Raw genomic sequence first — 144,179 nt, 5'->3', positions numbered from 1 at the left:
TCTGCTACCTGTAGATGTGACTCTATTTAGAAATAGGGGTCTTTGTAGATGTGTTCAAGTTATAATGAAGTCATACTGAATTAGTGCTGGCTCTAATCCAATGTGACTGGTATTCTTATAAGAGGAGAAGATACACAGAAAAGAAAGTCAACTGAAGACTGAGGCAGTGGTTGGAGTGATGCATCTATATGTTAAGGAATGCCAAGGATTGCTGGGAAACATCAGAAGCAAGAAGAGGCAAGGAAGCATTCTCCCTTGCAGGTTTCAGAGGAAAATGGCCCTGCCAATACCTTGATATCAGACTTTCAGATTCTAGAACTGAGTCAATAAATTGCAATTATTTCCGCCACCTCGTTTGTGGAACTTTGTTATAACAACCCTAGGAAGCTAAACATCATCTACCTGGTTTTAAAATCTTAACTGAGCAGACATTGTGTCAAACTTTTCTTACCTCATTTCCACTCCTCCTCTCCTTCCTCAGTACTCTGTGGAGGGTTTATCTTTCTTTGTAATCCTGCTTTTGTTACTAGCAGGTAAATTCCTTTCAAGTGTTTTGGGGGAGAGTTAGGTACAAAACAAATAAAATCTTCATAATGACCATTGTCTTTTAATTGTGCAAGCCTCCCAGTTGGGCTGGACACTGCTTAGTCATTCATTAAGGGATTATAATTTTTGTACTAGTCATATACTATTTCAACATGTTTAAGGAGCCAACCAACCAGTCTTCCAGGATCTCTCTTCTCATCTCTGAAATACTTCCATCACTCGTGATTAGCTAATGCATGTTTACAGTCTGCCCACTATGTTCTCATAAATAAGTGGCATTATTTCTCACCTTTTGCTTTGCAAACAAAGTGAGATAATGAGGAGTAAAGTTACTATTCCCAGGGGAGGAGGGAACCAATAAAAAAAACTATGTAAAGAGGGAAAGAGAGAAACGAAATCAGAGGACTTCAACTTTAGAAGGACCTTTAAAGATCATCTAATTCAAGACTAGTCCAAACTCCTACTTGAGGCAGGAAATTCCTCTGCAACATATCTGCCAGGTTTGTTCCACTTTTTCTTGATTATCTCTAGTGGTGGGAAAGCAACCTATTTCATTGCACTGATGCTCTAGTAGTTGACGCTGCTATTTTCCTTCTATTTCATCTCCTTCCCCAAATGGTCCTTTCTCATACTGAGCTGAAACCTCCATCTTTGAAGAGTTCCACACACCATGGAATTTGGTCTTTGTTCTTTCCCTCTGGTACTCTATAGCACAGGTTATTTCCTCTCTTAAGTGATGTCATTATAGATCCTTGAGGAGAGTTCTTATGCATTTCACTGCCTCTCTGGTAACATATGGGTTTCTCCTCAGGTAAACATCCCAGTGCAATCCATCATTTCTCACAGAACTTGAGTTCCACCTTCCCCACCATCATCCTAATGTCTGCATTTGAAGTTCCTCTAGTTTGTCAATTTTCTGTTTAAAATATGTCTTCTATAGTAGTAAAAAGTAAATGAAAATGAGATACCACTTTAAACTATCAAAACTGCAAATATTTTAAAAATTAATTCTTACATCTTATGAGGATAAGATGTGTAATTGTAAGTACAAATTTGTTCAAACTCTCTGGAAAGTAATTTGTGTCTCAAGAACATTAAGCATGTTATTATTACTTGACCCAGTAAATTTCCTTATAGGAATCTATCCTTAAGAAGTAATAATTGTGGAATCAAAGATTCTTGTGTACTGCTATTCTTCATAGCATTTTAAAATAAAAAAATTTAAAAAGTGTTATTGAAGCATAATTGGCAAACAATAAACTGCACATATTTAAACTGTACAATATGATAAATTTTGACGTATGTCCACTTTGTAAGCCCTTACCCTTTGTTCTTCCCCATAACCCTCCCACCCTAACCACTGATCTAATCTTCTTAACTATAGATCAGTTTGCATTTTCTAGACATTTATATAAAGAGAATCATACAGAATGTATTCTTTTCTTTAAACCCAACTTCTTTCCCAATATTTTGAGATTCATTCATGTTGACCATTGATTGCCAAGTAGTATATCATTATATGGACATATCACAGTCTGTTTATCCACTCACTTATTGATGGAAATTTGGGTTGTTTTCAGTTTTGGGTTATTATAAATAAGGAACTATAAACATCTTTGTACCAGTCTTTATGTGGACATGAGCTTCCATATGTTTTTTTAGGAATGGAAGGGCTGGGTCCTAGGATAGTTATTTGCTTAACTTTTTAAGTAACTGTCAAACTGTCTTCCAAACTATTTGAACTATTTTTTGTTCCCACTAACAGTGTATGAGAGTTCTAGTTGCTCCACGTCTTCACCAACACTTGATGTGACCAGTCTTTTAAATTTTAGTCATTCTAATAGATGTGTAATGCTATCTTATTGTAGTTATAATTTTTTTCAAATGATTAATAATGTTGACCATCTTTTTACATGCTTATTTGCTATCTGTTTATCTTTTTTGGTGAATTGCTAATGGAATATTTTACCCTTTTTAAAAAGCTGGATTGTTTGTTTTCTTATTATTGATTTTTAAAAAAGATTTATTTATTTATTTCTCTCCCCTCCATCCCCTCCCGCCCCCAGTTGTCAGCTCTCTGTGTCCATTTGCTGTGTGTTCTTCTGTGCCCCTTCTATCCATATCAGAGGCACCGGGAATCTGTGTTTCTTTTTGTTGCGTCATCTTGTTCTGTCAGCTCTCTATGCGTTCAGTGCCATTCCTGGGCAGGCTGCACTTTCTTTCGCGCTGGGCGGCTCTCGTTACGGGGCGCACCCCTTGTGCGTAGGGCTCCCCTACGCAGAGGGCAACCCTGCGTGGCAGGGCACTCCTTGTGCGCATCAGCACTGTGCATGGGCCAGCTCCACACGGGTAAAGGAGGCCCGGGTTTTGAAACCCGGACCTCCCATGTGTTAGGCGGCGCCCTATCTATTGGGCCAAGTCTGCTTCCCTCTTAATATTGACTTTTGAGAGCTATTTGTGTGTTCTAGATACAAGTCCTTATCAGATATGTGATTTGAAATATATGGCTTATCTTTTCATTCTTTTGTTTTTTGAAGTTCAACCTATCAATGTATTATTTTATGGATTGTGCTTTTGGTATAACTAAGAAATCTTTACCTATCCAAAGGTCACAAAGATTTTCTTGTATGTATTTCAGAAGTTTTATAGTTTTAGGTTTAACATTTAGATCTATGTTCAATTTTGAGTTAATTTTTGGGTATGAATTGTGATTTTTAAAATTATTTCTTTTTTTTATATGGATACCCAATTGTTCCAACACCATTTGTTGAAAAGATTTTCTTCTTTTAATTTTCTTTGTACCTTTTTTTGCAAATCAATTAATCGTATACTTGTGAAACTATTTCTGGACTCTCTTCTGTGTCATTGATCTGTTCCATTATTTTAAAACCTCATTATTTTTTAAAAGATATAATATAGTACTCATTGATTATTGAAAAATTTGGGAAAACATACATGCAACAGGCAAAAATAACTCAAAACCCAACAATCTACACACAATATTATTATTTTGATAACTTTTTCCTAGTCTTTCTTTACTAGGCACTATTTTTCTCAGACTTATTTTTGGAAGTGGCCTTAAATCATCTAAGCATTGTATAACTTATCATTTTCCTTTCCTTCTTCCTCTCTCCCTCCATCCCTTCTTTCCTTCCTTCCTTCCATATGGGTAAATAATTAAGTTAAAAAAAAGTCATTAGATAGCCTTTCTTGCTCATTCCCTCTCCTTCTTTCTTTTCTTTCCTCCTTCTCCCTTCCCCTTCTTCTTCCCTTTCTTACGGCTAAGTGGTAGAATGATTGTGGCAGGTCTGTGTACCTGGCTTCTCAATGTAAAAGAAATGTGTTCAAATTTATGGAAAGTGGCAGTGGGCAAGGAGCTAGAATAAATTCAGTAAGGTTGGCTTGACACTGGAAGTTGCATATATGTAAATTTGTATGCATAAATTTCTCACACACTCTCTCTACAATTTACATACTGCTATTTTTTTCTGAACCATTTGAGAGTAAGTTGCAGACATGATGCCCTATTGCTTTTTGATACTACAGTATGTATTTCTCAAAAATTATGATGCTCTCCATATAATCATAGTGCAACAATCAAGATCAGGTAATTAACATTAATTAAATATTGCCAACTAATCTACTATATATATATATATACACAAACACATGTTCTTTGTCCACTGAGAGGGCCTAGATGCAATAACATCTAAAAAGCAGTGAGTACACTTAGCTCCCAGATTTCTAAATACCATTTTCCACTAAAAGGAACTGGAGATGCTTACAGAAATGACTGACTCCAGGAATAGGGCAGGGAAAGATACTAATTAAATCTGGAACATCTTCTACCAGAAAGTAAGGTAATGTACAAAGAAAGGTGGGTACATGTCAAAAGAACAGATGAGACAAGGGGCTTCCATTTACCAAGTCTGGACAATCTGAAACTCAAAATAAATAACTTTTCAGTGTTATAAAATAAGAATCCATGAATCCATACAAATAAAATATAATAAATAAGCAAATGAATGGGTGAGGAGGAAAAACTTTATTTTATAATAGAATGCCAACTATTAAATGAAGACATAATTTCAAGGTATTTCCCCACAAACTACTTATTAATTAAGTAAGAAGCACAAAATATGTATATTTAACTTTACAGTGGGGAACCTGGTAAACATCAAATGACAAAATTTAACAGCACCAATGAGACAAATCAACATCGTGTGCCTCCTGATGTAATATATACAACTTTTATTCAGGTAACACATGCAACTTAAAATTCCTCCTTGAATGGGGATCTGTGGATTAAATAGTAATATTGTATTTGGGTTGATTTTCCTGATTTTGATGTTTCTACTGAGATTATGCTGGAGAGTGTATTTAATTTTAGGAAATACACATCGAAATATCAACAGATAAGGAATGTCACATCAGCAACTTACTCTCAAATGGTTCAGGAAAAACCTGCATATAATATATATAAATGTTATGGATATAAGAATATATATGCATATATGTATATATATAATATACGTGTGTGTGTATAGAGAGAGCACCAGCAAGCACAAATGTGGTAGTAAAATACGAACAATTAAGGAATCTGTTTAAAGGGGGTATGGGAATTCTTTGTACTGATCTTGCAACCTTTCTTTAAGTTTGAAGTTATTTATAATTCAAAGTTCAATATTTTGTATTGACTATACATTCATAATGAAAATAAACAGTTGTTTTCATTTGCTAAGCTGCCAGAATGCAATATACGAGAAATGTGTTGCCTTTTACAGTGTGGATTTATTAATTTATAAGCTTACAGTTCTGAGTCTGTGAAAATGTCCAAACCAAGGCTTCATCAGGTGATGCTTTCTCTCTGAAGACTGGTTGCTGGTGATCTTGGACTCCTCTCCCATATGGCAAGGCCCATGGTGGTGTCTGCTGGGGCTCTCACTCCTCCTCTGGACTTCCTTGCCTTCAGCTTCCTGCTTTCTCTCTGCTTCTTTTTTCATTGATTTCAGCTTCTGGCATTCAAGGATTTCTCTCTCAGCTTCTGGAGTTTCTCTCTTTGTCTCTCTCCATATTCATTCCATTTTTAAAAGACTCCAGTAAGAGGATTAAGACCCACCCTCGGTCTAAGGATATGATTTTTCTGGGGTCCACAAAAGCCTGAAACTACTACAACAGTATTCTGATATATGTAATAAAGAGTAAAAGTTTCCCCAAAAGTTCCTGGGGCCCAAAGGGCCTGCTCTGCCTGTGGGCAAGTGCAGTCTGGAAGAAGAGAGGACAACTCTCAACCAATGGTGGCATGACCTGGTGAACAATGGAGATTTCAGCCTCCTATCCTTTAGGAGGATAATTATGGAGAGTATTCCATGATTCTCAGGTGCTACTTGTGCATGCTAATCTCTATTACTTACAATGTTGAACTTGGAAACATGCATCTTTATTGGCTTCTCCTTCTTCCCTGTCCTTTTCTCCTGCTCCCTCATTTGCAAGGATCACCTTCCAAGTAAATTGCTTGCACCCAAGTTCTTATCCAGGTTCTGCTTTGGGGGGACCTCATACTAAGACCTATTACTGGAAATAGTACTAGAAAATGGATAGTAAAGATAAACCTCTAGAATTGGATCATTTACCAGGCAGATGATAATAAGGATCACAGTGATCTGGAAAAGGGGGTAGAGATAATCTGGCTTGCTCTACCATCACAGTTACTGAGATGCTCTCTTCCTATGGATTGGGATTAGGTGCAAGTGGAAGAGGAAGCACTGGATTATGCAATAGGGTGAGCACTTGAATAGTATTAGGACAATAGATTATACAAATTATAGAGTTGATTGGCTTTTTAAAAACAAATTAATTTTACTTATACATATTAATAAAGCATAAATCCATGCAATGTGTACAATTGGGTATAATCACATAGTTGCATATTCATCACTTTATTTTTTGAGTATTTTCATTATTCCATAATAATAATAATAATAAACAAAAACCAAATAAACAAAATTCATGACTTCTCAATATCTCTGCCTCTCCTGCCATACATAGCTGCTATTCAGTTGCCTTCTCTCTAGTGTATTTGTATTTATATTTTGTAAAAATAGTATTATATAGGCAGTATCACCCATATTCATATTTTACGTGAGGTTTCACTGTATTATACAGTTCCATGTTACTTTTAAAAAAACAATTTATTGAAGTATATCACTCATACATAAAATTACACAAACAATAAATGTATAGTAGTAGTTGTAAACTAAAAAAAACCATATATAATATCATACAGGACTCTCATATCTCACCCTACCACAATACTGTGCATTGTTTTTTTTGTTTTGTTTCTTTAAAGATTTATTTATTTATTTCTCTTCCCTTCTCTCCCCCCGACCCCAGTTGTCTGTTCTCTGTCTATTTGCTGTGTCTTCTTTGTCTGCTCCTGTTGTTGTCAGCGGCATGGGAATCTGTGTTTCTTTTTGTTGCGTCATCTTGTTGTGTCAGTTCTCTGTGTGTGCGGTACCATTCCTGGGCAGGCTGCACTATCTTTCGTGCTGGGTGGCTCTCCTTATGGGGTGCACTCCTTGTGCGTGGGGTTCCCCTACGCGGGGACACCCCTGCGTGGCAGGGCACTCCTTGCGCGCATCAGCACTGCGCATGGGCCAGCTCCACATGGGTCAAGGAGGCCCAGGGTTTGAACCGCAGACCTCCCATGTGGTAGATGGATGCCCTAATCCCTGGGCTAAGTCTGCTGCCTGCATTGTTGTTAAACCTTTTAACTAATGATTAAAAACCATTGTCAAAATATTACTACTAACCAAAGTATTTTTACCCCAACCCACCCTATTATTATCTTTATATGATTTATACGTGAACATACATAAACAAGTGTATAGTAAAAGTTGTGAACTTACAAAGCAAGCATGCATAAATCATACAGGGGTCCCATACATCAACCCTCCACCAACACCTTATAATGTCGTGAGACATTTGTTACAAATTATGAAAGAATATTGCCAAAATCTTGCTATTAATTATAGCCCTTATCTTACATTTGGTGTGTTTTTCCCCCAATCCATCCTTTTATTATTTTTAAAGTATATTTTTTTATGACAGAAGTTGTAAACTTATAAAACAATCATACACATGTGCAGAATTCCCAAACAAAACCCCTCTATCAACAAACCACATTGTGGTGGAACATTTGTTACAGATAAGGTAATATTATCTGATTGTACTATGTCCATTGTGTTCATTTGGCTCATATTTTCCATCTGGCCTCATTATCAAGACAGTACATCTTTGGCATAGATGCAAGAATTTAGATTACTTTTGCTAACTACAGTCCATTGGTCACTCCAGTTATATTTTTCCCATGCTTCTCCACATTCCCAATACCCTTCAGTAGTGATGTGAGTTTACTGTGCTGTTCAGTTCTTAGATTATTATCCGGCATTCTGTCAATTGGTATTTACATCCCTAGAGACTACCTTTTTCAGTCACATTCCCATTTATAAACTAGCTGTTGTTCACTACATGTTACCATCCACTCTATACATTTCCACACTTTTACAGTAAAGCTAAATAAAACTTCTACATGCATTAAACATCAGTAGTTCATCTTTTTTTTTTAAATTGTTTTTTTTTTTGTGATTTAACATTTTTATTTTATTTATTTATTTATTTTTTTAAAGATTTATTTATTTTATTTCATTCTCCCCCTCCCCCGGTTGTCTGTTCTCTGTGTCTGTCTGCTGTGTCTTGTTTCTTTGTCTGCTTCTGTTGTTGTCAGCGGCACGGGAAGTGTGGGTGGCGCCATTCCTGGGCAGGCTGCACTTTCTTTTGCGCTGGGCGGCTCTCCTTACGGGTGCACTCCTTGCACGTGGGGCTCCCCTATGCGGGGGACACCCCTGCGTGGCGCAGCACTCCTTGCGTGGCGCGGTACTCCTTGCGCGCATCAGCACTGTGCATGGGCCAGCTCCACACGGGTCAAGGAGGCCCGGGGTTTGAACCACGGACCGCCCATGTGGTAGATGGACGCCCTAACTACTGGGCCAAGTTCGTTTCCCAGTAGTTCATCTTAGTCCTCTTATCTCCTTTAAGAATCCACCACCTACCACCAGGTCTTGAAGGTATTCTCCTAAAATTATTGCAAGTCTTATGGTTCTTGCTTGTATTTTTAGGTTTTTGATCCATTTTGAGTTAATTTTTGGATAAGGTGTGAGATAGGGGTACTCTTTCCTTTTTCAGCTATGGATATCCAGTTCTTTGAGCACCATTTGTTGAATGGATTGCTCTGCCCAGCTGTGTGAATTTGACAGGTTAGTAAAAAATCACATGACCATACACGTGAGGGTCTGTTTCTGAACCATAAATTTGGTTCCATTGGTCTATGTGTCTGTCTTTATGCCAGTACCGTGCTGTTTTTACCACTATAGCTAGATAATATGATTTAAAATCTGTGGATGAGGGTTTACTTTTCCTTTTTATGATGTTTCTGGCTATCCAAGACCATTTACTCTTCCAAATAAATTTGATAAGTGTGTTTTCAATTTTTAAAAAATGTGCTGATGGAATTTTTATCAGGATTGCATTAAATCTGTATATCAGTTTGAGTAGAATTGACATCTTAATGATATTTAGTCTTCCAATCTATGAGCTCTTCCAGTTATTTAGGCCTTTTTTTTTTTAACATTGAATTGTAGTTTCTGAATAGAAGTCTTTACATCATTGGTTAAGTTTATTCCTGACTATTTGAGTTTTATCTGTCATATTTCATTTTCACCACTCTTTTGACCATTTAATTACTTTTATTGATATAATCTTCATTTCTAGACTCTCCTCCAGGTCCCTCTCTCCTGTCTTTTCTTTTCAGGCTCTCTAGCAAACCCTTTAGTATTTCCTGAAAATCTGGTCTCTTGCTTAGAATTTCTTTCAGTTTCTGTTTATCTGTGAATATTTAATCTCCGCCTCATTTGTGAAATGCAGTTTTGCTGGATATAAGATTCTTGGCTGGAAGTTTTTTCTCTTGTAGTGTCTTAAATATATCAGACCAGTTTTTTCTTGCCTCCCTGGTTTCTGGTGAGAAATCAGCACTTAATCTTATTGGATACCCTTATATGTTATGCATTGCTTATCTCTTGCTGTTCTCAGAATTCTCTCTTGTCTTTGGTGTTTGACATTCTGATGAGTATGGTCTCGGAGTTGGTCTATTTGGATTTTTTTGGATGGGAGTACATTGTGCTTCTTGGACATGGATATCTATGTCCTTCAATAGGGTTGGGAAATTGTCTACCATTATGTCTTCAGATATTCCTTCTGCCCCTTTCCCTTTCTCGTCTCCTTCTGGGACACCCATGACATAGATGTTTGCACGCCTTTTGCTGTCATTTAGTTCCCTGAGGCCTTGTTCATTCTTTTCCATTCCTTTCTTCATCTGTTCTTTTGTATATTAACTTTCAGAGGCCATTTCTTGAAGCTCACCAGTCCTTTCTTCTGCCTCCTCAAATCTGCTATTGTATGATTCCAATGTTTTTAAAATTTCATTTGTTGCACCTTTCATTCCCATAAGATCTGCTATTTTATATGCATGCTTTCAAATTCTTCTTTGTGCTCATCCAGTGTCTTCTTATTATCCTTAATCTTTTCAGCCATCTCATTGAATTTATTAAGGAGATTTGTTTGAACATCTGTGATTAGTTGTCTCAACTCTTTTATGTTACTTGGAGGCTTATCTTGTTCCTTTAACTGGGTCATAGCTTCCTGTTTCTTGGTGTGGGTTGTAATTTTTTGTTGTTGTCTTGGCATCTGGCTTACTGGAGTATTTATTCTTGGTGCAGTTTTTCTCTTTGGTTTAGGGCTTCCTACACTTTTTCCCTTGCTGGTTGTGCAGTAGGAGCCAAGGATGTAGTTGATGTTATAAGCTGTGGAGGCTCTAGCTGCCCTCATTGCCCCAGGGACCGACAAAGGTCCTCTCAACTTTCTCCTTTGCCAAGGGTAGAGACAGAGTCACATCTGTGTGGAATAATCCAAGTTGAGCAGCCCTAAACTGTAGTTGCCCAGAGAGACTGATGAAGCTTCACACCTCTTTCTCCCCTGCCTGGTTTGGGAATGGAGCCTCAGGTATGGGCAGCAATCTATGCAGTGTGGGTCCAAGATGACCCTAGTTGCCTTGGTAGACTTCTGATTATTTAGTCTGTGTCAGACAAAGGTACCTGCAGTTACCTGGGTAGGTTGGTGAAGGGCCTGCCAGACTCTTTCTGGCCTAAGGCAGGTCTGAAGCCTAGTCTAGGGCTGCAGGCCAATCTGGGTGAAAGAAACTGGTTCCTACTGTCACTATGATTTTTGGTCAGCCCAGCTTCCCTTCATGCTGTGGGCAGGGTCAAAATGGTGGCCTCCAGCCTCCTTCTGACTTGGACAGATTCGCCCCAGCTGTTCCTAGGGTTATACCTTAGTAAACCAAGTCTACTAATCAGTAGCCAAAATTGGTAGCCAACCATCTCCTCCTCCCTTGTTTTTGGGAAATGGAGCTTCCAATTCCAGCCACAAAACAGCTCCTGGGGTGGCTCATGCTTTCAGAGTAGGATAATCACTGGCCTCCATGGCTTGGCCAGTAATTTCCTGGAGAGGCTGGGACAGGTCTCCCCAGCTTCCTCCTTGCTGGAGGTGGGGCTGGGGCCTAGGCTAGAGTTGAAATCTGATGTGGATGGAAGGAAGTCGGTCCCCACCAGCACTATGATTTTCAGTCTGCCCCCTTCCCCTTGTTCCAGGAGTGGAGTTAAGATGGCAGCTACTGCCCTCTTGGATAGGCTGAAACTTTAGCTGTTCTTATGATTATACTTTAGCCCACTGAATTTATTCATCAGTAGCTGAAGTGAGTGCCCAACTGTCTCTTCCTCTGCGATTTTTGGAAAGTGAAGCTTTAAATTCCAGCCACAGAACAGCTCCTGAGGCAGCTCATGCCTCTAGTGGAGGATGGGCACTGGCCTCTGTGGCATGGAACACTCTACTTATGAATCTTCTCTGCAGATGAGCAGTCTCCTCTTCCCATTCCTTCAAGTATGTTGCAGGATTTTCTTCTGGTCTCTTGAAGCCCCCAAACAGGTGCCTCAGCTAGCTCCAGATAGCTCTGGGCATATACTAACTGCCCTGTAGTGGGAGCTGACTCTAGGAGCTCCTTACTCCACTGCCATCTTGCTGGTTTTTAGCTTTCCTTCTAGTAATATACATGACCTTAGACTATCCCTTTCAATCACTGCATATCCATACAATAACTGCTAGTTACAAACACTATGATGTGCTTTAACCATTTCTATTCAGTTGCAAAGATTTTCAAATACCCCCCCCCCTTTCTTTTTTACCAATTCTGCACAGATTAACCCTCAGCTTTCCACTCTCTACCTCATTCTATTTTCTGGTGACCTATATTCTAATTATTAACTCCATGAGTTTACATAATATATTTAGTTCATAATAGCACAATCACACAATATTTGTCTTATGTTTTCTGACTTGCCTCACTCAACATAATGTCCCAGGTTGTCATATACTTCACAACTTAATTTCTTCTCACCACTGCATAACATTCATCATGTATATACATCACAATTTGTTTATTCATTCATCAGTTGATGGACACCTGGGTTGTTTCTGAGTTGATTGACTTTTGTTACCTGCATTGGAAGCTCCAAGAAGAGAACAATAGGCTCAATTCAGCCAAGTCTCAGCTCCGCTCAAGCTTTGAAAGTCAGGAGTCCTCAAAAGCAGTATTTAAAGAGATCCTCATCTCTTGTAGGGGTCAGGCAGAAATGCCAAAAATCAAGCCCAGGGTTTAATTGAGAACAGAGCAGAGCTGCAAAAAAGACTGAATGAATAGTCTCAATGGGTCTCAAGTCAGAGCCCTGACCAAGAAGTGTTACTCTCAGACTTGGGATGGGGATATCTCGATAGATATGTCAGAGCATCTTGAACTCCCAGATTTCCCTAAACCCTTGAGATTGGCAGTAGAACCTGCCTCTCCTTTGAGAGGAGAGTAGTCTCACTTTGCTTGGTAATCATGAATGAGTACTGAGATAGCTATTTCATGGGACAATGTTTGTCCTTCTCAAAGTTTACCCCTGCTGTACATCCTTTTAGATTGATAGCCTAAATGGAGAAATACAGTTCCTTCTCCAAGATGAGATACTTTGCTCACAAAAAGAATTACAAGACATAGCAAATATGAACTAGCAGGAACCAGAACATATGTGAACATTGTAGTACACACTGTGAATTATAAGACCAGATAAGTAAGACTTTATTGATATGGGAGCATTCTCCTAAACTTCAGAAATTACTGACCTTGCAAGGACACTTGGAGTCTGTCCTAATAAACTGTTAGAGTGGCTCTTTGACGCTTGGGCATGATAATGACTTACATTCAAAGAGGTGGAAATTCCAGAACTGTGTTGGCAGAGTATTGAGGGAGGGAATAGAGAGTTCAGTAAAGTGGGAATGTTTGAATGGATTTATATTAGACCAGATAACTCATTTCCTGATCATGTTCGCAGGATGTTCCAGAATGCCCTAGTAAGGGGTGTGCACTTGGTGTCTTTGAGAAGTGGTGGCCATCTGCTGTAGGCCAGGATTGATGGTAAAAGATACTGTCTTGGTGTTGGGCTCCCTAAAAAGAAGACAGGATTTCAGATTAAGAAAGCATGTGTGGGGGGACTTAACCTCCTAAGCAAGGTGAACTTTATTACTGTAATGGGCTACAAACTCAGAGTTGGCTTGACTCTGGCAGGGATCTATGGTGATGGGTAATAGAACATTGTACTCTGGTGAAAAAAATTGTGAAGACTGTGAGACTTTATATTACATGCAGGCTAGCAAGTTAATTTACCACAGTGCCATGTATGATGCAGACTCCTAGGTCAGTGACAAAGGATAATCACATTAATAGCAGCAGTCAGAATATCAGCATTCACACCAGTTCCCTGAATCCCAGATGCCACATGTGATGGCTGCACACGTAGTGGATTCTTTTTTTTTTTTTACTTATAGTTTTTTTTTTAATCATAAAATGTTACACAGTATATTTGGTTCACAGCAATGCAACCATACAGTACTTGTCTTTTTGTGTCTGGCTTTACAAATGCATTCTTTTTTTTTTCCATAGTGGATTCTTGAGTTTAGAAAACCCCAATATTTTACAATGGGTTTCAAGTAAACCTCTCCAACATTTGCCTTAAATGAAGATATTATCTTTATTATCATACAAAAATGTCCTCCAAAAAAAAAAAAAAGAAATAAAAATGCCCTCTACTCTGGAGGAAACATTATCTCTATCTTCCAAGGATGTTTACTGTACAAAATTCTTGAAAAGTGGCTTTTCGGCAAGATGGTGGCTGCGTGAGCTTGCCTGGTAGTGTCTCTGCAGGGGGCGGCTGGGCAGCGTTGAAGGCTCTTTGAGACCGCGCTGTTTCGGGGATTTTTGCTGGTTGGAAGGTGTCTGGACGTCAATTCGGTGGGAAGTACACAATACGTGCTACAGGGAACACCTCACATTTGCTGGGTTTTCCCATCCTCCACTGCCTCATTTCTGTGTGAACTGATTTAGGCTACCTACACTATCCCTCTTCCCCTGCATCTTGATAACCACTATCATCTACTGTCTCTCCTATATTCCACCCCCCACCTCCCATTCTTTGATCCACAAAGTGTCTAACTCTTAATTTCTAATACCTTTGTTCTGTTTTCTGTCTGTTATCCACTCTTGAAACTATTACCTTTCTTTTCTTTTTCCTTCTCTAATGAAAACAAACTCTTGAAACTATTACCTTTCTTTTCTTTTTCCTTCTCTAGTTCATACCATATTCTGCCTATATTCAGTCATCTACTTCATAAAAGATACTCTACCTACAGCTATAACTCTATACAATCTACATGAATCTAACCTCCATCCTCCCAGATCTCATATTCTTGCTTTGTTAACATACATTACCAATACCACTTTACACTTTACCCTTGCTGACACAATTGCCTTTTCCCAACACTAATACTTTCTTCTAAAGTGAACTTAACCAACAACAAGTAACTTGAGTAAGAAGAAAAAAGTGACAAAGAGAAGATATAACACCTATGCAAAAATAACAACTAATTAACCTCCAAAAGCAGACAAAGAAGCTAAGGAACTGATTAAATTCGTCAAAATAAAGAGATGACCAGAAAGCAACAAAAATCTACAAACCAAACCAATAATCAGGAAAACATGACTGAATCCAATCAACAAACCAATAAGCACGAAGGGGAGCAAAACTTGGCACAAGCAATGAAAGAACTCAGAACATTTATCACCGACAAATTTGATGCAGTAATGAAAGAGGTTAACAACATGAAGACATCACTTGGAGGGGAAATTGCAGACATACGCAAAAACATAACAGATATGATGGGAATGAACACCACAGTTCAAGAAATCAAAAATACACTTGCAGCAAATATCAGCAGACTAGAAGAGACAGAGCAGAGAATTAGTGATGTGGAAGACAGTACCTCAGAAATCAAACAGATAGTAGAAGGGGTCAATAAGAAGATAGAAAAAATCCAATTAGGATTTAGGGACCTGAATGACAATGCAAAACGCTCAAACATACGTATTATAGGCATTCCAGAAGGTGAAGAGAAGGGAAAGGGGTCAGAAGGAGTGTTGCAGGAAATAATGGCTGAAAACTTCCCAAATCTACTGAAAGAGACAGATGTACATATCCAAGAAGCACAGCGCACTCCACAAGTCATAAACCCCAACAGGCCCACCACAAGACATATACTTATCAAATTATCCAAGGCTCAAGACAAAGAGAAAATCCTAAAAGCAGCAAGAGAAAAGAAAACCATCACATACAAGGGAAGCTCAATTAGATTAAGTGCTGATTTCTCTTCTGAAACCATGGAGGCAAGAAGACAGTGGTATGATATAGTTGAGGTACTAAAGGAAAAAAACTTCCAACCAAGAATACTCTATCCAGCTAAACTAACATTCAAACATGATGGAGAGTTCAAAATATTCACAGACAAACAGAAACTGAAAGAGTATACCAACAAGAAACCTCCCCTTCAAGAAATTCTAAAGGGAGTTCTGCAGGAAGAAAGGAAAAAACAGGAAAGGCAAAGTTGGAGGAGAGTATAAGACCAACAACAACAACAAAAAAGACCAAAAAAATATACAAACAAAATATGACAAACACAAATCCAATCAAAATATGGCTAACACAAATAATTCCTTGATAGTAATAACACTGAATGTCAATGGATTAAACTCACCTATCAAAAGATTCAGACTGGGACATTGGATAAGGAAATATAACCCATCCATATGCTGTCTACAAGAGACAAATCTTAGACCCAGAGACGCATGGAGATTGAAAGTGAATGGCTGGAAAACAATCATACAAGCTAACAATAACCAAAAAAAGGCAGGAGTAGCTATATTAATATCAGACAAAATAGACTTTAAATGTGAAACAATTGTGAGAGACAAAGAAGGATACTACATTTTAGTGAAAGGGAAAATCTGTCAAGAAGATCGAACAATCATAAATATCTATGCCCCTAACAAGGGTGCCTCTAAATACGTCAGGCAAACGCTGGAAAAACTAAGTGAAAGAATAGATACATCTACAATTATAGTGGGGGATTTTAATACACCACTATCAACTCTGGACAGAACATCTCAAAAGAGAATCACCAAAGAAACAAAACATCTGAATAGTATATTAGAGGAGCTCGATCTAATAGACATATATAGATCGCTACACCCAAACACAGCAGGATATACATTTTTCTCAAGCGCACATGGATCATTCTCCAAGATAGATCATATGCTAGGCCACAAAAAAAGGCTGAACGAATTCAGAAAGATTGAAATCATACAAAACATTATCTCTGACCACAGTGGAGTCAAGCTGGAGATTTGCAAGGGACAGAAGCCCAGACTTCACACCACGATTTGGAAATTAAACAGCACACTCTTAGAAAAACAGTGGGTCAAAGAGGAAATCTCAAAAGAAATCAATGACTACCTTGAAACAAATGATAATGATAACACAACATACCAAAATTTATGGGATGCAGCAAAAGCAGTACTGAGAGGGAAGTTTATAGCCATAAATTCATATATCAAAAAAGAAGAAAGAGCAAAAATCGAAGAACTAACTGCACATTTGAAGGAATTAGAAAAACAACAACAAAGTAACCCAACAGGAAGAAGAAGGAAGGAAATAACAAAGATAAGAGCAGAACTAAATGAAATAGAAAATAAGAAAGCACTTGAACAGATAAACAAGACCAAGAGCTGGTTTTTTGAGAAGATTAACAAAATTGACAAACCTTTAGCAACACTAACAAAGAAAAAAAGAGAGAAGATGCAAATACACAAAATAAGAAATGAGAAAGGCGATATCACCACTGACCCAACAGAAATAAAGACTATCATAAGAGGATATTTTGAAAAACTATATTCCAACAAAAATGACAATCTAGAGGAAATGGACAAATTCCTAGAAACACATAAGCAGCCCATATTGACGGAAGAAGAAATTGATGATCTTAACATACCAATCACAAGCAGAGAGATAGAATCAGTTATCAAAAATCTCCCAACTAAGAAGAGCCCAGGGCCAGATGGCTTCACAGGTGAATTCTACAAAACATTCCGGAAAGAACTGACACCAATCCTGCTGAAACTATTCCAAAACATCGAAATGGAAAGAACATTACCCAACTCCTTCTATGATGCCAACATTACCCTAGTACCAAAGCCAAACAAAGACATCACAAGAAAGGAAAATTACAGACCAATTTCTCTGATGAACCTAGACGCAAAAATACTTAACAAAATACTTGCTAATCGTATTCAACAATACATTAAACGTAGTATACACCATGACCAAGTGGGATTCATCCCAGGTATGCAAGGATGGTTCAACATAAGAAAATCAATCAACGTAATACACCATATAAACAGATTGAAGGAAAAAAATCACATGATTATATCTATTGATGCAGAAAAAGCATTTGACAAAATACAGCACCCTTTCTTGATAAAAACACTCCAAAAGATTGGAATACAAGGGAATTTTTTGAACATGTTAAAGAGTATATATGAAAAACCTAAAGCCAATATTGTTTACAATGGAGAAATCCTAGACTCCTTTCCTCTAAACTCAGGAACAAGACAAGGATGCCCACTGTCTCCGCTCCTATTTAACATTGTCTTAGAAGTACTTGCACGAGCACTGAGGCAAGAACCAGAAATAAAAGGCATTCAAATTGGAAAGGAAGAAGTCAAAATTTCATTATTTGCAGATGACATGATCCTATACATAGAAAACCCTGAGAGATCTACAACGAAGATTCTAGAACACATAAATGAGTTTAGTAAAGTCGCAGGTTATAAGATCAATGCGCAAAAATCAGTAGCATTTCTGTACACCAATAATGAGCAAGATCAGGAGGAAATCAAGAAACAAATACCATTCACAATAGTAAATAAAAAAATCAAATACTTAGGAATAAATTTAACTAAAGAGGTAAAGAACTTATACAACGAGAATTATACAAGATTGTTCAAGGAAATCAAAGAAGACCTAAATAAATGGAAGACTATTCCTTGTTCATGGATAGGAAGACTGAACATTATTAAGATGTCTATCCTACCAAAATTGATCTACACATTCAATGCAATCCCAATAAAAATCAACGCAGCCTTCTTTAAGGAACTAGAAAAACTAACTATGAAATTTATTTGGAAAGGAAAGAGACCCCGAATAGCCAAAGACATACTGAAAAAGAAAAACGAAATTGGAGGAATCACACTACCTGACTTCAAAACATACTATAAAGCTACGGTGGTGAAAACAGCATGGTATTGGCATAAGGAAAGACACATAGACCAATGGAATCGAATTGAAAGCTCTGATATAGAACCTCACATATATAGCCACATAATATTTGATAAAGCCACCAAACCCTCTCAATTGGGAGACAGTGGCCTATTCAACAAATGGTGTCTGGAGAACTGGATAGCCATATGTAGAAAAATGAAAGAGGATTACCATCTCACACCTTATACAAAGATCAACTCAAGATGGATCAAAGACCTAAATATAAGAGCCAAGACCATAAAAACCTTAGAAAGCAGTGTAGGGAAACATCTACAGGACCTTGTAATAGGAAATGGATTTATGAATATCTCACCAAAAGCACAAGCAGCAAAAGAACTAATAGATAAATGGGACTTCCTCAAAATTAAAGCCTTCTGCACCTCAAAGGAGTTTGTCAAGAAAGTAAAAAGGGAGCCCACACAGTGGGAGAAAATATTTGGCAATCATATATCTGATAAGAAACTTATAACTTGCATATATAAAGAACTCCTATATCTTGAAAATAAAAAGATAAACAACCCATTTAAAAAATGGGAAAAAGACTTAAACAGACACTTCTCCGAAGAAGAAATACAAATGGCAAGAAAGCACATGAAAAAATGTTCCAAATCTCTAGCTATCAGGGAAATGCAAATCAAAACTACAATGAGATACCATCTTACACCCATAAGATTGGCAGCTATGAAAAAAACAGAAGAATACAAGTGCTGGAGAGGATGTGAAGGAAGGGGAACACTCATCCACTGCTGGTGGGAATGCAGAAGGATCCAACCATTCTGGAGGACAGTATGGCGGTTTCTCAAAAAACTAGCCATAGATTTACCATATGACCCAGCAATACCACTGCTGGGTATATACCCAGCAGAACTGAAAACAAGGACACAAACCGATATATGTACACCAATGTTCATAGCAGCATTGTTCACTATTGCCAAAAGTTGGAATCAACCCAAATGCCCATCAACAGATGAGTGGATCAATAAAATGTGGTATATACACACAATGGAATACTACTCGGCTGTAAGAACAAACACACTACAAACACATGTGATAACATGGATGAATCTTGAGAACCTTATGTTGAGTGAAGCAACCCAGACATTGAAGGACAAATACTACATGACCTCAATGATATGAAATAAACAAGCTGCCCTAGATAGCAAGAGACTGAATGATAGGCTTACAGGAAATCGGAGGGTGGAGGAAGGATATGAGCCGATGTCTGCAGGGATGGAACTTAAGATGAGATGGTGGTAAGTATGAACACAAAGAAGAGATAAAATGGGGGCAAGGGGTTGCCTTTGGTTGGGGCTTTACGGGTTTGAGGGTGGCTGGGGAGGGACGGTTGGGTAATGTTGCCCAAAAGTGGGGGGAGGGAGGGGTAGCATACGAACACAGGAGAGGGTTAGGAGGTGGTGGAGAGTAAAATGCCGAGAAAATAATATCAAAATATAATAAAGAGGGTTACCTGTTTAGAATGCTCGGAGGGGAGGGTCTGATGCAGGACGGGCTCCTGGGGAATGTCTAAATGCTCATTCTGCCAGAGTGGGTGACACCATGGAGTAGAATCCCAAGTAGTGAGAGTGGGGGTGGACCCACATCCTGGGGAGGACTAATGCCACCAAATAGAGGGAACTCTATCCCTCGAGAGAAAGGGTGGCTCCCAGGGCATTGGGGCAGATGAGCAAGTTAGGCCCTAAACACTATTCCATCTATCTCTGGAAGTGGCTCCTCAGGAAACAGAGGTTGACTGTCACTGTGGGCACCAAGGTGGAAGGGAAAATGGACGTTAAATGTGTGGAACCAAAGTAAATGGGGGGCAAGGGAGGAGTTTCTTGAGAGTACACAAGGATGGATATAAAACATGTAATATTACACCATAACATATAGGAGACGACAGACTGATAATGTAAACCATAATGTAAAACATAGGAGAACTAAAAATGTAAAGAACTGTGTATCCTAAAGTATGCACCATAATGTAAGCACAGATATTACCATGTTAGAAAGCTAATATCTCAGACTGTGTACATCACCTTAAGTAAATATGATGTGAATAGGGTGTAAGAGTATCGCTGTGGAAGGAAAAAGGTGTTGTGGTGGATGTATGGGAGTGCTGTATATTATATATATGCATTGCTGTGGTCTAGGACTCCTACGAAGAAACGCTGAATAATTGGGGGGGGGGGGGGGGAAAGGATAGGATGTGGAATTTTTTCAAGTCAACATTCTTTATCTAAGTTCTTTATCTAACTTTATCCAAGTTCTTTATCTATCCTTTAAACCCATCGCTATATGCCATTCCCTAGTAAGGGACCATGACATTATATTGGGCTTCAAATTTCGGGGAGTTCTGGATCACAGAGTGTTTCAACAATGGCAATGGAGGGATACTGGTATGGGATACCAATGACAGGTGATATATGGCTGACAGGGAGCTGTACAGAACATATGTCCAGGGTGCATGGTAATGATTGGATATACTCATAGTGGCAACAATTAAAAACCCAGCAGGGGGGGTACTGAGTTCCTGGCCAGTGGTGCTCTGTCGTGGTCCCTAGGGGAGCAGCGATAGTCTCCCAGGTACAGCGGCGGGGACCGGGAGGGAGTGAGGGTTCAACAGTGAGCCCCTGATGCTAATGACTATGCTTGTGAGCTGATAAACCTAAAATAAGAACAAGGCCTAGAGCAACATTGTGCCTGGGAATTTCCTCCTGTCAGCCTTCATGTTACTCAAATGTGGCCAGGCTCGAAGCCAAACTCAGCATGTAAATGCAATGCCTTCCCTCCAGCGTGGGACATGACACCCGGGGATGAGCCTCCCTGGCAACGAGGGACCACTATCAAATACCAACTGATGATGCAACTGGAAAAGGACCTTATATGGAAGGTTCAATGTGGATCAGCAGAATATCCATGTCTACATAAAACAACATGACTTTAAAATGCTGTTTGACCTAAAGTAAGGGGGAAATGGAAAGGAGAAATGAGTTTATATGGCTACGAGTTTCTAAAAAAGAGTCTGGAGGCTGGCAGAAGGATTGCCCTCATGCACAACTGAGCAGAGTCAGAGAGACAGATAAAGCAGATACAACCCCCAGATATTGGTTCCTTTGAAGGCTAAAGAGACCCATGAGAGTTATGGTCATGGCCGATGGGGTTAACTACCAGGGCAGATGGCCCCTCTTTGGAAATGATGTTTATGTGTGATGAATCTGGACTCAGATGGGATCTCCCTTCATAAGACTTTCATGCTAATGTGCTGGAGGTGCAGTTAATGTTGGGGTTTAAGATATATTTAGGGGATTTGAATCTCTGGACTGACAATGTGATAGCCAGGTCCTGAGCCTCAACAGACTCCAGCACCTACAATCTGATTTATTGGACTTACCACACTCAGCTAAGATGGAGTTGAAGAAGGACAATCACCACACCATGGAGCCTAGAGTGATTACAACTGAAAATGGGAGGATGGCAGCCAGCATCCATGTTGAATCTGAACCTCCTCTTGACATAGAGGTGCAATGGACACAACCAATCCAATGTCCACATAGAAGAGGTGGCATTGGATTGGGAAAAGTGGACATGGTGGACGATGGGTATGGGGAAGGGCAGGAAGAGATGAGAGGTGGGGGCGTATTTGGGACGTGGAGCTGCCCTGGATGGCGCCTCGGGGGTAATCACCGGACATCGTGGATCCTCACAGGGCCCACTGGATGGAATGGAGGAGAGTATGGGCCATGATGTGGACCATTGTATATGAGGTGCAGAGGTGCCCAAAGATGTACTTACCAAATCCAATGGATGTGTCATGATGATGGGAACGAGTGTTGTTGGGGGGGGAGAGGAGGGGTGGGGGGGTGGGGTTGAATGGGACCTCACATATATATTTTTAATGTAATATTATTACAAAGTCAATAAAAAAAAATTCTTGAAAAGTTAATCTGGAAAAAAAAGTTGTTAGTGCCTCTGCTTATAAAACATGCAGAAACTGGAGGGAACCATTGAAGATTACCTCCTCAAAATGTCTACACTGGTTTCGATACCATCCTCACTTCTGTTAAGTTTTCTCATGAATATGTCACACAATCAACCACTCTAATTAATCTGACTAGTAGGGGCTGGGACTGAATCCATTTAATTTGTGGCATTCAGCATTTAATTTAGGCTACTATCAGCAGGAATTTAAGCAGTAGGATGAGGCTAATGCAACACTGACCCCATTGTCCATGTGCCAGCTGGACCCTCAGCCTCAGCAGAGTTGCAGAACCTATTCTGGTTCATTGGACTTACCCAGATCAGCTAACAGGGAGGTGAGGATGGTAAACCACCACACCAAGGAAACAAGAGAATCTATAATTGCAAGCAGGAGAATTCCATGCATCAGCCATGTGGGATCTAAGCCACCTCTCGATTTAGAGGTGGAGTGGATATCACCATCCCAGGGTCCTCAGGATGGAGGAATAAAATATGGACTAGAATGGACTTACTGGTGTTCTACTATAGAAGTATTGTGACTCTAGCAATGGAAGAACTGTATCATTGATGTGGAGACAGCAGCCACGGGAGTTGCTGAGGGCAGGGAGAGGGAAGAAGAGGTGTGATATGGGGGCACTTTCAGGACTTGGAGTTGCCCTGAATTATGTTGCAGGGACAGATGCAGGACATTACATCCTGCCATAACCCACTGAATGGACTGGGAGAGAGTGTAAACTACAATGTAAACTATAATCCATTCTGTGTAGCAGTGTTCCAAAATGTATTCATCAAATGCAATGAATGTGCCACACTGATGAAAGAGGTTGTTGATATGGGAAGAGTAGGGGGGTGGGGAGTGGGGGTTTATGTAACATTTTGTGTGATCTATGTATCTTTAAAAAAAGATTAAAACAAAACAAACAAAAACATCAACCTCAGCCATGTCCCCCCGGACCTTGGACAAATCCCATACATCATTAGAATCCACCTTAGAAAAGCCAGGAGACTTTCTCCTTAAATCTCTGTGTTGACTTTTCCACTTCACCCAAGGCATTAATATGGATACAACAGGATACATTAGTGACTGAATAGAAATTGTACCACCATATATAAAATTATGTAGAAGGTACTGCATTGGTCAATACGGGGAAATTCTAGAGGAATTCTGTCATCAGTAACAACCCTCCCTTTTGAGTTGAGGCTGACCTGAATGTATTCCAGAACCAAGGTGGTAGTGCCATTAATCACATCAGCTAAAGTAAGGGATACGTTTTGTACCATCTTTTAAAATTGGTTGACTACCATTGTGTGGAAAACTGCCTGCAGAATGTGCATAAGTAATGTCATTTATCTCTTTGGGATGCTTTTCCCAAATATATAAGGGTAGTTTTGTTTTTTTTCCTGAGAGATCTCTTCAGTTGTCTGAGAGTTATATGATCTGCTGGTGATTTATTTAAATACTTGTAGGTTTCTTATAACCACTCCTAATATGTAAATCACTATAATTTTGCGAGGGAGGCAAATTAATACCTGACTTCCACTCAAGAAGAACAGTCATGAGGATGACCAACAGAAGAGTTGCATAAAATTGTTGGGGCCCCTCAGGAAAACCTACATAAATGGGGAGGAGGGATACAGTGCCTTCAAATGACTTCTTGTCTGGATGGTAAGCCTTAGAGTTGCTGATTAAATTAGAATAATTGGGGCTATATAATTTTGGAGAGACTGCCTGAGAGTAGTCAGTCCAACCTGTCCTGTTGGGCTATGCCACAGGTCAAAGGCATTTTCTCCCCAAGAAATGACTGAGAATGGGTGTGAAGACACATTAAGAGGTGTTGACAGGGGTTTTGCGTGGGTGTTACGGGAGCTGGCACCACCATTTGGTATTTCCATTAGATTTCTTAGTAAGGTTAAGGGGAATAATTATCCAATTGTGGTTAGAACCATCTACTAGGGGGTGAAAGACCCAACAGTCAGTTAAATTTAAAGTTTAGGAGAGCTGCACTGAAGCATGTTCCTTAGGAAGGAAGGCTTCAGGAGTGGTTCTGAAAGACAAAGAATCATTAATGTCCCTCCTTCCCCATATCTCCCAGGTTCTAAGGTGTTCCCTCCTTAGGTGGCAGGTTTGTCATGCTGCCTTAAGCTCCACAAGATCAGTTTGCTCATTCCAGTAGCTTGTAACCTCACCATTTTCCCAATCATCCCTTATTCATATCCAGACCTTTCATTCAGAACGGTCAGGTGCAATAGGGATGAGGGCAATTTTAAAAACTTACAGACAACTATTATGTCCCACACTTTGGCCCATGTGGGCTACTGCAGGAGCACTGGGTGAGCAGTGTACTCAACCAAGTATTCATTACCTTTATGATCTAGGACCATGTCAGTCCAATAAGAGAATGCAGGTGGCTGAGTCAGAATTAAATTAGGATCCTTGGGCCCTATTTTGGCCAGGCTATGACCTGGAAGGCATACTGGCCCAACTGGTCCAGTGTGACTATCAAGGCAAAGAATTAAACATCATGCACAAAAAGGGTCAGGGCAGAGTCCTGAATTTTCAAAATAGTTCTGCATAACCCTCCACCCCTTTCACCAAGTTCGTTACCCAGGAAGTGACTTGGAGGTCCTTTTTTGGAGACAGCTGCATTCAGTGATCTGCCTGCTTTACTAACTTGTGTGGACCAGGAGGAGGTGAGGGAGATAAGATCCAGAAATCTTTTTTTAAAATAAAACTTTTTAATTTCACATAAGTGGATTCACATGCATTTGTAAGAAATAATATGCAAAGAGCCTACATATCCTTTACCCAATTTCTCCCAATGGTAACATCTTGGAAAACTATAGTAGATTATCCCACAAAGATATTGACACTGACGTCAAGGTATAGAATATTTCAATACCACAAGAATTCCTCATGTTGAACTTTAAGTCACACTTATTTCCCTCCCACCTCTACTGCCCCCTTAACTTCTGGCAACCACTAATCTGCTCTCCAGTTCTATAATTTTGTCATCTCAAGAATGTTATATAAATGGAATCATAGAGTATGGAAAGCTTCTAGTCCTCCATATTAAGTATAAAGCAAGCTGTAGGCTTTTTGTAGGTGCCTTTTTAAAAAAAATCAAATTGAGGAAGTTCCACTCTTTCTATTTGAGAGTTTTTATAGTGTTGAGTTTTGTCAAATGATTGTTCTGCATCAATTGATATGATCATGTAATTTTTCTTTAGGTTGTTAATATCATGGTGCACTAGTCAGCCAGTAGGGGTGCTGGTACAAAGTACCAGAACTCTGTTGGCTTTTATAAAGAGCATTTATTTGGGGTAGATGTTTACAGTCACAAGTTCCTAAATAAAGGGTTCAAATCAAAGTTTCTTCCTCAGCAAAGTCTCTTGCCAGGTTTTGGAGCAAGATGGTTGGCGACATCTGAGAGGGTTTAGCCTTCCTCTTTTCTCTTAAGGCTCAGTGGTCCCAGCTCCTTTCAATCTCAGTTGTAGGCTGGAGGGCTCATTTCTTTCAGGGCTTAGCTGCTCTTGTGTCTTCACAAGGTCAGTTATAAACTATCAGGTGAATGGCTCATCTCTCTTACCAGGGCCACAGGATCATTTTCTGTGTCTATGGAGCCCCCTTCCTCTGTGTATCTTCCCGTGTATCTGCTTTTGTGTCTTCTTGAATGAGTATCCATTTATATAGCCCACCAAGGGGGTGGGGACTCAACCCTGCATGCCCTAATGATGTGATCGAATCAAAGCCCTAAACTTGGTTTAATCAAGTAAATGTGAAGTCTTTGAATTTAAATCAAAGGGTATTGTGCCTGGAGGAACAGACCAGATACAAACATAATCAGTGTCTCTTTTTGGAATTCATAAATAATACCAAAGTGCCACACATGGATTACATTGACTGATTTTTGAATGCTGAACAAGTCTTGTACCTGTGGAATAAACCACACTTGCTCATGCTGTATAATTCTTTTCATATATTGCTGAATTCCATTTGCTAATATTTTATTAAGGACTTTTATGTCTGTATTCATGAGGGATATTAGTTTGTAGTTTTCTTTTCTGTAATGTTCTTGTATGGTGTTGTTACTGGGGTAATACTGCCTTCATAAAATGAATGGGCAAGTATTCCCTCTTCTATTTTTTGAAAGAGGTTGTGTAAAATTGGTGTTCATTCTTTTTTACACATTTGGTGGAATTCTCTGGTGATACCATCTGGACGTGGAGATTTCTTTTTGGGGAGTATTTAAATTATAAATTCAATTTCCATTAACAGCTATAGTGTTATTCAAATGATCTATTTCGTATTTTATGAATTGTGGTAATTTGTGTATTTCAAGGAATTGGTCCATTCTATCTAAGTCAAATTTATGTGTATAGAGTTCTATGTAGTGTTCTTTCATTTTCCTTTTGATGCCTGCATGTTCTGTCTTAATTCCAATTTTGGTAATTTGTGTCTTCTTTTTTTCTTTATCAGTTTTGCTAGAGGTTTGTTAATTATATTGATCTTGTCAAAGAACCAACTCATTGTTTCATTAATTTCTTTTATCATTCTTCTGTTTTCAATTTCATTAATGACTGCTCTTATTTTTATTGTTTTCTTTCTTCTGCTTGCTTTAGGTTTATTTTTCTATTCTTTTTCTAGGTTTTTGAGGTGAGAGCATAGATTATTGATTTGAGACTTTTTCTTCTTTTCAAATATATGCATTTAGTACTATAAATTTCTTTCTCAGCACTGCCATAGCTGTGCCCCACAAGTTTTTTTATTTTTTATTTCTTTTCCACAAATTTTGATAAGTTTTATTTTCATTTTCATTTTGTTCAATGAATTTTTAAATTTTCCTTCATATTTCCTCTTTGACTCATGAATATTTAGATTCCATTGTGGTTGGAATCACACTCTGCATGATTTTAATTCTTTTAAATTGGTGTGATTTGTTTTATGGTTCAGTATATAGTCTATCTTGGTATATGTTCGTGGGAATTTGAAAAGAATATGTAATATGATTAATATAGCCACTCCTTCTTTCTTTTAATTAATGTTTGCATGATAAATCTTTGTCTCTTTATTTTGCCCATATTGTTATATTTGAAGTGAGTTTCTTATAGCCAGCACATAGTTGGATCAAGTTTTTAAATTAACTCTGCCAATATCTGTCTTTTAATTGATATATTCAGACCATTTACCTTTCATGTAATTATTGGTATTTTATAATTAAGGTCTGTCATTTTATTATTTTTTTCTATTTATATTTGTTTTTTAATTTGTTTTCTTTTTCCTGTCTTCTTGGTGGTTACATAAACATTTTTTAGAATTCCATTTCATTTAATTATAGTATTTTTTGGAGTGTATGCCTTTTATAGCTCTTTTAGTGATTACTGTAGGTATTATACTGTATATACATAACTTATCACAGTCTCCTGGTGTTGTCATTTTACCAGTTTGAATGAAGTGTAAAAACACTTTCTGTTTACATTTAGTTACCCTCCCCATTTATAATATGGTTGTCTAACATATTTCCTCTACATTCATTATAATCACTTCAGACAGTGTTATAATTTTTACTTCCACCATTTAGGAAGCTGAAGAAGAGAAGGAAAGCTTATTGTATTTACCTATATTTTTATTGACTATGTTCTTTCTTCTTTCCTAATGATCCAAGTTTCCTTGTTTTATCATTTCTTTTCTTTTTGGTGAAAAACTTGTCATTCTTTTAGAATAGGTCTGCTGATAAGAAATTATCTTAGTTTTCCTTCACCTGACAATGTCTTGATTTCCTCTTTATTCCTGAAGGATATTTTTGCTGGATATAGGGTTTTGAGTTAACAGTTACTTTTTTTCAGCACTTGAAAAATGTACCAATTCTTTCTGGCCTCCAGGGTTTCTGACGAAAAATTTGCTGTCATTCAACTTGTTTTATCCTACAGATAAAGTATCATATCTTTCTTGCTTTTTTCGAGGTTTATTCTCTGTCCTTAGTTTTCAGAAGTTTATCTAGTGTGGATTTCTTTCAGTTTATCCTATTTGGTGTTCACCAACCTTCCTGAAGTTGAAGGATTATGTCCTTTGCCAAATTTGGGAAGTTTCCAGTCATTATTTCTTCAAGTAATTTTCAGTCCCACCCTTTTTCTCTTCTCTTTCTAGGTCTCTCTTTTTTTTTTTTTAAAAAGATTTATTTATTTATTTATTTATCTCCCCTTCCCCCTGCCCCCCCCCCCCCGGTTGTCTGTTCTCTGTGTCTATTTGCTGTGTCTTCTTCTTTGTCCACTTCTGTTGTTGTCAGCGGGACGGGAATCTGTGTTTATTTTTTTGCTGCGTCATCTTGTTGTGTCAGCTCTCCGTGTGGGCAGTGCCATTCTTAGGCAGGCTGCACTTTCTTTCGCGCTGGGTGGCTCTCCTTATGGGGCGCACTCCTCGCGCGTAGGGCTCCCCTACGCAGGGGACACCCCTGTGTGGCACGGCACTCCTTGCGCGCATCAGCACTGTGCATGGGCCAGCTCCACACAGGTCAAGGAGGCCCGGGGTTTGAAAAGCGGGCCTCCCATGTGGTAGACGGACACTGGGCCAAGTGTACTTCCCTCTAGGTTTCTGAAGACAAGATTGTTAGATCTTTTATTATACTTCCACATGTCACTGAAGCTTTGTTCATTTTCTTTTCAATCTATTTTCTTTCAACTCTTCTATTGTTTAATTTTTCAGTTCACAGAATCTTTCCTCTTTCCCCTCCATTCTGCAGTCAAGTTCACCCATTTATTTCAGTTTTTTATTTTTCAGTTCTAAAATTTCCATTTGGTTCACATATATATATATATATATATATATATATATATATTCTTTTCTGAGACTTCTAGTTTTTATTTGTTTCAAGTATGTACATTCCTTCTCCCTGAAGCATTTTTATGATGGCTGGTTTAATATTTTTCAGATATGCCTAAAATCACTGTCATCTTGCTGTTGGCATTTGTCCTGCTTTGAATCCTTTGGGAATCCCAGAAAATTATGTTCTTATGCAAATTCATTCTCATGCCTGTAGATCTATTGTATGTGGTGGGACTTTTTGGTTAAGATCCAGTTAAGGGAACTTTTGATTAGATCTTGCTTGATTATATCACTTTAAGGACTTTGATTGGATCATGTCAGTAAGGATTGACCCAGGTTGGGTCTTGGCCATCTTGGAGTTTTTTATAAGTAGAGTACTGAAAGCAGAAATACATAGAGAAAGACAGCTGCCATTTTACTGTACCATGTGAAAGAGGACTCCAGGATTGTGTATAGCTACAGAAACACAGAGAAACCTCAAGAAGCTGAGACAGAGATTGGAGGCTGGAATCACAGAGCAGCTCAAAGCTGAAGACATGAAGTCCAGGGGAGACAGGAGAGATGAACCATTGTGCCTGATCACCCATGGCTGAGCTCCGGGAGAAAGTTAACCTGGAAGAGAAAGCAGACACCAGCAGACCTGCCATTTTGCCTTGCCACATAGTAGAAGTCCAGGATCTGCCAGCAGCCAGCCTTGGTGAGAAAGCAACTCCAGTGATGCCTTGATTTGGATATTTTCACAGCCTCAGAACTGTAAGCTTTTACTCTAATAAATTCCTATTATAATGCCACCCCATTTCTGGTATTTTTGCAATGACAGCCTTTAGCAAACTAAAACAGTATCTATTGATTGTTGTTTTCATTCAGTTCAATATCTTCCTGGTTCCTGGTATGACAAGTGATTTTGAATGGAAACCTGGACTTTCTGGTTATTAAATTGTGAGACTCTGAATGTTAGCTCACTTAAGCCTTCTGTTTTAGCTGGCTTTTTTTTTTTTTTTTTTTTTTTGACACTGCTCTGGCAAGGGAAAAGGGGGCATCATCTTGTTGCTGTCAGGTATGAAGAGAAGTCCAGATTTCCATCAAGTGCTTCAGTAACACCTGATTGGGGGCTCCTTATCACTGCGGGGGAGAGGTGGGAGTCCAGCTGCTGCTAGCCTTCCACTAATACCTCCCTGGTTGAGAGGGATGAGAGTGCTTCATACTGCTCCCACATGGTCTCCATTTAAACTGCAGGTAGTGTGGGGTGGGACATGTTATCCTGTGGCAAGGATGAAAGTTGGGGCTCCTTATGAGGCTTTCTCTGACACCATTTGGCTGGAGAAGAGTTTTTACTTTCTATAAGTTTCTTTTGTCTTGCAAGCTGCCCCTTTCCTAGTCCTTTGACTAGAGAGAGCAGATGTTTGTTAGAGATAAAAAAATTTTTTTTGGTCTGTACCTGCTGGCATTCTGGGTTGCTTTCTGCTCCAAATTTGGGGTAATGTGGCAAAAAGAAAACTCAGGAAACTCACCATTGTTTCTTTTCTTGGTACTAAGATCCCTAGCCAGTCTGCCTTTCTCTTTCCACTTTACAGTCTTCTTGTTTGTTTCTCTATATAGTCAAGGGGTTTTAGTTGTACTTAGCAAGAGAAATAGTGAAAACTATGTCCACTCCATCTTTCTGGGAGCAAAAGTTCCCCAGAAATCCTTTGACGTAAATTCTTGAAGAGGCTCTTCTAATGGTCACTATTTCAATGAGATCATGCTCTGTCAACACCACAAATCACAATTGGGGTGCAAATTGATTTGCAGACCTCTTTTCATTTAGCCATCTCCTCCCCTCTTCCTCCACCCCAAACTAATCAATCAACCAGTCAATATTCCCACCATTTCCTGAGGATTGAAGCATAGTTTGGTACCATCCTGTCTCATTTCTCACAGAACAAAGCATTTCTCATTTTCCTACTACCACCACCACCCAACAAAAATTCAAACCAATCCACAGAAACGACCGCATTTCTGGTTAATAAGGATTTCAACGACAGTTTCGTTAAGATTTTTACCCCAAACAAAAGTGTACTGGCCCCAAGGAGTAGACTCTTGACCCTAATTATTCACTCCCTGGAGAAAGTGGGGAGAGAATCCCCGAGGAATGGACCTTTGGAGCGTGGACAGCCTGCATCAACTGTCCTTCCATTCGGAAACGTGGGAGCTTAAGCGAGTGCCAGTCGCACCTTAATTTCATCCCAAGAACGGAGTGAAATCATCCTGTTTAAATAAATCAGTCTACCTGCCTAAAAGGATAGACAAAACGGAGGTGAGTCCTGGGTGTCTAGCGACGCCCGTCCTCCCCCTTCGGCGCGCGGCGCCTCCCGGCCCGGGCACGGGCGAGTGCCACATCAGCTCCCGCTGCACTTCCAGGTTCCAGCCGGGATGCCGAGAGCAGGCCCGGCGGACGCGGGCGGGCTACGACCCGCTGGAGTGGCGGGCCGGCCGGCCAATCGGCGGCGAAAGGGGAGTTACGACAACCAATGAGCGAGGGCTTCTGCCAGCAGCTGCTGCTGAGGTTCGCGTCCAGAGGAAGGACCAAATGAGGCACATCTGGACAGCTGCGCTGAGAAGCTGGGAGGCTCCTTCGTGGGTGCGACGTCAGCCGGGCACGTCCCCCACGTACTCTCCGTCTAGTCACTTACTTGTTCATTTTTCCAAAGAAGTAACCAGGGACCCAAGCGTAAAACTTTTTTTTCTTCCTAAGGCAAAATGGGGCCAGATCCTATTCAACACACAGATTAATTTTCATGGGGTTTTGGGATCAAAGGAACAGAAACAGCAACAACAAAGGCCCAGTCGCTCTCTGATTTAAAACTGGCAGACTGGGAAAATTAAACTGTTGAATAAACAGATCGAGTTGGGTAAGTTTTGGATACGTGCTGGATATCTTATTTCTCCCGTTGTGATTTCTGTTCTAATTTCAGTCCTGCTTCTTTCTGTTGTTCTCACTCACCCTTCTCTTGAACAAGGGGAGAAAAATATTTCTTTCTGCCACTAATCGCACAGACCCTCCTCTTTCTTCTCTTCTGCTTTGCTAACATATATTTTATTTTCGAATCATCTGCATATTATGTTTGAATTTCCTTGGAACAGAAATTTGACGGGTATCCTGTTTGTTGCAAGCCTTTCCTAACTCAACTGTGGAATCTACTGATAAATTAATTTTCTCACTTTTCTCTCTTTGAGAACAAAGTATACATTTGTAAAGTCAGTATCTGTATCCATCTATGATCCCCTGATTGTTTTTGCGGAGGATTGAGAAAATTATCTGGTTTATTTGGAATTGACAAAACTTTAGCTTCTGTTAATTGAATAGTTAATAAATTATTAAAACCCTGAATTACATAGATAATTGCTGGATTTTCCACATAAACTTAAATGCTGTTTTAATCCAAATATATGTCTTACCTATATTCTCCTATCTATACTGGGAGGTCCAAATTTCTTTAAGATTGTTAAAAAATGTATTAAGCATGTGACAGATCACTTTGTGCACCAAATAATCTTATAATTGTATACTAGCCCAGGATCTATCAAAATATTTTTTAAAAGATATTTGTTGTGTTTGCAGATTGTTTCTGGTATGTATTTCAGGATTTAGAAATGGAAATGATTGAAAATATTTGAGCTAGATGAACTGTCTGAGGCCCCTACCTTTCAAAACATCTATAAATTCCTCTGTTTTGGGTTTGAGACCTCTGTCATGTGTTATTTACTGTCATGGGAGGTCTGACTGGAACTGATCTTTAATTTGTGGCTTATAATGTAGTAGATGGGAACTTGGTGCCATAATTGTATTGTGCAGAGTGTGTTTTGATTCAGAAAGGCAATGTACAGAGTAGGACCACGAGCTGAAGTGGTTTTCAGGGATGCAGGCTTAGAAGGAATAGAGTTGCAGAGAAGCAATATGAAGAACTGGGCTGCCTCAATCAATTCACAGCCCCACTGTGTGAACTGGGGCAATTTACTCAGCTCATCTGTGCCTTAGTTTCCTCCTCCGTAATGTGGAGATATTAATAGTACCTACTGCATGGAGTTGTCTAGCACTTAGAATACATTCTGGCACATAGTAATTCTTTGCTATTGTACTCACTTCTTCTTGCCCTCCTCCCCTGCTTCTCCTGGTACACATCTCTTTCTCCAGTCATCATTCTAATTTCTGCCACAGCAGCTGAGTGCCCACTACTTGTTAGCCAGGTACTGGGTGAGAGTCTTGAGATGGGAGTGAGGTCGAATTTATTAAGTATTTTAGAAGGTCCTAGAAGGTTCTGGAGTACAGGGGATAGAGAGAGGCCATCTTATTATAGGATTGTTTCATTGGGAGAGCTGGCATTTCTGGGAAAGGATTTTGCCCAGTAATTTTGCTTGGAGTAAAGGGGTGATAGGGCAGCAGGCACTCTAGAAGGAAGGGACAGCATGGGAAAGGCACTGAGGCTGGAAAGTGGGCATTAGATTAGTAATGCAGGATAATCTGTGGGAAGTTAGTGCCAGGAAAAGTTGAAAAGGTGGGAGAGGACAGAATGGAGACACCTGAAAGAGAAGGAGTGGGTTGAGAGGTAGATTGGTGGGGAATAGAGAGTTGAACTGGTGGCAGCTGTTAATTTGTGGAGGTGTTTTTGGAACAATCCATCTTTGGGATCCAGTCTCCACCCCTTACCCAGAATACCTTCCCCATCTGCTTCACTGCCTCTGTCATTTCCCTTTCAGGGCCTGTCAGCTGGGTGGGCAGCACTGGGCAGTGAGTCTGGGCCCACTTTTTGCACTCATTCTATAAAGGCTGTCTTGGGAAGCTCTGCTTAAGTGGTTTGGCATCCTGGGCCATTACGCAGAACTCTTTTTGGAAACAGGCTATCCCCTAAAGTCTTTGATATGGGTGTGTTTGTTGCACACATACCCAAACACATGCACACACCCAAACAGTGTGTGCAAAGTAGCTCTTTTTCACCCTGCTGATAGAATCATCTATTCACACAGTAATGCTTGTAACTTTATAATACACAGCTATTGAAGTGGATAAGAACTGTAATATGCACCTAAACAACCCATCAGTTTGGAGAGCTCTTGCTTTCTCTTCCTTGAGGACATTGTGCTATGACAAAGTCAACCCAGGTTCTGGCCCTCAGTGTTGCTGCTGACCACCTATGTGACCTCAGGCAAGACATTGAGCCATTACAGCCGTCTGAGCCATCATCTGTAAAATGATCTCTCAGGCCTCTTTCATTCTCCCTTGATCCTGAAACAGTCTGTTGCTCTCAAATGGCTATTACTTAAAACTTTTCTGACTAACCTTTTCTGACCTCTTAATACATTGTTCTGAGTGTTTTTTTATGGGTCTTAGCTCTTTTATTCATCACAGTAACCATGTGAGGATTGATACTGATTAGTATCTTGTTTTTATAGTTGAAGAAATCAAGGCACAGGCAAGTTAAGAAACTTGCCCTAGGTCACACTGAACACATGGCGAATGCAGATCCAGGCAGTCTACCTCCAGTGCCCAAGCCTTGCCCACTGAGCACACTGCCTTTGGGGTGATGCTACTAGGACTGCTCTTGTTTGTAGTGATAGTGAGCAAGAAGTCCATGGAAGGTTAAGCATGAGGATGGACACGTTTGGGGGAAATGAGTTAGCAATTTTGCCTGGAGGGGACAGAATGTCAAAATGAAGTCTTGTCTATGCCCTGTGCTCCATACAAAGACAGGAGACACTTTTCTCATTTATTAGCTAGATCTCACTGCAGGCCAACACTCTGTCTTTTCATCTTGCTTGACCAAAGCCCACCATAGTACCACTTATAGTAGGCACATAATAATTGTCAACGAATGATTGTACCCTTTGGAAAAGAAAGTTGTAACCATAGTATTTTTGTTTAAAAAAAAGTACATTTTATTTCTATTTCTTGGGCATCCTGGTTTCTCATCTTATTTCTGGAGATGCTATGGTTTTGGGACAAGAACTCCTAACGGCGAAGGTCTATGTAGGGCTATTTTCAGTGTCCACTTATTAATAGCACCCAATCTAGATTTGACTTCTTCTTGGAAATTCTTTAAAGTTTTAATGTATTTAATCAACTTTAAAACATTTAAAAACTATTTTAATTTACTCTTTATTCTATCATCTTAATGTAGCCACTCTTTTCAGCATAGTACATGGGCTTTGAGTTGACTCGAAGGTTTGCATCTTAGAACTACTTCTCTTTTCATTTTTTTTTTTTAATTTTTAATTTTCTGTTTTAAATTTAGAACTACCTTTTGTTATCATGAATTTGAGCAAGTCATTTTCTCTTGGAGGCTTTATTATCTGTAAAATGGGGTACATTAGGCATTAAATGAGAAAGTCCATGTAAAGCATTTAGCATGGTGTCTGGCTCATAATGAAGTCTATACATGTGTAGCAGTTTGGCATTGTTTATGAATTCTAAAAATAGATATTGGATTATGTTTGAAAACTGGTCTGTTTAACTTTTACTTGATTAACTTATGATTAGTGCTTTGATTGGGCCACATTGGTATGGTTTTGAGTCTCCACCCCTTGGTGGGTGGGGACTCATAGTAAAAGACATGGCAAAGGACAGCGTTCAGAGTTTTGGCTGGAGCCGGGGAAGTGAACGCACAGATGAGCATAGTAGCTGAAATTTGAGCCCCGGAGAGAGAGAAGTAACTGGTCCTCTGATAGTCTACAGCTGACCTTGTGGAGAGAAGCAAGTTTGAGCCCAGAGAAAATTAAGTCCCAGGAGAGAGACAAAGCCTAGAGAGCCTGATGGTCTACAGTGGATATTGGAAGAAGCTGGAATCATGGAGCCTTAAGAGGAAGAGGAAGGCTGAATGTCAGCAGCCATCTTGTTCCAATACGTAACAGCAGACTTTGGTGAGGGAAGTAAGTTCTGCTTTATAGCCTGGTAACTCTAAGCTTCCACCCCAAATAAATGCCCTTTATAAAAGCCAACAGAATTCTGGTATTTTGCGTCAGCACCCCTTGGCTGGCTAATACAACATGCAAGCAGTTCATTTTTATCAACCATCATAATATTCATCTCTATTCAGATATCATTAGCATATATGTAGCCACAGTATAAAAAACATTCATTTAGTCTTGACTTATTTTTCTAATTATGTATAAAGTGCTGATTTTTCCCCATAGAATTACTCAAAATTTCTATTCTTTGTATTGCTTGGTGTTTCCAAGAAAGAAAGGTTATTCTTGTGATGAAAGGGCATTATTTACTGATAGTTACTCCCACTCCCCTTTCTTTTTGCTTTTAGAGTTAGAAAAGGAATATATGTATATTGAAAAAATAGAAATGTAATTATATAGAGTAAAAAGTAATTGTTTTCTCATTGTAGGCCTGCTCTCTTTCCATTCCACAACTCTCCTTAAAGGTAATCTTTTTTGATAGTTTGCTTTATATTCTTCTAGACTTTTTCTAAGAGTCTACTAACAGGATATATCTAAACATAATTTTAAAGTATAAATGGAACCATGTTATATACATCATTCTGCCTTTGCATATTTGCTCGAGAATGTATAATATACTCATCTCCACCTGTCAATTGAGACATAGAGATCTTCCTGAACACATTTTGTCATGAAGGACAGAGAATTGAGCTCAAATGGAGAGTGTTCTTTTTCTATAGGAGTTCAAGTTATTGAAAGTAACTGTGGTGATGGGCTAGACTTGTCAAACAAGGCTTGTTTGCACTGTTCCCCTGTTTCCAGTCTCCTTTGACTTTCAGAGCTCTTGCCAAGGACCTCAGACACTCAGCTGCCTCTGGGAATCTTTGGAAGACAAAGAGTTCTTATACTCTTCCCACCTACCACCACTACTTTCTAGCCTGCGCACCTCTCATGCCATGACTTTCTTGAAATAGAAGAATGCTTCCTTTTTTTCTTGCTATCTTGAGCATAAGTTTCTATCCTGTGTGGCTTAGTTTTTTTCTCCCTGGTAAGAAATGACCAGCAAGAGCCAGGTGACACTTTCTGTGAAAAAGGAAGTGATAATGCTTCAGTACCTCTCTCCATGGTGCCTGGAATTCTGCAGGTTTTAAAAAAATATATACCTTACATTATTAAATTCCCTTTGGAGATGAGGAAATTGATTTTTAGCCAGGTATATTCGTTAGCCAAAGGGGTGCTGATGCAAAATAGCAGAAATTGGTTGGTTTTTACAAAGGGTATTTACTTGGGGTAGGAGCTTACAAATACCAGGCTATAAAGCCTAAGTTACTTCCGTCACCAAAGTCTATTTTCACATGTTGGAGCAAGATGGCTGCCAACATCTATGAGGGTTCAGGCTTCCTGGCTTTTTTGGGCTCAACTCCTCTGTTTTTCCACAAGTTTAGCAGTCGGCTAGGAGGCTCTCCAGGCTTTGCCTCTCTCCACAGGGCCAGCTGTAGACTATCAGGTGAACGGCTCTGTCTCTCTCCCTAGGGCTCCAGCTTTAGACTTCACCATCAAACTCCAACAAAAGCCCTCAACTTTGTCCTTTGCCATGCCCCAAAGACATGGTCCAATCAAAGCCCTAATCATAACTTAATCATGCCCAGGTACAGACCAGATTATAAACATAATCCAGTATCTATTTTTGGAATTCATAACTATGTCATACTGCTACACCAGGTAATGTGATATGCCCAAGGAAATTGATGTTTGGAGAGGTAAATTGTATTACCTGTCTAGTAAATGAAGGATATGAAAATTTCTCTAATTTTAATGCTACTTTCATTAAATACCACTGCTGCATCCAAAAGACAACACACTGCCCTTAACAATGCCACAGGCTAGTACTGTGGTACTTAACCAAGGCTGTGCAGCTGAATCATCTGTGGAGCTAAAATATACTGGCCCTTGTCTTGTCCCTGGAGATTTTCTTTCAAAGGTTGTGGAATGAGGCTAGGAAGCTCTGAAAAGCTCCCCAGTGATTTGATGCTTGGCCCAGGCTGGGAACCACCAGGGTAGTGGGAGGAATTCCCTAGCCAAAGGTCATGGGCCTTACAGGTAGGCTGGTGCCCTTCATTCCAAACTCTCAGAACTAGCCCAACCAGTCACACTTGGTCATAATTAAAAACAAATAAATCAGATAGGAACCCTTTGTTCTTGGGGATGCTTTTTCATCTTGTGACCCACTTCTTTAAACTGAAAGGCAGACTCTTTCTCAACAGTGTAAAGCTCCCATTAGCTTCACTTAGAGCCAAAGTTTCCTTAGTGCTGTGGTTATTTCTTTCTCACTGTAAGTATTTAGGAGGTGTGTTACTCAGCCAAAGGGGTGCTGATGCAAAATACCAGAAATTGGTTGGTTTTTATAAAGGGTATTTATTTGGGGTAGCAGCTTACAGATACAGGCCATAAAGCTTAAGTTACTTCCCTCACCAAAGTCTATTTTCATGTGTTGGAGCAAGATGGTTGCTGATGCTTGTGAGGGTTCAGGCTTCCTGGGTTCCTCTCTTCCCAGGGCTTGCTTCTCTTTCCTCTGTGTGCTTACTTTCTGGGGCTCCAGCTTAAGGCTTCAGCATCAAACACCAACCTCAAAACTCCTACAGCAAGACCCCTCAGCTCTGTCCTTTACCATGCCTTTTATCTGCAAGTCCCCACGCACCATGGGGCAGGGAGTCAACGCCCTACTGAAACAAGAGGTTTACTTGATTAAGTAATCAAGTGAACCTCTGAATCCAATATAATCTCATATGCCCAGAGGAAAAGACCAGTTTACAAACAATCCAATATTTCTTTTTAGAATTCATCAATAATATGAAACTGAGGAGGCACCTGAATTTCCTCCTAAAGATATGAAGGTACAGTTAGTCCATTTTCTGACTTGAGTCAACAAATAGAGTACCCAAATAGACCCAGTTCTAATTGCATAGAGACTGTGCCTATCTCTGGCCCAGAGTCTACCAAGGATAACATTTTCAGTAAAAAATAATGTATTTAGTTTGTCTTAAATTTAATAGAAGAAGAAATCAAAGTATAAGTTGATTCTGAACTTCAGATAAATATTGTTTTAAAACAAGGTATGTTAGTTCCTAGAAGATTCCCTTAAACAATAGATCAAAATATAAAAATATTGGGTTTATTAACTATTCTCATAAAATTCAAAAGACATCTCTCATATGCAAATAACTATTTTTAGATGACTTCTCCCATACTTTAAGCAAAAAACAGCAACAGTATGAATTTCACCTTGATTTGTCTAGGTATGGGTTCTTTAAAAACAAAACAAAACAAAACATGTATCTATAGACGTTGTTTTCTCTTGATGTGTCCTTTCTATCTGAATTCCCAAGGCTTTCTTCAGTTCATAGAGTTTGTCTTGTATTATTTGTTTCTTCCTCACCTTCTCCCTGCAAATCAGACATGATTATTTAACTAATGAATATTGAAAACTGTTAAAGAAAGATAGGGAAAGCCAAAACAGGGAAATATAGGGTGGAAAAAAGCACTTTTTAGGATACTTTTGGAGCTCCTGTATATTGTACTAAATAATAAAAATTTAATAATATTGGAAATGTTACTGAGGAAGATAAAAATCACGGAGAATGCTCTCACCACAGTCATGTCATAGCTGAACCCTGAGGATAAAGGCCAGATGATGAAGGGGATTAAAAAAAAAGGGGAGGGGGGAAGCGGATTTAGCTCAGTGAATAGAGTGTCCACCTACCACATGGGAGGTCCAGGGTTCAAACCCAGGGCCTCCTGACCCGTGTGATGAGCTGACCCATGCGCAGTGCTGATGTGTGCAAGGAGTGCTGTGCCATGCAGGGGTGTCCCCTGCGTGGGGGAGCCCCACGTGCAAGGAGTGCACCCCATAAGGAGAGCTGCCCAGTGTGAAAAAAGTGCAACCCACCCAGGAGTGGCGCTGCACACATGGAGAGCTGACGAAGCAAGATGATGCAACAAAATGAAACACAGATTCCAGGTGCCACTGACAAAAATCTAAGTGGACACAGAAGAACACACAGTGAATGGACACAGAGAACAGACAACTTGGGTGGGTGGGGGCGGGGGGGGGGAGAAATAAGTAAAAAATAAATCTTTTTTTTAAAAAAGCTTGAATTGAGAAAGAATGAGAGAATTGTGGTCCAAGAGTCCTTGTAAGCATCTTACCTTTAAGGAGAGCACATCCACAGTTTCTCTGCCACTGGTGTCCCTTTTCTACCTTACCCTGGCCTCTGTTTGGGTGAACCCTGACCACGAGGACTGACTGTGAAAGAGCAGGGTGATCTAGTTTTCTTCTTACTGCTTCTGTGACTTCTTGGACAAGTGGTTTCCACTTCTTGGACAGGGGAGCAGATGGGTAAGTCAACACATTATACTGCTGGGACAAGTTACTGGGGTAAGATACTAAGTCTCATTTTTGTTATTATAAAGTTGGGTCTATCCCCACTTCTAAGTCTTACTGTAGTAAAATTAACTATGTTATTTGTATGTTGGGGCTTTGTGAACTATAACTTACTTCACTAAGTTTAGGGATTGTGTAACCACGATCATTCTATCAAGCTCATTCTTTAAAGAAAGATGCTTGGGCACTAATGGCTAAGTGAGTGACTGCATATTGGGTGCCAGACTCTTTTCAGGGTTCCTCTCATTTTATCCTTCCAGACACCTTACAGTGGAGATGCTTTTGTAATTTGCATTTTACAAATGAGGTAACTGAGACCCACTAAGTTTAAGTAATGCATCCAAGGATATACAGTGGTAGAATCAGGATTTAAGCACAATGTCTGAACTCTTAGTTTTTATGCCTTACGTGATATGATCCTCAGGCTTGTTAAATCCAAGGCCTGTTAAATACTTGGGACTAGTCTAAGTTAGAAGAGGCAGAGGTATTTCTGCATGAGCCAGATCTTGGTCCTGACTTTCCAGATTCTCTCTTTTTTCCTGCAATTATAAAATATTTTATTTTGTTTTGTTTGTATTATGAAGTATAAAAGAGTTACAAAAACATATAGAAATGTACCAAATAGTATGTCAGCAAATATTTTTTTATTAGAGAAGCTGTGAATTTACAAAATAATCATGCATAAAATGCAAGATTCTCATACATCACCCCACCACCAACACCTTGCATTGATGTGGAACATTTGTTACTATTCATGATAGCACTTTAAAAAAATAATGTTCTGCTTTTTTTTAACAGTGTTTATCTTTTTTACTATTGATGAAAGATTATTAAAATAGTTCTATCATCCGTTATTTACATTAGTTATATTATTTCCATATACCATCCCATTATTACCACCTTGTATTAGTACCATATATTAAGTCATGAAAGAACATTCTTGTATGTGTACATTTTTTTTAGGAGCTACTGGGGAGTGAACCCAGGACCTTGTACAATAGAAAGTAGGTGCTCAAGCACTTGAGTTACTTCTGCTCCCTTATACTTGTACTATTAACTATAGTCAGTTGTCTATAGTAGGGTTCACTGTGTTTACAGTCCTATGTTTTATCTACTTTTAATTCTAGTAATAAAAATTAAACCTAAAAAAAGCATCCTAAAGTTTCCTCTTTTAATTACATTCACCTATACAGTTTAGTATTGATGATTACACTCACCATAAAGTACTACCATCATCACTATCCACTTCCAAACCTTTATCATCAGACTAAATAGAAAATCTGTACAAGTTAAGCGTCAACTCCCCATTCTCTAACCCCACTTTATCTCCTGGTAACTTACATTCTAGATTCTAATCTATGAATTTGCTTATTAAAATTAGTTCATAACAGTGAAATCATACAATATTTGTCCTTTTGTGTCAGGCTTATTTCACTCAACATAATATCCTCAAGGGTTATCTATGTTGTTATATGTATCGGGACTTCCTTCTTACAGCTGAGTAACAGTCCATCGCACATATATGCCACATATTGTTTATGCATTCATTGGTTGATGGAAACTTGGGTTACTTCCATCTTTTCATCTTTGGCAATTGTGAATAATGCTACTATGAACAGTGGAGTGTAAATATCTGTTTGATTCCCTGCTTTCAGTTCTAGGTATATACCTTGTAACAGGATTGCCAGATCGTATGGTATTCTGTACTGAACCTTCTGAGGAATTGCTGAACTGTCTTCCACAGTAGCTGTACCATTTTACATTCCCACCATCAATGAATTAGTGTCCCTATTTCTCCACAACTCTCCAACACTTGTACTTTTCTGTTTTTTTAATTGCAGCTGTTCTAATTGATATGAAATGATATCTCATTGTGGTTTCTATTTGCATTTCCCTAATAGCTAGTGATGTTGAGCATCTTTTCATGTGCTTTATAGTGTTTCTATTTCCTTTTGGAGAAATGACTTGTCAAGTCTTTTGCCTATTTTAAAATTGAGTTGCCTTTTTTTTTTTTTTTAAGGTACTGGTGTTTGGGGATTGAACCCAGGCCCTTTTATGTAGGAAGCTGATGCTTAACCACTGAGCCACATTAGCTTCCCTGAGTTGTTTTTTTTTTTTTTTGTCTGTTTTGCTTGTTGTTTTTGTTTTTGTTTTCCAAGAGGTACCAGGAACTGAACCCAGGCACTGAACTGCTTGAGCCACATCTGTTCCTGTTTGTCTTTCTATTGTTGAGTTGTAGGATTTTTTATTTATTTTGGATATTAAGGCCTTATTGGATATAGGGTTTCCAAATATTTTCTCCCATTTATTAGGTTGTCTTTTCACTTTCTTGACAAAGTCCTTTGATGCACAAAAGTTTTTTAATTTTGAGGAGGTCCCATTTATCTATTTTTTTCTTTCAATCCTTGTGTTTTGGGTGTAAGAAACCATTGCCTACCACAAGATCTGGAAGATCCTTCCCTGTATTTTCTTCCAGAAGTTTTATAGTACTGGGTCCTATATTTAGGTCTTGGATCCATTTTTAGTTGCTTTTTGTATATGTATATGGTGTGAGGTAAGGGTTCTCTTTCATTCTTTTGTTTATGGATATCTAGTTTTCCCAGCACCATTTGAAGAGAATATTCTTTCCTAGTTGAGTTGACTTGGCAGCTGACAAAATTAATTAAACCATAGATGTGAGGGTCTACTTCTGAACTCTCAAATTTATTCTGTTGGTCAGTATAACTATCCTTATGCCAGTACCACACTTTTTTGACTATCATAGCTTTGTAATATGACTTAATGTCAGGAAGTGTGAGTCTTCCAACTTCCTTCTTCTTTTTCAAGATGTTTTTGGCTGTTTGGTCTCCCTTACCGTTCTGTATAAATTTTATAACTGGCTTTTCCATTTCTGCAAAGTAGGCATTTGGAATTTTGATTTCAATTGTATTGAATCTGTAAATCAATTTGAGTAGAATTAACATCTTAACAATACTTAGTCTTCCAGTCCATGAACCTGGAATATCCTTCCATTTATTTAGGTCTTCTTTTCTTTCTTTTAGCAATGTTTTGTAGTTTTTTTGTGTACAAGTCCTTTACATGCTTAGTTAAATTTATTCCTAGATATTTGATTCTTTTAGTTGCTATTATAACTGGAATTTTTTCTTGATTTCCTCCTCAGATTGCACATTACTAGTGTGTAGAGAAACTACTGATTTTTGCATGTTGATCTTGTATCCTGCCATATTGCTGAACTTGTTTATTAGCTCTAGTAGCTTTGTTGCAGATTTTTTTGGACTTTCCATATATGTAGGATCATGTCATCTACCTATTATGAACATTTTATTTCTTCCTTTCCAGTTTGGATGCTTTTTTATTTCTTTTTCTTGCCTAATTGCTATGGCTAAAACTTCTAGTACAGTGTTGAGTAAGAGTGGTAACAGTGAGCATCCTTGTCTTATTCTAGATGTTAGGCATAAAGCTTTCAGTCTTTCACCATTGAATATGATACTAACTGTGGTTTTTAAAAAAATAATATGCCATTTATCATGTTGAGGATGTTTCTTTCTATTCCTATTTTTTGCAATATTTTTTAATCAAGAAAGAGTGCTGGATTTTGTTAAATGCCTTTTCTTGGTCAATTGAGATGACCATGTGGTTCTTCCTCTTCATTTTGTTAATGTGGTATATTACATTAATTTACTTTCTTATGTTGAACCACCCTTACTGTTTTAGTCTGCTAGGCTGTTGAGAGCAATACACCAGATATAGGTTGGCATTTACAATGGGGATTTATTGCTCACAGGCTCACATTTCGAAGGCCACAAGAATGTCCAGATCAAGACCTCATCAGAATGATACCTTTTTCTTGAAGACTGGCTGCCAGTGATCCTAGACTCCTTGTCACATGGCAAGGCACATGGTGGCATCTGCTGGTCTCTCCCTTCTCCTCCAGGTTTCATTGCTTTCAGATTGTTCTGTGGATTTTTCTCCATCTCTCTCTGTATTTATCCACTTAGAAGGGACTCCAGTAAGAGGAATTAGACCCACCATGGGCCATGTCTTAACTGAAGTAACCTAATCAAAAGACCCAACCAACAGGGGAGCATGTATCTCAGGGGTTGAGTGCCTGCTTTGCATGTCTGAAGTCCCAGGTTCAATCTCCAATACCTCCTAAAAAAATTCCCACCTAAAGTAAGTCCACACAGGAATGGATTAACTCTAAGAACATACTTTTCTGGGGTCCATACACCTCAAACCATCAAATTTTCATACCTCAGATAAAACCCATTTGATCATGGTGTATAATTCTGTTAATATTCTGTTGGATTTGATTTGCAAGTATTTTGCTGAAGATTTTTGCATCTATTTTCATAAAAGAAATTGGTTTATAATTTTCTTTTTTTGTAATATCTTTATCTAGCTTTGGTATCAGTGTGATGCTGGCCTTATAGAATGAGTTAAGGAGTGTTCCCTCCTCTTCAATTTTTTCAAAGAGTTTGAGCACGATTGGTATTGTTTCTTCTTGGAATGTTTGGTAGAATTCACCTGTGAGCCCATCTTGTCCTGGGCTTTTCTTTCTTGGGAGGTTTTTGATGACCAATTCAATCTTTTTCTTGTAATTGGTCTGCTGAGATCTTCAATATCTTCTACAGTCAGTGTAGGTTGTTAGTTTGTTTCTAGGAATTTGTCCATTTCATCTAAGTTCTCTAATTTGTTAGTATAAAGTTGTTCATAGTATCCTTTCATAATTCTTTTTATGTAAGATCAATAGTAATGTCCCCCTGTCATTTCACATTCCATTAATTTGCAACTTCTCTCTTTTTTTCTTAGTCAATCTAGCTAAGGGTTTGTCAATTTTATTGATCTTGTCAAAGAGCCATCTTTTGTTTTTTTTAATTTTTTCTTCTCAAATTCATATATTTCTGCCTTAATCTTTGCTATTTCTTTCCTTCTGCTTTCTTTGGGATTAGTTCATTATTCTTTTTCATGTTTCTCCATGTGTACAGTTAGCTCTTTAATTTCAGCACTTTCTTCTTTTTTAATGCAAACATTTAGGGCTATAATTTTTCCTCTCAGCACTGCCTTTACTGCATGCCATAAGATTTGCTATGTTTTGTTCTCATTTTTTGTTCTTTCTGAGATATTTATTATTTCTCTTATAATTTCTTCTTTGACCCACTGATCGTTGGAGTATTTAACTTTCCAGAAAAAATGTTTTGTATAATTTCAATCTTTTCCAAATTTATCGAGACTTGCATTATGCCCCAATATGTTGTCTACCCTGGAGAATGATCCATGCACACTTGAGAGGAATGTATATCCTGCTATTCTAGGAGTGCAATGTTCTGACTTTTAGGTCTAGTTCAGTTAAGTCTAGTTCAGTTATCATGTTATTCAAGTTCTCTTTTTCCTTACTGATCATCTGTCTCAATGTCCTGTCTCTTGATGACAGTGGTGTGTTGAAGTCTCTACCTATTACTGTAGATATGTCTATTTCTCCCTTCAGTTTTGCCAGTTATAACTTCATACATTTTGGGACACCAAGGTTAGGTGCATATATATTTATGATCATTATTTTTTCTTGGTGAATTATCTTTTTATTAATACATTGTATCCTTCTTTGTCTCATATAACAGTTTTGCATTTAAAGTCTATTTTGTCTTGGGTATAGCTACCCCAAATCATTTTTGGTTATTGTTTGCATGAAATGTCTTTCTACTACCTTTCACTTTCAACCTATTTGTATCTCTGGGTACCAGGTGAATATTTTCTAAACAGCATATGGTTGGATCCTAGTTTTTTTAAAATCCATTCTGACAATCTCTGTCTTTTGATTGGGAAGTTTATTCCATTAACATTGAATGTAGGAAGTGGACTTGGCCCAGTGGATAGGGCGTCTGTCTACCACATGGGAGGTCCACGGTTCAAACCCCGGGCCTCCTTGACCCGTGTGGAGCTGGCCCACGCACAGTGCTGATGTGCGCAAGGAGTGTCGTGCCATGCAGGGGTACCCTCTGCATAGGGGAGCCCCACGTGCAAGGAGTGCACCCCATAAGGAGAGCTGTCCAGTGCAAAAGAAAGTGCAGCCTACCCAGGAATGGTGCTGCGCACACAGAGAGCTGACGCAGCAAGATGATGCAACAACAACAAGAGAAACACAGATTCCCCTGCCCCTGACAACAACAGAGGCAGACAAAAAGAATAATACACAGCAAATGGGCACAGAGAACAGACAACTGGGGCGGGATGGGAAACAAATAAAATAAATCTTTAAAAAAAACCAAAACATTGAATGTTATTACTCTAAAAGCTGTACTTATTTCAGTCATTTTATCCTTTGGTATTTACATGTCACACCTTTTTTTTGTGTATCTCTTTTTCACCCTTTTAATTACCCTTATTGATAATCTTTAGTTCTTCACTCTACCCCAAGCTACTCTCTCTTATCATTTCCTTTCAGCCTGCACAACTCCCTTTAGAATTTTTTGTAGGGCAGGTTGCTTATTAATGAACTCAGTTTCTGTTTATCTGTGAATATTTTAAATTCTTCCTAATTTTTGAAGGACAGTTTTGCCAGAGAAAGAATTTTTGGCTGGCAGTTTTTCTCTCTCAATTACTTATATATATCATACCACTGCCTTCTTGCCTCCATGGTTTTTGATGAGAAATTGGCACTTAGTTTTAGTACCAGAAATCAGTTGGTTTTTATAAAGGGTATTTCTTTGGCGTGGACGCTTATAGTTATAAGGCTATATGTATAAGTTACTTCCCTCATCAAATTCTGTTGCCACATGTTGGGGTAAGATGGCTGCCAACATCTGCAAAGTTTCAGGGTTCCTCTTCCTCTTGAGCTCCATGGTCCCAGCTTCTTCCAATATCAGCTATAGGCTGGGATAAGTCTTGTCTCTCTCCCAGGGCTCGTTCCTCATTCCTCTCTGGGCTCAGCTGCTCTGATCTCTCCATAAGGCAAAGGGCTCATCCTCTTTCTGGAGCCTCTGCCATGTCTAATGGAACCTTCTCTCTTTCTTCACATATCTGCTTCTCTCTGTATCTACTTCCTGGGGCTCCAGAATTAAAACTCTAAGCAATTCATCTGCCATGTCATTTTTCTGTGAGTCCCTGCCCAACAAGGGGGTGGGGACTTAACATCCTACTGACATGACCCAATCAAAGCCTTAATAATTGTTATTATTATTTATTTTTTCTCTATTATCCCCTTTTGCCCCAGATGGTTCACTCTACTATCTGCTCATTGTTTGTTAATAATTAATTAATTTCAAGTAAAGAGTGAAACCTCTGAAGCCAATACAATCTAATGTACCCAGAGGAATAGGCCAATTTACAAACATAATCCAATATCTACTTTTGGCATTCATATATAATATTAAACTGCTCTATCTTGTATGTGATGAATTGCTTTTCTTTTGCTGCTTTCAGAATTCTATCTTTGTCTTTGGCATTTTACATTCTGATTAGTATATGTCTTAGATCAGGTCTATTAGTATGTATTCTGTTTGGAGTATGTTTTGCTTCTTGGACATGTATATTCATGCCTTTCATAAGAGTTGAGAAGTTTCCATAACTGCTAACTATAGGCAAAAATTCACATTAAAAAAACTCCCTAGGTTTCTATTTAGAGTGCAATAAGCAATATGATTCCAGAAGTTAAAAATTATTTCACAACCCAAGGTTTCAGCTTGGCAAACAGCCTGGTTTTAAAAACTGGTTAATTACTCCTAAAATGTAAGCCATCCCAGCATCCTCAGGATTGGGGAATGAACAATGGACTAGAATAGACTCACAGTTATTCTATTACATACTTATTGTTATTCTAGCAATGGAAGAACTTTTATCATTGATGTAGAGGCAGTGGCCACCAGAATTTCTAAGGGGAGGGAGAGAGAAAAACGGTTGTAATATGAGGGCATTTTCAGGACATTGGAATTGTCTTGAATGATGTTGCAATGGTGGATACAGACCATTATATACTTTGTCATAAGTTACAAAATTGTGCAAGACAGAGTATAAACTATAATGTAAACTCTATTCCACAGTTAGTGGCAAGCTCCAATGTGTGTTCATCAACTGTAGCAAATGTAGCACACTAATGAAGGATGTTGTTAATATGGAAAAGTGTGGGAGGGGTAGGGAATGGGACATATGGGAATCCCCTATATTTTTTTATGTAACACTTATGTAATCTAAAGTATTTTTTAAAGAAAATTTAAAAAAGTATTAAAAAAAAACAAAAACGGATTCATTACTCTTAAAATGTGAGCCCTTGGGATAGCTCAAATGGTTGAGTGACTGCTTCCCATGTATGAAGTTCCAGGTTCAATCACCAGTACCTCCTAAAAACAAAACAAACAAGCAAATAAAAAACCAACTTTCTTTGAGGAACAGATGTAGCTCAGTGGTTGAGTGCCTGCTTCGCATGTATGAGGTCCTGAGCTCATTTCCTGGCACATCCTAAAAAAAACAAGTAAGCCCTTAAAAATGTGCCTGTGAATATGGATATATATTTTCAAGGAATCAGATAATCTTAGAAGCAGCCTTAGTGTTTTGTCTGAATCTGTCTTGAAGTGACTATGTTATTGTCTTCATGGAAGGGATTAGCCAGCTCTTTGTTTATCATGTGATCTTATGTCAGACTTGCTAACCTAAGGCTAAAAAAGATACCAATAATATGTGAACACCAAGGAGAGAAGGAGAAGCCAAGGGTTTTCCTGGCAGTTAGTAGCTAACATTCATGGGAAACTTAGAAAATGACACAATGGCAGGCTTTCTTTTTTTCTTTCTATGTTGGTTCTAGAGGAGGAGGACATCCCTGCTCCTGAAATTTCCTTATAACCTAGACAAGTTCATGGAAGTCTTGATCTACATTCATCTGAATATTTGCAGAGGTCTCCATGTATATTACTTTAAGTTGCCCTGCTAACTGCTGTCCTTCCTCCAGTGTTACCTGTTTTTGATGATCTAGATGTGCTTAATTACCAAGTAAAATCATTGGAAATTCATCATGGTCCTTTACCGTGAGAATCTGTCTTTTAAACTTCTGAATTTCTTCAAAACTGCCTCAATCCGTGACTGAAAAGACCAACAGGAAACCCTTGCCAGTTCTCATGTGCTGGTCTGTAATATCTCTGAACTCTTCTTGACCTGCTGTACAAAGATAGTTGCGTTGCTAACTATCACACACCCGTTTGTATAGGAAACCTCAATGGTTGGATCGTAATTTGCTACAAAATAGAGTGAACTGCATTATGAGTATCAACTTGCCTCCACCTCTCCCACCAAGCACTCTCCTGGTTTGAATCTTTTGTGAACCCCAGAGAATTCTGTTCCTGAAGAGAATCCATTCCTGTGCTTGTAATCCTATTGTATGTGGTGGGACATTTTGGTTAGATTCAATTAAGGAACAGCTTGATTATATTACTTTCAATTAGATTGCTTTAGTTAAGGGACTTTGTTTAGAATGTGAGACTCTTTAATTGGATTGAATTCAATTGGGGATATTTTATTGGATTACTTCAGTGAAGCATGACCTAGGATGGTCTTGGCCCTCTTGCTGGAATGTTATATACATGGAGGAGACACACAGAAAAAAGACAGTCACCATTTTACTTTGTCGTATTAGCGAGGACTCCAGGACCACCTAGAGCAGCAGAAAAATAAGAGAAACTCTAAGAGATTAAGAAAGAGGCCAAAAGCTGGAATCAGTGGAACACCCTGGATCTGAAGTAACAAGGCCCCCAAGAGGCTAGGTCCACAGAACAGCTCAAAGCTTAAAGAGATAGGCTTGGAGGAGAGGATAGAGGTTAGTGGGCTGCCATTATGTCCTGCCATGTGCTTGATCACCCACAACTGAACTCTAGAGAAAGCCCCTTTAGATGATGCTGCCATGTGCCTGATCACCCTCAGCTGCAGTTAGGTAAGACAGCATCTCTGATGTTGTCTTGATTTGGACATTTTTACAGCCTCGGAACTGTAAGCTTTTATCCTAATAAATCCCTGTTATAAAATCCAACTGATTTCTGATATTTTTTCATTTTCAGACTTTAGCCAACTAAAGCAACCACCATGAGCCTGAGCTGGTATTTCCTGGCCAGAGCCATCCCATCAGTTGGTTGTGGCCATAGGAATGCAGTAGAGCCCAGCCCAGCCATGTTGAGTCATTGCTGCCCACCCTAGGCCCAGCTCCAGCAATGTGTGTGTTTGACAGTCTGTGGATGTGCAGCCAGGCAGGAGTCCTGCTGGGAGGGAAGGTCTACATGTAAGTGCACCACCTGGGGCTGGCTGGTCCTGCTCAAGGTGTGGAGAAGTGGAGTATCTGCCAGGGCCAAGGGTGGCAGAAGTTGGGGGTGTGCTCCTCTACTAATCTCCTCAAATTCTCCTTTATGCTCACATAGTGTCTTCTTAATAACCTTTATCTCTTTAGCCATATTTTTCATTTCCTTAAATTGATTTAGAAGATTTGTTTGAAAGTCTTTGATAATTTGTCCAAATTCTGTGTCTCCTCTGAAGTTTAATTTCTTCCCTTGACTGGGCTATATCTTTCTGTTTCTTAGTTAGGCTTATAAATTTTGCTAATGTCTAGGCATTTGATTATCTTGATGAGGTTACTCTGAAAATCAGTTTCTCTCTCTTTCCTAGGGTTTAATTGTTGATTGGATTTGTGTTAAGTCTCTTTGATTCTTGGTTCAACATATTCTAGACCTTTAGAAAAGCCTTTGTTTAACAAGTTTAACAGCCAAATCAGCTCTTCTTCATCTTATTCTTGCCCTGAATATGCAGGACAGTTTTTAAGATTGCAAATTTTGTGCAATTTTTTCATCTCCAGGAGCTAGATTCCTTTACTTTGTTCCTTCTCCAGGAATCTTCATCTGTTCTGTTTGTTTTTGTTTTGCCCCTATAGTTTGTTTGTGTTTTACACTCTTCTCACTTGTCTCTAGTTGCTTTTGCCAGAAGTGCAAATTCTGAGAGGAGGGTTATCTCGTAGAAGAATTTCCCAAGTCAGTATTTCCCAGTCAAAACAGGTCCAGGAACCTGCAAAGGGGGTGTAGACTGGCCTCAAGATGCCCTGTGAAAGGGAACAGGAAAGACCCAAAGTCCCTTTGATGACTCCCAAAGCTGTGCTTTTCTCATCTGTCCAGAAGGATGGTGTCCTTCTGCAAACTGTTCCCTGCAGCCCTGAGGAGGTACCGTGTCTTTAAATCTCTACCACCTCAGCTCTGGTACAGTGCAGGGTTGGAAAAATGACTGCAATTACTTTTGTCAGGGGTGGGTTGCAACAGTAGCTAAGAGTTGGGACCCAAAAATACAAATTCACTAATCAAAAGCTGTGATCAGAACTTAGCTGTGTCCATCCCTGTTCTTGGGAATGAGGATTTTTATGTCCCATTCTATTTGCAGCAGCTATCCAGGGACTTGACCTTAAGGCAGCCAGTTGCAGATGGCAATAAATAGTTTGCCAAGTGGCACTGATTCATAGTCTGTGGTATGAGTTCAATTTTCGTAAGGGTCTCCTTGTTTTACTCTTTTATTTTTTATGGTACTAGGGTGGGAGAATGAGCCCAGGACCTCATAGGTGAGAAGCTGGTGCTCAGCCACTGGACTAGACTGGCTTCCCTGAGTTGTTTTTCTCATTTGTCTACTTGTCATTTGTATTTGTGTTCTTTGGAGACACTGGGGAACAAACATGGGACCTCCTGTGTGGGAAGTAGTTCTCAACCATTTGAACCACATCCACTCCATGATTTTACTTTTCCTCCTATGAGCCTTGCAACATAAAGGAGCCAGAGTGATTCTTTAAAAATACAAATAAGGTCATATCATTTTCCACTTTAAATCCTCCAATGGCTTCTCACTGCATTCAGCATAAAATCCACTTATTTACCATGGCCTAAAAGTCCTTAGGTAATCTGTCCTTGCCTATATATCCCCACCTTCATGTCCACACTTGATGCTGGCTTTCCCAAATTGCTAATGAAATGCAGTCAGGCTTTGAATAGGAATAAGTTCAAACAGGGAACATATAACAATTTAGATGTGAGATATACTTCACTTTGTCCTGTCATCTATTAAATGAAGCATGGACAAGTGTTCACATCACTTTTATCTAGCATCAAGGGACTTTCCACTTATTTCAGAATGTGTAAGTGGCTCAAACTGAGTCCCAGAAAAGATTTGTGATCAACCCTGCTCTGTGTTGTGTAAGATGCCTCTATTCTGATTATGCTTCATATTTGCTTTTTATTTTAACAAATCAATTTTATTGATACATATTAGTAAAACATATATCCATCCAAAGTATATGATCAATGGTATTCAGTATAATACATAGTTGTGCATTCATCACTTCAATGATTTTTACAGAATTTTCATTATTCTAGCAATAATGATAATAAAAAAAACCCAACCAACCAAAACCAAACAAAACCAAACAAAATGCATCATCTCTCAATCTCTCTATGCTTCCAAAGCCCGGCAAAGCTGCTGTTTCCTTCTCTCTAGTATATTTGTATTTATATTTTGTAAAAACAGTTTTATATATGCAAAATCACCCATAATCTTATTTTACATGAGGTTTCATTATGTTATACAGACCCATGTTACATTTTTAAGCTTTCCTTTTAGTAATGTACATGTCTTTAGACTTTCCCTTTTAGCACCGTCATACCCATATAATACCTCTGCTAGTTACAATCACCATAATGTGCTCTCACCATTACCATTCATTTGCAAAGATTTACAAACAACCATTTAACCAATTCTGCACAGATTAACAATCAGCTTTCCATTCTTTACCCTCATTCTATTTTCTGGTGACCTATATTCTAATTATTAATTCCATGAGTTTATATTATATATTTAGTTCAAAATAGCACAATCATACAGTATTTGTCCTTTTGTGTCTGGCTTGCTACTTGACATAATGTCCTCAGTGTTCATCCACATTTTCATATGCTTTGCTATTCATGTTTTTGCCACTGCATATTATTACATTTTATGCATACAACATAATTTATCCATTCATCAGTTGATGGACACCTGGGTTGTTTCCAACGTTTGGCAATCATGAATGACATTGCTATGTACATCATTGTGCAGATGTCTGTTTGTCACTGCTTTCAGTTCTTCTGGGTATAAACCTAGCAGGGACACATGGGAAGTCTATATTCAACTTCCTTAGAAACTGTCAAACTGTCCTCCATAGTGGCTCTACCATTCTACACTCCCTAAAACAGTGAATAATCACTCCTATCTCTCCACATCCTCTCCAACATTTACCGTTTTCTGACTTTTTAATAGTGGCTAGTTTAATAGGATTGAAATGATATCTCATTGTAGTTTTGACTTGCATTTCCCTAATCACTAGTGAAGTTGGACATTTTTTTCATGTGCTTCTTCATCATTTGTATTTCTTCTTTGGACAATTCTCTTTTCAATTCTTTTGCCCTTTTTTTTGGGTAGAGTAGTTTGTCTTTTTAGTGTGGAGTTGTATGATCTCTTTATATATCATAGCTAATAACCATTATCAAATATGTAATTACCCAATATTTTCTCCCATTGAGTCAGCTGCTTTTTCACCCTTTCGGCACAGTGCTTTGAGATGTAAAGGGGTTTAATTTTGATGAGACCCCATTAACCTATTTTATCTTTTGTTACTTCTGCTTTAGGTGTAAAGTTTAAGAAACTACCACCTACCACAAGATCTTGAAGATGTTTTCCTATATTTTCTTATAGGAGTTTTATGGTTGCTGCTTTTATATTTAGGCCCTTGGTCTATTTCGAGTTAATTTTTATATAAGGTGTGAGATAGGAGTCATCTTCCTTTCTTTTAGATATGACTTTCTAGTTCTCCCAGCACCATTTGTTGAATGAACTATTCTGGGTTAGTTGGATGAGCTTAATAGCCTTGTCAAAAAATCACTGGACTTTAGATGTAAGGGTTATTTCTTAGTTCTCCATTCAGTTCAGTTGGCCAATGTGTCTGCTTTTTGCCAGTACCATGCTGTGTTTACCACTCTAGCTTAAACAATATGCTTTAAAGTCAGGAAGTGAGAGTCCTCCAACTGTGCTCTTCTTTTTTAAAGACATCTTTGGCTATTTGGGGCCCTGTACTCTTCCAAATACATTTGATAATTGGCTTTTCCATTTCTGCAAGAAAAGCTTTTGGGATTTTTATAGGGATTTGTTGAATCTGTAAATCAATTTGGGTAGAATTGACATCTTAATAATATTTAATCTTCCAATCCATGAACATGGAACGTCCTTCCATGTTTTTAAATTTTCTTCAGTTTCTTTTAGCAAAATGTTTTGCAGTTTTCTGAGCACCAGTCCTTTATGTCCTTGGTTAAGTTTATTCCTAAATATTTAATTTTTTTAGTTCCTATCATAAATGGTTTTTTCCCCTGATTTCTGCCTCAGATTTCATATCAGCAGTGGATAGAAATGCTATTGATTTTTACATATTACTCTTGTACCCTACCACTTTGCTGAACTTGTCTATAAATTTTAGTAGCCTTTTTGTGGATTTTTCAGGATTTTCTAGATATAAGATGATTTCGTCAGTGAATAGTGAAAGTTTTACTTCTTCCTTTCCTATTTAGGTTCATTTTATTTTTTTAACTTAATTACTCTAGGTAGAACTTCTAGCACAATATGGAATAATAAAGGTGACAGTGGGCATCCTTGTCTTGTCCCTTATCTCAGCAGGAAATTGTCTTTCACATTGAGTACAGTGTAGCTGCAAATGCACTTTACCATACTGAGAAATTTCCCTCCTATTCCTATCTTTTGGATCGTTTTTATCAAGAAAGTGTGCTGTATTTCTTAAAATGCCTTTTCTACATCAATCAAGAGGATTCTGTGATTTTTCTTCTTCAATTTATCAATGTGGTTTATGACACTAATGGATTTTCTTGTGTTCAACCATCCTTTCCTACCTGGGCTAAACCCACTTGATTGTGGTGTATAATTCTTTTAATATGCTTTTGGATTTTGTTTGCAAGTATTTCATTGAGAATTTTTGCATCCATATTCATTAGAGATATTGGTCAGTAATTTTCTTTTCTTTTTTTTTCAATAGTATTTTTATCTGGTTTTGTTATTAGTGTGATCTTGGCTTCATAGAATGAGTTTGGTAGCATTCTTTCCTGTTTCAAGTTTGGAAGAGCTTGAGCAAGATTGGTATTAGATCACCAGTGAATGACTGGTAGAATTCCCCTGTGAAGCCATCTGGTCCTGGGCTTTTCATCCTTGGGAAGTTTTTAATGACTCTTTCAATCTCTGTATTTGTGATTGATTTGTTGAGGTCTTCTATTTCTTCTAGGGTCAGTCAGTGGAGGTGGTCCTTGAATTTCTAGACATTTGTCCACTTTGTGTACATTGTCTAGTGTTTTGGCATATATTGTATCATTGTATCTTTATTGTTTCTTCTTCTGATGTATCTTATGTTAGCAGGATCAGTGGTAATGTCCCCCCTCTAATTTCTGATTTTAATTATTTGCATCTTCTCTCTTTTTGTCTTTGTTGGTCTAGCAAAGGGTTTGTTGATTTTGTTGATCTTTTCAAAGAAACAACTTTTGGTTTTGTTGATCCTAGTATTTTTTCCCTTGATTTCATTTATTTCTGCTCTGATCTTTACTATTTCTTTTCATCAGCTTGGTTTGGGGTTATTTTGTTCTTTTTCTAGTTCCTCCAGGTGTGCAGTTAGATCTTCAATTTTAGCTCTTTCTTTTTTTTTTTTTTTTAATGTAAGCATTGAGGGCTACAAATTTCCCTCTCAGCACTGCCTTTGCAGTTTCCCACAGATTTTGATATGTTGTAGTCTCGTTTTCATCAGTCTTGAGATATTTGATGAATTCTCTTGCAATTTTCTTTGACCCATTGATTAAGAGTATGTTGTTTAATCTCCATATATTTATGAATTTTCTGTTTTTCTGTCCATTATTGATTTACAGCTTCATTCCATTATGATCAGAGAAAGTGTTTTGTATTATTATTATTTTGGTTATTTCTTTATCTCACAGTGGAGCACAATAAAATACTCCACATTCCGAAGAAATTCCAGAAGTTATGTGAATAAGAGTAATTCAGATGGGCTACAATATCCATTACCTTAAACTGCAAGTGACAAAGGTTTCAACCTGCAGGTTAATATTTATATACTTATGACTGACTACATTCATGATTTAAAAATAACAAAAAATAAGGAATCAGACACAGAGGGGGGTGGGAAAGTTTGGTTTTATGGGGTGAGGGAGAAAACAGTTATTGAATATCAAATTAAAGAATAAAAAGAGCTCCCATAGCAAATACTGTAAGGATGAAAGCAAAAATCATTAACTGAGGATCTGATGTTCTCAAAGTTCAAAGTAACCTTTTCTAATGAAACTTATGTAAACTGGTTCCTTCAGATTTGCTCATTAGGTCTATAAGGAAGACTAATAAATGCCCCAGCAAACCCTAAATAATTATCACATCAGTGTTTCTTAGTAACACACACCATTGGTCACCCGTGAAGTTTTCAGTCAAGAACTAAGAAAAATGTCATAACCCAAATGCCAGACACAAGTGTGGCCCACATGTGAAAGTCTGACACATTGATCACAAGTGCTTTTTTTTTTTTAAAAGATTTATTTATTTATTTATTTCTCTCCCCTTCCCCTGCCCCACCCCGGTTGTCTGTTCTCTGTGTCTATTTGCTGTGTCTTCTTTGTCCGCTTCTCTTGTCAGTGGCATGGGAATCTGTGTTTCTTTTTGTTGCATCATCTTTTTGTGGCAGCTCTCTGTGTGTGCAGTGCCATTCCTGGGCAGGCTGCACTTTCTTTTGTGCTGGGCGCCTCTCCTTACGGGGTGCACTCCTTGCACGCATGAGCACTGCGCATGGGCCAGCTCCACGTGGGTCAAGGAGGCCCGGGGTTTGAACCGCGGACCTCCCACGTGGTAGACAGACGCCCTATCCACTGAGCCAAGTCCGCCACCACAAGTGCTCCTTTGATGTGACTCTCCTGCACAGTAATTTTCAAACATTGTGGCAAGACACCAATGATCTTCTAACTAATCCTATAATAATGTAGGCACGTTTATTTTACTTTAAATTTCTAGAAGGAAAGAAATGTAGATACTAACATGTTGTGCATGCTCAGGGGCATACTACATTCAGTAAATTGCTTAACACAAATTTGCATTAGTGAAAACAAAGTGGAAAAATCCACCTCTTGCCATTTAATTTGTCAGATGATGAAGACCAAAACAGAATGTTCCATCAGTTTTGATTTTTATAATAAATATGATTGTCACATTAGGAAAATGAAAATAAACACAATAAAATAAACTGTATAATGGCAAAGTAGAATAACATAAATATTTTGCTAAAACATAAGATTTTCCAGACAAGTCACATAAAGTAGTCACAAGGTTTTTTTTTTTTTTTTGAGGGCAGATTCTACACTTGACAGCAAATTCACAATGCTATTAGTGATGGGTGTGATGTTTGTTTAATGTTTCCATTTTGGTTTAAACAAGATTGTCCATCTGCAGTGTCTAAAGTTAGACTTGGCTAGAGGGTATATTCTAAAGAACAACTGATTAGCTGCTTTTAACCAATGCATTTAAATAAATTACCATAAAAGTGGGAGCTCATAAAATTAAAATAAAACTACCTCCCTCCTCAAAAATAAAAATAATATAAATACACCCACACCCTTGCAACTAATGCTGACAAATACCTCCATTCACAGTGCTTTTATACTTATATCATGATGCGGGAAATGAATAAAAGCAGGAAAGGAGCCACTGCTTTTAAAGGTTTCATGGCAATCTAGATTATACTTATAGCCTCTGCTCATGCTTTACAGCAGTGAATCAAGACAAGACATAGATTTGCTAATGTGCATCTAATCATCAAAGGGCTGAAGATGTCTGGGTTTTTATTCTGTAGTGTTTCTAAAACTGCGTCCATTAATTGCAAACAAAAAAGGAAGAAATTTTGACAGAACAGAAGTGATGCATACTTGATGATCAGATCAATTTGAGTATTATTCCTGGTATGTAGCCTAGGCCATGCTCTAACTGTTTCTATGGCTTGGGTTTCCTTAGTCTTCCACTGCTCCACTACATTATTCGCTAATGGATTATCTGAATTGGGAGCATTTAACAAAGCCTGGATCAATAGCAGAAATGCATGTATCTGCAGTGCTAGGGACCACTTACCTTTCACAACATCTGAACATATTCTTCCCATCTTGTCTACATTAGGGTGATAAATTTTGGTCATGAAACATACTGTAGGGGCTGCCATTGGTTATTTTTCTGGAAGGAATAGTTCAAATTTCAAAGTCCCTCCCTCAAAGGGGGAATCTTGGGGACCAGCAATGACTGCATGAAAATAATGGGCATTGGTCTCAGCTTAAATACCAGTAACTGGTCCTGCCAGCAAATGCTTGGGTTTTCTTGATAATCCTGCAGGGTAGCCCAGCTATCTTGTCAGATCTGAGTTCAGTCTCTGATCTCATCTCCAGCTCTACTCTCCTCACCTATATAATTTCAATCTTTTTAAATTTATTGAAACTTGACTTGTAACCCAACATATGGTCTATCTTGGAGAAGGATGCATGAGCGCTTAAAAAGAAAGTATATTCTACTGTTTTTGAGTGTAGTGCTCTATAGATGTTTGTTCATCTACTTCATTTATCATATTATTCAAACTCTTTGTTTCTTTATTTGTCCTCTGTCTATATGTTCTATCCAATATTGAGAGTGGTGTATTGAAGTCTCCAACTATTATTGTAGAGATGTCTATTTCTCCCTTCAGCTTTGCTAGTGTTTGCTTTATGTACTTGGAGTACTTAGGTTAGGTGCATAAATATTTAGTGGAGTTATTTCTTTTTGGTGAATTATCCCTTTTATTAATATATAATGACCTTCTTCATCCCTTACAGCAGTTTTGCATTTAAAATCTGCTCTTATTTTTTTAATCCATTTTATCGGTCTATGTCTTTTGATTGGGCAGTTCAATGTTATTACTGTAAAGGCCTTACTTCATCCATTTTGACCTTTGACTTTCTGTTGTCATATCATACTATTGTCTATTTCTTTATCCTTTAATTTACTCTTTCTAATAATCTTCATTTCTACATTCTTCTCCAAGTCTCTAACCCTTGTTTTTTCCATTCAGGTTGCAGCACTCCCTTTAGAATCTCTTGTAAATCTAGTCTTTTGGTAACATACTCTGTCAGTTTTAGTCTGTGAAGACTTTGAACTCACTCTCATTTTTGAAGTACAGCTTTGTCAGATACAGAATTCTTGGCTAACAGTTTTTCTCTTTAAGTACCTTAAATATATTATACCTCTTTCTTCTCACCTCCATGGTTTCTGATGAGAGGTTGCACTTAATTTTTTTGAGGTTCCCCTGTATGTCATGCTTTGCTTTGCTTTTCTCTTGCTGCTTTCAGAATCCTCTCTTCATTCTGATATTTGGCATTATGAATAGTAGGTGTCTCAGGGTAGGTCTATTCAGATTTATTCTGTTTGTGGTGCATTGTCCTTCTTGGATATTGATATTTATGTCTTTCATAAAGGTTGAGAAGTTTTCAGTCATTATTTACTCAAATATTCTTTCTGCCCCTTTTCCATTCTCTTCTCCTTCTGGGACACCAATAATATATATGTTTGTGCATTTTACTAGTCATTCAATTCCCTGAGACACTGTTCCATTTTTTCCACTCTCTTTTATTTCTGTTCCCCTGTTTTTTCCAGTTCAGATGTCTGTCTTCAAAATCAATAATTTTGTCTTCAAGTAATTAAATTCTGCTTTTATGTGCCTCTAATGTATTTTTCAAAATTTATTTATTTTAAAGAAACTTTGGATTACATAAATGTTACAAAAAAAAATAGGGGATTCCCATATGTCCCACTCCCTCTCCATCCCACACTTTCCCACATGAACAATATCCTTCATTAGTGTGCTACATTTGTTATAATTGGTGAACACATATTGAGGCATTGCCACTAACTGTGGATTATAGTTTACATTATAGTTTACACCCTGTTTTGCACAATTTTGTAAGTTATGACAAAATATATAATGGCTTGTATTTGTCATTGCAACATTATGCAGGGCAATGCCAATGTACTGAAAATGCCCCCATATTTCATCTATTTTTTCCTCTCTGTCTCCTCAGAACCTCTGGAAGCCACTGCCTCTACATCAATGATAAAAGTTATCATATAGAATAACACTAAGTCTATAGTAAAATAATAGTAAGTCTACTTTAGCCCATTTTTCATTCCTGAATCTTGAGGATTTTGGAATTGCGATGACCAGTTTGCCTCTAACTGTGGGGGGCTTAGATCCCATGGGGAAGATGGATGAAACTGTTGCTTGCAGTTGCAGACTCTCTCTGTTACTTGGGATTGGCATAGTCCACCATCATCACCTTGTTAGTTGTCCTGGGTGAGTCCAATGAACTGGAGAGTAGGTTACAACTCTGCTGAGATTCAGGGCCCAAATGGCACATGGATGGCCCAAGATCTTTCTTGTGGGCATATGGCTATCAAGTATAGTACTAACTACATGTTCGAATAGAAGGAGCAGAAGAATCATGTGTAGGGAAACCATAAATGGGCCCAAATCTGTCACACTGGGGAGCTTAAGTTCCAAGGTAAGGCCCACTGGTAGGGCAACAAACTCCTGAGCTGTGTGCCCTGCCTGTAGTGTCTGGATGTCTTGAAAGCCCTCAAGAGCTCTGCTATTTGAGGCAATATTTACTGTGGCAGTCAATGAGATCCTGCTAAGATGTGCATAAGCGTAACCTCTGGAATGACCTCCTGACTCACTTTGAAATCTCTTAACCATGAGAACTAATTTGTATTTAACATTTCCCCCTTATGGCCAAGGTCTTTTTCCAGGTGAATTGCTGGTTGGCACTTGGTTATAATCCCTTGGTGCCATGAAGGCTTATCCCTGGGAGTCATGTCCCATGCCAGGGGGAAAGCAGTTCCTTTATATGGTGATTTTGGCTTAGAGAGAGGTGACATTTAAGCAACAAGGAGGCCCTCAGGAGGTAACTCTTAGGCAACATGTAATACTATTCTAAGATTCAATTTCTAAAGAAAAGGTCCATAAATAAAATAATCAATATCAAGGGCTTGGTACAATGGTTCATCTTCCTTGCCTGGGTGCTGCCCTGTACTTGGGGGATTCTTGCTGTCTCATTAGAGAATGTTGCAGAATCCGCAGAATGGAAATTTGATATTCTTTTGGGTATTGTGTGGATCTCCACCCACTGTGGCAATGCCCGATGAATACTTGAACACATTCATATACCTTAGATGCATGCCACAGATGAACTTCTTCCCATGTATTCCTCAACACTGACACCCTGCACCAATATTCTTCTCCTGCCAAAGTTGTGACCCTTCTGCAGTCCAAAACCCTCCAAAGATGAAGCCAAGAAATTTACCAAATAAAAAATAAAATAAATTAATAACAATAATTTTAAAAATAACATAAAATACAAAAGATTTTTTAAAATAAAAAATAAAAACTTTTCAAATAATAAAAATTTTTTAGACAATATATCTTTCATTGCTGTAAGATCTATTATCTTGTATGTACAGGGGGATTTTCTACCATATATTCCCCAAGTGTCTTTTTTTCCCCTTCATTTTATCTTCAAAGAAGCTTTAGGTTCAGAAAAGTCATGTAGAGAATATAGGGGATTCCCAAATACCCAATGCCCTCCCCCCTTCCCCCTCTCCTCTATTAATAATATTTTACATGTGGATGATACATTTGTTATATTTGATATACAAATACTGAAGCATTGCTACTGATCATGGTCAATGGTTTACATTATGATTTACATTTTGGACCATGTACATTTATTAATTTTGAGGAAATTTAAAATGGCCTGTATCCATTATTGCCAGATCCTGCAGGACAATTCTAATGCCCTAAAAATGCCCTATATTCCATTTCCATCTATTTTATTCTTCCCTTCCCCTCTCTTTGGGACCTCTGGGAACAGCCAGGTTTCATTTTTGAAGAATAAGATTCATAGTTGCAATAATGGTCTGCGGCGGCTTGCTCGGTCGGTAGAGGTGGGGTCTGGCTGCGGACGAGGGGTCGGTCCAGCTCTGGACGAGGGGTCGGTCCTGCTTGGGATGAGGGGTCGGTCCGGCAGCAGACGAGGGATCGGTTTCACAAGGGGTTGCGCGGTTCGGCTGACGGGGTCGCCCGGCGAAGCCGGCGATGAAGGGGTCGCCCGGAGAAGCCGGCGACGAAGGGGTCGCCCGGAGAAGCAGGCGACGAACTGGGGACAAGGGAGGCCAGGCCCTTGTCGGGGGCTCTCAGGACTGGAGGGCGCACGGCAGAAGAACTATCACGGAGACAAGGTAAACACGCAAGTCCACTTTACTGAGGGAGAGGCAACAGTTTTATAGGGGCTGGGGAAGGCTGATTGGTCGAAGCCACGCCCTGTTCTGATTGGTTGCCGGTGAAAGGTCAGTGGGCGGTACTGGGCGGGGGAGGGGTGGTGGTTAGGGATTGGCTGTCGCTGTTGCTGGGGGAAGGGGCAGGGTTTCGGGATTGGTGGCTGCTGTTGCTGGGGTGGAGGGCAGACTTGAGTTTCCCGCCCACGCCTGGCTGTTGCTGCTGTCGGGGGAAGGGAAAAGGGCGGGCTGGATTTTTCCGCCCACGCCTGGCTGTTGCTGCAGTTGGGGGAAGGGGAAAAGGGCAGACTGGAACTTTCCGCCCTGCGCCTGCGCAGGGAGAAAGAAGAAGGGTGCCGCCCCACAAGGCATCGGGTGGCGCCATCTGGGAGGAGGGGCGGCCGCGGAAGCATGGCTGCTGAGAAGGGGAGACCCGAGGGCACTCTGCGCCCATGCCGAGCTTCCTTCAGGGGTGGCGGTGGGCCCGACCAACCACCCTATTATGGGGGCAGCGGAATTAGGCCTACCGTGGCCGCTCCCCTGCCAGGCCAGCAAACCACACCTCAGCCCGAGGGGTGACCGCATTTCCCCCTTCTTTTCAAATAAGGGCCAGGATGGCAGCAGCAACAAGTAGCCGAGGCCCAAGAGGCAGTAAGCAATGAGGGAAGTGGGGCTGAAGAGGGAGGTGAGTATGACGGGGATACAAATGTACAATTTGGGGGGCAGTATCTTGCCGTTGCAAGCAAGGGTGGCCAATGTCCAATTCTTGTTGATCTCGGTGGCTATAAGGTCCATCTGCTTGTTAAAAGTCCAGGATGACAGCGCGTTACAGGTAGTTGATCTCTTCTTGGCGGCGAAGAGCGGTAGAGGCAGACTGTGTGATGGTCTGGAGGATCGCAGCGGTGAGGACAAGTCGCGTCAGGGCACCAGCGACGGTGGTGGCGGCAGCGTCGGGAGTGGTGGAGACGTAGGCGAGGACAATAAGAAGGCCAAAGTCTTCACGGGTGCGAGAGAGGCCGATGTTAATGGGGCGGGCCGACATGGGGCGGCCCAATCTGCAATGCAGTAGGGGTTCAAGCGAAAAAAGGAGGGGGGCGGGGGACGAGAAAGGATGCTTTGGATGGCTGAGAAGAGGAGTGAGGTCGAGACAGGAGGAAGCTCCGCAGAAGTATGGGGAGCTGTTAAAAGCAGAAACGTTATTAGATGCTAGAAAGCAGGCCGCAGGCCGGGGAAAGCAGGTTGCGGGCCGTTTCGCGGGGCTGGAGCTGCTTGAGAGCGATGGCGGCATGGGGGGCCGTGGTTACAATCTTCTGGGGTGGTAGTGGCTAGACAGATGGCGGAAAATATTATCAAGAAAGCAAAGGTTATGAGAAAGAAATAGAGTATTAAAGGCTGTGGGGGAAGTGAGAAGATCATTTAGAGGATAGGGTTGAGAATGGTATGTTTAAGACAGAAGCTTTGTGGTTTGTAGGAGACTGCTTTATAAACGAAGGAGAATGAGGGCAGTAAATATAGTAACGATAGATAGGAAGATGACAGTGAGGAGGAGTCTTTGTTTAAGGTTTCAATCGTCCGGCGCAACAGTGGCTAGGCCGATAGCGAGGGGTGTTGCTAAGTAGACAATGGCTGCAAAGACAAAATCATCCTCTGTTTCCTTAAGAATAACTTTTCTTTAAATACTTAGTAGCATGCAATATTAGAAACCGTTTCCTAAAAGCAAGTTGGCAGGGGAGCTTGGTTGCTGTTAATCTTTCCTGTTATAAAATTACCTTTTATTATTATTATCATCAATTTAGTTTTATATATATATATTTAAGAATGACCTTTTGGAATTAGCCATTTAATACCTTAATGTAAACTATTGAAGATAAATTTTATCTTTACAGAACACATTCCCTTATGTAAAGTTATCACAATACCTTTTACACTTGCCGCATGCAAATTAAGTTTCAAGAGTTTATGAAAAATTAGCCATCTTACTTTAGGACAAAATACGTCTTTTTGCAAAACTTATTACATTTCCGTTAGCATTTTTACAAACTTTTAACCTTTTTAATATTCATATAAGTTTTACATTCTTTATATTATCCTGTGAAGAAAAATAAGTTATTCATTTTAATCTAGGCAAGAACAACTTTTTATGAAGACGTACAGTTAATTTTGTTAATTAAGACTTACAATTTTTTTTAACTGTAGATATCTTATTAACATTTAAACTTATGTATTAATATAATAAACTTAAGTATTAATATAAGCGCTTATTTAATTTTTGGCCATTTGAATAGAGCTCTTTTAAAGATTTCTAGTAATTTATATTTACCATCCGGAGGTATCACAATATACGTTGACATTGAACGAACAGACAGACAAACACAGAACAATTACAACACATTAACAGAAATATATAATTTATTTACAGTTGACTCATAATTCTTACTTTCTTGGTATAGCTGCTTTTAAATCTTTTTTTATATAGCATATCATAGATTATACCCTTCAAGATTTTTTCTGGACTTTATGTTGCCTGTAATAAGCCAGGAGGGAATCTTTTACCTTCCTGCTCCACAGCAAAAGTGACCCTATCTATAAGGCGAGTATAGGTGTCCGGGTCCCAAAGCTGACACGTGGTAAGCCACAGATTAAAGGGGAGAAGAAGGTCCCAATATACTTGAAACTGTTTGAAAGAGATCTTACACCAGTGAGTGTCTAGGAGACCGGCGAGAGCCCGAACTTGTGGGGCTTGCTTAGCAGATAGGATGTTACCCATTGCTAATGGCCTTTTGGAGCCGATAAGAAAAGGGGCCCTTACCTTGAGAGCGCGGCGATGGGAGCCGAGGTGCGCGGTGAGACGAGGGGTCGGAGCCGGTGGGGCTCCGACGGTGGTCGCGGGCCAAGAGAAGGCCCCGACGAGGGGAGGGCGGGACGACGAGCAGTGGAGCAAGGCAAAGGGGAGCAAGCGCAGAAGGGAGGAGGCAGAGGTGAAGGCAGGGGTGGAGGTGCTCAGGCACGTGCTCCTGAGAGTTTTATTGGCGCCTCTTAATCATAGCGGGTCGGTATAAGCCCCCGACATGGAAGGAGAAAGCCATCCAGCGATTCTCCCAGACCGCCGTGGATCATATGAGGTCACCAAGGTTCAGGAGCAGCAATGCAGAGCGAAAAGATAGGGGTGAGAAGAGAGGAGAGCGTAGGGCTATGGTAGGATTACTTCAGACGTGCAAGCGCGCGCTCCCAAGAAATCCAAGGCTCCTCTTAATCATAGCGGGTCGGTATAAGCCCCCGACATGGAAGGAGAAAGCCATCCAGCGATTCTCCCAGACCGCCGTGGATCATATGAGGTAGCCAAGGCTCAGGTAGCAGCAATGTTGCACGAGAGAAGTCCCAAGGTGAGAAGAGAGGAGGGCGTAGGGCTGTGGTAGGATTACTTCAGACGTGCAAGCGCACGCTCCCGAGAAATCCAAGGCTCCTCTTAATCATAGCGGGTCGGTATAAGCCCCCGACATGGAAGGAGAAAGCCATCCAGCGATTCTCCCAGACCGCCGTGGATCGTATGAGGTAGCCAAGGCTCAGGTAGCAGCAATGTTGCACGAGAGAAGTCCCAAGGTGAGAAGAGAGGAGGGGGGGGCTGCCAGGTTATGGAGTGAGGCTGTGGTGGGGTTGCCTTGCCCCACGTTGTGCTGTGGTGGGGTTGCTTTGCCCCACGTTGGGCGCCAACTGCGGCGGCTTGCTCGGTCGGTAGAGGTGGGGTCTGGCTGCGGACGAGGGGTCGGTCCAGCTCTGGACGAGGGGTCGGTCCTGCTTGGGATGAGGGGTCGGTCCGGCAGCAGACGAGGGATCGGTTTCACAAGGGGTTGCGCGGTTCGGCTGACGGGGTCGCCCGGCGAAGCCGGCGATGAAGGGGTCGCCCGGAGAAGCCGGCGACGAAGGGGTCGCCCGGAGAAGCAGGCGACGAACTGGGGACAAGGGAGGCCAGGCCCTTGTCGGGGGCTCTCAGGACTGGAGGGCGCACGGCAGAAGAACTATCACGGAGACAAGGTAAACACGCAAGTCCACTTTACTGAGGGAGAGGCAACAGTTTTATAGGGGCTGGGGAAGGCTGATTGGTCGAAGCCACGCCCTGTTCTGATTGGTTGCCGGTGAAAGGTCAGTGGGCGGTACTGGGCGGGGGAGGGGTGGTGGTTAGGGATTGGCTGTCGCTGTTGCTGGGGGAAGGGGCAGGGTTTCGGGATTGGTGGCTGCTGTTGCTGGGGTGGAGGGCAGACTTGAGTTTCCCGCCCACGCCTGGCTGTTGCTGCTGTCGGGGGAAGGGAAAAGGGCGGGCTGGATTTTTCCGCCCACGCCTGGCTGTTGCTGCTGTTGGGGGAGGGGAAAAGGGCAGACTGGAACTTTCCGCCCTGCGCCTGCGCAGGGAGAAAGAAGAAGGGTGCCGCCCCACAAGGCATCGGGTGGCGCCATCTGGGAGGAGGGGCGGCCGCGGAAGCATGGCTGCTGAGAAGGGGAGACCCGAGGGCACTCTGCGCCCATGCCGAGCTTCCTTCAGGGGTGGCGGTGGGCCCGACCAACCACCCTATTATGGGGGCAGCGGAATTAGGCCTACCGTGGCCGCTCCCCTGCCAGGCCAGCAAACCACACCTCAGCCCGAGGGGTGACCGCAATGGTCTATTTTTTTTATTAGGCACTGCCTATGTTGTTGGGAGACTCTTGCCCCTTTGTTTGAGAACATAGCATGACTTCTCAGGATGGGAGTTTAATATTTTCTTGTTTATTGTATATATGTCTCCATTCACTGATATAAACACTATGACAAGATTAATACTTGCCTATTCCATGGAAGACTGCCCCAGGTGCACCCGTCTTGTATGCACCATCCAACCATCCAACACCTTACACCAGTCATCCTCCACTGCCATATTTGTCAAAAGAACATTCCCAATGTTGTATTTTAACAACAGACCTGCGAATCCCCAGAAGTCCCCTGCTTCTTCCCCCTGCCTTCTCCCCAGTTCCATGGATAGTCCAACCCAACCCCCAACCTACCCCCCTCACAAACCAGCACCATTGAACCCAGTAGCATCACTGCATCATTCTCAGGCCCATCCACTGCACATGTACACCTTTCCACTTATTACAGATTTTGCCCATATGAGCATTGGCTCACAATCCTCTACTTATTTACTGTCTCATGTAAACCTCTGTCTCTGTGTGTCTGCCCAATTTTCTTAGTTCATATCAGTGAGGCCAGGTTCCTGCTGTCAATTCTTCTGGATATATACCCAGCAGTGGATTGCTGGATCATATTGCAGTTCTATAGTTAGCTTCCTGATGAGCCACCAAACTGTCCTCCACACAGTCTGTACCATTTTACATTTCCACCAGCAGTGGATAACTGTTCCCTTTCCTTCATATCCTTTCCAACACTTACACCCCTCTGTTTTTTTAATAGTCATCAGTCTAATGGGTGTAAAATTATATCTCATTGTGGTTTTAATTTGCATTTCCCTGATAACAAGTAATGTTGAACTTTTTTCATGTGCTTTCTAGCCATTTGTATTTCTTCTCTGGAGAAGTGTCTACTCAAATCTTTTGCCCATTTTGAAAATGGATTGTGTTTTTATTTTTGAGAGGTAGGCTTTCTTTATATATGCTGGATATTGACCCCTATCAGATAGATGGTTCCCAAATATTTTTTCTCATTGCGTAGGCTGCCTTTTCACTTCCTTGATAAACTCCTTTGAAGTGTAAAAGTTTTTAATTTTGAGGAGGCCCCATTTACCTATTTTTTCTTTTGTTGCTTGTGCTTTTGCTGTAAAGTTTATGAAACCATTTCCTACTACAAGATCTTGTAGATGCTTCCTTACATTATCTTTCAACAGATTAATGGTCTTGGCTCTTGTATTTAGATATTTGTTCCATCTTGAGTTAATTTTTGTATACAGCATGAAATGGTGATCCTTTCCCATTTTTTGGGATATGGACATCCAGTTTTCCAAGTACCATTTGTTGAAGAAGCCATTGTCTCCCAGTTGAATGAGCTTGGTGGCTTGGTCAAATATCAGTTGACTGTATATGTGAGGATCTACATCAGAACTCTCAGTTCTGTTCCGTTTGCCAGTATGTCCATGCTTGCGCCAATATCATGCAGTTTTTAAAAAAAAATTTCTTATTGGGCTTTTGACTTTTTTCTTTCTTTTAAAATTTACATTAAAAAATATGAGGTCCCCTCCCCACCCTACCCCACTCCTCCCACATCAACAATCTCTTCCATCATCATGATACATTCACTGCACCTGGTGAATACATTTTGGAGCACTGCTGCACCACATGGATTGTGGTCTACACTGTAGTCTACACTCTTCCCCTTTCCACCCAGTAGGCCATGGCAGGACACACAATGTCTGGCATCTGTCCCTGCAGCACCGCCCAGGACAACTCCAAATCCTGAAAATGCACCCACATCATATTTCTTCTTCCCTCTCCCTACCCTCAGCAGCTACCATGGCCACTTTCTCCACATCAATATTACAATTTCTTCCCTTACTAATCACAATAGTTCCCCAGCAGAACACCAGTAAGTCCACTCTAATTGATACTCTATTCCTGCATCCTGTGGACCCTGGGGTGATTAAGTCCAGTCTGCCTCTACATCAAGAGGGGGTTTAGATTCCACATGGATGATGGATGCAGTTCTCCTGCTTGCAGTTTTAGGCACTCTTGGCTCCCTGGTATGGTGATTGATCTTCTTCACCTCCCTGTTAGCTGGCCAGGGTAAGTCCAATAAACCAGAAGGCAGGAGTTGCACATCTGCTGAAGCTCAGGGCCTGGGTGTCACATGGACAGTCCAGAGATTCAGGTCTCCTTAGTATATACCAACCCAAACAACAACCACAGGTCTGGTAAAAGTAATATAAGAGGCATGTGTAGAAAGGTCATATCTGAGTCCAATTTCATCACACTCAGGAACACAAATTCCAAAGTAGGGCCAACTGACATGGCCCTGAACTCCAGAGCCATCTGCCATGACCATAGAACCTGTGGGTCTCCATAGCCCTCAGGATAACCAGTACCTGGGTTTCTATCTACTTTGGCTGTCTCTGTTACCCTGCTGAGGCATGCATAACCATTACCCCTCTGATTACTGCCCGACTCTTTTTTTAGATTCATAGCCATATAAACTCATTTGTCCTTTCCATTTCCTCCTTTAATCCAAGGTCAAAAAGCGGTTTTTAACACCTGATATTACATGTAGGCTGAGATATTCTGCTGGTCTGAGTTGACCCTTTTACTCAAGGTCTTTTTGTAGTTACATCATCAGCTGGTGCTTGGTAGTAATCCCTCAGCACCAGGGAGGCTCATCCCTGGGAGTCATGTCCCATGCTGGGGGGAAGGTAATGCATTTACATGCTGAGTTTGGCTTACAGAGTGGCCACATTTGAGCAACATGGAGGCTCTCAAGAGGTAACTCTTAGGCACCCTGCAGCTCTAGGCCTAGTTCATATTTCAGGCACAGAGGCTCATAATTGGAACCGTCAGTATCAAGGGCGCATTGTTCGACCATCCATCTTTATTGGTCTTTGCCATTGCACTTGGGGGATTGTTGCTGTTCCATTGGGGAATGTGATAGAGCTCCCCTGGCTAGGAACCCAGCACTCTCTCAGTTGTCATTTTTAACTGAAACTACTATGAAAATATCCAAACATTTTTATGTACCCTATATACATGCCCTGGAGAACTCCCTCCCAACCATGTCCCTCCTATAAATAACACCCCACACCAGTGTACCTCCCTGCCATAGTTGAACCTCTCTGTAGTCCAAAACTTCTTTAAAAAGGAAGCCTAATATATTGCCAGGTTCCATTAGTAGTAAAATGGAATATAGTGATGAATTTAAAGGTTAGATATAGAATACATGGTAATTTAGAAAAATTAAATAAAGGAAAAATAAACTGGGGTATCAAAAAATGAAAAAATGAAAAGCTTTGTTTTTGACATCATGGAGTTTTGACCACTGTAGCTTTGTAATATGTTTTAAAGTCAGGTAGTGTGATTTATTTCATTATTCTTTTTCAGTATGTCTTTGGCTATTCAGGGCCCCTTGCCCTTCCAAATAAATTCCATAGTTAGCTTTTCCAATTCAGTAACAAATGTTGTGGTAATTTTTATAGGGATTGCATTAAATCTGTAAATCAGTTTGGGTAGGATAGATTAACCTTCCTATTCATTAGTAGGGAATATTCTTCCATTTATTTAGGTCTTCTTTGATTTCCTTTAACAATGTCATGTAGTTTGCTATGTACAAGTCCTTTCCTAGGTATTTGTTTCTTGTAGTTGCTGTTGTAAATGAAATTTTTCTTGATTTCCTCCTCAGATTGCTTATTATTGGTGTATAGAAATGCTACTGATTTTTGCACATTGATCTTATATACTGCCACTTTACTGAACTAATTTTTAAATCTAGAAGTTTTGCTGTCAATTTCTTGGGGCTGTCTATGTATAGGATCATGTCATCTGCAAATAGTGAAACTTTTACTTCTTCCTTTCCTTTTATATCTTTTTCTTGCCTAAGTACTTGATCAAGTGCTTCTAACACAATGTTAACAATAATGGTGATGTTTGGGCATCCTTGTCCTCTTCCAGATCTTAGAGGGAAAGCTTTTAGGATTTCACCATGAGAATGATATTAGCTGTGGGTTTTCCATATGTATATCCTGTTGCAGAAGTTTCCTTCTACTCCCATCTTTTGAAGTGTTTTTATCAGGAAAGGCTGCTTCATTTTGTCAAATGCTTTTTCTGCATCAATAGAGATGATCATATGGTTTTGTTCTTTTGATCTGCTAATGTGGTGTATTACACTGATTGATTTTCTTATGTTGAACCATCCTTGCATACCAGGGATGAAACTCACTTAGTTATGGTGTCCAATTCATTTGATATGTTGTTGAATATGTCTAGCAAGTACTTTGTTGAGGAATTTAGCATCTGTGGCTCATTAGAGAGACAGGTCTGTAGTTTTCCTCTCTTGTTGCAACTTTGTGTGGCTTTTGTATTAGTATGATTTTGGTGTAATAGAATGAGTTAGGTAATGTTCCCTCCACTTCTATTTTTTGGAAGAGTTTAAGCAGAACTGGTGTTAGTTCTTTCCAGAATGTCTGGTAGAATTAACTTGCTACACCATCTGGTCATGGGTGCTTTTTAGTTGGGAGGTTTCTGATGACTAATTCAATCTTGTTACTGTTGAATCCATCAATTTCTTCTTTCATCAATGTAGGCTGCTTGCGTGTTTCTAGAATTTTGTCCATTTTATCTCACTTATTCATCTTGTTGGCATAAAATTTTTCACAGTATCCTCTTAGGATAGTCTTTATTTCTGTGGATCAGTTGTGATATTCCCTTCCTCATTTCTTATTTTATGTATTTGCCATCTTCTCACTTTTTTTCTTTGTTATTCTAGCTAAGGGTTTGTCGATTTTACTAATTTTCTCAAAAGAACTAGCTCTTGGTTTTGTTAATTTTTTATCTAGTGCGTTCTTATTTTCAATTTCATTTAGCTCTTCTCTAATCTTTGTTATTTCCTTCTTTCTACTTGATTTGGGATTAGTTTGTTGTTCTTTTTCTAATTCCTCCAGGTGTGCATTTTGGTCTTTGATTTTTAGCTCTTTCTTCTTTTTTAATATAGGCATTTATGGCTATAAATTTCCCTCTCAGCACTGCTTTACTACATCCCATAGGTTTTGACAATTGTGTTTCCATTTTCATTCATTTCAAGGTAGTTATTCCTTTCCTTTCAAATTTCCTCTTTGACTCACCAATTATCTAAGAGTGTTTTGTTTAGCTTCTGTATCTTTGCACCTAATCTGTTTCTCTGCCTCTTACTGATTTCCAGCTTCATTCCATTGTGGTCATAGAAATTACTTTGTATATTTTCAGTCCTTTTGAATTCATTGAGAGTTATTCTGTGGCCTAGCATGTGGTCTATCTTGGAGAATGGTCCGTGTGTGTGATAACAATATATATCCTGTTGTATTTGGGTGTAATTTTCTGTATATGTCTATTAGATCTAGATCCTCTAAAGTATTATTCAAGGTATCTGTTTCTTTATTGATCCTGTTGAGATATTCTGTGTAATGGTGATAAGGGTATATTAAAGCCCCGCACTATAATTGTAGAGGCATCTATATTTAGTTTTTCCAGTGTTTGCATCATGTATTTTGAAATGCCCTCGTGAGGTGCAAATGTTTATGATTGTTCTTTCTTCTTGACCTTTTACCCCTTTTATTAATGCATAGTGTCCTTCTTTGTCACCTACAATAGTTTTGCATTTAAAGTCTATTTTGTCTGATATTTGTATAGCTATTCTCACCCTTATTTGGAGTGTTTAATCTATTAGCATTCAATGTTATTACTCTCAAGGCATTATTTACATTAGCCATATTTTCTTAGGTTTATGTATGCCATATGTTGTTTTTATTATTGTTTTCCTCTTTAGTTATTCTTACTAATAATTTTCTTCCCTGTACTCCCCTTCAACCCTCTCTCTTCTGTTTTTTCCTTTCAACCTGCAGAACTTCCTTTAGTATTTCTTGGAGGGCAGTTTTCTTATTGACAACCTCTCTTAATTTCTGTTTATCTCTATATAGTTTGTACTCTTACTCATTTTTGAATGCCAGTTTTGTTGGATAGAGAATTCTTGGTTTGAAGTTTTTTTTTTAGCACCTTAACTATGTCATACCACTGCCTTCTTGCCTCCATGGTTTCAGATGAGAAATCAGCACTTAATCTTATTGAGCTTCCCTTGTATGTGATGGATCTCCTTTCTCTTGCTGCTTTGAGTATTCTATCTTTGTCTTGAGCATTGGACAGTTTGACAAGAATGTGCCTTGGTGTTGACCTGTTAGGATTTATACTGTTTAGAGTGCACTGTGCTTCCTGGACATGTATGTCCATGTCCCTCAAAAGAATTGGGAAAATTTTCAGCCATTATTTCCTCCAACATTCCTTCTGTCCTACTATCTGTCTGATTTCAGATATACTGTCTTTGACATCACTGATTATTTCCTCTTGCCTTTTCAAATCTGCTGTTATGTGCTTCCAGTTTATTTATGATTTCTTGCATTGTGACATCATCATCAGATTCATTATCTTTTTATATATGCACATACTTTCTTCAGTATGTTCCCTCATTGTCTTCATAATATCCTTTATCTCTTCCTCCACTTAATTAAGTTGATTCATATTTGTTTGGACATCCCTGATTAGTTGTCCCACATTCTGCATCTCCTCTAGTTTTTTGTTTGTTCTTTTAGTTGTTACACTGGGTCATGTCTTTCTGTTTCTTACTATGACTTGTAAGTTTTTGTTGGTGTCTAGGCTTCTGTTTATCTTAATGGGCTTATTAGGCTGGTTAGCTTCTCTTTCTCCTCTATAGTTTTATTTTATTTTATTTTATTTTTTTTTGAGTGTGTGAGGTAAGGTTCCTTTTTGAAACTTGATTCCTCTTGTTCTATATCCTTGCAATTGTCTGTGTTCCCTTGGGGGGAAAATTAGGACAAGAGAAAAGGAAAGAGATAAGAGAAGAATAATAGTAATAATAATAATATAATAATGGTAATAAAAAGGTAGAATAGTAAAAAAAATAAGAGCTGGAGAAAAGTAATATGAGTTTAAAAAGTACAAAGGAATAAGAATAAATAAGGTGGGATAAGAAAAATGAAACAAGGAACAAGATAGAGAAAAAAATGGAAAGAATTAAAAGGCTGAAATTATTGATGAGAAGAGAGGAAAAGAAAAAGTAAAAAAAAATAAAAAAGATCAAACAAAGGTGAAATGAAAGAAAAACAAGATAAAACAGAAGATAGAAAAATGAAAGAAAGAAAAGAAGTAAAGTTGGTGGAAAAAATAAGTAAAAGAAAAAGAAATGAATGTCAGAAAGGGGAAAGACAACAAACAAGAAACAACCAAAACAACAACAAATAACAACAGCAACAAAAAAACAAGCAAGAAAAATAGTCTTCCCTTTTAAGCCCCTAAGGAGCTTCTCAGACTGATGGTGCTCATCAGTTAATCACCCTTCAGCATGCCCTCTGCAGGTGATGTATTGAGTTTTAGTGAATAAAATAAAGGAAAAAAAGAGGAAATGATAAAAATAAAAGAAAAAGAATGAACAGATCCAGGAAAACCTAAACAAGAAAACCTGTCTGTATGTTCCCTGTTAATAATGTACCAACTGAGTTCCTGACAACCTGGTGGATCACTCTCTGGATCACTTCCCTAACAAGACCCAGGAACCAAACCAGGAACCTTGAACAAGGCAGGAATTCCTCCATTGATCTACCCCGGCCCCACAGCTTAAGCAGGCTTCAGAAAGCTAATCTGGCTCTATCTACCCCCTTTCCTTTTCAGTTTAACTTTCTAACTTTTTGCCCAGCCAGTCTGTTTAGGTGCCTGTCTCTGCCCCTCTATACTTTAGTTTCTCTCTCTCCCAGGTCAGCTGGGTGTGATAGCCTGCCTGATCAGGTCTCCACTTGGTTGCCTCAGTGCCTGTTATTCAGGCAACCTCCGAGTTTCAAAGTGGGCTCTGCAGGCCAGACTACCCAAAAAGAAACCACTCTCCACCCTCTGCCAGATTGCTCTTCCTTCTGGGGAATGCTTCATCCCACTACTTTGGTTGCTGTGAGTCAGGGCTTTACCCAGGCTCTTTGCCTTGAGGAAGGATATATGTGCTGTTTCCAGCCACAGGAACAAGTAACCTCACAGTTTTCCTTTGACTTCTTTATTTGTCTAGTTCCTTCCAATGATGGGTAGCACTTTCCCATTCTATATATCTCCAAAGGGGCTCCCTCGGATATGTTTTTGACCTTTTCCCTTTTTTTTTTTTTTTTTTGTGTGAGGGAGTTTAACTGCCTACTTACTTTGATTCCATTTTCCCAGAAATTCCTCCAATGTATTTTAAAAAAAATTATTGAAGTATTTTACTCATACATAAACATACATAAGCAATAAATGTTTAGTAATAGTTGTGAGCTTACAAAACAAACATATATAACATCATACAAGACTCTCGTGCCTTGCCCTACCACCAATACCTTGCATTATTGTTAAACATTTTAAACTAATGATTAAAGAGCATTGTCAAAATATTACTACTAACCAAAGTATTTTCCCCCAACCCACCCTATTATTATTATCTTTATATCATTTATATATGAACATACATAAAGGATAAGTGTATAGTAAAAGTTGTGAACTTATAGAGCAAACATGCATAACATCATACAGGGGTCCCATACATCAACCCTTCACCAACACTTTGCATTGTCATGAGACATTTGTTACAAATTATGAAGGAATATTGTCAATACCTTACTACTATTTATAGTCCTTATCTTACATTTGGTGTATTTTTCCCCCAACTCACCCTATTATTATTTTTTAAATATATTTTTATGACAGAAGTTGTAAACTTATAAAACAATCATGCACATGTGCAGAATTTCCAAACAACACCTCTCTCAATATACCACACTGTGGTGGAACATTTGTTACAGATAAGATAATATCATCTGATTATTATCGCATCCATAGTGTACATTTGGCACACATTTTCCATACTGCCTCATTATCGACACAGTACATCTTTTGCATAGATGTAAGAATATTATATTATTACTGCTAACCATAATCCATAGGTCACTCCAGTTGTATTTTCCCCATGCTTCTCCACATTCCCACCACCCTGCAATAGTGATGTACATTTGCTCTAGCTAACAAAGGACACTCTTACATCTGTATGATCAACCACAATTCTCATCCACTTCTCGCTTTACTGTGCTATTCAGTTCCTAGATTATTCTCCAGCATTCTGTCATTTGTAAAAATGTGGCTGATTACCATTTTCAGCCACATCCCCATTTATAAACTAGCTTTACTCACTAGGTGTTATCATCCACTCTATACATTTCCACAGTTTTTTCAGTAAAGCTAATTAAAATGTCTTTGTACATTAAACATCAGTAGTCCATCTCAGTCCTCCTCTTACCTCCTTTAGAACCCACCATCCACCACCAGGTCTTGAAGATATTTCCCTAAAATTTCTTCAAGTTTTATGCTGCTTGCTTTTATTTTTAGGTTTTTGATCCATTTTGAGTTAATTTTTGGATGAGGTGTGAGATAGGGGTCCTCTTTCCTTCTTTTGGCCATGGATATCCGCTTCTTTCAGGACTATTTGTTGAACATCAATGATTACCTGTTTCAACTCCTTTATGTCATCTGGAGACTTATCTTGTTCCTTTAACTGGGCCATATCTTCATGTTTCTTGGTGAGTATTGCAATTTTTTGTTGTTGCTTTGGCATCTGGCTTACTACAGTATTTATTCTGGGTGCAGTTTTTCTCCTTAGTTTAGGGCTTCCTTCCCTTTCTGCCCTGCTGATTGTGCAGTTGGAGCCAAGGATGTAGTTGGTGCTATAAGCTGTAAAGGCTCCAGCTGCCCTTATTGCCCCAGGGACTGATAAAGCTCCCCCCAACTTTCTCCTTTGCCACAGGTAGCAACAGAGTCACAGCTCTGTGGAATAATCCCAGTCATGCAGGCCTAGACTGTAGTTGCCCAGAGAGAGTGATGAAGCTTCACACCCCTTTCTCCCCTGCCTGGGGATGAATGGAGCTGCAGGTGTGGGCAGCAATCTATGCAGTGTGAGTCCAAAATGACCGCAGTTGCCCTGGTACACTTCTGAGTATTCAGTCTGTGCCAGCCAAATGCACTTGCAGTTACCTGGATAGGCCGGTGCAGGAACCGCCAGTTTCCCCCCTGCCAGAGGTAGGGCTGAAGCCTAGGCTAGGGCTGCAGATCAATCTTGGTGAGAGAAAATGGTTCCTACCATCGCTGTGATTTTAAGTCAGACTTGCTTCCCGTCATTCTGGGGGCAGAGTAAAAATGGCAGCTACTGGCCTCTTTCTGACTTGGAGAAGTTCAAACTTCAGCTGTTCTTAGGGTTATACTTTAACCAGTTGAATTTACTAATTAGTAGCTGAAATAGGTGGTCAACCATCTCGTCTTCCCCTGTTTTGAGAAATGGAGCTTCAAATTCCAGCCATAGACTGTCTCCTGGGTGGCTTGTGCTGCCAAAGTAGGATAATCACTGGCCTCCACAGCTTGGCCAGTATTTCCCAAAGTGACAGGCATAGGTCCCCCCAGTTTCTCCTTGCCCGAGGTGGGATTTGTGCTTAGGCTAGAGCTGCAATCTGATCTGGGTGGAAAGAAGCTGATCCCTACCAGCCCTGTGATTTTCAGTCCACTCTGATTCCCCTTGTGCCAGGCATGGAGTTAAGACTGTACTTTTCAAAAACCTTTATTTTGAAATAAGTTTTATTATAGAAAAGTTACCTTGAAAAATATATATGGGATTCCCATATACCCCACCCCTTCCTCTTTCACATTTTCCCCTATTGATAACATCTTTCATTAGTGTGGTACATTTGTTACAATTGATGAGCACATATTGAAGCATGGTCTATAATTTACATTTTGGCTCACACTTTGCACAGTACAATTTTATAGGTATTGTCAAAATATGTTATGACTGGTATCCATCCTTGCAGTGTCATGCAGAACAATTCCAATGTCCCAAAAATGCCCCATATTATACCTTTTCTTCTCTATCTGTCCCCTCAGAACCTCTGGTGACCTCTGTCTTTATATCAATGTTGTAAGTTCTTCCCTTACCAGAATAATAATAAGTCTACTTTGCTCCATACTTGTATTTGCCCTTTATGATTGTTCATTCCTCAATCTTGAGGATTTGGGATGGTGATGCCCACTCTGCTTCTGACTGAGAGGGGTCTTAGATTCCATGGGGGCAGATAGATGGAACTGTCTTGCTTGCAGTTGTATTACTATATACTCTCTGTTTTTTGGGATGGGCATAGTCCATCATCATTTGTTCAATCTGATAATTCAGATTGTTAGTTGTCCTGGCTGAATCTGATGAAGTGAAGAGTATGTGTTGGCTGCAACCTGGCTGAGATTCATTGCTCAACTGACATATGAAGAGCCAGAAGATTTAAGTCTTTGGGACATATATTAAACACATAATGCTAATTATAGGTTCAACTAAAAGGAGCAGAAGAACCATGTGTAGAGAAATTATAAATGAATCTCATTTATATTTTCCCATATGTGCTTTTAGTTGTTTCCTTCCCCAGAAAATAGATCTGTTATGAACCAAGATGGAGGAGGGATCATTCTAATCTTTCTCTCTCTCTTTTCCTTTTCTTTTCTTTTAAGGAGTTCCCAGGGATTGAACCCAGGACCTCGTACCTGGGGTACAGGTGCTCAACCACTAAGCTACATCTGCTCCTCAATGAGAGTTGTTTTTTTCCATTTGTTTGTTTTGTTTTAGGAGGTATTAGGAATCGAACCCAGGGCATTGTACATGGGAAGCAGGCTCTCAGCCACTTCAGCTACATCCACTTCCCTCCAATCTCTTTTGAGATTAGGGAATCAAAGCTTGCAGTGTTTGTTGTTACTATTGATAAGGATTCATTGGTGGGGGGCATGGCTGCTTTTGCTTTATCAACTATTGAATTAATTGAGGAGAACACATGCATCCTGAATCTTTCCTGGCTGGTTTGGTTTTTGTGCTTGTCACCCAGTGGGTCTTTGGTGTGGAACCAGCCAGGGCTCTCTTCTCAACTAATCATTGCTTTCCCAATCCCCAAAATTCAGTGCTGTTGCAATGAATGAAAAGGAAATGGACCCAAGATGGTTTATTTAGCCCCAGAGGGTCACAGTTTCTTGCAGGCATGCATGCTTTTGTAGGGCTGGAAGAGGCATCAGAGGGTACTGCCTTGTGGCTACATCATTTCAGGCTGACCTCCCAATATTTTTCTTGACTTTTTAATACATAGCCTATCTCAGTGATTTCTTCTGAAAGAAGAGGATTTTGTTTTGTTTGTTTTTGTTAATGAATTTTCATGGTCATGGCAGTGGTTCTCAGAATTTGGTTACAAGAAATTTACATTTAATAGATCTGGGGATATGGTGTAAGAATGTGTATTATAATCAAGCAAACTGCCTGACTCTGAGATAGTTCAAGATCTTACTTTCAAAAACACTGGTTTAAGAAATATCTTCTTTTGGGCAATGAAATTGCTGTTGAGTTCAAAGTGGAGTAAATTTTAAAGAAATTCTGCTTTTGCCAAAATGGAGTAGCAGAGCTGGATTTACTTTCCTTCTTGAAACAATTCCTCCCCCGCATTCCCTCAGTCAGACAAAATATATGAAACAATGGTTTTTGAAACACTGCACATGAGACAATGAAGGACCATGATTTCTAAGAAACAGGAAGCATATGAGGTGAGCTGTAGGACTGCCTCAGCTTACTGTCTGGAGTTTCCAGGCTGAGACTCAGGGAGGAGAAATCCAGGTAGAACCTGGTGCACTCCTTGAGGCAGAGCTGAGAGCTCAAGGCAAGCAAGGTGACGAGAGTTCACAAGACAGAGTACCAGGAAAGAGAGAGCTGCACAGAGAGAGAACTCTGAGAGAACCCTCCAGTATTCAGCAGAGTACTGACCAGCACCTCTGGTCACTATTGGATGCTGGGGATGGGGAGATGGAAAGGAGAACCATCTGAAAGGATCAGACAACCATGCCTGGCACTCTCACAGGTGTCTGCTCTCTCCAGCTAGAGCGGATAACTCATTATTCATGGGGTATTGGGTAGAACAATCGGGAAGGTCTTGCTTCAGTAGTGGGGAATAATTAGTCCTGGTCGGAGGCACTGCTCCAAATGAATCATTGGAGGCACTGCTCCAAATGATTCACCTAATGAATCATTAAAATCGAAACTTGAAAGAATCAAATTGCTTCCAAGTTATTTAAATGCAGCCCAGAAGAGAGCTCAAGAATATTTATAGGAAATAAAAAATATCTGGTGTCCCCAAACAAGGTAAAATTCACAATGTCTGACACTCAAAAATAGCAAAGAAGCTGTATTTAAAATGGAGTTATACAATCCCTGACTCTCTGGAGGTATGGTTCCTCACATTTTTGCACCATTAAAAAATCTCACATTAAAGGCCTTTGGTGTAGCATTTTGCACATAACAAGTCAGAGTTTGCCAAACCATGATCTGTGCTGATATTTACCCTGGTTTTTGAGAGTACATTTCCTCTTTGATGTCTGTTATTGTTTTAAAAACATGATTCCTGTATTTGACATCTCCAGCCTTCCCATTGGATTACAGCAAGGTGAATTCAGTGAAGATATTGATCAAGTACATCTGTATCTTAAGGGATTGAACTAGAAGTAGTGCATATGGGAGGGGGTGAGGTGGGATTAGTTTTCTGAGGCCAAGGGATGACACAGAATCAAAGGCCTTAGAGAGCAGTGAGGGTCAAATCAGGCTAGTCAAGTTTTGCTTATAGATTTGAGGTGGTTGGCCAAGAAAGGGTCCAGAGTTAGAAGCCTCTGAAATAGAAGCATATAAGGATTGAAGTGAGCAAAGTCCTGTTAGGACTGTGAACAAAGTGAAGAGTGATGGCCTGACTTCATTATCAAAGGTTTACAGCTGGCTGAGGGGATTCTCTGGAAACATGACTGCACTTACTGCTCTGGAGGTTCATAAATAATTTCCAAACTTGGAGCCTGGGCTGTCTCTTCTCCCTTTGAGAATTGGGCAATTTAAAATTTGGTCACTAGGGCTATTTTTCTGGAAGTCCAGTCTGACACCCTTTCTTCAGAATATCTCTACTAGGGTGCTTTGATGCTAAAGAAATAAGTCTTCATTAGATTGACTGGTGCTAAGCACTTGACATTCTTTCTTATTCTCCTGTGCAGACATGTGGCATTTCTTTGTATCACTGATAAATTTTTGACTGCTGGAAACATCTGTTTCTTTAAACATTGTAGTCCAGATCAATTCCTAGTAAAGCTCCTAATTCCAGATGATTGTGAAATATCACTACATTCATTTGACAGAAATTTTACTTTTTTTTGGTGGGGGGGAGGTTAGAGTTAGGATTAAAGGAGCAATCTTTAGGTAAATTGGATATCAATTTGTCTAATAATGGAGGGGTCTATGGAGTACTTCTCTTACTTTTTAATTTTTTTCAAATCAGCATAGATTGGAGGGAGTTCTGGTGTTTTCCAATGGAAAAAGTTTGAGATAAAGAGATGTATGAGACAGAAAGAGAGAAAGAGAGAGAGAGAGGTATTAAGAAATAAGAGAATATGGGTGAGAGAGTTCTGCTTCTACCTTAGGAGTTTGGAACTGCCTTCTGTACTCCTGGACATCTCTATACATCAGACTAATAAGAAGATGCACCCAAAACTTGATAAAATCTAAATGATATCTTGCTTTGATGTGTTGTTGGTTTCTCTTTTTGGTATTGTTTTATATATGTATTTTTCTTTCAGTTGGTCATGAGTAATGAGAGGGTGGGGTAATTCAATAGAACTGCTCTCATGAGCTAAGTAACTACATTCCTATTGGGTCTTCGATGGAAGTTGATTTTTCTATAAAGAGAGAATTTTCTTGATAGGCAACAAGAACATTTTACTTTGTTTCAGTCTCAGTCCCATTTTCATTTCCCCACTTTTGACTCTTCCCTTTATTTTCATTCCAGGTCCCCCCCAAACTCTATGGTTGCCCTTCTGTGAGTAACTGTTTCAAGGCCATCATTTACACAGGATTCAGAAGAGGATATGAAGGGATATTTACCTCCCTCTTCTCTGCGAATCTTATTTTTGGATGTGAATCTTATATTTTAAAATTATATACCACTCTAGTGATTCATCCTTCATTTTTCTGGAAGTGGCAAAAGTCCATTTTTTAAAAAGTCTTGAAGAATGGAGTTTTATTTTTATTTTTATTTATTTATTTATTTATTTTAATTTTATTCATTTTGTAAAAATATTACATTCAAAAAATATGAGGTCCCATTCAACCCCACCACTCCCCCCCCCCCCAGCAACACTCACTCCTGAAGAATGGAGTTTTAAAAAGTTAGAATGCGAAGAGGTCAGCTGAGGGGATATTTTGATTTTGAGGTATCCGAAGGTAGGCATGAAGTTAGACCTTGTGAAAACCAAAAACAAAAAAGCAAATATTGGGGCTATCACTGAAATATGCACCCACTCCTCCATAGAGATCATGGTCCTACATTTGATGGAAAACAACATCAACTTATACAGAACTCCTTTAAACTGCTGAATTTTTGTTTCAGTGATGAATCATGCTACGTATTGCCAGATTTGGGAGTAGAATTAGAATATCATTCATGGGGAACTTTATAAGTCCTGAAAAATAATAAATTTCAGGGAAAGTCACAGGCTGAAAGGATATGATATTTCTTTTTGTTGTTCGGAGCATTATCACTTTACTTTGTTATGTTTTAGTTAACAAATAACATTTGGAAATATCCTCTCCTTTGGTACTCCTATACCAAAGTTCATCTCCTCAATGTTCTTCTCAGTTCTTTAAGGACTCTTTGGGTATATAAACTGGGATTCTTTATTTCTGTAGGTGTGATTTGAGAAGCAATAGATGTAGGGCAGTTCTGAGTCCATGATGAATAAAAAAGTAATAATAAATGTAAATGAATATTTTTTCTTGTTTTCTATGTACGTTTGGAGAAATGATGAGCTAGATAGCATACATTAGCTGTGCATCTTACTTTAATAGAAAGGACCATTATACTGGTTGGAGACTATAAAGCAACCTTTTAGGAAAGACTATGGTTAAAAATGAAATTCTCCACTAGCCTTTCCTTTAGGCTTACCCCCACCTCTACATTATTGAACATCATTAATTGCCTTGCTAAAATTAATTCATTAGATGAATCATTTGGTTTGTGGGATTTTAATTGTGAGTGGTAGTGGTGGTAACTGTGAGGTATGCTGGCTAGTTCCTCTTAGGTGAGACATGGCAGGAAGGGAAGGGCCAGGCCAGTTAAAAGGCAGAAAGAGGAAAGAAGCAGCAATTAAGCAAAACTTTCTCATCAATTGTTGAAAGTCGCCCTCAAGACCACTTAATTACTGTTGCTTAGCCATAGGGTATCTTATGCTTTTTTGTAGCTAGTTATAAAATCTCCACTGTCAATAAACTAATGATCAAAGAAATCTCTTCCAACTTGATAGAGTAAAACAATCTCTTCTTTAACCAGGGTCCTTCAGGTTTATAGAAAATTATTGAAAAGCTTCTGCTGCCAAGAACTCAGATTTCTGGAAGACCAGTCTTTTCAGTTCAATATACAAGGTTAGGCTAATTGGTCAGTCAACCAGACAGTCTTAAGTAAATGAAAACCAATTACAGGGGCAGAAAGCTTTTGAATTTCCTTTGGGAACAGACATGTTTGTGGAAGTCCAAGTAAAGATTTTCTTAGATGGGAGAAATTACTTCTGCCTTCCTGGAGTGATCCATTAGCATGGAGTGACCCTCTGTAGGGTTGTTGAGTTTTATAGGGCATTCTCCCCAGGAAGAATGATGCCTGAAAGCATGTAATTCTATTGTAATACACTTCCAGGTCTCTTTTGAGCTCCCAGAGGACAAATGACCTACATTCAGTACAAGCTTCATGGGTGTGCACTCCATATATTTGCATAGGGTGTGAAACTTAGAAGGGCCCCATGCTTGGTTTAATGGTCTGCTGTACCATTTTGAAATTCTTGACAATTTAAAAACAAGGGGACTTGCATTTTCACTTTGCTCCGGACCACACAACTATGCTTTTTGGGTCACTCAGGGAAAACAAGGATGAGAAAATAAAATCGAGGTCCTGTTTCCTCATGTGCCTCCACGTTTATGTGTCTTGATGAGCATCTAATGAAATTGCTGTCCAGACTCTTGTCTTCATTGATTTAATGTATATCTCTAATAGAAGGCTTTCAGGGGTCTTTCTTCAACTTTAGAACAACTTGCATACTGATTTAGAGTGGCGATTCAGGGCTTGGTAACATGTGATAACTCTGTCTTTTGAAAAGAAGCCATTTTCTAAATCTCTTTGGTTTAATTCGTTTTTCTCTAACAGGACTGTACAACCTCACATTTCACAGGTGCACTCCACACCTATCCTGGTAGGTTTTATTTCTTAAAAAAGAACCAAGATATAGTTTTATTTGCTGGTGGGTCCACATTCTTAAAGCAATACCAATTACTGAAAATATTCATTCCTGAGTTTTCTCAGTCTTCATTAGGCGCAGCTCAGGTAAGGGATGGAGCCCAGAACATTTATCTATTCAGCCTTGGGTAGATTGGCATTGGTGTGAGCTAGTTGACTTGGTAGGTTGGCCCTGATGAGAGAAGCAAAGTCGTGGGTTGCGGTCACCCCTCGGGCTGAAGTGTGGTTTGCTGGCCTGGCGAGGGGAGCGGCCGCGGTAGGCCTAATTCCGCTGCCCCCATAATAGGGTGGTTGGTCAGGCCCACTGCCACCCCTGAAGGAAGCTTGGCATGGGCGCAGAGTGCCCTCGGGTCTCCCCTTCTCGGCAGCCATGCTTCCGTGGCCGCCCCTCCTCCTGGATGGCGCCACACGATGCCTTGTGGGGCGGCACCCTTCTTCTTTCTCCCTGCGCAGGTGCAGGGCGGAAAATTCCAGTCTGCCCTTTCCCCTCCCCCGACAGCAACAACAGCCGGGCATGGGCGGAAAAATCCAGTCTGCCCTTTTCCCCTCCCCCGACAGCAGCAACAGCCAGGCGTGGGCGGAAAAATCCAGTCTGCCCTTTTCCCCTCCCCTGACAGCAGCAACAGCCAGGTGTGGGTGGGAAACTCAAGTCTGCCCTCCACCCCAGCAACAGCAGCCACCAATCCCTAAACCCTGCCCCTTCCCCCAGCAACAGCAACAGCCAATCCCTAATCACCACCCCTCCCCCATCCAGTACTGCCCACTGACCTTTCTCCGGCAACCAATCAGAACAGGGTGTGGCTTCGACCAATCAGCCTTCCCCAGCCCCTATAAAACTGTTGCCTCTCCCTCAATAAAGTGGACTGCGTGTTTACCTTGTCTCCGCGGTAGTTTTTCTGCCGTGCGCCCTCCAGTCCTGAGAGCCCCTGACAAGGGCCTGGCCTCCCTTGTCCCCAGTTCGTCACCTGCTTCTCCGGGCGACCCCTTCGTCGCCGGCTTTGCCGGGCGACCCCGTCAGCCGAACCGCGCAACCCCTGTGAGACCGACCCCTCGTCCCAAGTGGGACCGACCCCTCGTCCCAAGCGGGACCGACCCCTCGTCCAAAGCTGGACCGACCCCTCGTCCGCAGCCAGACCCCACCTCTACCGACCGAGCAAGCCGCCGCAGTGGGCGGCCCTATTCTTTGTGGGCCCTCTACTTTTACTGTGCTTCCACACTACACCTAAGCTGGCTGGTTGCACAATCTAAAAGAAGTTATTAATCAAGAGGCAGACTTGCTGAGAGTGTGAATAAACACGTTTGAGTACTTTCCAGGTGTTGGAGGAAAATTTGCTGACAGTGATTCAGCAGCACATCGTTGGATGCAAAGGACGGTGTCTTCTGGTAAGCTGGGAACATGCCCAATGGCTTTACAATCTGGATTGAGGTGGAGGTCACTGGCAGTGAGCACAAATCCAGGGAGAAACATGTATGTGGGAGGAAGAAAAGCTATTACCAGGTGGATGTTAGTCTTTCTCAAGCATTCCACAGCAGTTGCCAGGATTTTAGCTGCTAAGCAGCATGTCTTCAGTGTTTTGATTCATGAGGGATTTTGGTTATGATAAAAGTGTGGTAAGTTTTAACTCTGAGATTTTCCTCCTAGTTGCTTTTGTTGCACGCACACATGTGAGTCAGTGTGTGTATTTGTGTGTGTGTACAATTAAAAACTAGCTGTAGGTGTTAGGTTTCAGCCTGGTGTGATTTTTTTTGTTCCTTTGGAAAGTTTCAGCATTAGGTAGGAAACAAGAGTTCATTTTTAGTTAGTACTTTCTAATTCCTTCTGCCCTGTTCTCACATGCTTGATTCTACTGAGACCAAAACTGAAGAATAGCTCAGAACAGAGAATTTGACTGGAACACCCCAAAGCTAGTTCACTGTTTCCAGAGAAAACTTTAGTGTGATATTGTGGAAAGGTAAGGAGTTTGGATTCATGACATCTGGTTTGAAATTTGTGAAATGGGGCGTAATTAATACCTGTTTCTTAGGTAGAAAGGATTTAATGAGATAATGTTAGCAAAGAGCCTACTACAGTGTCTGTCACATGTTAGAAACTCAGTAAATATTGATCTCCTTTAATTTGACAGTTCTTTCTCTAGTCCCCTTTCCTGGCATTGGATTCATGTCCTGCCATTCCTGACTCCTGTGTAATCATGAGCATTTCTTCAGATTGCTTATTGTAGGTTGTGGCTGATTAAGAGGCAAAGCTATGCCAATTGACATAGTGGGTAGAGTTTCACACAACAACTGAAGGAGTGCTGAGTTCTATCCTGGGGAGCTCTGTTGCATTCCCCAGTGGAACAGCAACAATCCCCCAAGTGCAAGGGCAAAGACCAGTGAAGAAGGATGGTCTAATTATGGACCCTTGATACTGATGACTATACTTATGAGCTTGTGTGCTTGAAATTCAACTAGACCTAGAGATGTAGGGTGCCATAGGGTTACCTCCTGAGAGCCTCCATGTTGCTCAAATGTGGCCATTCTCTGAACCAAACTCAGTATGTAAATGCATTACCTTTCTTCCAGTGTGCGACATCACTCTTGGGGATAAGCCTCCCTGGCTCAGAGGGATTACTACCAACCTCTGGCTGGTGATGGAACTAGAAAAAGACCTTGAAAAAAGGGGGAAATGGTAAAGATGTTGAGTTTATATGGCTAAGAGACTTCAAAATGAGTCAGGAGGTCATCAGAAGTGTTGTGCTTATGCACGTCTCACCAGGATCTCAGAGACTGCCAAAGGAGATACAACCCCAGGTAGTGGTGCTCCTGAGGTCTATGGAGACACCCAGGTCCTACTGTCACAGCAGATGGCTCTGGAGTTCAGTGCCTTGCCAGTGGGCCCTACTTTGAAATTTGTGCTCTTGAGTATGATGGAGTTGGACTCAGATGTGACTGCTCTACAAATGCCCCTTCTATTACTCTTACTGAACCTGTAGTTAGCACTGGGGTTGGTGTAGGCCCAGGGGACTTGAATCTCTGGACTGTCTATGTGCCAGCTGGGCCTTGAGCCTCAGCAGAGTTACAACATATACTCTCTGGTTTGTTGGACTTACCCAGGTCAGGTAACAAGGACGTAAGGATGGTCAACCACCTCACCAAGGAACTGAGAGAGTCTACAACTGCAAGCAGGAAAATCCTATCCATCAGCAATGTGGGATCTAAGCCCCCTCTTGATGTAGAGTTGGAGTGGACATTCCATCCCAGGGTCTTCAGGATGGAGGCTAAAATATGGATTAGAGTGGGCTTGCTGGTATTCTACTATAGAATTATTGTGACTCTAGCAATGGAAGAAATTGTATCATTGATGTGGAGACAATGGCAATGGGAGTTGCTGAAGGCAGGGAGAGGGAAAAAGAGGTGTGATATGGAGGCATTTTTGGACTTAGAGTTGTCCTGAATGATATTGCAGGGACAGATGCAGGACATTATATATCCTACCTTAACCCACTGAATGGACTGGGAGAGGGTGTAAACTACAACATAAACTATAATCCATCCTGTGTATCAGTGACCAAAACATATTAATCAAATGCAATGAATGTGCCACACTGATGAAAGAAGTTGTTGATTTGGGAGGAGTGGGGGATGTGGGGAGTGCGGTATATGGGAACCTCATATTTTTTAATGCAATATTTTGTGTGATTTATGTGTCTTTAAAAAGAGATAATAAAATACATTAATGTATTAATGCATTAATGTACAAATGAAAAAAATACAGGTATCTTCACACATCTATTTGGCTATCCAATCACAATCCTAGATTCTAACATAAAATGAAATGCCACAGAATCATTTGAACATGCTAGTTTTAGCTTTGCCTCTTTTTTTGAGTTATTTATTTATTTTTATTATCTTTATTATATTTCTGAAATAGTAATGATGGGTTTAAAGATTAGAAATAAAATTCATACTAATTTAGAAAAACTAAAATAAAGTAAAAAATAAATTGGCATGTTACAAAAATGAAAAATGTCATAATTTTTTTTTTTATGTTTTACCTTTCATCACTGTAATGGGTGATGTCTGGTATGTAAAGTAGCAAGGCAATCTCTTCCATTTCTTCCTCAGTGTCTTACATCTTTAAAAAAATTTTTTTTATTATGTCTTCAAAAAAGTTTTAGGTCACAGTGAAGTCACATATAGAATGTAGGGAACTCCCATATACCCAACATCCTCCCCCTTTTCCCCTTCCTCAGCAATGATCTTTTTATATGTGGATGTTAAATTTGCTACAACTGATATACAAATATTGAAATATAGCTACTAACCATGGTTACATTATGGTTTACATTATGGTTTACATTTTAGACTATACACTTTTATAAATTTTTGATGAAATTTAACATTCATGATCATTGCACTATCTTGCAGAACACTTCCATTGCCTCCCAGTTATCCCCTCTTCCCTTCTATCTATTCTATTCCTCTCACCCTCCCCTCATGGTCCATGGTGACAACCAAGTTTCACTGCTTGAAGGACAAGATTCATAGATACTTGCAACAATGCTGGGGGCTTGACACACTAGTCTGTCCTCTCCCATTGGGAGCTACCCATGCTCTTAAGAGACACCCTCCCCTCTGTTTGAGAACATCAGGCCTCCCCAGGATGGGGGTACACCTTCCCATTCATTGTATGGGTCTCCACCCACCGATATAGCACACTATGACAAGATGAGCACTCACACACTCCCTAGAAGACTGCCCGAGGTGCACCATGTGCCACTTGCCTCCCATCAAGGCCTTAAACCAGTAACTCTTCCTTATTATATTTTCTAAAGAGTTTTCTCAATATTATAGTTTCATCCATGTACCTGACAATCTTCTGTGTTCACCTGTTACCCGCCAAACCTCCCCCAAATTCCATGAAGATACATGTCTTAAATGCTGAATTACACTTCACTTGATTTGTGTGACATTTAACCACCTCCCCCTGAGACCTTGAGGAATCTGGCAGTCAAAGCATGGGGCCTGTCATCCACTTTGTCTATCCATCCATCTTTACATCCATCCAATACGTTTTGACTGAACCCCTTACCAAGTATAAGCACTAGGGATTAAGCAGTGAAGAAAATAGACAAAATCCTGCTTTCATAAAACTTTCATTATAGTAAGGAGAGAGAGACAATAAACAAAGTCAGTAAATAAATTAAGTGGTATATTAGAAGGGAATGTATTATGGGGCAAATAAAACAGAAAAATTGGATGGGGTGCTGAGGTAGTTTGGAGTTTTAAATATGGTGATCAGGGAAGGTTTCATTGAGAAAGTGACACTTGAGCAAAAGCTTAGAGGAGATAAGGGGAAGGGCATTTTGAGCAGGAGGGGCAGCAAGTACAAAAGCCCTAAGGTGGAGGCCAGCATGGCTACTGGGGAGTGGTCAAGAGGGAGAGTTTGAGGAGAAGCAGCTGGAAAAGAGACAGTGGTCAAATCATTCAGGGCTATGAACCCATGTGGTAGCAGAGTTGATAATGAGAAGTGGTCAGATCCTGGACTTATTTTGAAGTTAGGGCCAACAGCATTTTCTAATGGGTTGGATGTAGAAAATGAGAGAAAGAGAGGAGTTAAGGATGACTAATATTTTTGAAGTGAGCTGCAGGGAGGATGAAGTTGTCACTAAGTGGGGAAGACTGGGGTAAAGGGGTTCAGTTGAGGATGCCAAAAGTTCCATTTGGACAGTGTTAAGTTTGAGATTTATGTTAGAAATCTGGATAGAGATGTTGAGTGGGCAATTGCATATAGCAGTCTAGAATTCAGGATAGAAGTCTGGGCTGGAGATAAAAACTTGAGAGCAATGGCATATGGAAAATACAGAAAGCCATGAAAATGGATGAGATTCCAGAATAGTAGAGGTAGGTAGAAAAGAAAAGAATTATAAAAACTGAGTCCTGGAACAACCCAAATTTAAGAAGCTGTGGAGATAAGGAGAAAACAGGAGAGAAAGAGGAGCCAGTAAATAAAAGAAAAAATAAGGGAAGAATTTTTCAGAGAGGAGACAGTCATCAGCTCTGTCAATTCTAATGATGGTTTAAGTAAGATGAGGACAGAAATGGTCAGTGAATTTAGCAATGTGGGGAATCTAGAAAGCTAGAAGCACGTAGGGCCAGTAAGGTAGGGACAGAATGAGGTGGAGTAAGATTAAGGTAGAGATCATTAAGCTGCTGTCAACATATTCCCACCACCAATCCAGAAGATCCAAGATTCTCATTTCCCCCATTTTTCTCATTCATATTTCACATCGTCTACTCTATTCACCTTTATAAGCACTCCAAAATCTTTCGTAATAGATTGATGAACAAGCAAGAAAGACATTGAGTAGGAAGCCAGAAATTTCCCCACATCTATCAATTTCTGTCTCAGAGAGCTTTTCCTCACCTAGAACAATTCCAGGTTCCAACCAGGCGGTGTTGTACCTTCAAAGGGATGCCGTCCCAAACTGGTCCATCTCTCGCTTCTATTTAAGTACAGGCCTGTTATTACTTTCTTTCCCATCTGATGGTACAAATATGGCAGCATACCTGGTCCTGAGGGAATGTTTCCAGGCACAGCTAAGCCCATAAAACTTAGAACAGGAGAGCCTAGAAAGGCCCTTCTAGGAAGATGCTTTGGGGAGTGATCTTTGGGGGCGGGGGGGCAGTTAAACTTTTTCTGCTCTCCCTCTTAGTTAGGCCTCAAGAGTAGCTTTTAGTACTTGCCTTGTTACAGGGGCAGAGTAGGGCAAACAAATCCCTTGAAATTGAGGAAAATTAGAGGAATTTCAGAGAACAACAGAATAAGCATCATGAAGGTGAAAGGAGTAAAAATGAGACGCATGAGGAAAATGCCTCAGCTTTGGCTGACACAGTTTAGAGGTATGGTGATCCCTAGGCCTGTGCGCTGACATGCATTTCAAAGGTGATTGTGCAATTTGGCAGGTATTTCAGGGAGACTCTTAGCTGGTCTGGACCTATAAGTGACTCAGTCGAAGCACCAAGGGAGCTCCTCTTTAGTGTGCTGGACACAATTTGCCAACAGCAGCTTCTGGTTACACCAACCAGCAGTACCTGCTGCCTCGCCCTCCTCCTGCCTCTTGTTTATTCACTGAGAATTCACTGTTCTTACCTCATGAAAACAATAATTGTTTGAGAGTGCGGAATGTGACTTTGGGTTTTATTTAGGTCCTTGTAAAGATGCTAGTAGAAGCTAGCTGAAGAACAAATTGGTGGGGTCCTCTCTTTGCTGCATCTGCTGGCTTCTGGCAAGTGATACCTCCTGCTCTACTGTCAATATTGCCTTATACCATGGGATACTATTGACAGGGGATAAATGGTTGACAGGGAGCTATACAGGGCATATGTCCAGGGTGCATGGTAATGTTTGGATATACTCATAGTGGCAACAATTAAAAACTAAAGCTGGGGGGGTACTGGGTCCCTGGCCGGGGGTGCTGTGCCGTGGTCCCTAGGGGAGCAGCGGCAGCCCCCCAAGTGCAGCGGCAAGGACCGAGAAGGAATGAAGGTCCAACAGTAAGCCCCTGATACTAATGACTATGCTTGTGAGCCTACAGGCCTGAAATAAGAACAAGGCCTAGAGCAGCACTGTGCCTGGGAATCTCCTCCTGACAGCCTTCATGTTACTCAAATGTGGCCAGTCTCGAAGCCTAACTCAGCATCTAAATGCAATGCCTTCCCCCCAGCGTGGGACATGACACCCGGGGATGAGCCTCCCTGGCACTGAGGGATCACTATCAACTAACAACTGATAATGCAACTGGAAAATGACCTTGAATTGAAGGTTCGATGCAGATCAGTAGAATATCCCTGTCTACATAGAATAATATGACTTTAAAATGCTGTTTGACCTACTGTAAGGGGGAAATAGAAAGGAGAAATGAGTTTATATGGCTATGAGTCTCTAAAAAAAAAGAGTCTGGAGGCTGTCAGAAGGATTTCCCTTATGCACAACTGAGCAGAGTCTAAGAGACAGATAAAGTAGATACAATCCCCAGGTATTGGTTCCTTTGAGGGCTAAAGGGACCCATGGGTTCTACAGTCATGGCAGATAGGGTTCACTGCCATGTCAGATGGCCCTTCTATGGAGCTGGAGTTTCTGAGTGATGAAACTGGACCCAGAGGGGATCTCTTTTCATAAGACTATCATGCTACTTTACTGGAATTGTAGTTGGTATTGGGGTTTAAGATATATTTAGGGGATTGAATCTTTTTACTGACAATATGATAGCCAGGCCCTGAGCCTCAACAGACTCCAGCTCCTACAATCTGAATTATTGGACTCACCTCACTCAGCTAAGATGGAGTTGAAGAAGGGCAACCACCACACCATGGAGCCTAGAGGGCCTACAACTGAAAGCAGGAGGATTGCATCCAGTAACCATGTGGAATCTGAGCCTCCTCTTGACATAGTGGTGCAACGGACACAACCAATCCAAGGACCTCAGATAAAAGGTGGCAATGGAGTGGGAAAAGTGGACATGGTGGTTGTTGGGTATGGGGAATGGCAGGAAGAGATGAGATGTGGAGGTGCCTTTGGGACTTGGAGTTGCCCTGGATGGTGCTTCAGGGGCAATCACCGGACATTGTAAATCCTCCCAGGGCCCACTGGATGGAATGGGGGAGAGTGTGGGCCATGATGTGGACCAATGACCATGAGGTGCAGAGATACCCAGAGATGTACTTACCAAATGCAATGGATGTGTCATGATGATGGGAGTGAGTGTTGCTGGGGGGGGGGGAGGGGTGCGGTGGGGGTGGTGGGGTCGAATGGGACCTCATATTTTTTAATGTAATATTTTTACAAAATCAATAAAAAAAAAAAAATATTGCCTTATACCTTGGGAATCTACCTGCAGTGCTTTTTTACATAAACACCCCCACATACCCTACAGGGAACTCCAAATCCATGTAGTTTAATGTGATTCCTTGTGGGGTTGGGCCTCTTTTTCCTGCATCCCTTGGAGAAACAAGTAGACACAGGGTGGCAACATGGCTTTATCTCTGAGTAACAGTGGCTTCTGTCATCATCATTTCCTGCCTGTAAGAATGGTAGGAGCAGTGTATCTCATTACCACAAAAAGCCTCTAGCTTCCTATGCCCTGGTTTATGAGGCAGGAGAATAAGGCAGCACCCATAAGTCCGCCATCAGGGTGTCACTTCCTGGCTGGTTCTGGGACTAGAAGCAACCTTTGCAGTACGAAGATGGGATCCTCATCAAGCAAAAACCCTTGTCTTCCTTGGCCCATGGTGGATGATAAATAGGTACATGCTTCATAAGCTTTGAGAATGGAAGACACCTGCTTTTCGGTCATCTTCAAATTTTGAAGAAATTCCTTAAAAGGTGGGCACAGTTTAGACAGTGCAGTTCTGAGAAGGTCTTGGATGCTTTTTGATTTGGGATTTAGTAGAGCTTAAATTCCTTCTTGCATGTTATGAGCTCCCCACTGACAATGTGGGCAGAGGGGCTTGGGCAACATCTTTATCTCTGGCTGAGGAGACACATGGTGGGTATTAGCTTTAGTTGCCCATTTTCAGCACCTCCCCCACCTTGTCAGGGCTTATTTGGATCATGGATGTTACTTCTCCTTGGCTAAGCTTCTTGGAGTGCCATACCAGCTTCAACACACATATATACATGTGCATCCATATTCTGGTGACTGTACACTCCACACCACTTTGTGGCAGCTGGACCAGGCTTCTCTTTCCCACTCATGCCACAGGAGGATGGTGATTCTGTCTAGATCTGGTCTGATAGGTGGGCTGGGCTGGTTCTTGTTAGAGGTGGCTAGAGCCTTCTTGCCATCTTTGACTTCTGCCCTCCTCCTTCCCTTGGCCCCAGTATAGCTCTGGGTCCTTTTGCCATAACTGTAAAGTATATTTTTGACCTGGTTAGGATCATGGAGAGAGGTGTTTGTTTTACTTTGATTTGCTTTAGGTTTGAGCAGGAGTTCTATAGAAAGCATGCTTTTCTAATACTCCGAGTCTCCCCTCAGGCAGCACATGATTCTCTGGCTGCGTGCCCACCCAACTCGGTTAAACACAAAGTTCAAAAGTAAGCTTCAAAAGACAAAGGCAAACAGTAGCAGGAGAGTAACTGTTGGGGAAGGAGCAATGGCCCAAGCCCTCTGGCAAGTCACTCCTGCTGAGAAGGCTGCTTGTGGCTCACCTGCTTGTCTGCCTGACTGTGCTCAGGATTCCTCTGTGGTCTTATCCTGGGGGACAAGAGGCACCAGCAGGGGTCCTGAGGTTGACTCTAGCCCCTGATTAGCTCTCACTATCAAAAAATATGGATTGCTAGGTGGATGCATTGTCACTCCCTTGGTTGGTTTGTTTTTTAGGTGTGCATCTTTTATGAGGGCCTGGACCTTACTCTTGGGTTGGTATTAGTTGCTTTTGATGGTGAGAGACCCTAGTGTTCTGTCTTCCATCTGAATTCACATAAACACCCACACCAATAGGTTGGCTTTGGCTTGTACTTATATCTGGAGCCCCCAATCCTGCAGGGCTGTTGGGCCAGATCCTGTTTGCTGTCAGATCCACTACCCTTACCCTCTTGTCCACGTGGAAATGAAATTCCTTTTAACAGCCCTAACTCCCTGCTGCTGACCATTCTTCTTATATATTATAACTCAGTGCTTCCTAACTTTTTTCATGTCATTGTATGCAGAGAACATGGCACTATTTATGTAGATAAATACTACATATTAGAGGATGAAGTGTCTCTGGCTGAGATGAGATGACTCTTGAGTTGAGTCTTCCACCTTTGTTTACTTTCTTGTATTTATCTTGAACTGAATTACACAGAATGTGTGTTAATCAGGTGAAGGGGGAAGGGTTCCAGGCATTGGGAAAACTGTGTAGAAACTGAGGAGACATTGGAGAACTGAGAACTTGGCATAGGGAACTTGGAGTGCCACCATTTTGTTTGGTCATAGCAGGAGCCCTAATGGGCAACAGCAAATATGTGGAAGGAATCAAGGGGATGCCTACATTGGCCTGTACTCATTAGACCATACTTTTGAAAGGAAAGTGGGATTCAAAACCATTTCTTATAGGGGGATGGGATGTTTTACCTGGAGAAGAGAGATATTTAGATAGCTGTCTGGCTTGACTAGATTTGTGACATATGGCTTCCATGAACACAAGCAGCATAGTGGCTGGAGATATGGTGAGGGAGCTTCTAAATCCTGCTCTTTTCACTTAAAGACAATGTGATCTTGGCCAAATTCCATGACACCTTCAAACCAGTGTCCTCATTTAGAAAGATGATTCTGATCATACCTCCCTCTCCAGGGTTCATGTTAGAATTAGATTACATAATTTATTGCTATATGAAACTCCCTAACCTTTCAAATATTTTAAAAAATGTTAGTTTCTCTTTCCTTCTTGTCTTATTTTTTTTCCCATGTCCTTCTTTTCCTTTTTTCTCCACCCCCTTTTTTCTTCATCAGGTTTTTATTAAGTAATATGTTTCAGGCACTGTGTAAGACCTTTAGCATCCACTATGGTTGCCACTAGCCATTAGTGGCTATTAGTACTCTGAGATATAACTAGGCCCAGTTGAGATGTGTATAAGTGTAAAATACACCCAGATGTCAAAGACAATACAAAAACACCAATGTAAACGCTCTCAGTCATTTTTTCCATTAATCACATGCTTAAATTATATTTTAGATATATTTGGTTAAATGTATATTAAAATTAGTTTTACCTGCTTCTTCCTTTTTAAAAACATGGCTATTAGAAAGGTTTAAACTGCATATATGATTTACATTCTATTTCTTTCTATTGGACAGTGATGTGCTAGATGTTGGGGGTTTGACAGTGAAAAGGAAAAAAACTTGTGGAAATTATTATCTTGTGGAGGAAGATAGAAAAACAATGACAATCATGAAGGGAAATAAAAATAACAACAACAACAAATATAAAATTACACATTATAATGAAAAACGTGAAGAAAATTTTCTATGAAGAGGAAAATGGAAGGAACCAATTTAGATTGTCTAGTCAAGGAAGGCTTCTCTGAGGTGGAGACATTTGTGTTAAGGTTTGAGTTTGACTCTTCCTATACCAGGGAAAAGTGGGGGATTAAAGGATTCTGGTAGAGAAAACAGACCACCAGTTAGTATTTACTGAGTTTACTGAAGGCTAGGCCTGTGGTTGACAATTGAGAAAATCCGTGAAGCTCTCAGACTTGAGATTTCCTGACTCCTCAGGGCTTGTGATCTGGTGGGAAACAGATGAGAAGTACTGCCTCTGGAGCACCTTTCCTCCTCTTTGCTCTCCTCTCAGAACCATCATTGATCACAGCCTTGGCTATGCAGGTCCCCAGGGCTCATCAGTTCTTCCTTCACAGTGGGTAGTATTTTCATCTGTCCCTTATTCCCTGTTCCCACACCTCTGTCCTGATTCAGACTCTTCATCTCAGAAATGAGCGTCTGCAATCATCTCTTAGCCAGTTTCCTTGCCTCCAGCCTTTTTGCCTTTAATATCTCCTTCGCATGGGTTCCAAGTAATGTCCCTGAAATACCATTTAGACCATATAATTCCTTACTTTAAGGCTTTTACCAGCAATCCACTGGTAGCAGAGGAGCAGTTTGCTAAGAACTGCTGCACTTCCCTCTCACTTTTTGCCCTTTACCTTTTCTTTTATGGATAATGACAGTTCCCTGAGAAGCACTGTCTACAGCAGAAATGGCAATCTCCTCAGCCAACACTCAGGAACCTTTAAAGCCTACCCCCTGTGCCCCACCCTGCCATATCCATCCCATATTTACACCCTTGTCCCGCATCATCCTCTGGGCCAGGCTTGCTAGAGTAATCTCTGTCCTTCAAACATGGAGTTGCACAGTTTCTCAGGAAGGATGAGAGCATGTTGGTAAGAAGCAGGTTCCAGAGTTAGCTAGAGCAGATTTCAATCCCAGATCTGCATTTGAGTAGCTATGGGAGCCCCCTCAGTAAGTTACTTAACTTTTCTAAACCTTAGTTTCTCCATCTGTTAAACCAGGGAGGTTAAAAGTAACTCCAGGAAAGCAGACTTGGCCCAATGGATAGGGTGTCTGCCTACCACATGGGAGGTCCGTGGTTCAAACCCTGGACCTCCCTGACTCATGTGGAGCTGGTCCATGTGCAGTGCTGATGCACGCAAGGAGTGCCCTGCCACGCAGGGGTGTCCCTGGTGTAGGGGAGCCCCACACGCAAGGAGTGCGACCTGTAAGGAGAGCCGCCCAGCGTGAAAGAAAGTTCAGCCTGCCCAAGAATGGCACCGCACACATGGAGAGCTGACACAGCAACATGATGCAACACAAAGAAATCCAGATTCTCGGAGCCGGTGATAAGGATAGAAGCGGTCACAGAAGAACATGCAGTGAGTGGACACAGAGAGTAGACAACTGGTGGGGGGTGGGGGGGAGAGAAATTAAAAATAAATAAATAAATAAAAGTAACTCGAATCTCTTGAAGTTGGTCAGATAAGGTGAGACATGATATGTAAAGCCTTCACAGGTGCTATGTCCATAGTAGGTCTTTAATCCATGGTCACTGTTTAAATGAATGGTAAGCCATGTTTGTGTTGTTTAGCAGTGATGCCTCCATGAACTTGCTTCCCTTTTGCATCCCTAATGCCAGTCAATAGTCTCCTTCTATCTGACATTTGGCTATGGTTGTCTCCTATGTGGTGCCAGTGCTGGCTGGGAACACTGCCTAGGGACACTGAAGTGTGGGGTCATGAAGCTGGGCGTGACCTCAAAAGACCATCCAGTGTAGGACCCCTGAGGCCCATCAGGTGTCCAGTTTTTCTTGCATAGTAGTCTCTAATTGTCTCTGCTCTCATCCCCAAAGTCACGTTATTGCTAGTTAATCATTTGCTTTTGGTCACTCTTAGTCAGTTATCTTTGTTTTTTCTTTACTTCTGTCTGTAAGAAACAGTGAAAAAGGCACAAAACTGGGGATACTAGAGACTGTGAAACTCAGGCGAGTGATAGCTTCTCTTTTTTTATGTATAATGGTCCTAATCATAATTCATAAGGCCTGTAATTTATAGGGTTAAATGGATCATGCTCCTGGAAGTGCTAAAAATCTCAAACAAATTTAACTAGTTTTTCCTCATTTAATTTTAGCTGGAAATTGGTATGAAGCCCATAGTTAAAATGAGGGAGGCGGTTTGAGTTACTCTCAAAGGGAATATTTTTGAGGCAGTACCACAGGTAGACATAAGGCAAGTTTGTCATAAGGAGCTCTGTTTTATTAATGGAAAATATAAAGAAGTTATCTGGTAAAAAAAACTCAGGTTTTTTTCTATGTAAATTGATTTTTAAGGAAATTTCATTAATGTTGTTTTGCAATAGACAGGTCGCAAATCAAAACAAATTGAACTACAAAGAACAGACTGTGCTTCAGAGTCCCCTAAGGAAATAAGAAGCTTTTCCAGACTTGGAAGCTTAAAGTGGAAGGAAGGAATGTGGTCAATGTTGATTTTTATTTTCACTTGTTAGTTGGAAATAATTTCAAATTTACAGGACATTTACGAAAATAATACAAACCCCATACAAAGAACTTCAGCATACCCCTACACAACACTCAACTAATTTTAACATTTTTTCACATTTCACATAACATTCCATCTGTCTTTCTATCTACCCATCTATCTATCATCTATCAATCCATTTTCTAACACTTGAGTATACGTTGTATATATAATGTTCCTTGAACACTTAATACTCTCATGTACATTTACTTAAAATAAGTATTTCACTTTTATAACCACCTTAACTATAATCAAGCTCAAGGAATTTAGCATTGATAAAAAGTTTGCCATCTATATTCTAATTTTTTCCTATGTCCCAATAGTGTCCCATTGAACCTTTTCCTTCCCTTGCTAGATTCCATACTGGATCGTGTATCTCATTTAATTGTCATTGTCCCTTTAGTTGCTCTTTTATTTTAAATGTGCAAACTTATACACAACATATGCATTCCCATCTCAACCATTCCCAAGCATACCGTTTAATAGGATTAACCACATTCACAATATTGTATGTGTATCACTTTTCATTACTAAAGTGTTCCCATCTTCCCAAACAGAAGTCCTATACCCATTACGCATTAAGTCTCCAAGCCCCCTACTCCCTGCCCCTGGCAACCTGTACTCTACTTTCTGTCTCTATGAACTTGCCTATTCTCCAATAACTTCTTTGTGGTTACCATGGGGCTTAAATTTAACATCTTAAATCTATTACAATCTCTTTTGTTTTGATACCATTTAACTTCAATAGTATATGCAAATTATGTTCCCAAATCCCTCTATCCGCCCACCTTTATATAGTTCTTTTTTTTAAAAATTTATTTATTTTTTAATTTATTTAATTCCCCTCCCCTCCCCCGGTTGTCTGTTTTCTGTGTCTTTTTTTGTTGCGTCTTGTTTCTTTGTCCGCTTCTGTTGTCGTCAGCGGCAGGGGAAGTGTGGGCGGCGCCATTCCTCGGCAGGCTGCTCCCTCCTTCGCGCTGGGCTGCTCTCCTTATGGGTGCACTCCTTGCGCGTGGGGCTCCCCTACGCGGGGGACACCCCTGTGTAGCACAGCACTCCTTGCGCACATCAACACTGCGCTTGGGCCAGCTCCACACGGGTCAAGGAGGCCCGGGGCTTGAACCGCGGACCTCCCATGTGGTAGACGGACGCCCTAACCACTGGGCCAAAGTCCATTTCCCTATAGTTCTTGTGGTAAATTACATATTTAGATGTTATGATCTCAAACCCACTGATTTATCATTATGTTTTGTGTATCTGCCTTTTAGATCCTGTGGGAAATATCAAGTGGAGTTACAAACCAAAAATACAACAGCTCTGGCATTTATATTTACCTATGTAATTAACCTCACCAGAGATCTTTATGTATCTTCTAATGGCTTAATCTATTGTTTGTTGTCCTTTCTTTCAACCTGCAGAAATCTCTTTAGCATCTCTTCTAGGGCAAGTCTAGTGATGACAAATGCATTCAGCTTTTGGGATGTCTTAATCTTGCCCTCACTTTGGAAGACAGTTTTGCTGGATACAGAATTCCTGGTTGGCAGTTTTCCTTTCAGCACTTTAAATATGTCATCCTTCTTGCCTTCATGGTTTCCAGTGAGAAATCAGTACTTAATCTTCTTGAGGTTCCATTGCGTGTGATATGTTACTTCTCTCTTGTGACTTTGAGATTCTCTCTTTATCTTTGGCATTTGACAGTTTGATTATAACACACCATGGTGTGAGTCTATTTGGATTTATCCTGTTAGAGTTTGTGTAAGTTCATACCTTTCATTAAATTTTGGAAGTTTTCATCCCTTATTTCTTTGAATCTTCTCTCTGCCCCTTTCTCTTTTTCTTCTCCTTCTGGGATTCCCACAGTATGTATATTTGTATGCTTGATGGGATCCCACAAGTTCCTCAGTCTCTGTTCACTCATCATCATTCTTTCTTCATTCTGCTTCTCAGACTGGATGATTTCATCTGTCTTCAACCTTCTTATTTGCCTGGGCCAATGCTTTCTGTTTCTTTATATGTTTCATTATCTTTTGTTGAAACTTGGTCATTTTGATATTTTAGTGTATCACTGGAACTTAGACTCTGAGGTGTCTGTTCCTTAAGCTTGTGTCCAGCTAGTGTTATGACACAGCTTTCTTTGGATGCCAGGTAGCTAACCCAAAAGAAGAGGAAGAAGAGGAAGAGGAGGATGAGGACAAAGAGGAAGAGGAGGCAGAGGAGGAGGACAAGGAGGAAGAGAAGGAGATGGTGGAGGAAGAGAAGAAATAATAAAGGAAAACACCTTTTAGTTTTTACAGACTGATTTGTGAGTGCTCTCTTCTTCAGGGCTTATCGATTTAATGTGTTTAGGGAATAGTTCCAGACTGAAGTGTAGAGGCCTACCAGATCTTTTCAGTTCTTGTCTTTGTCTTGGAGGCATGTGCCTGTGGTCCTGGAATTTTCCTGTTTACAAGAATATGAATATTCCCTCTTCCCTAGGAAATAGTTTCCTCATGGTCAGGGTACTCTTCTGTATGTTCTACAGTCAACAATCCCTTGTCCTTGGCAGTATGCTTAACTTATCTCCCTCATGTTCTGAAGGAGAGCTCTGCCCTGTGAGCTGCCTTCTACATTCAGGGAAATTTCTGGGAGTCCCTCAGATCACCACCAGCCAGATTGGGCCAGGCACACATGCTCCCAGTATGTGCACAAAGGTTACTCTACTCCCTCCAGAACCATGGATCTGCACTGGTGAGTGGGCTGGCTCTGTGTTGAGCCACTGAAGGGATGGGAGAAGGGCCAGCTAGGGTACCATGAGTTCCTACCGCTTCCAAGTAGCTTTTTACTTTTTTGGGTGCTTGTTCTCCTTTTATTATTTTCTGGAGCTTTTTGGAAAACTTTCTGCTAGTTTTTGCTGGTCGTTCAAAGATTCTTTGCTTCATAGGGGATTGGAAGGAAAGTCCTGAAAACTAGCCTCTGTGCAGAAACAATCTTGACCACTTCTGAGTCATATTTGTTGGACTTGATTTTCTCTAATGCCTTGAACAGGGATTTTGAAGGTTCATTTTCATAAAGTTCTATGGTGGTGAATGCTGTAACATATGAAGTGGCTTAAGAGCAGGTATTGCATTAATTCATTCATCAAACATATTTTGGGTGCAAGCTTAGTGCTTGGGTATGCAAGTTGCCTCTTTGACCATACGGAGCTCCCCAACTATTGGGAAGCCACAGAGACTAAAGGAGATCATTTAAATGAAGTGCTGTGGGGAAGGGAGGTGGAGAAAAGTCAGTCTAAATCAGATTGGAAGGTCAAAGTCAAGGGAAGAGTTACCTCGAAGGCCAATCCTTTTTCCCTTATGAGTCTAGGGTCACAGCTTTGGATTTCTCAGGAGAACCTAGCTGTATTCTTCTATTATCAGACCCTTGGACAGAAAAACAGGATCTCTGACTCTTGTCTCTTCTATCTCTTTCATCCTTCTCAACTTTTTAAATGGAAAATTTCAAGCAGAAACGAAAGTAGAAATAGTGGTATAATATACCCATTACCCAGTTTCAACAATTACTTAATCCATGGCCAATCTTGTTTTATGTATCTCCCATCTACTTCTTCCCTCTTTCAGGTAATTTTGTGGCTAATCCAAAATCATAGTATTTTGTCAATAATATTTCAGTATGTATCTTTAAAAATAGAGATTGTTTTAAAAAACATAACCACAGCATCATCACCTCAAACAAGAAAAAATTGCCCAAATAATAAAATATGCAGTCAGTATTCCAATTTCTCTGATTATTTCCTAAAATATGTTTCTTACAGTTTTATTTTTGTTGTTTGTTTGCATTAAAATCCAAATGAAGACCATACTTTGCAATTACAGATCTGCCTCTTTCTTTTAAACTATAGGTTCTTTCTTCATCTCTTTTTTGTTTTCCTTATATTGTATCTGTTGAAGAAAATGGGTTGTTTCTACTGTAGAATTTAGCATCATCTGGATTTTGCTGCTCATATCTCCATTGATGAAGTTCCAGTATCTCTCTATTTCTTGTAAATTGCCCATTATATATAGAGGTGGATTAGCTTCTGTTTTTTTTTTAAGATTATCTATCTATCATCTATCTATCTATCTATCTATCTATCTATCTATCTATCTATCTATCTATCTCTCCCTCTCTCTCTCTCCCCTTCCCCCCCCCCACCCCAGTTGTCTGTTCTCTGTGTTTATTGGCTGCATGTTCTTCTTTGTCCGCTTCTGTTGTTGTCAGCATAATGGGAATCTGTGTTTCTTTTTGTTGCGTCATCTTGTGTCAGCTCTCCGTGTGTGTGGCGCCATTCTTGGGCAGGCTGCGCTTTCTTTCCCACTGGATGTCTCTCCTTAAGGGGCACACTCCTTGCGTGTGAGGCTCCCCTACACGGGGGACACCCCAGCATGGCATGGCCCTCCTTGTGTGCATCAGCGCTGCACATGGACCAGCTCCACATGGGTCAAGGAGGCCCAGGGTTTGAACTGCAGACCTCCCATGTGGTAGAAGGACGCCCTAACCACTGGGCCAAGTCCGCTTCCCTAGCTTCTGTTTTAATTGTTTTTTGCATGTATACTTTAGACATATTTTGCCCAGGTGTCTCTCTTTTGGATGCCAGCAATTATTGCCTCCTAAATTTATTATTTCATTAAGGCTGATAAAATGAAATATTCTAAACTCTATAATTTTTTCTGTATTCATTAGCTGAAATATTTCTACAAGGGAAATATCCCCTTATTAACTACTTGTGTATAGTTCATTCCAATTCTTTATTCCAATATTTCCCTAATTGAGATTGGTAAATTCCTGGGAGTCCACTGACAAGTTCTTTAGGATGGGATGGGGTGGTCTGCAAGCTTTCTATTATAATCTAACATTGTGTTTTCATCTCAGAGCTGGAGTTTGCATTTTTATTTAGTGTTGTGGTGGTGCCAAGTAGCCCTGCTTTTGGGTTGGTCAATAAAGAAGAGGGTGGGCTTAATAGGCTAAACAAACTTTCAGTGGGTTATGGTTTGAATAGAGAATTGAGTCTATCAGAGTAATACATATACTGGACCAAAAAGAATGTCATTGCCATAGTAATATTGTGAAAGTGACCTATTTAGCAAAAAACTTCATCTGTTACATTTGATTTGCTTTCTTTTATTTGATTTTCATTAGTTTTATACTTTTGTTTACATTTAATTTGTAAATTGGTTATGTTTTGATAGTTACTCAAGCATGTATTTTAATTCTTTAAGCAACTTTATAACAATTTAAGCCAACATGGTGGTTCCTTTTTTAAAGGTTTGTACATTACTTAAATTTGAGAAACACTGCTTTGTCCTATTCTTGCTTTCATAGGCCTTTTAACTAATTCCAAGCACAGTGTAATTTGTCTTGTTAAGGAATGACCCACCTTGCTCAGGCTATGAAAAGACCAAGACCAACAACCTGGAACACACACACAGAGTTATAGTTGGGAAAAGGAGTTTTGGGGCCTCCTGCCCTGCCTGATGTCCTCTTAAATCACAAATTGAGGCAGCTGCCTCCTTCTTATCTGTATTAGTCTGCCAAAGGGGTGCCAATGCAAAGAACCAGGCATCTGTTGCTTTTATAGTGGATATTTATTTGGGGTAAAAGCTTACAGTTACCAGGCCCTAAAGGGTCCAACTCAAGGTTGCCTTCTCACCAAAGTCAGTTGCCATGTGTTGAAGCAAGATGGTTGCTGATCTCTGTTTGGTCTCTTCCTCTGGACTTCCAAGACTCTTTCTCAACTGATTAGGGCTCCTCCCTCAAGGGCTTCCTTTATCAGTCTCAGCTCTCTTCCCAGAAAATATTTGGTAATCACACATCTGACAAGGATCTAATGTTCATTATATATAAAGAGATCCTGCAACTCAACAATAAAAACTCAAATGACCTGATTAAAAATTGGCTGAAAAACTTGAATAGGCATTTTTCTAAAAAAAGAAATACAAATGTTGAAGAAACACATGAAAAAAATGTTCAACATCACTGGCTATTAGGGAAATGCAAATCAAAACTACAATGAGATATAATTTTACACCGACTAGAATGACCATAATTAACAAAACAGAAAACTGAAGGTGTTGGAGAGAATGTGGAGGGGCAGGAATGCTTATTCACTGTTGAGAATGTAGAATCCCCACTGTGAGTCTGTTTAGTGGTTCCTAAGGAAGTTAGATATAGATCTACCATGTGAACCTGCAAGACCACTACTAGGTATATAACCCAGAAGAACTTAGAGCAGTGATATGGACAGATGTCTGCACACTTATGTTCATAGTAATATTATTCACAATTGCCAAAAGATGGAATCAACCTAGGTTTCCATCACATGGAATATTATTCAGCAGTAAGAAATAATGAAGTTGTGGAGCATATGACAACATGGATGAGCCTATAGAACTTTATGTTGAATGAAGCAAGCTAGGCACAAAAGGACAAATATTGTATGATTTCACTATTATGAACTATTAATAAATAAAATGAGCAAAATCATGAAGTTAATAATAGCAAGAATATGTCACCAGGAAATAGAACATTGTTGCAGAATGGAAAGCTGAAATTTAATCTTTGCAGAATTGGTAAAAATGTATTTTTAAATGTTTAGAAATGAATGAAATGGTCAAAGAACATTTTAGGATTTATAATTCACTGCACTAGCATATGAGCATTATAGTGGTTTGTTTTTTGTTGATTTTTTTTCTTTTTTCAAGTAATAAAAATGCTCTAATATTGATTAAAATGATGAATGCACAACTCTGTGATTATATCAAATGTCATTGTACACGTTAGTAAATTGGTTTATGAACAAAACATAATAATATGGTGAGTTTGGGGGGAAATACACCAAATGTAAGATATATACTATAATTAGTAGCAATCTACTATGATGTTTTTTAATAATTTGTTACAAATGTTTCACAACAGTGCAAGTATTGGTGGTGGGTGATGTATGGGAACTCTGTATGATGTTATGCATGTTTATTTTCTAAGTTCACAACTTTTACTTTACACTTACTGTTTATAATTGTTCATGTAAGTATAACATACTTCAATAAAATTTTTAATGGAAAAAAAAAAGCTATCTGGCAAATGGTCCATCTCTCTCTGGGCCTCTAGCTGTTTGTACTTTCACCTTTCTGTCACTTGGCAGGGTAAAAAATGAGAATGTTCTCTGCTCTGGCATGTGTCCATTTATATTGGCTCACCAAGGTGGGGGGGACTCAACTCGCATTACGCCTTACTGATGTAGACCAGTCAGAAGCCCTAAATTGATTTTATCAAGTAAACTTAATCAGACACCCATACTGAATTTAATACAATGAAAGGGTATCACACCCAGAGAAATAGATTAGTTTGCAAACGTAATCTTTTCTCTTTTTGGGATTTATAAAATAATCTCATGCGGCCCAGCATCTTTCCCTAGTTCTTTCATTACCCAAGGCCTTGTGAGGTCTTCTATGGAGACTCTTAGGCCAAATGTACACATTACTAAAACAACTCTTCGGAAAGATTAAGAAACCCAAACAACAACAACAACAACAACAACATCTAAAGCCATCTTCAACTTTTACATGCTGATGAGTTGCCTTGACATCTTGTTAAAATTCATCCTGATTCAGTAAGTCTGGGGTGGGGTTTAAGATTCTCTAATGCTCTACCTTCCTTAGTCCCCAGATGATGCTAGTGGTTGTGGATCATACTTGGCATAGCATGATGTAAACAACCTAATATTTTGTCTTCATGTCACTAATATTTTCCTTGATTTTTCCTAAATAATGCATATAAAGCTTTCAGTACAAAGTCTGATATTGAGTCAGCATTCAATAAATGTTTGTTGTTTTTATGGTTGTTACTATTAGTATTTGAGGCATGGAGAAGTGTGAAGATTGAGAACTAGGATGGGGACTTGAAGGTGGATGGACCAGAGTTAGGACCCCAGGTTTGCCATTTTACAAGCTATTTGACCTTGAGCAAATTATTTAGTCTTTTTAAGTTTCTGTTCCCTCAAATGTAAAATGGGGAGGAAAATACTATGTTGTGGAATTGAGGGAACTCTATACAGGGATGGGTGATCATAAATGTCATTTTCCTTCCTTTTCCTTTTGCACATAGACTTGGGGTTGAATTTCCACTCTGCCACTGCATTGTGTGAGTTGAAGTATAATTCCTATGAAATGCCGGCTCTAGGGAAGCAGATGTGGCTGAACTGATAGAGCATCCACCTACCATATGGAGGGTCCAGGGTTTGATACCCAGAGCTTCCTGACCTTTGTGTTGAGCTGGCCCATGTGTAGTGCTGCCACATGCAGGGGTGCCCCAGATAGGGGTGCCCCATGCGCAAGGAGTGTGCCCTACAAGGAGAGCTGCCCCACTTGAAAAAAGCACAGCACACGCAGGAGTGGTACCACACACATAGAGAGCTGACACAGCAAGATGATGCAACAACAACAAAAAAGAGGCGGTTTCCCAGTGCCGCCTGACAATGTAAGCAAACGCAGAAGAACACACAGTGAATGGACATGGAGAGCAGACAATGGGGGCGGGGGAGGGGAGAGAAATAAATAAGTCTTTAAAAAAAAAAAGAAATGCCAGCTCTTTATTGTTTTCTTCAAAAAGGGGATAATAATTATGAGGATTAAATTAATTGGTGCATATAAAATGTATCGGCACATAATTGGAAAACAGTCATTATGAGTTCCTCTTTCCATTCCATGCCCTCATTGTTGTAGTTGGTGTCAAGCAAAAAGTTCAGGCATAGGACAGGGGCTCAGAACCTACGGATCAGTGATTTTTTTTTTCTAATAATCTTTTATTGACACATTTTCCTTCATAGTTCTTATCTAGTTGGGAGTTCCACTGCACCTCTGTTGATGTTACCAATGATGTCATGAGGGTGGCAGCCATCCACATGGCAGCCCATAGGCTGGGCAGTTCCCAGAATCTTTTTAATGGTTCCAGAAAGTTCTCTGGCTAAAGCCTGATGTCACATCTGGCAACGGTGAAGATGTCATCAAAGGTGATATTTCTACTGTACTTTATGATTTTCTGCTTCTTTCTGTCACTGGGTGTTCCTGGAAGGCTTTGATGATTAGAGGAGAGGCAGAAGGTACCACCTCTATTCAGGGCCTGTCTGTATTGAATGATCCAGTTCATAGTAATCCCTGATCCTTTCAGTCACCGGTTGCCTTGGCAATGCTGTCACCAGCCTTTAGGGAGAGAGACCCTGGGGAATGATATTTGGGGGCCAAGGAAGAGTGGCACCAGCTTCCCCAATGGTGTACCTCAAATATGCAAATTTGATCTCATTGGTTTCTAACATGGGCAGCGTGGTGGAAGCTGCTGGTGTGGGATGCATCCGGCTGTGGGAAGACCGAAGAAAGTTGCACCTGGGTCTCCTCAGAGCCTGAAAACGAAAGTTAAACCAACAGTTTTCAACTTTAGGTGACTACCATTATCTGGGGAGCTTATATTTTAAAAAGGATTTCCAGGTCTCACTCCAAGATATTCTATTTAACAGATCTGAGGTGGGGCCCTTGCATCATGAGTATTTTTAAAAATTGCCCCAGATGATGTGAACGTGCAGCCAGGCTGAGAACCACTGCTCTAGATAGCTAAGTCTAGATCGTGACCAGATCATTATCAGCTGGCTCTTGGCTCTCCTCATGTTTGTACAGCACACCACACCTTTCCTCCCCCAGCCCCAGCCTTTCTGACTGTTCCTTCTTGCTTACTCTACCTGTCATTGCTCCTAATGCTACCCTTGCCTTAGCATATGTGGGTGAGCACCTTCAGGGCCTGTCACAACTTACAGGGCAGGGGAGGCACTGAGAAGAGCGCCACCCGAATTCCCTTCTCTCCCCTTCCAGACACATATAAATCACTTTGGGTTTGGGTCTGAGGAGGAATCAGCTGAATGGACATCCCTCTCAGTAGCTTTCAGGCATTGCTAGCAAAAACAACCTGTAACATTATTAATCAAATGCCTACCATGTGACGGGGAGTTTACCTGTATTATGTAAGCTTATCCTCAGCTTTTTTAAAGTAGTTCTATTAATAACATCATCCTCATTTTACAGAAGAAGAAACTGAGGCAGGTAAAATTCAGTGCCTCACTTCCAGCACACACTGGTGGAGGGGCTTTTGAACACAAAGTAGTCTGATTCCAGAATCTGAACTTTTTAGGATCCCCTGGAGGAACTTAGAAAATGCTGATGCCTGGGCCTACCACAGACTGAAGCAGAATCTCTAGAAATTAGGGTTCAGGGATTGGTCATTTTTTATAAGCTCCTGAAGGGCTTCTAAACCTGCGGGCAGGATTGAGAAGTAGGCCACATTATACTCTTCTGCCTCCCACACTGACTTGGAACCCAAGAGTTTGTAGAGGACTTTTTCCTGCTCTCTTCACTAACCCCGCCATGTCCATTGGTGATCCCTTTTTTAAAATGATTGTCAGAAACTCTCCTTGTGACTGGCATTCCTAGGGGTTATGGTATGCTGAATAATGACCCTAACTATGTCCACATCCTGATCCCTGAAACCTGTGAATGTTACTTTACACGATAAAAGGGTCTTTGCAGATGTGGTTAAATTAAGAATCTTGAGATGGGGAGATTATGCTGGCTTATCTGTGTAGGTCTGATGTAATTACAGGAGTCCTCATAAAGGGTGCAGAAAGTTCAAAGTCAGAAGAAGGAAATGTGACAAGGGAAGCAGAGGGTCAGTGTCAAAGTTTTGAAGATGCTATTCTGCTGGCCTTGAAGATGGAGGAAGGGTCAGAAGCCCAGGTATGCAGGCAGCTTCTGGAAACTGGGAAGGGAAAGGAAACAGTCTACTACTCTAACGCCTTCAGGGGAAGCATGGTCCTGCCAACACCTTGATATCAGCCCAGTGAAATCCATTTCAGCCTCCTGACTGTCAGAACTGTAAGATAATTATATTTGTACTACAATTTATCAGAGAATAGGAAAGTATTACAGGGGCATTTGATGATGTGGAAAGAACACTATCTTCCAGAACCCTAGAAATTTGGGGTCCTTTTCTGCCCTCTACCACTTACTGATTTTGAATATTCAGACAAATTGTTAAATGTCTCTGAGCCAAGCTGCCTCTCCTGTGACATACAGCCAATAAAACCAGATGTGCTTTGAGGGCAGGGCCAAGCCAAATGGTCTCCTTTACTTTATGGATGAATTCTATGCCGTAGCCTTGATTCTTTGTTCAGATCAACTGAGAACTTCCAAAGTGGAGCTACTGCTGAGCTTTGGCTCTCTATGCCATCACTTGCTGAAATTATGTTTCTCCTTTGTTGACTTATCACAGGCACGTGCCAAAATCATGAGTCACTATTTTCTAGGCTCAGTGAAGTTTTTATAAATTAATTAAGTAAAAAATGAGATACAAGTTTCCTGGCCATAAGGGACTGAGAGACAGTAGAGTTATTCTGTAGTCTCTTCCTCCTGTACTCCAATTAAAATTACAGTGTTCAGATATAACTACTCTGGTTTCAGGCTCTGCTTGTGTAATTTATTTATTTTTTCATAAACTAGATTGCAACATGAACAACTCTGCCCACCTCCACCATTTCCACTATTTAATGATGGACCTGGAACTTTATGTCCACAATTAGCCATTTGTTTAAAATAGAGGAAGCATTCTAAACTTTCAATATGATTCCACCTGGGCATGTATGACTGCCTGTGATATCATCCAATCAAAAGTCCTTGGCCTCACTTTTGTCATCATTAATGGAAGTCTTCTATTTGTCCTAAGGAATTAAATTAAACAATAAACTTGAACAATTTTTACATGGAAGGATTTTCATAGGAATTTTGTGAATATCACTTTTCCAGACAATGTTTTCTTTATTCTGTTAGTTGCAAGAATGTACATTTTACCTTTCTATGAAAGGTTCACATAAACTTAGTGGGACTTACTCTGAAACAATAGTTAACACTCAAATTTGTTATACCTCTCATTTTCCCAAGAGAAAGTGAAAAAAAAATCTTAAAATGTTTTGGTGTTAATAGGATTTGACTAAGTGTCTCCTAGAACAGTGTCCCAAAGGGGACAATTATCAATATTTGTAAATATTTTTGATCGTCACAACTGGGTGGAAAGTGTTAGCAGCATCTAGTAGGCAGAGGCCATGAATGCTGGGAAACATGTTACAGAACACACTGCAATGCACAGGACGGCCCCCACAACAAAGCATTATTGGGCCCAATATGTCAATAGGGCCACGCCGATGTCCCTTCCCTGATACTGCAGGGTCCCTTTTGTCTCAGGGTAGGGTCCAGTGGTTGTTCTGGGTCATCACCAAGGTTGGATGTGAAATAGATGGATACAGTGGGAAAGAACTGGGCCCACACCTGAGCCTGCTGTGAGGGCATCGGACCTAGACTAAATCATATTTATGTGTGACTTGGCGATGGGGAGATCTGGAAGGGAAGAGGTGGAGAAGGAAAAGGGGAACCAGAATTTTTTAAAGAGGAAGATCAGGCTTGAGTGAATTTCATGGAGGAAGAGGTGTCCACTAGTGGGCAACAGGAAGCTGAAGGGTGGGGTGAACCAGATGTTGTACAGTTCAGATACTCATGAGCTTCAGGAACTCAGAGATTAATGACAGCTACAAATTATTTCCTTCTTTCCTATTCTTGGTGCTCTGAGCTCCCATGGATTCACCCTCTATATGCCACCCATTCACACACACACACACACACACACACACAGTCCAAAATTTGGAATCTGGTACAGGAGTGTCTTTCCTTCCTAAGGTGGTGCCCATGCTCTGGGAGACAATTTAGAACCCAGGCAGCTCTGAGCTGCCTTTCTGAGTATTGGTTGTGGTAAGCAGAAAAGAGAAAGTGGCAGGAAAGAGCAGGATGCCAGGGAGGTGGGTAAAAACAGGTGAGGCAGCCGAGATGGTGAGAACTGGGTGTTCCCTGTAGGCAGAACATGGATGGCCACAGGCCCACCCAGATGACATTGCCAATGGGGTTCTAGGCAACTGCAAGTCCTGGTTAGAAGGGATGATGCAAACTGCTGTGTCGACACTGTTGGTTCAGGTGTGGTCATTGCGGTCATTTGGCTGTATGTGTCCCTCTCAGCTAGTCTGGGCCTCTGGGCACTTGGGCCTCTGTCCTGGACTAGAGTGGAGTACCTATTTCACTCTCTGGGCTTGGCATAGATACCGTAATTTTTTTCTTTAAGATTTATTTATTTATTTCTCTCCCCTTCCCTCCCCAGCCCCGGTTGTCTCTTCTCTGTGTCTATTTGCTGCGTGTTCTTCTTTGTCCACTTCTGTTGTTGTCAGCGGCATGGGAATCTGTGTTTTTGTTGTGTCATCTTGTTTTGTCAGCTCTCCGTGTGTGCGGCACCATTCCTGGGCAGGCTGCACTTTCTTTCGCACTGGGCAGTTCTCCTTACAGGGCGCACTCCTTGCGTGTGGAGCTCCCCTACGTGGGGGGCACCCCTGCATGGCACAGCACTCCTTGCACGCATCAACAATGCACATGGGTCAGCTCAGCACATGGTTCAAGGAGGCCCGGGGTTTGAACCGCGGATCTCCCATGTGGTAGACGGATGCCCTAACCACTGGGCCAAGTCTGCTTCCCAGATACCGTAATTTTGACTTTGGGCGTTGTGTCTTTGTGGAACCAGTTTATCAAGCCTGATGAATATTTTTCACCTGCACTGTGACTTACAAGAGATTCAGGTTGGCAATGAGGCACGGTTAACAGACATGTGACAGTTGTATGTTACTGGAATGAGTTTCTGAAGGAATTGTAGAAAACCCTTTTTCTGGAATTCTTGAAATAGAAACTAGAGTCTTATATTATGAAACAGTTTAATGAGTCTAAAACTTAGCTCTCTTTTATCCCTTCTCTGCTCACAAACATTGTTTCTCTTTATTGTCTGTAGAATAAAGTTTGAACTTTTTAACCTCACTTTTGAGGTCCTCTATTTTGGCCCTAAACTATCTTTCCAGGTCTTTTATTTTTTAAGAGAAATTTTAAAAAATACTCTTTATTTTTTAATATATAAAGTACATATATACATAAAATACATAGTAATACTATGTCAGATACCCATATTCCCACCATGCTGTAAACTGATATTTTGTATTATTTGCATTGTCTTCCTTTTAAATAAAAGGAACACAATATTACAGTTTAAGTATCTTTTGGTCATGCTTCAGTTCTATTCCCTTCTATTCCTTCCAGACTTTTATACTTTTATATTCAGTATATGTACATAACCAATGAGTATTATTTTATATAAATTTCATCAAACAATATTTTCCACAAAACTTCATTTTTTCACTCAAATAAATACTTTAAAAATCTGTTGCTAATGATCAAATTATTTTTTTAAAAAAATCTTTTAACTGTGGTAACATAGTCTATTGTAAGTATTTTATGGATGTAACTTCACCATATCTCTACTGATGAAGGTTGAGATTATTTCAAATTTTATATTTCTACTGCTAATATAACAACTTTTTTTTTTTGACACATCTAAGAGAACACATGTTCTGGGGTTGCACATTCTATATAGAGTTGCTGGGCTGTGGGGTATGTGCATTTCACTTATCCTAGCTACTTTCAACTTGTTTGACAATATAGTAATGCCAATTTCCACTTCTATTATTAGTATATGAGCATTCCTGTTTCCACATATGATCACCAAAACCTACTATTATAGTTTTAAATTTTCCACTCTAATAGGTAGAAAAATGACACCTCTGCTCTTTAAATTTTATTTTCTTTGGTTCTAGTGAAGTTGAGTGTTTCTTCATATAATTATTGGACTATAAATTTTGCTTTGTATTGAATTTTCTGTTCTTATTTTTTGTCCCTGGCGAAGTAGTGGGAGGTATAGGGGTGACAGTTTTTTCTTTTTTAAAAAAATACATTTTTATTTATTTTTAAGTAGTACATAGATCACATAAAGTGTTACATTTAAAAATACAAGAGGCTCCCATATGCACCACTCCCAATACCCACTTTTCCCACGTCAACATCTTTCCTTAGAGTGGTACATTCTTTGCAATTGATGAATACATTTTGGAGCATGGCTACACAGCATGGATTATACTTTACATTGGAGTTTACACTCGTTTCCAAGTCCATACAGTGGATTATGGCAGGGTATATAATGTCCTGCATCTGTCCCTGCAATATCATTTAGAACAATTCTGAGTTCCAAAAATGCCCCCATACCATACCTCCTTTGCCTCTCCTTGCCTTCAGCAACTCTGGGGGCCTCTCCTTTGTCTAATTGATTCCTAGGCTAAAATGTATATTTTGAATATTCATTATTTGTTAGATACATTTATTGCAAATATTGATTCTCTGTCAAGTGTATTTGAACTTTACTTGTGCTACCCTTCAGGTAGAGGTGGTAAGGGGTCCAGGGATGGGTTTGAATCCTAGCTGCATTACTTTTATAAGCATGATACTGAACATATTAATCTCTGTGATTTGATTTCATCTACCAAATGAGGGGTAATACTAATTATAGATTCAAAGAGAAGGACAAAAGAGCCATGTGCAGGGAAACTACAACTGAGTCCAATTCTGTAACACTGGGAAGCTTAAATCCAAAGTAGGGCCCACTGGCAGGGTACGAAACTCCTGAGCTATCTGCCCTGACTATAGTGTCTGGATGTCTCCAGAGCCCTTAGGATCCGCACTTTTTGGGCTAGTATCTACTTTGGCAGTCTTTGAGATCCTGCTGAGACAAAGGCGTGATGTCTGGAATGACCTCTGATTCACTGTGTAGTCTCTAAGCCATATAAACTCATTTGTCTTTACGTTTTCCCCCTTTTAGTCAAGGTCTTTTTCCAGGTGCATTGATAGTTGGTGCTTGGTAGTAATCTCTTGGTGTCAGGGAGGCTCATCCCCAGGAGTTATGTCCCATGCTGGGGTGATGTAATATATTTATATGCTAAGTTTGACTTGAGAGAGGCCACATTTGAGCAACAAGGAGGCTCTCAGGAAGTAGCTCTTAGGCACCCTATAATAGTAGACTATGTTTCAGTTTCAAGAGTAAAGCTTCATAAGTGCAGTCATCAATATCAAGGGCTTATCAATGAACCATCCTCCTTTACTAGTCATTGCCCCTGAAGTCAGGGGATTCTTGCTGTTCAATTAGAGGATATGGCAAAGTTCCCCAGGATGGGAATTCAATATTCTTTAGGTTATTGTGTGAATAACCCACCATGATAATGCTCCATGAATATTTGAACACATTTATATGCCTTATATGTATGACCAGATGAGTTTCCTCCCATGTCTCCCCATCACTGACACCTGCACCAGTGATCCTTCCCTGCCACAGTTGCAACCCTTCTGTGATCCAAAACCTCTTCAAAAATGAAGCCAAAAAAATAGCCAGATACAAGTAATAAGAAAATGAAATAATAATGATAGTTTTAAAAATAAATAAAATGCCAAAAAACTTAAAAAGATAAAAATTTAAAAAAATTGGAATAATAAAAATAATGAAAACATACTTAAGTTTTTTGACATTTTGCCTTTCATCACTGTGACATCTGTTGTCCTGTATGTACAGTGACATTTTCTTCTGTTTATTTCCTCAGTGTCTTACTTTTTCATTTTGTCTTCAGAGAAGTTTTAGGTTACAGAAAATTCATGTACCGAATACAGGGGACTCTCTTATACCCAACATCTTTCCCCTTTTCCCCCTTCCCCTATTAATAACATTGTATATGTGGATGATACATTTATTACAACTGATGTACAAGTGTTAAAACATAGCTACTAACTATGGTCAATGGTTAACATTATGGTTTACATTTTGGGCCATACTCTTTTACAAATTTTGATGAAATTTATTATGGCCTGTATCCATTATAGCAAATCATATAGAATACTTCCATTGCCCCCAAAATGCCCCCTGTTCCATCTATTCCACTCCTCCCTTCCCTTCCCTTTGCAACCCATGGCAACCACCAGGCTTTACTCCTTGAAGGACAAGATTCCTATTTACTTGCAACAACACTAAGGGTTTGACGCACTGCTCTGTCCTCCCCTATTAGGCACTGCTGAAGCTCTTGGGAGACTCCCGCCCCTCTTTTTGAGAACATAGCAGGCCTCCACAGGATTGAAGTCCACCACCTTCTTGCTCATTATGTGGGAATCAAGCCAAAGATATAACACACTATGACAAAATGAACACTCACACACTCCCTAGAAGCCTGCCCCTGGTGCACCCTGTCCCAAATGCTCCCACATCCAACACCCTAAACCAATAACTCTCACTTCCAACATTGCAACTGAGCAATCCCAACATTGTAGTTTCAACCATGTATCCGCCAATCCCTGGTGTTCACCTCCCACAACCCTCTTCCCTGTTCCACGGACAGCTCAACCCACCCTCCCAATCCTACTCCCCTGACAAACCAATACCACTCAACCCAATATTATCACTGTGCCACTGTCATGCCCCTCCCCTACACAACTACACACTTCTACCTTATCATAGATTTTGTCACATGGACATTGGCTTCCAACCTTCTCCTTTTCTCTTTCCTGCAAAGCTATCTTTCAGATTCTAGCTCAGCGAGTCTGCTCAATTTGCTTATTTCATTTCAATGAGGTCATGTAATATTTTTCCTTCAGTGCCTGGCTTGCTTCACTCAACATAAGGTCCTCAAGATTCATCCATTTTATCCTGTGTGTTAATACTATATTCCTTCTTACAGCTGAGTAATATGCCGTTTTGTGTATATATCACAATTTGTTCATCCATTCATTTGTTGAAGGGCATTTGGTTTGATTCCAACTTTTAGCAATAGTGAATAATGCTGCTATGAACATTGGTGTTCATATATACCATTAGTATATACCCAGCAGTGGAATTGCTGAATCATATGGCAGTTCTATAGTTAGTTTTCTGAGGAACCACCAAACTGTCCTCCACAATGGCTGGATCATTCTATATTCTGACCAGCAGTGGATGAGGATTCCTATTCCTCCACATCCTCTCCAACACTTGTAGTTCTCTGTTTTCTAATAGCTGCCTGTCTAATGGGTGTAAGATGATATCTCATTGTAGTTTTGATTTGCATTTTCTTAATAGCTAGTGATGTTGATCATCTTTTCATGTGCTTTTTAGCCATTTGTATTTCATTGGAGAAGGGTCTATTCACATCACTTGCCTATTTTTTAAATGTTTTTTTTGTGTTTTTACTTTTGAGGTATAGGATTTCTTAGTATATGCTGGATATTAGGCCCCTATCAGATATGTATTTACCAAATATTTTCCCCATTGAGTAGGCTGCCTTTTCATTTTCTTGACTTACTACTTTGAGTTACAAAAGTTTTTAATTTTGAAGAGGTCCCATTTATCTATTTTTTCTTTCTTTGCCTGTGTTTTGGGTATATGTATTGAATGGATTTATATATATATATATATATCCATATATATACATATATATGGATATATATTGAACAGAAAATTTGGTAATCTCTTGCTTGAGATGTTGTATGTTAGGAAATAGGTTGTCTTCTAGGACTTACAGTTCTCTTATGTTGTTCACTTATGCTCCATTGGCTTTGGTTCTCCAAGCAGGTGGCACCTGAATGGGGTTAGTGTCATGTGGGCTGGATGTCAAGGCAGGTCTTACCTGAAATTCTCCTAGGCACATTGGACAGGAAGATATGAAGTTCAAAAGGGTGTGTTCCCTGAATTTAAATTAATGCATACATAGTGACATGTTCTGAAGGTTTGTCTTCTCAACCTCATGCTAGAATGTTATGACAACAGTGGTTTGGTCTCTGAGGAGGGAGAGCTGGCAGTTTTAGATATAAGCCCTCCTGGTTTTCCTTCTGGAGAGTGAAGCCATCATAAATTCTTGGCAGAAAAAGAACTGAGTCATACTTGACATTGAAGAAAGCATGAAAGTAAGGTTTTAACAAAGAAATATCTGTCAACACAGTTCAAATTTTGGAGTATGGAAGTTTGGGTCTATATGGTATGGAACAAAAAAATTTAAAGGTACATATGCTTGTATATGTTCTGCTCAGAGTGTTAAAGCAAGCAGCAAGGTGAAGTTCAAGATAAAGTTAAAATCTATTTAGTGCATTTGGATTCACAAATGTGCCTTTAAATATGAGTAATTAATTAAGATTTAGGAACATTTTATTTTGTTAATGTCTCAAGATAAAAATTTTAATTTAATATAATTTCCCATAATGGAATTTATTTTTTTTTTTTAATTTTTTTATTTTTTATTGACTTTGTAATAATATTACATTAAAAATATATATGTGAGGTCCCATTCAACCCCACCCCCCCACCCCCCCTCTCCCCCCCCCCCAACAAGACTCGTTCCCATCATCATGACACATCCATTGGATTTGGTAAGTACATCTTTGGGCACCTCTGCACCTCATATACATTGGTTCACATCATGGCCCATACTCTCCTCTATTCCATCAAGTGGGCCCTGTGAGGATTTACAATGTCCGGTGATTACCTCTGAAGCACCATCCAGGGCAGCTCCATGTCCCGAAGACGCCTCCACCTCTCATCTCTTCCTGCCTTTCCCCATACCCTTTGTCCATTATGTCCACTTTTCCCAATCCAATGCCACCTCTTCTATGTGGACATTGGATTGGTTGTGTCCATTGCACCTCTATGTCAAGAGGAGGCTCAGATTCCACCTGGATGCTGGATGCAATCCTCCCATTTTCAGTTGTAATCACTCTAGGCTCCATGGTGTGGTGGTTGTCCTTCTTCAACTCCATCTTAGCTGAGTGTGGTAAGTCCAATAAATCAGATTGTAGGTGCTGGAGTCTGTTGAGGCTCAGGACCTGGCTATCACATTGTCAGTCCAGAGATTCAAATCCCCTAAATATATCTTAAACCCCAACATTAACTGCACCTCCAGCACATTAGCATGAAAGTCTTATGAAGGGAGATCCCATCTGAGTCCAGATTCATCACACATAAACACCATTTCCAAAGAGGGGCCATCTGCCCTGGTAGTTAACCCCATCGGCCATGACCATAACTCCCATGGGTCTCTTTAGCCCTCAAAGGAACCAATATCTGGGGGTTGTATCTGCTTTATCTGTCTCTCTGACTCTGCTCAGTTGTGCATGAGGGCAAACCTTCTGCCAGCCTCCAGACTCTTTTTTAGAAACTCGTAGCCATATAAACTCATTTCTCCTTTCCATTTCCCCCTTACTTTAGGTCAAACAGCATTTTAAAGTCATGGTATTTTATGTAGACATGGATATTCTGCTGATCCGCATTGAACCTTCCATATAAGGTCATTTTCCAGTTGCATCATCAGTTGGTAGCTGATAGTGGTCCCTTGTTGCCAGGGAGGCTCATCCCCGGGTGTCATGTCCCGCGCTGGGGGGAAGGCATTGCATTTACATGCTGAGTTTGGCTTCGAGACTGGCCACATTTGAGTAACATGAAGGCTGACAGAAAGAAATTCCCAGGCACAAAGTTGCTCTAGGCCTTGTTCTTATTTTGGGTTTATCAGCTCACAAGCATAGTCATTAGCATCTGGGGCTCACTGTTGAACCCTCACTCCCTCCCGGTCCCCACCACTGTACCTGGGAGACTGTCGCTGCTCCCCTAGGGACCACGACAGAGCACCACTGGCCAGGAACCCAGTACCCCCCCTACTGTGGTTTTTAATTGTTGCCACTATGAGTATATCCAAACATTACCATGCACCCTGGACATATGTTCTGTACAGCTAATGGGATTTATTTTATTATGAAGTTTGCCTGTTTGGTTGAGATTCTAACAAGTAATCTGTAGACACTATTTTTCCTGTGCTGTTTTGGGTTAGGGTTTGTTAGAGTTTGTGTGGCCCTAACACTGGCAATTAACACCTAAAACATGGTTTAGATCTTGGGATTTATCCAATATTATCTCTCGGTGCTAGGGTTTTAAAATTTTTCTTTTGTGGGTGGCAAATGAGGGAGTGTGTGTGTGTGTGTGTGTGTGTGTGTGTGTGTGTGTGTGTTTTGGGTCAGGGAATTTAGAAAAGAGATATCAATGAGGGTATCAGGAGTTGTTTCTTGTCCTCAGGCCAGGTGATTGTAAGTGGAGTCATGAAGGGCAGAAAGTTTCTTTGAATGTCAGAGAATAGGAACTTTTAGAGAACCACATCTGGAAGCCAGTGCCATCATCTTGCAGCCCAATGTTTTAGCTCTGGGTGAGCTGATTTTCCCAGGAGATTACAAATGTTGATGGTGAAAAGACCTTGTGTCTCACCCTGGTGATTTTCCCAGAAGAGTTCTGCTGGCAGTCTCACTTGTATGTCTGCTTTGTGGACAAGGGAAGCCCTGTGTTCTCCTGCAGAGAGGGAAGTGTCTGCTCTTTGCATTTAGAGCTAATAAAATTCTGCACTAGTTGCCATTTTAAAACAATTATCGTGCACCTGCAGGCAATAATAGTGAAGTGGGATACAAAAGATAGATTTGTGGATAATGGTTTTCTAGGAGCTAAGTGTGAAGTGATGTTTGATGATTTAAGAGAGTTTTAGTGTTTGGGTCAGCTTCACAGCCTCCCCTTGAAGCTTCATAGTTGTGTCAGAGGCTGCGGAAGAAATACCAAGGGGACTGCCCCAGACTGAGAGGCCCAGTACCCCCTGAGGAAGTAAATATTTTGATGGCCAAGGGAACCTTGAAATTTCCTTTCATGAGTTCTCTTAGATCTAGTCTAGTGTCAGATCCACAAGGTTGATTCTGGATTCTCTCACTATTCTGTTAATGGTATAATACATTGCAATAGAGGAATGCTTATATTATTCAAAACTCAAATGATTCAAGACTGATATTCTATAGCACTGATCAAGAAATGGAGGGTTTTTCTGTTTATTAGTTAGAGGTGGCTCCACCATTTGGCAAGAGTGTAACAGAATTTAGAATTTGATTTGGCTTGGTGTCTGTCTGGAATGTTGGGCATTAACAATAAACTGCAAAGCTTCAGTGCTTTAACACTGTAAAAGGATTGTTGCAAAAACTATAGAGGTTTGGTTGGCCTTCCTCTATGTCAGTGGTTCTTAACAAGGGATCTGTGAGCCTGAATTGAAATTCAAAAAAATGTTATTCTTGTGTTGTGTTGGTGCAGGTGTGATATAGTTATTAAATAACACTGCATAGTGTGGACTTACTAAGGTGTCTGTGGTTTTCATCTGATTGGCAAAGGGGTCTGTGGAACAAAAAAGTTTAAGATACCCTGCTTTGTGTTGCAGATATGCCATCTAGAAGACATGGTTTCCAAGTTGCCAACACAGGGGAAGAGTGTGATCTAAGGGTCATGGAAGCTCTTAACTTACCAGCCTGGAAGTGAGAAGCATCATTTCCATTCACAATCCAGTGACCATACTAGCAACGTGGTTCCAACCTAACTGAAGGAGAGGGTGGGAAAAGGATGGGCAGTAGTATTTCCCACATGTTTGATAATTGATACTTTGAAACTCTATACTTACAACATTGTATAGACAGTTTAACATTGTTTCAATTTTTTAAACATACAGATAAAACTTCCATATTACTTTCAAATATACTTAAAGTACAGCTTTGTGCTGAAGTACATGCTGTCATTTTAAGAGATCCTTTTGGGCTCCCTGCTAAGAACAAGCAAACTTTTATGTAATTGTTTTGAGACTTGAGCAGATCATTTAGCTTTTCTAAACCTGTATCCTAAATTGAAAAAAGGCATAATACTTCCTCATTCATGGGTGTGTTGTAAAGCTTAGATTAGAGATTGCATAAAACACTTGATACAGGTAATAGTACATGGTAAGTGGTTAACAATGTGAAGTTTTCTTTGTATTAGTATTGTTGATATCAAAGTGGGAAAAACATATTACTGTTAACCATAATATCTGATCCTTCTGAATTAGTGTTTTACCCATAATCACCCTTAGAAAGTACACTTTATGGAAACATGCAATGCTTTGCACAGGTTCTGGAAAAGAAATATCATTATCTTCTGTGTGTTCTTCTCTTGATAGGCCAATATGGGGAGTTTCAGAGGTCATGCCCTCCCTGGAATCTGCTTCCTCATAATGGGTCTTTGGTGGAATACAAAGAACAATCTGAAATATGCCTGCAAAAAGTACAAGAGGACATGCTACCTTGATTCCAAAGCTTTATTCCATCGACTAGAAATTTTGGAGGGACTCATTATAATCATTATGTCTTTAACTGGTGAGTGGACTATTTTTGTGTTCTGTTTCCCCCATTTTGGTATTTTCACATGGAAAGTGAGGATTTACTATAAATCAAGAAATACCTGAAAGGGATTGTTTTTCAAATTTTCTTAATATGTATTGTAATTGTAATTTCCATCTAGTATGGTTTGTTATGAAAGTGTTCTTTTATGTTTATACAAAGGCCTATTTTTAATGAAATTAGTCATAGTAAATAACTTGCCCATACAGTCTGTGTAAATTTCCTTTAGAATATTGGTTGGAACCTCTGAAATAATTTTATATCAAATATTCTGATGCCTGAAAGAATAAACTCCATCAGAAAATATTTTGAAAAATTACACCAAAATAATCATGTGGCTATCAGAAAGTTTCAATAATAAATCATTGCCAAATACTGTAGAGAGGGGTCAGGAAGAAAATCTTGCTTCATGCACTCATCCTTTTTCCTTGGTACATAATGGAGAGGGATGTTAGGCCAGATGACTTCTTATAACCTTTCACTGCCTATGAAGCTTCTTTGAAAATGTTCTGTGTATTCAGAATCCCACCGTAATTTCCTCTTTAGGGACAGTGAATCTTTCTACTTTCCCATTGGATGCTTTATTCAGGACAATAGATCATTGCTATGGCCATCAAATTAGAGAGACAGCCATTTCCAAAGAGAAAGCTTCCTTGTCAAATTTTGTAGATTAACAAAGAAACCCCCTCCCCCCTGAAAAACCCAACAACAACAAACCAGCATCCTTCAGAGAGTTTAAATGTTTGTATTTTTCAGTAAACCATATATTATAACCATTTGGGCTTTCTCAGTTATCCCTAATTGGGTAAAATCTGAATTCATTAGCATTTTTATCCTGAACCAAGCAGGATAAAACTCCTATTCATGACAGCTACCCAAGGAGGTCCTAGACAGAGGAAGTAGTCAGCCTCTTTAGATTTATCTTGTAAATCTAAACTTCCAAATAATTTAGGATTATTCTTTGTCACTAGATTGAAATAGGCACCAGAACTTAGATCATCAATTTTGAAGGTCTGAAATAGATAATTGAATAAATTGGTTTATCTTTCACTGAAAATGGTTAACAGAACTAGTATTTGAATGTCCAAAACAAGCCTAAAGCACCAGTGCTCAGAAGAGGACACTAGATGGGAATAAGCAATGGATTAAATCCTCCTGTATCTCCCTGCATTCTAGCTAAGGTTGTGGAGAGGGCTGCTAAAACTTTGATATGATACTTTCTATCCAGGCTTGGTTGGGGAACAGTTTATTCCTGGAGGGCCTTACTTAACCTTATATGACTATAAGGAAGGCCAATGGAACCAGCTCCTGGAATGGCAACATTGCACCATGTATTTCTTTTATGGACTACTCGGTGTGTCAGAGATCCTATGTTTGACCATCAGTTCACTTCCTATCTCCATTACCAGGCTAATGCTCTCAAATGCCTTATTTGTGGAGGGTAAGTATGAATGTTTTCTTGCACCTTTCATGATTATTGGGCTTTTTTATTTTGTCTTTACTTTTTTTAATGTTATGTTAAAAAAATATGAGGTCCCCATAAAGCCCCACCCCTCTCACGCCCCTCCTCCCACATCAACAACCTCTTTTATCATTGTGGCACATTCATTGCATTTGGTGAATACATTTTGGAGTACTGCTGCACCACATGGATAATGGTTTACATTGTAGTTTACACTCTCACCTAATCCACCCAGTGGACCATGGCAGGGCTTACAATGTCCAGCAACTCTCCCTGCAGTACCACCCAGGACAGTTCCAAGTCCTGAAAATGCCCCCACATCATATCTCTTCTTCCCTTTCCCTACCCTCAGCATCTACCATGGCCACTTTTCCCACATTAATGCTACATTTGTCTAACTCTTTACAATAACATACTGTTGGTCTCTTGGGGCAGCCTTAATTGATAGGTCCATGTGTCTGAACCACAGTGACATATATTTGGATGCTATAGGCAGGATGCCAAAGATTTTTCTCCTTGTGTAAATGAAAAGGATGATGATGAAGCTGGAATTTGTCTATGAGATTTAAAAAGTTACTACATCATGGGGGCATCCAGATCATCTTTTCCCACTCAGCACAGTCCACTATAGTTTGATTCTGTGTATAATCCATTGGATTCAATTCCATTGAAGAGAGCTTCACCCCTGTATTCACCTTAGCTCCTGCTCTCCCAGCTCCCTCATGCTTATCAGTGATTCTCCTGCATGGAAGAGCTTCAAAATATAGTTAGTTGACAATTTTCTGATGTATTAGAGAAGAGAAAAAAGCTTGGGGAAGGAAAAAGTAGTGTTAGATTTCAAAGTTTCCATTCGAAAGAGGTAGTGATGGCTCCAAAAATGCTAGAGGATTCCACTACTGTGGGAAGCAGAGGTCACCTGACCTTTTGGACAAATGTATGCAAGCAAAATTTTGTGGACATGAGAAAGAAAGAGCAAGGGAGAGGGACAGAAAAAGGAAGAAGGAAAGAGAAGAAGAATCAAGTAAGAAACACTGAAATAGAGAATCAGCAATGGCCCTTGGTTACATTGTAAAAGATAAGCTGTTTTTCCCTTCTATTAGCTTTTGTCTTCTACAACCATACTCATGGCCGGGAAATGCTGGACCTCTATGTGCACCAGCTTCTGGTCTTGATCATCATTGTGGCAGGCCTGCTTGCCTTCATGTATTTCTTCATGCGGAGCAATATTGTTCTGGAGCTTCTGCTGTCAAGCTTAATCCTGTTCCAGGGGAGCTGGTTCTGGCAGGTGAGTTGGGTCCTCTGGTTAATGTCCCTGGTGTCTCTGTTTATAACCTTTTCCCTTTGTTGGTGGGGCAGTTTTTTCTAGAACCCAGAGACTTCCCTCTGTTATGCCGGCCTATAGTGAGAATGTGGGCCTCTAAGAAGTTACGTGTCCTGGTGTGGCTCACTGGCCCTCACGGGGTGTTGACAGAGCAACTAGGAGGAAGTTGTGTTTCCTCATCTTCATCACACACCTGAATGTCTGTTATATTGGCACTCTGACCTGGTGCTTTTGCTTGGAAGCAGATCCAGATTCTACAGCAGTTTATAACCTAATGCACACATAGTCAAGAAATATATAAAGGCAGGAATGGGAAGGAAGTAGCATATGTTGAAAAATAACTATGTCGGCCACTATACTGGGCTTTTATATACACATAGCTTCCTTTTGTCCTCATGACAACCTGGAAGTTAGGTATTATCACCCCCAATTTAGAGATAAGGAAGATTCAGAGGGATGAAGCTAGTCGTCCTAGATTGCACAGTAATGGAGAAAGGATTCTCGTGTATGTCTATTTGGTGCTCATATTCCAGGCTCTTTCTATTTAATTCTACTGAATCCCTAACCTTGGTATGATGTTGTAAACATGAATTCCAATCAGTGAACATATGTTTTACAGGGTCTGAAAAGTCAAAATCTAATACACGTATATAAATGTAAAGAAAATCTAGGGTGAAAGGTGAATGTGGTTTCATAGGGAAGACTTCTTTGAAGAGATTTTTAGTCACCAGAGAGAGAGCAGGGATTTGGGATGATGAAATTATTCCAGGGATTTTTGCATTTTACAAGGTTTGGGTGATCAAAAGTACTGGAAAACTTGTAAGTGTCCTTCCACTACTGCAGCTAGGGGCCCTGGGGCTTCTGCGTAAGCATTAACTTCTCCCATAGCTCCCGGAAGGTTTTGAGCATGGTCTCAGGTCATACAGCCTCAAGATCCTCCCCTGAGTCCTTAGCCCGGGCACCAGAGGAGCTTGGGCGGGTGCTGACCGCAGCAGAACTGTGCGTGACCGCGCCTAAGGAGTGCCTTGCCATTCCTTGCGTGTAACTGGTGAGGAAGAATTGGTAGCTCCAACCCACCCCTCTCTGTCACGGAGGGACTTGTTTTGGGGTTCCCACTGACTTCCAGGAAGGACCCGTGTCTCTCTGACCCTAGTTCAGACGGTCCCGCGTTTCCACGGTGTTGTTGGGGTGTCTGGAGCCCTCAGGGAAAGGCGCGGGAGATGCAGAGCTGGTGGGGGTCCGCGGGGTGGACCAAAGAGCTATCCCCTGAAGCAGCATGGGAGTTCAGTCAAGCAAGATGGTGCTGGGGAAATATGACTGTTAATGAAGCCAAAGGGAAACTAAAAGAGGCACCAGAAGGTGCCCTTGATTAGGGACAGTTCGCATTCCAACTACCTGCTAACAAACTTGCTGCTGGACCAACTAATCTGCAAATCGAGTACCAAGATGGGAGTTTGGACTCTTGCATATGTGTCAAGTCCAAGCTTAAACACGTTGACGTTGTGGTTCATCTAATAGATTATGTTCAATGTGCAAGGGTAACCTGACCCCCTGGAAGCGCCCTGGAACAGCACTGTTCACCTCTATCGGACCAAACTGCTCTAGAGGACAGCACCTGTGGACTTGCCATGAGCAAATACTGGTACCATCCGGGGACTTGCTTTACCAACCAGACTGAAAGATTACCTAGAAAAATATAAATTCAGATATAATTGTTTCTCTTTTTCTAAACTTCTCTATTAGAAAGTGTCTCCAAATGCAGCTTTGTAAAAGAAAACCAAAACTTGAGTTACTGCATCCTTGGTATCCTTGGCAAAAACCAATTGATCACATATGTATGGGTTTATTTCTGATTTGCAGTTATACTTTTTATCTACATGCCTATCCTAAAACCAATGCGATATTATTTTGATTACTGTCACTTTGTAGTAAGTTTTGAAATCAGGAAGAATGATTCTTATAACTTTTGTTCTTTTTCAAGATTGTTATAATTTTTGGGCTCCCCTGAAATTTCATATAAATTTTAGGATCGGTATTTTTATTTTTTCATAAATGACTGTTAGAGAAATAAAAAAAGCCCATAATCAAATTTATATGGAAGGGTAAGGTAAGGGATCCTGAAGAGCCAAAAATGTCTTAAAAAATAAGAATGAAGTTGGAGGACTGTCACTTCCTGACTTTGAAGCTTATTATTTAGCTACATTGATAAAAACAGCTTGGTACTGGCATAAGAATAGACAAATTGATCAATGGAACTAAACTGAGAACTCAGAAATTGAGCCTCACATTTACAGTCAAATGGTTTTTGACAAGGCTGTTAAGGTCACCCAGCTGGGCCAGAACAGTCTATTCCACAAATGGCGCTGGGAGAATTGAATATCAATATCAAAAGGAAGAAAGGAGACCCCTATCTTCCACCTAATAAAAAATTAACTCAAAATGGATCAAGGAACTAAATATAAAAACAACAACCTTAAAACTCCTAGAAAAAAATGTAGGGAAACACCTTCAATTCTTGTGGTAGGTGGTAGTTTCTTAAGCCTTCCATTCAAAGTATGAGTAACAAAAGAAAAAATAGATAAATGGGACCTTCTCAAAATTCAACACTTTTGCACCTCAAAGGGTCAAAGGGGTGAAAAGGTAGCTGACTCAATAGGAGAAAATATTGGGCAATTTTATATCCAATAAGGTTTAATGTCCATGATATATAAGGAGAACATACTGTTCAACAATAAAAAGATAAAGTATCCAATTTAAAAATGGGCAAAAGACAACTGTCCAAAGAAGAAACACAACTGTCAAAGCAACACATGAAAACATGTCCAACATCACTAGTGTTTAGGGAACTGTAAATCAAACTACAATGAGATATAATTTCACATGTATTAGACTGGCTGCTATGAAAACGTCAGAAAACTATAAATGTTGAAGAGGATGTGGTAAGAAAGGAACACTTATACACTGTTGGTGGGAGTGTAGAATGGTATAGCTGCTATGGAGAACTGTTTGGCAGTTTGTAAGGAAGTTGAATCTAGGCTTGCCGTGGGACTCAGCAATAACATTGCTAGTTTACCCAGAAGAGCTGAGAGCAGTGTTACGAATAGATAACTGCACTCACATTTTCATAACAGTCATTCACGATTGCCAAAAGTTGGAAACAACCCAGGTATCTGTCAGTTATTGGATGGATAAACAAATTGTGGAGTATACACATGATGGAATATTATGCAGCAGCAAGAAGAAATGAAGTCATGAAACATACAACAACATGGATGAACCTGTAGGACATTATGTTAAGTGAAGCAAGCCAGATACAAAAGGACAAATACTATATGATTGCCCTATTATGAACTGAATATATGTGCAGTATAAATGTATTATGTGAAATATGAATATGGGTAAAATTGCATGTATAAGACCATTTTTCTTTGAAGCTGAACAAATGTAGGTTAATACTACAAAATGTTAATATCAGACAAAAAATACTTTATACTAAGTGAAGAAGACCAGACACAGAATACTTCATATTTTATGATTCCATTTATATAAAATGTAGATATAAATCAATTTACAAAGATGAAATTAGATTAGTGATTATGTAGGACTGAGGAAGAAATGCTAAGGGGTATGGAACCTTTGTGGTGGAATGGAATCATTGTAAAATTTTGAGATGATAAATGCACAAAATGTGATTATATGAAATCCATCAATTAGTGGTTGTGTAGGGCAAAGGAAAGAATGCTAAGGGGTGTGGAGTCTTTCTTTGTGGGATAATGAAATCGTTCTAAAATTTTTGAGATGATGTATTTACAACATTGTAATTATACTAAAAGCCTTTGATTATGTACTTTGGATACATCATATGGTATGTGAATATATATCATTAAAACTGCTTAATAGACAAATAAATAATTGTGAAAGAATAGGCAGAAATAGCAGCTATTTACCACAGGGGAAAGAAAGAGATTGAGAGGTGGGAAGTGGACTTGGCCCAGTGGATAGGGCATCTGTCTACCACATGGGAGGTCCGTGGTTCAAACCCCGGGCCTCCTTGACCGGTGTGGAGCTTGCCCACACACAGTGCTGATCCGCTCAAGGAGTGCTGTACCACGCAGGGGTGTCCCCTGTATAGGGAAGCCCCACACACAAGGAGTACCTCCCTTAAGGAGAGCTGCCCAGCACAAAAGAAAGTTCAGCCTGCCCAGGAATGGCACTGCACACATGGAGAGCTGATGCAGCAAGATGATGCACAAAGAGACACAAATTCCCATGCCGCTGACAACAACAGAAGCGGACAAAGAAGAACACACAGCAAATGGACACAGAGAACAGACAACTGGGGAAGGGGGTCAAGTGGGGAGAAATAAATAAAATTAAAAAAAAAAGAAAGATTGAGAGGTGAGGAATTTTCTTGCTTTTTTGTCTGCTTTATGTCTATTATTATTATTATTGAAATAATGAAAATGCTTTAATAATGATTGATTTGATGAACACACAACTATGTGATTATACCAAATACCCTTAATTGTACACTGGATAAATTGTACACTTTATCAATACATATCAATAAAATGGATTTGTTTAAAAAATGACTGTTAGACTTTTGATCAAGATTGCATTGAATCTGCAGATCACTTTGGGTAGTATTGCTGTCACATCAATAGTAAATTTTCCAATACATGAACACAGGATGATTTTCTATTTATCTAGGTCTTTGTAAACTTCTTTCAAAAATATTTTATAGTTTCAGTCTACAAGTCTTACATCTGCTTGGTTAAATTTGTTCCTAAGCATTTTATTCTTTTTTATTCTATTGTAAATGGAATTATTTTCTTACTTTCATTTTCATATTGTTCATAACTTGTTTTAGAAATACAACTGATTTTGGCATGTTGATCATGTACCTTGCATTGTTGAATTTATTTATAAGCTCTAATTATTTTATTATTTATGTATTCTTTAGAAGTTTCTATATATAAGATCCTGTAATCTGTGAATAGAGATAATTTTACTTCTTCCTTTCCAAGCTAGATGCCTCTTATTTCTTGTTCTTGCTTAATTGCTCTGGCTAAAGCTTCTAATAATAGTATATAATGTTGAACAGAAGTAGCCAAATCAGGCATCCTTGCTCCTGATTTTAGGAGAAAATTATTCAGTCTTTTACAATTGAGAGTAATGTTAGCTATGTGTATTAATTTTAAAATCTTTTTGTATTCTACTTTTGAAATATTGGAGTGAAAGTACACAGTCTAGAAACCTAGGACATTCTCTGAAAGTCCTTCCATTCCCAGAGAGAATTACTATTCATACTTCGAAATTTTATTTTAAAATGTCCTTTTAAATTATTTCCAGAAATATTACTTGGTACATTCTGTTCATATTACTAAAACAGGCAACAAAACTTGGTATTTTATCTATGGCATCTTGTATAATAGGGGTACTACATTCCACTAATAGTCAAACCAACCATTTTAAAGTGGACCACCTTTGGGAATGTGGCTGGTGATTCTAATTCATGCTTTTTTTAAAAAAAAATAATTTAATACATGTTTTTTTTAAACATATGTAGATTTCATAAATGTTATATAAAAAATATAGGGGATTCCCATGTACCCAGCTCCTTACCCCTCCCACATTACCCACATTAACAAGATCCTTCATTTGTGTGATACATAAATATGCACTCTAATGTTCATAGTGGCATTATTCACTATTGCCAAAAGTTGGAAACAACCCAAATGTCCATCAAGAGATGAATGGATAAACAAAATGTGGTATATACATACTGTGGAATATGACTTAGCTGTAAGAAGGAATGCAGTGTTAACACATGGGATAACATGAATGAATTTTGAGGACCTTATGTTGAGTGAAACAAGCCAGGTACTGAGGGACAAGCATTACATGCCCTCCCTGATATGAATTAAGCAAACTGAGCAGACTCACAGAGCTGGAGTCTAGAATATAGGTGTATTACGGGAGACAAAAAGGGAGAATATGGTTGTAGGGTGGGGAGGTTGTTGGGGGAAGGAGCAAGTGAACTCTGGGGATTTGCAAGTATTGGTTGAAACTACAACGTTGGGAATGTTCTTATGGTAGGGGAGGGTTACTGGTTTTGGGTGTTTGTTGTGGAGGACATGCAGGGCAGGGCATACCTGCGGCATGACTCAGGTAGTGTGTGAGTGTTCATCTTGACATAATGGGTTATATCCGTGGGTGGAGACCCACATAATGAACAGGAAGGTTTTGGACTCCCATTGTGGGGAGCCCTGCTATGTTCTCAAATAGAGGTGTGGGAGTTTCCCAAGAGCATAGGTAGTGCCTAATAGGGGAGATCACGATGTCAAGCCCTTAATGTTGTTGCAAGTAGCTATGAATCTTGCTCTTCAAGTAGTAAAGCTTGATGGTTTCTGTGGGTCCTGAGGGGATGGGGAGGGAGGAATAGAATAGATGGAGCATTGGACATTTTGGGGGTGATGGAATTGTACTATATGAGCTTGCAATGATGAATATGTTAAATTTCACCAAAATTTATCAAATGGTATGGTCGAAAATGTAAATCATAATATAAATCACTGACCATGGTTACTAACAATGTTTCAGTATTTGTACATCAATTATAATAAATGTATCATCCACATGTAAAATTTTATTAATGGGGAAAAGGGAAAAGGGGGAGAAGGGGGAAGAAAACTTCTTTGGAGATAAAATTAAAAAATAAGATGCAGAAGAAATGTCACTGTACATACAAGACAACAGATCTTAGTGTGATGAAAGACATAGTCTCAAAAATTTTTTTTAACTTTTTTCTTTTTTATTATTCCAGTTTTTAAAAATTTCTTGTATTTTATTTCTTATTTTAAAAAAATCTAATGCATGCTTTTTAATTTAAATTACAGATAGGTTTTGTGCTGTATCCCCCCAATGGAAGTCCTGAGTGGGATCAGAGGGACCATGACAACATGATGTTTATCACCATCTGCTTTTGCTGGCATTATGCAGTCACACTTCTCATTGGTGGAGTGAATTTTGTCTTTGTAACCTGGTAAGTTAAATGAGTGTTTTTCATGGGAGTTCCATTCATTATTATCATCAATACTCAATAGTGTTAAACCTAAATCGAAAGGTAATTCCATTTCTTAGCATCCAGCAAGTCAGGTTAGCAAAGCAGAAAATTATCTGCTACACAGAAATTCTCATTAAAAAGGATAATACTGATTTAAAGTTGGGGTAGCTCAATAGTGCCTCTATAGTGCTTCTGACTTTCCACACAAACTTCTGTACCTCCATATCTTTGTATTTGCTGTTTTCTCTTCTTGAATGCTCCTCATACATCTCTAGTAAGACCTCTATTTGTCCATTTGTAGTCTTCAATTATACCATTTCCCAAACATGGTTTCATTCTTTTGCCAACTTTTTTGTTTCACACTAAATTTTGAGTATCTGATTAATTTGACATTTACTCTAATATTTCTAAAAAATAATAGTCAATTGAACAATACATGTTTCTACAAGGACACTAATACAATGCTTCACAAAGCATTGAGCAGCAATATAATAGTGAAAAGAATACCAATTCCTACCTTTGTCATTTAGCTGTGTACCTTTTGGCAAATTACTTATCCACATTAAGTCTAAGTTTTATCATTTGTAAAATGGGGATAAAATAGTGCCTATTTTAGTGACATAATAAGAGTCACTAATTTTATTGTTATTATTATGTATCAAAAATGAATGAGGTATAGACCCTGCTCTAGAAGAACATAATAGTCTATTGGGAGAGAGACAATTAAAATACAGTGCAAAACTGAATTAAGTATCTATATGTAATTACAGAGGGAAATTTTGGATTGCACATATGTCAGTAAAATAAAAATTTAAAAAAACTTCCAACCCAGAAAAAGAAAAAGGAAATTATTGGAACAACTGAAAAAATTGGAATATGGACTATGTGCTTTCTATCAATGTTTAATTTCTTGAACTTCTCAGAAAATGTACCCAGAACTGTTATGTGTTAGAAAATCATGATGGATGCAACCCGCTCTCAAATGTTTAGATGATCTTTGGATGGATGGAGATAGATAGATAGATAATAGAAAGAATGCTATGCAAAATGCTATAAAAAGCTTAAGGGTGGTAAATCTAGATATCTTGATGAGGGGGTATAGTGGAGTTCTATTTATTTATTTTTATTGTTTTCGCAACACTCCTGTAAGTTTTAGGTTATTTCAGAACAAAAAGTTAAAGAAATACAGTGGAACTCTTACAAGAACTATCTCTTGTAGCCCAGAGATGCCTAACCATAAGTGAAAATTGGGCAGCAACTTGAAGATTGTGCAGGAGTAGACTGGCGTGAGCTCAGTTCCTCTTTCTAAGGTAGCTAATGCCTAACCATAAATGGTTTGGCTGGTAGCAATTAACAGCACCTGATCTGTCAGGCCTAAGTGCTGATAAAAATGGTCTATATGCAGTGTTCAGTATGGTGGCCATTGGCTATGTCTGACTAATGAGCTCTTGAATGTGGCTATTGCCACATTAGTTTTAATTAATTTAAAGAGCCACATGTGCTAGGGCTCACATCTAGCCGGTGCTCCAGATTCCTAAAATGTAATAGGTGCTCCTAGGACTGGTGGGATCTCAGCCTCTGTTGGAACCATCTTTCCATTCTTCCCTCTAGATGTAGCCTCCAGGTCACCCTTCTTCCCACTGGGCCCTTCTTTTTGGCTTCACTACTGATGCAGCTTTGGTGCTGGGTCTCTGAGTGAGGAAGATATTTCCTTGTCAAGTTCCTTTATATCTCTTTAAGGCTTCAGGTCAACCTGCCCTGATTGTTTCAGATGTCTAAGTGTCTTTGGGTGTTGGAAATTCTACCTTCTCAGTGACTTGTCCCTGTCAGTTCTATCCTTTCCCTTTTATTTATTTTTTATTGTCTTTTTTTTAAAAGATACATAGATCACAAAAGATGTTACATTAAAAAATATGAGGTTCCCATATATCCCACACCCCACAGCACCCCACTCCTCCCACATCAACAACCTCTTTTATCATTGTGGCACATTCATTGCATTTAGTGAATACATTTTGCAGCACTGCTGCACCACATGGATTATACTTCATATTCTAGTTTACACTCTCCCCCAGTCCATTCAGTGGCTTATGGCAGGATATATAATGTCCAGCATCTGTGCCTGCAATATCATTTAGGGCAACAGCATGTCCTGAAATACCACAACATCACATCTCTTCTTCCCTCTCCCTGCCCTCGGCAAATACTGCAGCCACTATCTCCACATCAATGATTCAATTTCTTCCATTGCTAGAGTCCCAATAGTTCTTTAGTAGAATACCAATAAGTCCACTCTAATCCATATTTTATTCCTCCGTTTTGTGGACCCTGGGATGTTGATGTCCACTCCACCACTATATCAAGAGGGGGTTTAGATCCCACATGGCTAATGGATGAGATTCTCCTGCTTGCAGTTGTAGCACCCTCAGTTCCCTGGTGTGGTGGTTGACCATCTTCACCTCCCTGTTAGCTGACTTGGGTAAGTCCAATGAACTGGAGAATAGGAGTTGCAACTCTGCTGAAGCTCAGGGCCCAGTTGGCATGTGACCAGTCCAGAGATTCAAGTCTTCTGAGTATACACCAACCCCAGAGACAACCACAAGGTCAGTAAAAGTGACAGAAGAGACGTGTAGAAAGGTCACATCTGAGTCCAACTCTATCACACTCAGAACTATAAATTGCAAAATAGGGCCCACTGACAAGGCACTGAACTCCAGAGCCATCTGCCATGAAGGTAGAACCTGTGTGTCTCTGTAGCCCTCAGGAGTACCACTACTTGGGATTGTATCTACTTTGGCTGTCTCTGGGATCCTGCTGAGATGTGTATAAGCACGACCCCTGTGAGGACCTCCAGACTCATTTTGAAGTCTCTTAGCCATGTAAACTCATTTGTCTTTACCATATCCCCTTTTGCTTTAAGGTGTTTCTCTAGTGGAATCACCTGTTGGTGATTTGTAGTAATCCCTTGGAGGCTCAACCCTGGGAGTCATGTCCCACGCTGTGGGGAAGGTATTGCATTTACACGTGGAGTTTGGTTTAGAGAGTGGCCATATTTGAGCAACATGGAGGCTCTCAGGAGGTAACTCTTAGGCAATCTGCAGCTCTAGGCCCAGTTGAAATTTCAGGCACACAGGCTCATAAGCATAGTCATCAGTATCAAGGGGTCATCATTGGATCATCCTTTTCCACTGGTCTTTTCCCTTGCATTTGGGCAATTGTTGCTGTTCCACTGGGGAATGTGACAGACCTTTCCTGGCTAGGAACTTAGCACTTCTTCACTTGTCATTTGTAACTCTAACTACTATGAAAATACCCAACGAATATCCAAACATATTTATATGCCCTATATACATGCCCTGGAGAACTCCCTCCCAAGCATGTGTCCCTGATCAATAATACCCCACACCAGTGTTCCTCCCCTTCCATAGTTGAACCCCTCTGTGGTCTAAAATTTCTTCAAAAATCAAGCCAAATATATTGCCAAATTCAAATAGTAGGTAAATGAAATAATAATGATAGTTTAAAGTTCAGAAATAGAATACATACTAATTTATAAAAACTAACATAAAGTCAAAAATAAATTGGGATATTAAAAAATGAAAAATGTCATAAAACTTTATTTTGAAGTTTTGCCTTTCATCACTGTAATAGGTGTTGCCCTGTATGTACAGTGGCAAGGCAGTTTCTTTCATTTCTTCCTTGGTGTCTACATCTTTATTTTATTTTTAATTTTGTCTTTGAAATAGTTTTAGATCACAGAAAAATCACATATACAAAATAGGGTTCTCCCATATATCCAACATCAAACCCTTTCCCCCTTCCCCAGCAATGATCTTTTTACATGTTCATTTTATATTTGCTGCAGCTGATGTACAGATAGTGAAACAAAGCTACCAAACATGGTTCTGTTTTGGTTTACATTATGGTTTATATTTTAGATTGTATACTTTTCTAAATTTTTAGTTACATTATGGTTTACAATTTAGACTATACACTTTTATAAAATGTTGGTGAAATTTAACATATCCTATATCCATCATTGCACGATCTTGTGGAACACTTCCATTGCTCCCGTTACCCCTGCTTTCATCTATTTTATTCCTCTCTTCCCCTCCCCTCAGGGCCCACAGTGACAACCAAGCTTCACTGCTTGAAGGAACTGATTCACAGATACTTGCAACAATGCTGAGGATTTGACACATTAGACTGCCCTCCCTCATTGGGAGCCACCAATTCTCTCAAGAGACACCCTTCCCCATGTTTGAGAACATCAGGCCTCCCCAGGATGGGGGTACACCTTCCTGGGGTCTCCACCCAGTGATATAACACCCTATGACAACTGAGCACTCACACACTCCCTAGAAGCCTGTCCCTGTGCCAGATGTCCGCCCCCCCTGTAAAGCACCTTAAACAAGTAACCCTTCCTTAATATATTTTCTATAGAGTTTTCTCAACATTATAGTTTCAAATACATACCTGATAATCTCCCATGTTCATCTGCTCCCCCCAACCCTCCCCCAGTTCCTTGGGCCATCTGTCCCATCCTCCCAACCTTAACCCCCTCAAGCCTGCAAAGCCCCACCCAATAGTATCCTTATGCCCCCATCTTATTCCTTCCCTGTACAACTACTTACCTCCACTTTATCATAGATTTCACCCATGTAGGTGTCAGCTCAAAACCTTCTTCTCCCCCCCATTTTCCTGTAAGCCTATCATCCAGTCTCTAGCTCTCTGAGACTTGGTTTGCATATTTCATATCCGAAAGTTCATGTAGTATTTGTCCTTCAATGCCTGGCTTGCTTCACTCTACATAAGGTCCTCAAGATTCATCCGTGTTATCCCATGTGTTTGTACTGTATTACTTCTTACAGCTGAGTAGTATTCCATTGTATGTATATTCCACATTTTGTTTATCCATTCATCTGTTTTGTTTATTTTTCCAAGTGCTTTCGTATTTTCTATTTCATTTAGTTCTTCTGATCTTTGTTCTTTCTTTCTTCTTCCTTTGGGGTTAGTTTTTTGTTTTGTTTTTTTTAAATTAATTTCTCCAAGTGTGCTATTAGGTCTTCAATTTTACCTCTTTCTTCTTTTTTAATGTATCAATTTATGGCTATGAATTTCCCTCTCAGTAAAGCTTTATCTGTATTCCATAAATTTTGCTATGTTGTGTTGTCATTTTCATTAGTTTCAATGTAGTTACTGATTTCTTTTGAGATTTCCTCCTTGACCCACTGTTTGTCTAAGAGTATGTTGCTTAACTTCCATCCTACCCTTTCCCTTGAATCATGTACACTAGCTGGTTGTTAAGGCTGGCTCTGTCATTGAGTGAAACTTGGCTTCTTCCCCTGTTATTCTAAGCTGACATCTGGGTCTCATCTCCTTAGAGGCTGGGAAGTCTCCAAGAACAATGTCAGTATTCAAGGAGCCTCTCTTCTTCATGATAGCCCTCATCCAGAGCAAAAAGAAGCCTACTGTCTCTTCCTGTTTCAAAAGCCCCCAGATTCTTAGTGAACCTCTAATCTACTTACAGTTCTCTGGAAACCAGAAAGTCCATTGATATCGTTCAGTCCTCTACCCCACCCCCAACTTCTGCCCCATGTCACACTGTTTTCTAAACTTTTGAAAATGCAGCTCCCTATATTTGACATCCACAATAAATGTACATGTTTCAACAAAACCTCCTTTGATTATGCCACCCCTTGCTCATCTCCCTTTTCAATTTTCTCAGCACTTCAATGTCTACCATACATTAACAATTATAATCTATCTTGTGATATTTACTGTTGGTTCATGTGTGTTAGTGTTTTTGCTAGGTAGAATGTGTCTCCTTGAGTACAACACATTTTTCTTATAATTTCTTACATGTGTGACATACTTTAAACAAATAATAAGCATTTGATAAACACCTGTTTGTTATTTCAATATATCCTTTTTTCAGTGTTATTATAGTTTAGGCTTCATTAGTTTGGAAATCGTGTTTTAAATGTTTTCCATTTTTTTTCTTATATTGCTCTTGTAGAGATAATACCAAGACTGTAATGTCCTGACAAATATTGATAAAAACTTCAGGAAGAGCTTAAAAAAATCCAGTACTGCCTTTCAGTGAGATCACATGGCAAGCTAATTCCATCCAATAATCATAATGAGCCTTTAAAACCCATTTGGCTAATTGATTGTTGGATTATTATATCAGAATCCATCTCACATTACACAAAGATTACCACAGAAGTGAAACTGGGTTATGGAACTACTGTTTCCTCCCCAACAAATCTCTGAAAAATGAAGCTTTGCTTTCCAGCTTCCCAGAATAATGTTTCAAAGATTGTCTCAATCCCATGGCTGATCCTGATTATGAAAGCTCATAGGTGATTCCTGAGTGTTTGGGAATTGTATTAGTCAGCTAAAGGGGTGCTGATGCAAAATATCAGAAATTGGTTGGCTTTTATAAAGAGTATTTATTTTGGTAGTAGCTTACAGACAACAGGCCATAAAGCATAAATTACTTCCCTCACCAAAGTCTATTTTCATGTGTTGGAACAAGATGGCTGCTGACATCTGCAAGGGTTCAGACTTCCTGGGTTCCTCTCTTCCAGGGTCTTACTTCTCTCTGGGTTCAGGGTTCCTCTCTTTCCAGGGCTTCCTTCTTCCTGGGCTTAGGGTTCCTCTCTTCCTGGGGCTTGCTTCTCTTTCCTCTGTATGCTTACTCCCTGGGGCTCCAGCTTAAGACTTCAGCATCAAACTCCAACATCAAAACTCCAACATCAAAACCCCTCAACTCTGTCCTTTGCCATGTCTTTTATCTGTGAGTCCCCACCCACCAAGGGGTGCAGACACAACACTCTAATGACATGACCCAATCAAAGCTCTAATCATAACTTAATTATGCCCAGGTACAGACCAGATTCCAAACACAATCCAATATCTATTTTTGGAATTCATAACCTTATCAAACTGCTACAGTTATGAATAACTTAGGCATCCAGTTAAACAATCACATAAAACATTCACAAGACATATTGACATATTGCATCTGTTTGTTTACACACTGCCTGAATCCACAGAAATTTTCACGCAGCTCTAAAGCCAAATAAAAGTGATTTTCCTTTTTGGGTTGCCCTATTTGCATAGATAATTTGGAGTTTGTTTTATAGAAGCATTTTGTTCTGGGATTTTATTTTAAAAGTCATCTAACATGAGATGCCCTTTCATTCCCCTCAGGTTGGTTAAATCCAGACTTAAGAGGTTTTGCTCCTCAGAAGTTGGACTCCTGAAAAATGCTGAACGAGAACAGGAATCAGAAGAAGAGATGTGATTTTGGTGGACATCTAGTCTTTCTAGATAAATCTTTTATTTTCCTTGTCTTTGTCTATGGTTTTCTTTTTCTTGAGGTGTCCTTGAGTGTAGCATTGATATTTCCAATTTTGTTAAAGTATTTGAATTTAAGTATTTTATTTTTAGATTTTTAAGTTTGATTTTGGTGATTAGTCTATTTTGTATGCCAGTGATGGTATTCAAGGGGCTGGAAGGACTCTCCCAAGATTATCTAATGGTTGATGTCCACACCATGAAAAAAATTAATTTTATTTGCCTTCTACATATTCTCAAGCCTCCTCTGCTTGCTCCCACTTGTAACTTGTTAAACATGGAATTATGCTTGCTCGTCGTGGTTGCTGCAATGAGAAATAAATGGTGCCTGCACCTTATTTCTGAAACCTCAAATCTCTGTTTTTGTTATACATTTGCACCCCATCCTAACATGATGAAGAATAATTTACATGAAACCAAATTCTTCATTTTGAGGTCTTACTCTGTTGCAGGTGAGTTATCCCCTGGGGAGTGGGCCAGAAGTCCTCCTGATTCGTGTAATCTTTCAGAGAAGATAAAAGATATTGTTACTTTAAGTGTAAAGTGGTTATTTGCAATAGCAGGGCTAAACAGATCTGTCACGACAAAGAAGAAACATGTCTCTCAGTGAGAAGATGATTTACTGTGAGTGCACAATCAAGGAAATGGGGGAGTCTTCTCAAACCCATTCCAAAGTGAGATTGGGAGTTTGGGTTTTATTAGGCATATGAGAGGGGTAGGGGAGAAGAAAAACAAGCAAAAAAAAAAAAGTGATGCTGGGGTCTTGTGAAGAGGGTACTTATAATTTCTCAAGCACATCAAACATGTTTTTTTTTTCAGTGACTAAAACACTAAAATTTAGATATTTCTGCCCCAACTTCTCAAGGATATCAGTCTCTTTGTCTCTGAGAAACAATTCAGATTTACTGGTTTACAAGGTGCCCCTGAAACTGTTCTGTCTGGTTTTGCTTTGAGACATTATATCTTTCCTGTAAGGAAAACTGAGAAGGTCTCTTTAATATCCCTTAGAGAACTGAGTGTAAAGAGTAAATTTCTAGATTCTGATCAGGTTCTTGTGCAATGCGCTCTGGGCTGCCCCTCGAACCTGATGCCATGGCAGAGCAAGTGTCCAAGCCGGTGCTATTCATATGCCTGGGTGACATTTGTCAGTCACCCATTGCAGAAGCAGTTTTCAGAACACTTGTAACTGATCAAAATATTTCAGATAATTGGAGAAGAGACAGTGCTGCAACATCCACGTATGAGATAGGAAATCCTCCTGAATATCGCCGGCAAAATTGCATCAAGGTGCATGGTATTCCTATGAGACATGCTGCACAGCAGGTTACCACAGAAGACTTTGCCACATTTGATTATATATTATGTATATATGAAAACAATCTGAGAGTTTTGAATAATAAAAGTAATCATGTTAAAAACTGCAAAGCTAAAAATGAATTACTTGGAAGCTATAATCCACAAAAACAACTTATTATTATTTTTAAGATTTATTTTTTATTTCTCTCCCCTTCCCCGCCCCACCCCCAGTTGTCTGCTCTCTGTGTCCATTCACTGTGTGTTCTTCTGTGATCGCTTCTATCCACTAGGAATCTGTCTTTCTTTTTGTTGCATCATCTTGTTGTGTCAGCTCTCTGTGTGTGCAGTGCCATTCTTGGGCAGGCTGCACTTTTCTTTTGTGCTGGGCGGCTCTCCTTACAGGACGCACTCCTTGTGTGTGTGGCTCCCCTATGCACGGGACACCCCTGCATGGCACAGCACTCCTGGCACGCATCAGCACTGTGCATGGGCCAGCTCCACACAGGTCAAAGAGGCCCAGGGTTTGAACCGCAGACCTCCCATGTGGTAGATGGATGCCCTATCCATTGGACCAAGTCTGCTTCCCCACAACTTATTATTGAAGATACCTATTTTGGGAATGACTCTGACCTTGAAACTGTACCAGCAGTGTGTTAGGTGCTGCAAAGCATTTTTGGAGAAGTCACAGCAAAGTTGCATCCATTCATTGATGAAGGCCAACATGATTAACAATGTTACAGTGATGATTTAGACTTTTCAATCAATGTGTTACAGTAACATTTCATAACTCAAGGCCACAATTGTTTTTCTTTTTTTCCAATCAGCTTATTCTTTCTCATCTTAAATAATTGTGATGGAAATCAGTGTTGTGTTTGGCAGAAGAATTAATGAAAATCTTTGATTCAGACAGTATGGGGTACATCAAATGTTGTCAAACCAATTGGACCTCTTATCTTGCCCCAATTACAAAAATAATGGAAAAAGCACATAGTGGAACCACAAAATATAATGTTTCATGTGTCTTGTAATACAATAATTTCCTTCTAGTGTTTAGCCATAAGGTACTAATCTAATGACAGCATTCTAATATGTTTAGTTATGATCTTAATAAATAATGAAATAAAACATCACTCTAAGGCCCAAATCAATATCTGAACCCATTGAAAATTTAATAATCTACCTCTTCAGTAAGTTGATGTGGATAACTTGATGGACTGATATCCTCTATTCTACTATACTACTCCTCTTTACCCCAGAGCATTTTATTGAATTCCATATCCCCAGTCATAGGGATTCACAAACTTGATCGGAAGTATTCTAATTCACATACACCAATAGTGTACATTTGTGTATTAAGGATAGGAAAGAGAGAATGATTTATGGAATGATTATTCTCAAATTTATATTTATCTAGACTTTCATAAGGGAGTCACCTTTTGCTCCCATTTGGACCACTTTACCTACAAAACCTCAATTATATGCAGAAATGATACTAAATGCTGTTTTATCTTTATCTCACTTTGACAAATGGATTTGTTTTTGTATGCACATATTGTTGCAGCAAAGTCAGGAGTTCTGAGCATCAGAAAAACCCAAATGGCCCTCAGAGATTCAGAAAAAAAAAATTTATTATATGTGGGCCCAGAGGAGACTCAATCTCCAAATTTTGAGCCCTGTCTTTATAGGTTTATATAAGGTTTTATGTAGAATTAGTATGGCTCTCACTTATTGGCTAATGTGTTGCTGGGCTGGTGGGCAAATTTTCTACTGTAATATTCAAGTTGGGTTACAGAAGTGGAAAACAAGAGTAGTCCACTAGATAGTTTCTTGCAAGGTCATATTCTTGCATGGGAGTTACAGAAGCTGAAGGCAGGAGTGGGCCATTAGATAGTCTCCTGCAAGGTCATGCTCTCTTATTTCTCAACATTTCCCCCCTTCGATGCCCTTATAGACCTTATGGGGCATCATTCATGCTAAGTGGCTTATATTCTTTTAGGGCCAGAACTCTTGCTGTTGCTGTCTTGCTTACTGTTGTTTCAATCAACCTGATAAGGGCATTGACTATGCAAGGGCCAAATGTGACTGACATGAGTAAAGTGATGAGGGGACCTGTTAGGGGCAGGAGCCAAGAGAACTATGACTCCTCTAGTTCCCTTTTTCTTGTCTGGATCTGGTCTCTCAGCTCTCTTACTTTGGTAGTAACTATTCCTGATTGGTTGACACAGTAACAGCATTCTCCCCTGAGGAAGATGCATTTTCCACCTTTTTCTACTGTTAATAGGTCTAGGGCTCTCCTGTTTTGCAGGGTTACTGCAGCTAGTGAGTTGACTTGGCTCCAGAGGAAGATTAGGGAGTCATCAACTCATTCCATGTCCTCATTTAGTTCTTGGGGAAGTTTGTAATAAAAGTCAAAGGAAGAACCCAATCCTCCCAGTCTAGTTCCCACTCCCATGACTATACCTGCTCCTATTATGGTGATGGTGAGCAGAGCTCATTTGGCCTGTTCTTGGTGCAGGTTTAGGGCTTGCTTTATCTCATTTTCAGTGTATATGGATACTTCTGGTGTTAAGAACACCATGATGCAACTCCCAGTCCAATTGGCTTCTAACATCTATAAATAGTGCTTCTGCACAGGAAGAACAATCCTGGGAGTTTACGCTGGGTCAGTTTGCTTGCTAGGGTTTAATTGGCAATACATAGGTTTGCAGGGATGGTCCCAACCAATTCTGATG

General features: G+C 39.8%; 1 protein-coding gene and 2 pseudogenes across 1 annotated transcript; 2 read left to right on the top strand and 1 right to left on the bottom strand.

Moving 5' to 3' along the window:
• The first annotated feature begins 31,798 nt into the window (after positions 1-31,798).
• Positions 31,799-140,498, top strand: LOC101440155 (transmembrane protein 45A-like). The gene is made up of 6 exons (XM_004479222.5): positions 31,799-32,150; positions 122,718-122,913; positions 124,166-124,378; positions 125,500-125,684; positions 132,620-132,765; positions 140,005-140,498. Exons 2-6 carry the CDS (start codon positions 122,724-122,726, stop codon positions 140,096-140,098), a joined length of 828 nt encoding a protein of 275 aa, XP_004479279.1. The 5' UTR covers positions 31,799-32,150; positions 122,718-122,723; the 3' UTR covers positions 140,099-140,498.
• Positions 49,362-77,336, bottom strand: LOC101416434 (ras-related protein R-Ras2 pseudogene; annotated as a pseudogene).
• Positions 126,628-127,463, top strand: LOC139438794 (suppressor of cytokine signaling 2 pseudogene; annotated as a pseudogene).
• Positions 140,499-144,179: the final 3,681 nt, after the last annotated feature.

Source organism: Dasypus novemcinctus, chromosome 4 (genome assembly GCF_030445035.2).
Source record: "Dasypus novemcinctus isolate mDasNov1 chromosome 4, mDasNov1.1.hap2, whole genome shotgun sequence".
Lineage (NCBI taxonomy): Eukaryota > Metazoa > Chordata > Mammalia > Cingulata > Dasypodidae > Dasypus > Dasypus novemcinctus.
The sequence above is the reverse complement of the archived record's forward strand: the minus strand, read 5'-3'. Positions and strand labels throughout refer to the sequence as shown.

Excerpts from the sequence above, each read along its gene's own strand:
- LOC101440155 (XM_004479222.5), top strand. The coding sequence starts at position 122,724 with ATGGGGAGTTTCAGAGGTCATGCCCTCCCTGGAATCTGCTTCCTCATA. Across the intron at positions 125,685-132,619 it reads AGGGGAGCTGGTTCTGGCAG|ATAGGTTTTGTGCTGTATCC; the intron begins GTGAGTTGGGTC and ends TTTAAATTACAG. Across the intron at positions 132,766-140,004 it reads AATTTTGTCTTTGTAACCTG|GTTGGTTAAATCCAGACTTA; the intron begins GTAAGTTAAATG and ends CATTCCCCTCAG.